Below are 123,536 nucleotides of genomic sequence, written 5' to 3' on the forward strand. Positions count from 1 at the left end.
ACAATCCAGCATAAAGGCAAATATGGTTGAAAAAATAGGGAAATCCATATACAATGATAGAAAAAAATTCAGTCAAGCCACCTAATAACAACAGATTTCAGATATCACTTATTTAACATTATGTCCAAAAATGTCCATGTGCTGCAGAGGTCTCTACAAATCAATTAGAATAACGTCAACAAGATCTGCAAACAGAAGCCTTAGCAAGTAAACATGACTCATGCTTCTGTCTCTGAAAGAAAGAGGCTTGACTTCCAGTGAAAGGCAGGTAAGCACAGCAATGAAGAAACCTTCTTTATAACAGCTCAACTGTTCCAATTTAGGGCACTGTACACATTTCCCCAACTATGCGTGCACACAGTATTCTATGACAAAATGATTCAATTTAAAAAAACAGCATAAATGAAAAAAAAAAAATAGAACTCAGTGAAGCTAGTGAAACCACAAAGGCATTGAACTCCAACAACATTTGAGAAGCTAAGGAATAAAATTAATCATAAAATCTGGATGATCAATCTTCCATCAGCACTCTGATTTTAGATTTACTATTAAGATTTTATACTAGTCTTTGGATGAAATTGAAAAGTCTGACAAGAACCAATGTTTTGGAAGAAGCAGTGTCACCTGTAAACATCCTGCCACGCGACCAACAGGACGGCCTCTGCTTCAAGACCCCGGACGTGATAAGACAGGAAGCTCTCAACACACAGGCCTGGAGAAGATGGACTGCACGTATCACTGTTGAGTAAAACCACTCTACTGCAACAGAGCTACTGATCATTTATGTTTGTTCTTAAAAAAAAATTACAAAACTAACCAATCTTTTTCTCCAGAATTATAAAAGATAAAATCTATGAGTCAGTACTGTAATGTGATTACAGAAAAATAGCCAACAGAAGAAAACTCCACGGGCTGTCCACATCATCCCCAATCCACTTTCTACAGCCAGTACCTTCCATGTGCTCTGAGGACAGAGCCTCAGAAACTGTCACCTCAAAGCTGAATCAATGATCATCTCTGTCACTGCAGCACAAGCAATGTAGCTTCTTTCTTAACATGACACTGATTTCCTTCTTCAGGATTTTCTTTGATGGTAACAAAGGTATCACAAAAAATTCCTTGGAAATCTTCTGCAATTCCATAGACACCTGGCAATTTCATACTTTCATTCCTCCCCCATCACAATTTTTCTTTTTCTAAATTACAAGTGACAACTCACATAAGATTTCATTACTTAAAATAATGGAGGGCTTTTTCAGTGTCTCTTCACTCCAGATAACTGAAATATTTAGTGAGATTTTCACTCCGTTTCACTTATTTAGTGAAACTCAGTGCCAATAATTAAAAGGTTGATCCTATAAAATTCAAACGGGCACAGGCGTGTCCCACTCAGAAAAGATTTTATACAGTTAGAAACTTGTGCTTTCTGTCTCACATTTTATAAGCAACACAGGTCAATTTCAACTTCAGTTTTCCTTTCTGATGCAGTGTATCTCGTGTAAGGAACAGTCTCCCAGCCGCCTCCACACACAGACCTCAGTGATTCCTGAGAGCGGGAAGTCAGAGCCTCCTCCAGGGGACTCTCGGCCTTCTGAGAAAACATTCTTAACTTGTGGACCGTGTTCACGGAAGTCAGACTGAGGGGCGAGGACAGTCAAGGACAGACAAGCTGCAGGGAGGAGCCCCTCCGTGCCCAGTGCGCCTGCTCCGGAGGCCCTCCAGGCAGACTGGCTCTCCTCCCCTGAACCACAGACCTACTTCTCTCTGTAATAAAGCAGGTAGTACTTCAGGGGATCTGGCAGAGGGAGGCTCAGGACCTTCTCACGCAGGAAGTTCACCGGGGGCTCAGGCTTGGTGCTCGGCGGGGTGGTCACCTCTTCTTCCTGCCGCTCCTCCTCCAGGTCTCCAGAGCTGTTGTCATCAGAGGGGTTGGAGATCCGACTGGCAAAGACCTCTTTGTCCAAAAAGACAATCGTTTCCATTCGGCGGCGGCGAACTCTCCTTCGTTTAAACCTGGGAGTGTTCTTCAGTCCATTTCCATTTTTGTTCACTGCTTCCTGGTGAATGACCTTCTTAATGGTGCCCCGGATGGCGATGCGTGCCAGGTCCTGGAGGCTGCGAACCGCCAGGGGTGCTGCGTGCAAAGAACAAGACTCAGCCTCACCTTCGTGACATCATAAGGTCTAGACACCTGAGAAAATTCTAACCTCATTTTCATTCCCTGGCATTTACAAACACATGACAAGAATAGGAGAGGGTTGGAGGCAAATGTTATCTATGCTCTAATTTGCATTCATATGGTATTTTTCAAAACATATTTTCAAATAAACTGGCCCTTAAATCAGATAAGAAAAGGAAGCAGCACTGCTCGGATAATCAGTCAGTGGAAGAATCAGAACCAGGGTTACAGAGTCTGGTCCTCTGGCATCGGGCTTCATTTCTCTGTTTGCCGTGTTCACTGATGCATTTTCTCATCCAGCAGAAATACAGTGACCATGGGGCTCCAGCATTCTTGTATCTATTTTAATATTTTCACAGTATATCAGAAATTTAAGTATTTGTTTCTTTTTTATTAAAGTAGAGAACAAGCAGTTCCAAAACATTTTTAGGAACAAAACTCCCAAAGCACATCAAGGAAAAATAAAATCTGGTAATTAAATTACATGGCAATATAAGGGTTTTTCTGAGGGGAGAAGAATTATTAGCAATTATGTTTTAAATACATTAAAGTGAAAATGAGCTTCACTTTCTACCCCTTGAACCTAACTTCTCCAAAAAATAATAACCCACACTATAGAGAGGGCTCCTGTTGCCTGCAATATCTCTTACCCAAACCACAGAGGCCCTCACAGAATTGGCTCTGCACTCGCTGCCCCACAGGGACCCCAGGCTCCTTTGACATGGGAGGAGCCCTGGCACTCACCTGCTCCTAGACACCCCACCAGAGCATCCTGCTCCAATGCCACTCGGCGTTCCTCCTGCTGTGACCCCCGAGGATGCCTTCTCAGCCCTCCTGACGGCCAGCTCTGGCCTCCAGCTCACCCCAATGTCCCACTGGTGGAAGCCACCTCTTCCCCCTGGCCCCAGCCTCTCCTGCTGCCTCTTCCTCTTCCACCCAGCCTGGCATGTTCCCTAGAGAGGTTCCCCTCTGCTTATGCCTACTGATCCCTGATTTGACATCCATCCCATAGCCTCAGGTAACACAGAGCAGCCAAAGGCTCCCTGGGTTCCAATCCAGGCCTGACTGGGGTCAGAGCCTCCCACACACCCACCTTCACAACATGCCAGCCAGCTCTGACTCCCACATCCTGCCTCAGAAAGGCCCTGCGTGCCTCCTGAGTCCCTGACGCTCTGGAGCCCAGTGTCTTGGCTTTGGTCTTTATCTCCTGCCTGGAAAATCCCAAGGATCTCCTGACTGGCTCCTGCCCACAGTCTGATCACCTGCCTATCCATCCAAAAGCTGACGCTCATCAACGTGACTCTACTAGTCTAGGAACCTCTAGCCCAGGAGATAAAGTTACAAATAACTGGAATGTTCACTTCAGGAGCCCTAAATAGCATCATAGTTGTTCATTGGGCCACATTTGCTTTGAAGCCCTGGGCTTAAAACCTGCCTCTTCGGCGCCCTCCATCCCATCATGATCCTGTCCAAGTGTGGCCAAGACACTGGTCTCAGGTCCAGCCTGAGCCCTCACCTTCCAAAACTCTGCAGAGGCTCTGGACAGCAGTGCCCTCCCCACTGCAGGTCACATCTGCCTACTTGCTCTGAAGGCATTTTCAGGGAAGCAAGCACTCAACAAAGTCATCTTCTCCTTACCACCAGGAGTCCAGAGGTGCCACATCTTCTACTTAAAATACGGGACAGGCTCCACCACCTACACGATGAACTCAGGTCTAAGCACCTGCCCACCCAGTGCTTCCCACAACCTGACTGCACACATCGGGTCCTCCAGCTGACAGTCACCTGCCTCAGCTCATGCTTCTCTTCTATTTTTTTCTCTTTCTAGAGAGCTTCTTTTCACTCTTGAATGTTAAGCACAAATGACCTAAAATAACTCAAAATAAGCTAAAAACCAATTATAATTTTTAAATGATTTCAAGTGATTTTTTAAAAATCACTTGTAAAACTTTAAGGCTTCAGTGAGTGGAAAAATGCTCTTTAATATTAAAAGGTTCCTGATGAATTTTGTTTCCCTTCAAATTCTAGAAAGAGTAAAAAGACTTAAAAGGTAAGTAAGAATCTCTGCACTCACGTAACTGGACGAGCCTCGACTTCCCGTTCTCGGACTGGCAGGGCTGGATCAGCGGAGCAAAGGAGACAGCCAGAATCTTCTTGGTTTCCCAAGCGGAAGGGCCAGTGCGCGTTATCTTAGTCAGCTGTCCCAGAGGTTAAAATGAGAATATTCAAAAGATTTGACTACTGGTAGTTTATATTTGGATCTCCCTGGTGTCTCAGACGGTAAAGCGTTTGTCTACAATGTGACAGACCTGGGTTCGAGCTCTGGGTTGGGAAGATCCCTTGGAGAAGGAAATGGCAACTCATTCCAGTACTATTGCCTGGAAAATCCCATGGACAGAGGAGCCTGGTAGGCTACAGTCTATGGGGTCGCAAAGAGTCGGACACGACTGAGTGACTTCACTTTACTTTCACTTTCAATTTATATTTAAATATAATCACTCCTGCTGCTACTGCTGCTAAGTCGCTTCAGTCGTGTCCGACTCTGTGCAACCCCATAGACGGCAGCCCACCAGGCTCCCCTGTCCCTGGGATTCTCGAGGCAAGAACACTGGAGTAGGTTGCCATTTCCTTCTCCAATGCATGGAGTGGGGTGCCATCATTCCTATATACATCTAAAAAAGCACAGACACTAAAGATGAAAACACCTGGCAACACAGGCCTCTGATGTGATGTGACCAGAACGACACCTAACTTAGCGATATTCTTGCAAAGGTACTCCAGTTCCTAGCACAGAAGTTAAGGAAACAATGAGAGAAGGAAGGTGGGGAATCTGATAAGACAAGCTTCTTATAGACTCTCCAAAGTCACTGTTGTAGGGGAAACGTAGGGAGACCAGGGTGATTCTAAAGTAAAAGTCACTGAAGACACAACCACCTGCCACCTAGACTGAGGCCTGGCTGCTGCTCGTGGGGATGGGGCTACAAGAAGAGACCACCTTGCCCCCACCGAACAGCAGCTTCCATCACAAACCAGCGCTGCTTCCCCACAGGCGAGCGGGCCACCCTGGATGTGGGCACCTGGCCTCACTCTCGGAGGTGCTCATCGATGTGCCTACAGTGCTTCCAGGGAAGCAGCCCCCATGGGACACAGGGTCGTCTGGTTGACATGCTGCAGTGTAGGTCAGCCAGATGGTTCCTGTGAACCACAGTACAAGGAGCACCACGAGAACTCGACTGGGCAACACGGCCACGCACGTGCTCCATGACTGTGCCAGGTTCTGAAGGGCCTGAACAGCTCACAGGAGGATTTCTGGTCAGCTTTGAAAAGCCACGATGACTGCGCTCTCATCTAAAAATATCTAAGCTAGCAAATCCTCTAAAAACTAAGACTCTGTGTCCTGGATCTCAGAACTGAAAGAACTAAGTGCCCGTGTACTAGACAAACATCAACAACTCACCACATTCCTATATACCAGCAAAATCTTTGTTTTTTTAATTTTTTAAAAGGAGAACTTCTAGTTATAATGAAGATGAAATATTTGAATATAATCAGTAAACTATGTGTAAACCTGTAAACAAAACTATAAATCCCTATTTCATGTTGGAGTATTCATCTGCATGAATACTGAAAAGATGCCTTCAATCCCTCATTCATCTAGATGTTAACACAATGTATTTCTGCAACACAACACAGACTTCTAAACTCATCTGTATAAGTAAATACGTATTTAAAACAATACTCTGAGAAAGAAAAGCAAACACAGGGACGTTTGGCCCTATCCTGCAAACTACTAAAACAGTAATAAGAACCGGCTCCTGGCAACCTGCCTCTGAAATGGCCAAGGTTAAACACCCTCTGGTCAGGCACTCCTGCAGGAGATCAAAATTCAGACAAAACCAAGGTAATGTCCACAGTCTATGCAGGCTCTTCACAGCAGCATTGTTTCTAACAGTGAAAGGCTAGAAAGAATTCAAATGCCTATCTGAAACAGTCACAAACTTATACACACCTATCCGAAACAGCCACAGCCTTATACACCCCTATCCAAAACAGCCACAGCCTTATACACCCCTATCCGAAATAGCAACAGCCTTACACACCCCTATCCAAAACAGCCACAGCCTTATACACCCCTATCTGAAATAGCAACAGCCTTACACACCCCTATCCAAAACAGCCACAGCCTTATACACCCCTATCCGAAATAGCAACAGCCTTACACACCCCTATCCGATACAGCCACAGCCTTATACACCCCCCATCTGAAACAGCCACAGCCTTATACATCTCTATCTGAAACAGCCACAGCCTTATAAACACCTATCTGAAAAGCCACATTCTTACACACTAACAAAAATTTTATTAAAACAGGGACAAAAAAAAATTTCTAGCTATAAGGAACATCACTTTTTAAAAAAATAAATGATGTATAAAACTTAAAATTATCAACTCTCATATGTATGAACGGGTGGGTGGAGAGTAAAAAAGTGTGTACCCTCACTGAAAATTTTTTTAGCTTCTACTTTTTCAATGAAAGATAAACCAAAAACAAACAAGAAACAAGTCACCTACAGGTGAAGGGAGCAGAGAAGAGGGGACATACACAGAATAAAATTCTGAGTATTCCTTGCTTAGACTTTGGAATCTTACAACTATTTTACAAAGTTGTGATCCCCAAAATGGCAACCTCTCAAAACCGGAAAGGAAAACAAATGAGCAGTTTTCTGGGGCTGGCGCCATAACTTCACACAGAGGTGTAATTCCCAGTAACTTAAAACACAGTAATTTGAACATCTCTAGTGGAATGTAAGGACAATACAGTGAGGCCCCCAAGCCACTCCCTGACAAAACAAGAAAAATCCTGCACTAGTTTCAGAAATCAAGATTGCTGCTGATTACACCATGCATTGCAGATAAACAGTAAGCCGGGTGGTTGGGGATCAGGACTTTCGGTTTGAGAAAAAAGTGCTACTGATATAACACTAAAATGTGAGGGAAAAAAAACCCTGGTCCTGATCTTGATTTGGAAGAATTGATATGAATTTATGGTGTCTATTCTCTCCAAAACATCAAAGCAAAAAAAAATATATATATATGTGTGTGTGTGTTGGGGCGGTAGATGGCAGTTGACTCCCAGGCATTAGTGGTCCATCAGAAAAACGAATACAGATCCATGAGCACCTTCGAGATCCCAACTGTGGTGTCTAAACACCAATTCCCACCAAACTGAAAATGAACAGGGATTATTCATTTTCAGAAAGAGTTAATTCCAAGTTTGTGGTTAAAAAAAAAAAAGTACACAAGTCTGGAACATCTTCTTACCAGAAACTAACAAAACTATCAAAGATTCTTGAGGCTGCAGAGCCCAAGGGCCAATGTGGAGAGGCAGCCATGGCCAAAGTGAGACAGTTGGAACTCTGATAAGGGTCACAATTTTGCATGAATTCATTTTGCTAAAAAAATCAACCAAAACCTCACTGGTCACTATCTTTGGCAAATGCTAGAAAACCAATTATTGAGAAAAACTGATAAACAAAGGTTAATAAGAATCAGAATCTATCCTGCACCTCCTTTTATAAAGTATACCTCAGGGTAAACAAATAACTAATGAGGGTGTTTCTCTCCACCTGCGTATTCTGGCTTCTAAATGAAGAGAAATGACAAAATGAGGAGGTATCATTCTACGGCCCTTAACAAAACAATGGATCAGGGCCAGTCACACTGCTGGCATCAGAAAGAAAGAACAGGCAAGATCTTAAATAAGGAAGGACTCTGTAACTGCTGGCCAAGTATTCAGGTGTCCTTTCTCTTCCAACATAAATCAAATCAGAACCTAGGCAAGTCCTCAGGACCCGCCCCACCTTGGCCATCTCTCTAGCCTGTTTCCTCATCTGCCAGACGAAGGGATTTGTAACGAGAGTTACAAAGGAAAATGCCTGTCAACTCCCCCGAACAGACCTCAGCAGACAGCTGAGTGCACAAAACCGCTGGTTACAAGAGGACCCGACCTTCTCTTCCAGCGGCATGACCAGGATGCCCCCGACCTTGAGGAGGCTCTTCATGTACTCCTCGTGTTCCTTCTGCACGCCTGCCCCACAGTACACCCGGTCATACTGAGAACAATCTGGAGAAATCTCCAGGCAATTGCCAGTAACAAAGGACGGTTCACAGAAGTCAAACCTGAAAGCAAAAGATGTTTTCCACAACTAAATATATCATGTTATAACAAGTCTATATAGTAAATCTACGTTAAACATAGGTTATGTTTTCACTGTGCAATCCCACAGCGACGTAATAAAATTAAGAGTCAGAAGCTAGGATAGCAGATTTCTGAAAGAACTACGTGAGTAATAAACAGAACTCTAGAAATTCCAAAGAAAATATTATGAAAGTCAGTATCGTAAACACAATCCAAGCTTAAGTCACCCAAGCTCCACGCATATCACTATCTTTGCTGTTATGATTATCTTATTATCTTTCATCTTTTTTTTTCATCTTTCATCTTCATTATCTCTTACTATCCTATCTTGCTTTATATCTTATTCAAGATCTACTAACAGAGTAAAAAGAGAAAAAATATATTTGGTTTTTCTAAAAATTTTAATCCCCCAAATAAGAATTTAAATGCCTTGTTTTAAAATGGCAAGAGCTAGTCACATGGTACATTTAAAGACAACTGTAACAATTCCATTTCAGAAACAAGCACATGATAAAATGCTGCCTCTATTGGAAACATGAAAATTAAGAAAAAATTAACATTCTATTTCCTTGTCTTACACTGGTGATAAATTACCTTTATTTAGGTATCATAATTAAAAAAACAAACAAACTTAAGGTCCTTAAAAACACAAAATATTTTTTAAATAACTAGAACATATACACACATATCACTGACTCACCTGCCACAGTTCAATCACAACTGCCAGAACATGAACAATAATAAACTGATTTCTTTCCACTTAATCCAAAGTTTAAGCTATAACTGACACCCAGACCCATGGACAGTTTTGCTCTTACTTGTCAAAGCTGTCGCTTGTCCTGATGAAGAAGTCCAGCTTCTGCTTTGCATACTCTGTCACATCTGAATGGAGTTCTACCCCGTGGTTCACTCCAAAAGGGCCTAAAAGGTTTCAGAATAAGAAAACATATGGAAACAGGACAAGAACCCCTACTCTTTATTTCTATTTCACTGACTGCAACACATTTCACTGGACATGTATAATTACAGAAATTCACATTTATTGGGCCGAAATCACCCAATCCATTCTTTAAATATGCGGACTAGCCTCTGCTCACCACATCATTAATACTCCTCACATGGCACTACCAACTCACAGCTTCCTAAAGCCTTGACCGTCTGTCCTCAAACTTAAAGAATCATCTTTTCGGTGAAACAGCCAAGGTCTGAAACCAAGAGTTACAAGTGCCACTAAACCAGTGAATCCTAAAGGAAATCAACCCTGAATATTCACTAGAACGACTGATGCTGAAGCTGAAACTCCAATACTGTGGCCACCTGATGCAAAGAGCCAACTCACTGGAAAAGACCCTGATGCTGGGAAAGACTGAAGGCTAGAGGAGAAGGGGACAACAGAGGATGAGATGGTTGGATGGACACGAGTTTGAGCAAACTCTGGGAGATAGTGAAGGACACGGAAGCCTGGCATGCTGCAGTCCACGGAGTCACACAGAGTTGGACACAACTTAGCGACTGAACAACACAATGAATTAAAGAAGAAACGTGTCTGCAAAAGAAAGTGGACACAGGTCTTTTTCCCAACAAAGGTCTCCCCAAACACTCAGATGTGGTATTTAATCCTCAAAAAATAGTTTTAATCATCATCAAAATAAAACTGTAATTCCAAAGTCACAATGAAATATTTTTTAATCAAAATAAACTTATCAGGGACTTCCCTGGTGGTCCAGGGGCTAAGACTCCACACTCCCAATGCAAGGGGCCAGGTTCCATCCCTATTCAGGAAACTAGATCCCATATGCCACAACTAACACCCACCACAGCCAAATAAATGAAAGAATGAAGAAAAGAAAGAAATTTATCAATAACTGAACTAAAGTTATGAGAAAGTTAGGAGCCCACTTAATAATAAAAGTGCTTCCTCCACATACAAATGCCTCCGGGTTAAATCTCAGTGAGAACTACTGACACAAAACAGCTTCACTGAATCTCTGGGTTTTAAGAATCCATTTGTATGAAGGGCAAAACAGGCAACACTCATCTGTGTGATGGAGGTGAGTATACTTCCCCCTCGAGGGGGTGGGGTCCTACTATTGGAGGGGTGGCCATGGGAACCTCTGGGGCACAGATTCTACTCTGCATCTTGTTCTGGGTGGTGCTTACATGGAGGAGGATGTAAAAAGTCATCAAGCTTCGTACGTCATTCATACATGCTTCATGCAACTGTGTCAAGTTACTATGGATAAGTTAGACCTTGATTTTTTAAAAATCTGCATGAGAAAATGAACACGGCATGTAGGGCTTTATTTAGAAGACATACATATAAAGTCACAGTGTAACACAACACTACATCCAACAGAAATACTGGTAAATGCAGCCATCTGTGCACTGCACACACGTCTCTGCTTCCACTGTTCACCTGGGCCCTTCCCAGTGCAGCAGCTCCCCCGGTGCAGGCTTCCCTGCCTCTACCGGATGACTAACCCGCTCTCCTTTCTCAACACCTCCCACGCAGAGTGGCTGCTAAAACCGCCTCTCATCAAAACACAGCCTACTTGAGAAGTCATGCTTCCACTGTTTATGACACCACATCCCCATTACTTCCTGTCCAATCCCACTGCTCTCTGGGTCACTTGCCAGAGGTCAAGAAAACATGCATTGACTTCCCCCTCATCATATTCTCATTGGCCCCTCAGCTCTGTTAGACTCTTACTGAGGACAAGACACACCAAACAAAGTAACGACACATATCCCCTGACCCACTCCAGTAAAAAGATGATTGAAAGAGGAGGAAGTACGGGACGGGTCAGAATGGTGGTACCAAGGACACAACACTGAAGCTGGTCCCACAAGGCCCCCCAGACAGAGCAGCTCCCACGCCACACAACGTCAGGTGAAGCTCACAAGTGCTCTATCTCCCCCCGCCGCCCGCCGTCCTGCCAACTGGAACCTCGAGAAAGGAGCACCCTCAGCAAGGCAAGGAGTCGCAACGTAAGCACAGCAGAGTGGCAGAGAGGCAGCAGGGCAGAGAGAGCAAGGACCCCAAGTCACCCTAAGCCACATGAAAGACTGCAGGCACTGGGAGACCAGCGAGTCTTCACCTCGGCAGTGAGCAGCATGAAGCTGAATAAACCACAGAGGGAGACCTACAGCACACAGTGAAAACGGTCCAGGGTCTGTATCCTTCTCCCTCAAGGTCCGAGATTCTACCCGTGAAATCAGACTCTCAAGTTACTGCCTTCAAATACATCAAAGCAGCACGCAGTGTCCATTACGACCAAAAACACAGCTTTCCTTCCTTCAGAACTCTCCTCCCTGACATCCAGCAAAACCCCCAGAAAAGAGAAAGTGGGGGCTCAGAAAAGACAAGTAACAACATCCGTCGTAAGCTGTTTCTTTATGACTTCTAGAGAACGTCAAATGCACCAGGTCAGTTGAAGATGACTTAAAGTCATCCTTTCCTAAGCATTTCATTTTTTAATAGCATTTCCAATCTAATCAGTTTGATAACCCTCCCCCTCCCCCCAAATACCACCTTATCCTTAGCTCCTCCAATTTTCAGCTCCAACAGCAGGAATTACAATTCACTAATTCCAGAATGATGAAAAACCTGAGCTCTTTTTGCAAAGCAGTCTCAATCCAAGACAAGTTCAAAAAGCATTTAGCCTAAAAAAAAAACAAGAAAACAAAAAACTACACATTTAATAATCTGAGGATATAGCCCAAATTTATATTTTATAGCCCAAAGTCAGATGATCAGAATCTCAAAACTTTACCGAATTCTGAATTATATGAACTTATAAAGCAACCAAAAATTTCATTCCATACCCACAAAAGCAACTGTGACTACTAAGATTTTCTAAAGTGCCTCTAATAACCACAAAGAAACAATGTTGTAATGTATTGCTAATGATTAAACTTGACTTTTAAGCTGTTATTACTTGAAATCACCAATATTCAGACTCTTACACTGACTTGATAACAATGTTAAGATACCTAAGCCAAAAACTTAAGATATTTAGCAAACCTTGTCAGTTCCAACATCCACGCGTACCAAGGCCCCAGCAGCCTCGGGCCAGCCATGTCTTCCTCCACCCAGGGACACCAGGCCACTTCCTCCGCAGTGCCCTTTCCTAAAGCACAGAGCAGCTCCTGGCCCTCCTCTCACAGAACCGTTCACCTGACCCTGAGTGAAAACAGACACCTGTCCCCTACTACCGCATTTGACATGAGGTAGGAATCTTTAAAATCTTCAGTAATCTGATAAAAATGTTTCGGTATTAAAATGGTCAGTTTCCACGTATAATCTCACAACTTACTTGTTTGAGAAAACAGGCTAAATGTCTTCAAACAGCATAACTTGTGAAATCTTTCCTACCCCTGGAATACATTTGAAAATAACTTACAAGTATTAACTCCTTTAGTATTAAAACAACAAAAAACAAAACCTGCTTGGAAGAACTTAAACTGCCAGGGACTTTAAAGTTAATTATTCCAGTTTAGAGACAATGACAGGCACGCTGAGTGATTATATTAATCGAGAAATCACCATAACGTCCAGATTTATACAATCTCTAGGTCCTCTGCTGTCCAAGAGGAGGCTGTGCTGGTCAGATGCTGGAGGTACAGGTGGGGGCAATAGGAAAGCTCCAGAGGGACTCTTCTGTTCATTACGGCAATTTCTCCATTAATACCATTACCCTCCAACCCAAGAACTGTGTGGACACCATGATGGCTGGGCAGGCCAAGGGCAGTTACAACTTGGCCCCCACTAAGGACAGGCTGCCAGCAGGCTCTCCCTCCTGCACGTGAGACAGAGCCAGACTCACCGAGGATGAGCCCCACCATGGAGCTGAGGTAGCCAGTGCCACTGCCCAGGTTCAAGAATGAGAGACCAGGCTGCAGGTCCAGGGCCTCCATCACCTCCGAGTAGATGCACGGAGCAGAGAGGTGGATGTTGCCATGCTTCCACGCTAAATCTTTATATGCGTTCTCTTTAAATTCTTCGAGGTAATAGTCTGCACGGTCAATAGCTCGGAAAGCCTGCTCCACCAGCTCAGAGCGGATGTACTGCGCCTCCTTCAGATTGTCTATCAGCTCGTCGTTGTCCTCACCAGCACTCACCGCGCCTCCCATCTTTGAGATCACACTCAGGCAAAGCTGCAGTTTTAGAATTTTCAAAAGAGCTATTCACATTAAAGGTTAGAGCAGAACAATAAAAGTCCTAAACACACACCAATTTCAGATTCTGAATTCTAAAAATAACACAGATGGAATATACTTACTCAACACCCAGCCCCTTACACTACCTCCCTCCACTTCCAAGGATGCCAGACCCAGAACAAAAAAAAAAGTTAAATTTCAAATTTAATTATATTCATCCAAAAGTAAGTTGTAACTTATAATATCAACTGAATACAAATGAACATGTGATACCCAACACACAGCTGACAACTTAAAAACATCATTAAAGAATTCAAGACTTTACTAAAAGTCATCATTCTAGAAAGTCAAGCAATTAGGATTAAAAATATCTTGCTTATACATCTCTTAACAAGGATATTTCCACATATGAAAAAATAATTGAATGTAAACATGAAAAGAGAGCAGATATATTTACTAAAAAATCATTCTAAGAGGGATCTTTTTTGAATATTTCAAGTGCTATAGATCTTTTGTAAATAAATCTTTAAAAGCAAAAAAAATTAATTCAGGTCAATGAATATTAAAAAGGTATTCACTGTTACTTTGAAATTTAAATTCAACTGTTGTCTTATATTCTGCCTGCTGCTGCTGCTAAGTCGCTTCAGTCGTGTCTGATTCTGTGCGACCCCATAGACGGCAGCCCACCAGGCTCCCCTGTCCCTGGGATTCTCTAGGCAAGAACGCTGGAGTAGGTTGCCATTTCCTTCTCCAATGCATGGTCCCACATGCCCATAAATATCAAGTCAAGCAAGCCATTCAATCTGGATGTTCTGATGTAAAATTTCAGGCCAAAACAACATCCACAAAACTCTCTTCCCCCTGGAACATACTGTGACAAACACCTCATTTTAACAAATACAGAACTGTCTCAAGGCTGCAGCTCAGGAGCAGAAGACTCCTAGAATTCCCTCAACTCCTGAGAAGCAGCTATCATACCACCATTTCACCTCTTCAACAATAAAAAGGACATTTTTACTCTCTTCCAAATTGCCTTCAAGAAGAAAAAGTAACATGTCCTCCTCTCTGAGTCAACTACTAAAGTACAATGTATCAATATACACTTCTCTCTGAGCCAACTACTAAAGTACAATGAATCCTCATCTGATTCCTAGGGAAAATGATCCTGCATCTGCAGAGGTTTTTCTCTTCCTGAACAACTCCAATTTTATACTCACCACAGGCAACTTTCACTTCATATAAAATGGAAAATGTTTTACAAAACACTTTATATTAACTGCTGGGGGGAAAAAAAGAAAAAAACTGACATCACAAAGGCTGATATATTTTCTGAATCAGGATGATGTCCATAACGTTACATTTTTATTATTACGAAGTTTATGCTTGCTTCTCTCTCACAATCCTGAGGACTTCTAACAGCAGAATGAGAACCACAAATACTACCTCTAGAAAAATTCCATACACACACCACACACACAAAACTAGCAACTGCGGTGGGAGAGCATGCCCCAGGAATGAAAGTTACTGACCACATGCATGAATCTTCAGCTTCTCACAAGGACACAACGTGTGTGAAAGGTGGGGGCTTAACACAAGCACTCTTCCATTTTATGACTGGAGCGATTCATCTTCATCATCAAGATTTTAAAGCAGAATATGAGACTTCTCAAATCACTAGGATGGCTCAGTTATTTAATTCTCACCCTGTTTTTAAGCTGTTTCAGAGCCCTCGGTGGTTACAGACCACCGCCAACTAACTCAGCCAGAGAGGATAAAGTGTTAATGAGGTCAAATTCAATCCTAGATGAACTACTTAGTTCTGCGGCTAATGCCTATACCCCTAGGCTAGGACAATCATCTTAAGATTTGGGTCACTAGTTAAAAGTGGAGTCCTGTTTGGTTGCTTCAGGGAAAGGTCTAGCTCTCACACATCCTCCAGGCTGGAGGTGAAAGCCACCTCTTCACCTAGAAGGCCCCAGAGTGTAATGTTCTATCCTTAGAAAGCAAACACCAAGTATATGATGGGTATGTTTCACTGTCTACCAAGTATTTATCCCTTATTTTCAACTTTGCCTCACTTTAACAGTTTAATCCACATGCAAAGGCTAGCTTTTTAGTAAAAATAACTACAATCTTTTTACAGGCACCACCTGCCAGTCACGACCTCATTTTGGCTTCACAACATTGTGAGGCAACTTCAGACTGAAAAGTTACTTTGCTCATGATCACACACCAGTCTGTAAGGAGAGCTGGCATTCAAACACAGGCCTGTGTTTTATACCCTACACCAAATTCTGCTTTGAAAAATTCTCAAGGGAGCAAAATTCTTTCCCTTTGAACACACTGGTACCCCTATCCAAAACAACAAGCTAAGTAACTATGTGGTAACCTTATCTGCTGCCACTAGTGGGCTGCACGTGACCGTTCGTAGGATCTGATATTTATTATTAGCTTTGCCTGGCAACCTAACACTTCCTCACACTGAAAACAATCATTGCTTATTACTAACCATCAATGTGATCAGCTCTAATGCCACCAAAAACACCAACAACAACCTCAGAGATGGCTTTGACAAACCAAATCTAGACTTATAATCCACTCTAATCCAAGTTTTCAAAGTAATGGCATATCATTTTCTGGATGCTTGACTGGCTACACTTTGCAACCCTTAATTCAACACTCCATGTAACTGGGCACTGCCCAGCAGGACAACCTTACTCTCAGGCTGCTCCTTCCAAAACCAACAGCAAGGGCACGGGGAGGAGCTGGCTGAGCAAGAGGAGGAAGGTCTCAGACTGGTGGCCAAAGAGGCTGTCACGGGGCCAGTTAACACAGAATGAAGCTCTGATAAGGGGGCCAAGATTCAAGTCTATACTCATCAGGCTACTTACTAAGGGCAACATGGACAAAGTAACTCAGGTAGAAGATAAGCTGAGGAGAGGAACGCAAAATCACACCTCCTGCCGGAGGAATAAGGGAAGAAATGGAGACGTTTCTCATTGTGAAAACCAGAACTCCTACAAGGAACGCAAGGGATTTTTCAAATACTTGAAAGTCTGCCATATACACACTATTCATGGGCCTGAAAAAACCACAGCAGTGGGGCACATATTGGATGGAGAGAATTTCTTCTAACACACAAGAAAGCTTTCTAAAATCGAGGCTGGAGAAATACCGACACTGTCAGAACAAGGAGTCTCTCCCGGCCAAGTGCAAGCACAGAGAGGCCAGGCGCTGGTCTCAGGAGCCTCGACCGTCCTCCCACCCAAGAGAGGCAAGTGCGGACTTGAGTTATAGGAACCTGCCGGTCTACCCAACACTAACAATGCAGTTGCTTCCTTCAGCCCCTCCCTGGCCAAAAAGACGCAGAAAACGTTAGCAGGCACATAAACCAAATGGGGAGACAGGCCCCGGCAAACACAAAACACAGGCACCACAGCCAGGAAAGCTCCCTTCGCAACTGAAGACCTCTTCCAGGTCTTGCCTGAAGCCAAGTCCCCAAGGCTGGGTCAACTCAACAGATTCTTCCACCTTCTGAAAAGGCACAACCTGTTTCAAACCTCGGTAACTCTTTACGTGCCGCGCTAACGGCAAATGTTTCCTACTTAGTAATTTAGGGACGAGCTGCGCGTCTGGAGAGTTTAGTCAACCCAAGGGGTGTGAGCACTGCGCACGGAGACAGACCTCGACAGCCCCGGGAACCCGCGCAGGCTGACCCCCGAGAGGGCGGGAGAGGGGAGAGGAGCCGCCTGGGATGAGGAGGGGCGTTCATGCTGGGGTGGGGGCGAGAGAGCCGCGGAAAAGGACCGGAAGCCTCGGAGAGGAGGAAGCGCCCCCGGGGGAGGGACCTGGAGCCCGCGCCCAGCGGGAGGGAAGGTATGGAGCTGAGGGAGGAAGGGAGAAGGGGCCGAGGGGACGCACCGCTCCCCGCACCCGCAGGCCGGCCCGAGAGCCGCGACGTTGGCGGCTCTACCTCCCGCCTCGGCCAGCCCGCGGGATCGGCAGCCGGACCGCACCTGCAGCTCCTCCGCCGCCCCTCGCCCGGGAGCCCCTCGCCCCGCCGCCGGCCGATTCCCAGCTCCGACCTCTGCCGCTGTAAACATCCGCCGCCCCACTGCGCCTGCGCGCGTCACGGCCCTAATGCGCGTGCGCCGCGGCCCAGCGCCTAAAGGGGCAACCGCGCAGCTGGAGCCGCGTCCTGAGCTCTCCGCCGGCCCAGCGAGCTGCTCGAATGCGGAGGTCAAAGGGCAGCCGCAGGTGAACGCTGTCACTTCCAGGCCCCAGTACGGACCAAGACCCAGCTGTGAGCTCGACCGGCAGGGCTCACTCCTGTGGAAATGACCTTCCAGGAGGGGGGCCGACAGGTGAAGAAATGAAAACAGAGGCGATGGACAGTAACTGGCACGGTGGTGGCTACTGTGGCTTGAGTGACCCGGAAGGGACATTAAGCGAAAATCTGCAAGACAAGAAGCATCCATCTGTGCCAAGAGAAGTCCAATGGCTTCAGGCCAGGGAGAGCTGAAGTGGCCAGGAGCCCCTGGCGTTCCCACCCCTGCGAGGGTCCACTCCCATACCTCCTCACCCACCCTCACTGCTTCACTGCCGCGTTCACCCGCACCGCATCTTGCTCAGCCGTTCCTGGGAGAGTTGTCCCGGCGTCAGTCAGGATCTTTCTGCGTCTCAGAAGGGGCCTGCCCCAGCGTCCTGGCCCACTAGCAGATCCTCCAGGTTACCTCCCCCAGCCACCCATGCAGCCCTAGGGCCTTCTGCCCCCTGATGCCACCCATTGTTGTGGGCTACCTGCCTGGCCCTCCCAGTAGACTCTGTGAGATCTGCCTCAGTCCTACTTTTGCTCAGCACAAACCTCACATAGGTTTTCCAACTAGTTTTTAGCAACAGAACCCTTTGTTTAGACACAGCCCTGTATTTTACCTGTTTTTCTACAGCTACAGGCGTTGCTGCCTGGGCCCCTCCTGCCCCCACTTTCCTCCCCAGACTTGAGCTCCACTCAGAGCATAGTTTTCAGCACTTTCCATGGTTCCAGGGAAGGCCTGCTTCCTTGGTGGCAGCGACCCTAAGGTTGCTGCTAACATTGTGCCAGTCACACTAGCTCTCTGAGCCTTTCCTCCCCAAGTGCCTGTGATTGTCTACAACAGAGGCCCTGAAGCCATCCTTGACCTCTCCCTGCTGTGAGCAGATACCCCCTCCATACACCCCAGCCTGCTTTGGCCTTGCTTCCCTCGTGTCTCCTACCGAGGCCTCTTCACTGGCTTTCCACTTCACATCTCACAGCCTTCCCTGGGCTCTGTCCAGTGGTCTTCCTAATATACATGACAGATAACGTACCATCAGTATTAGCCTTTGTAGAGCGTCATGCTGAGCACTTTACAGAGCTTATTTCCTTGCAGTGGATACTAGCATGCCCTCCAGGAAGGAGAGGAGCAGCCCGGATGGCGGGAGTTGGCCTAACTCACAGCAAGGCCCCGTGGTTGTCTTCCTGGACATGGACACCTGGCAGAGGAGCTGCACTGTGATAAAGGCCACGTCACAACTGTGTCCAGGCACAGGCCAAGACCAGGTCCCTGTGCCACCAGCGTGCCCTCTCCCACCCCACAGTGTGAGCCCCACTCCTCTGTCAGCACAACTGAGCTTCCCTGTGTGCTGCCGCTCACCGGTATCACTGGTTTAGACGCCCCTGCTGCCTAACAGCATGCAGCCCACGCAGTTTCCTCATCTATAAAAGAAATGTCAGTGCCGTGCCAAGGCTACCAGGCACATCAATAGTTGGGTAAACTGGGATTATTCTTGGTCTCAGGGGTTGGGGTGCACACCATAGGGAGTGACCCTGTGAAATCCCAGACACTCTACTCTCAGACCCTAGTAAGACAGAGCCCCAGGCTCTCCCTCTCCCACTCTGACCTTGCTGTGTGACCCTGATGTTTGTTATGTTCCCTCCAGGACCTGTGAGTGATAAATCTTGTTCCTCAGAATTTGCTCGTGGTTTTTTCTGAAGTGCATCCAGTGATCATATACAAACCACAAGGGGCAGTCCAGCCACAATTGCCCCAGCGGCAGGAGTAGAGGGGATGTCTCTGGGGCTCACTACGAGTAATACACACCCAGAAAGTTCTAAGGCATTCCTAGCTGAGATCATTACCATCAATAGGCTGGGGCTGACACGTCAAAGAGTGAATTAAATCCAAAGTGAGCAGAAGAAAAGAAAGAATACAAATCAGAGCAGAAATAAATGAAACTGAAAGCAAATCAATTGAGGAAATGGTTGAAATCACAGGTGGTTCTCTGAAAAGATTGATAAAATTGATAAACCTCTAGCCAGGCTAATCAAGAAAAACAGAGACAAATGATTAATTATCAGAAACAAAATAAGGATCATCACTATGATTCCTATTAACATGAAGAGGATAATAAAAGAATATTGTGAACAACTCCAGCTTACAAATGTGATAAAAAATGAACCAGTTCCTTTTAAGACACAAGTTAACGAACTCTTACAAGGATATATAGATCATCTGAGTAGTCCTACATCTATTAAGTCAATAATTAATAACCTTTCAAAACAGAAAGTACCAGGCACAGATGGGTATACTGGTGAATTCTACCAAATACTTAAGGAAGGAATGATACCAGTTATATGATCTCTTCTGGGGAATAGAAGCTAGGGAATACTTCCTAACTCTTTCTAAGAGAGCAGAATTGCCCTAATACTAAAACTAGACAAAGACATTACAAGAAAGAAAGCACAAACCAATACCTCTCAAGAACATAGACATAAAAATCAAATGTATACAAATATAATCCAATATATATAGAATGAATTACACACTATAACCAAATGAAGTTTATGCCAGGGATGCAAAGCTAGTTTAACATTTCAGTGTAATCCATTACATCAATAGGCTAAAGAAGAAAAAGTCTTAGGATCATATCAGAAGACACAGAAAAACATCTGACCCATCCAATACCATTCGCTATAAAGACTCTAAGCAAACTAGAATTAGAGGGAAACTCTCAACTTGATAAAGAACATCCACAAGAAACCACAGCCAACATCATACTTACTGGTGAAAAGATACTTTGCCATAAAATGGGTAGTAAGGCAAGAATGTTCTCACCACTTGTACTGTGAGGTCTAGATAATCCAATAAGACAGGAAAAGGAGAACAAAAGCATACAGACTAGGAAGGGAGAGGCCATTGTTTTTGTTCATAGATGACAAGATTGTCTACATAGAAGGTACACCGAAATCTATTAAATATAGGCAAATAAACAAAAACCTCCTAAAGTCATAAATGATTGTAGCGAGTTTCCAGAATACAATTTTACTGTCTTTGGAATGTCCCTAGTGGTCCAATGGTTAAGAATCCAACTGCCAATGCAGGGGACACGGGTTCAATGCCTGGTCTGGGAAGACCCCACATGCCTTGGAACCACTAAGCCCCATGCCCTGCCACTCCTGAAGCCCACGAGCCGCTGGGAGCCTGTGCTCCACAACAAAAGAAGCCACCACAATGCGAAGCCTCCACACCGAAACTAGATTATCTCCTGCTTGCCACAACTAGAGAAAGCCCGCAAGCAGCAATGAAGACCCAATACAGCCAAAAATAAAATGGAGAAGTCTTTTTTCTTAAACAAAATCTCTCTTTCCTATTTACCAGCAATGGACAACTGGAATTTGAAATAATAAACATGATAACATTTACATTAGCACCAAAAAAAAAAAAAAAACCCTTAGGTATAAATCTTACCCAAAAAAGTACAAGATGGATAAGAGAAAAACTATAATATTCTGATTAAATAAATCAAAGAAAATCTAAATAACGGAATAGAGATTCCGTATTTATAGGTAGGAAGACTCAATGTTGTTAAAATGTCAATTCTTCCAACTTTGATCTGTAGATTCAATGCAATCCAGTCAAAATTCCAACACACTATTTCGTGGATATCAACAAACTGATTTAAAGTTTATGTGGTAAGGAAAAAAAAAAAGAATATCCAACACAGTATTGAAGGAGTAGAATAAAATTAGAGGCCTGACACTGCTCGACTTTAAGACTTACTTTGAAGTTACAGTAATGAGTAATGATGACAGTTGCGGTATTGATTAAAGAATAGACAAATGGGTCAATAAAACAGAATAGAGGGCTCAGAAAAAGACCTATACAAATACAGTCAACTGTTCTTTGACAAAGGAGCAAATCAATTCAATGGAGAAAGAGCAGTCTTTTCAACAAATGGTCCTAGAACAGCTGAAACAGAGAAGCGGATCTGCACACAAACCTCACAGTCATCTCCTTAAAGTTCTGGAACAAAGTCAGGGAGACCTTCGGCTTAGCAATGATATTTTATATATAGTATTACTGACGTGATTCATGAAAGAAAAAACTGATAAAGTGGATTTCATTAAAATTCAAAACTTCTGCTCTGTGCAAGACGCTATTAAGAGAATGAAAGAATAAGTCACAGACAGAAACTATTTGCCAAACACACAACTGATAATGGACTTATATCCAAAATATATAAAGAACTCTTAAAACTCAACAGCAGCAAAAACTAAATAACCCAGTTAAAAGATGGGCCAAAGACCTGAACAGACACCTCAGCAAAAAAAGATATACAGATGGCAAATAAGCATACAAAAAGATGTTCAACATCCTATGTCATCAGGAAATGCAAATTAAAATAATGAGATATACTCCACACCTGTTACAATGGCTAAAACCCAAAACACTGACAATATCAAACGCTAATTAGAATGGAGTACTGGGAACTCTCATTCATCTCTGATAGGAATACAAAATAGTACAGCCACTTTGAAATACACTTTGGCAGTTTCTTACAAAGCAAACCAGTCTTATCATTAGATACGGTGGTTTCCTTGGTATTTACCCAAAGGAGCTGAAAACCTGTGTACACACAGAAATCTGCATAGGAATGTTTATAGCAATTTATTCATAATTGCCAGTTTTTGTACACAGCTGTGGTACATCACAATAGTGGAATGTTATTCAGCACTAAAATGAAATGAGTTACCAGGCCATGGAGAGACAGGGAGAAACCTTATATGCTTATTTCTAAATGAAAGAAACCAGTCTTAAAAGGGTACAGATTGTGTGGTTCCATACATACTGTATAATATGACATTTTAGGAAGAGCAAAACTGTAGAAACAGTAAAAAGATTAGTGGTTTCCAGGGATGGGGTGAGGGGAAAGTGAAAGTAAAAGTCGTTCAGTTGTATCTGACTCTTTGCAACCCCACGGACTATATACAGTCCATGAAATTCTCCAGGCCAGAATACTGGAGTGGGTAGCCTGTCCCTTCTCCAGGGGATCTCCCCAACCCTGGGATCAAACCCAGGTCTCCCGTATCATAGGCAGATTCTTTACCAGCTGAGCCACAAGGGAAGCCCTTGTGGGCTAGGGGGAAGGGGGATAAATAAACGGAGCACGCAGGCTTTTTAGGGCAGTGAAGCTATTCTGTGTGATACTGTAGTGGTGGCTATAGGGCATGTGCATTGTCAGAACTCGTAGGATGTACAACACCATGAGTGACCTTAATGTAAACTGTGAACTTTAATAGTGTATCAATATTGGTATATCAGTTGTAACAATGTACCACATAAATGCAAGATGTTAATAATAGGGGAAATTGTTTGCATGGAAGAGAGTATATATAAGAAGTCTCTGTACTACCCCCTCAATATTTCTGTAAACCTAAAACTACTCTCAAAAATGAAGTATATTAGTTTGTTGTTTTTTTAAAAAGGAGACAATTTTTTTTTAAGAGATACAAAAGCTAGAAGCAGCAGACCCACACAGGAAATGATAAAGCTAGTTTTTCATACCGAAAGCAATAAGAGATGGAAACACAGATCTACACAAAAGAATAAAGAGCTCTAGAAATGATAATTATGGGGGTAAATATGTAAGATTATTTTCTTAGTGCACCTCAGTCCTGGATAAGGATGTCACTTCTTACTTTACTTACTGTGGTCTGTTTCTACTATGAGGTAGAATTGCTTTTGGAGAAGGCAATGGCAACCCACTCCAGTACTCTTGCCTGGAAAATCCCATGGGCACAAAGAGTCGGACACGACTAAGCGACTTCACTTTCACTTTTCACTTTCATGCACTGGAGAAGGAAATGGCAACCCACTCCAGTGTTATTGCCTGGAGAATCCCAGGGACGGGGGAGCCTGGTGGGCTGCTGTCTATGGGATTGCACAGTCAGACATGACTGAGGCGACTTAGCAGCAGTAGCAGCAGCAGAATTGCTTTTGCAATTACAGTAACTAAAACACGCCTCCCACACTTCACCCCCCAGCCACCAGCCTCACTTCCGATATCTCCTCAGGTAAAGGAAGGGCTCTCACCTACTTGGCATCTTGGGCCTCTAAGTGAGTTTACTGCCCACAGACGCATCAAACTTCACTGCAGGGGGTGGATGGGTGGTCAAGGTGGGGACCACAGCCCAAGTGAACACTGTTACACCTAGACCATCTCTCCTAACTCTGGTGGTCAGAGAAGTGACCCAGGAGGGGTCCACACCCTGGTTTCAGGCCACAGCAATGATAAGATACAAAACTGACCACAAGGCGTCGCCACTGTGTGCTGAAAGCATCCAAAGTAGGTTGTGTGAAGAGAAAAAAAAAAATTTTATCTTCTTCATTTTAAGCCATTTGTAGTGAAATTAACCACGGTTTTAGACATGAGTCAAAGTTTCTCTACAATCTGTACTATAAGGTGACCACATTTTAATTTTGATCTGAAAATACTGGTGAACTTACATGTATTCACGTATGTAAAATAACCAGGGATTCTGAAAATAAAGGGATTCTGAAAAATAACGTCTCATCTTAAACCACCTTAAAAAAAGGTTAGAAATGCCCGGGCACAGGGAAGGAATCTGCAATGATTACTTTTATGTGTCCACTTGACTAAGTTATGGTGCTCGGATATTTTGTCAAATACAAGTTAGGTATTATTGTGAGGGTATTTTTAAAATGTAGTTAACATTTAAATCAGTTAATTTTGAATAAAGCAAATTATCTGTCAAAATGTAGGAAGGCCTCATCCATGTATCTGGGGCCCTAAGAGCAAAGACGGAGATCCCTCCCCACCCCTCCACTCCCATCCCACCCCCCATCCCCTGCTCCTAGGGCCACGGAAGAAGGGATTCTGCCTCCAAACATCACCTTTTCCCAGGTCTCCATATTGCTGGCCTGCTCTGCAGATTTCAGACTTACACTCCCACACTATGTGAGCCAGTTCCTGAAAACACATCTCTCTTGATATACAGATATAAATGTAGGCTTACAGAAAGAGACACAGCTGATACAAATATTACCTCTTGGTTCTGTTTCTCTGGAGAACCTTAGAACTGGGTCCTTCTACAGAAGGGTTGCCAGACCAGGGTCCAGAAGCCTGTCTGCAGGACCCCTGGGGTGGAAGCACCACCCCCCAAGAAGCTGACACCCCCATTTCTTAGGATGCTGTTCCCAGGTTCAAGGGTCCCCTCCCCCTTATCCAGCCACTTAGCCACCCACCACTATGTTTTGTGACTCATGAGAGGGAAAGCTTGAGGGGAGAGAATGAGCAAGTAACAGCCTTAGAGTCACGGGCTGGTCTGGAGAGAGCAAACTCCAGAACCTCTGGCTGCAGCTATTGGTGGACAAAACCAGGTACTAGGGAAGGGCGGCAGCAGCAGACAGATTCAACCTGTGGTCACCAGGTGGGTGGCACAGCACTGCCCCAGGTGGCACCCGCGAGCCCTGAGCTTAGCTGGTCATGGTGATCAGACAGCAGGTGTCTGACCTTGGGGCCAGGAATGGTGGCTGGTGCTGATGGGGTTGCAGGAAGAGGAGGTGGACTAGAGGTGTTTACAGAGTGTCAGAAGTGGTGTGTGGCCTGGGGTCTGGGCTCCCATCACTCCCTCCCACACCCCTTCAGCAGCATGTGCTATGAACCGATGTATCAAGAAGGAAGCTGAGGCATAGAGGCCGGAAGTATCCTGCTCAAGGTCCACAGCTGTGAGGTGGCCCTGGACTCACACCCTGAGAGCTGACACCTGTGTAATGTAAAAAGTTGGTTTGGGTTTTTCATAAGATGTTACAAGAAATCATGACATAACCATATCAGAAACCAGAGGCCCCATGAGGGGGTCTCACCCAGCGCTCCTAACTCACCTCCATGTGTTGCTCCTTGTACCTGTTCAGATATGCTTCCTGGGCCCTCCTCCAACCCACTGAGCATGAAGTCTGTGCTTGGCTCCGCATGACCACCCCAGTCCTGACCCTCAGCCTCTGCCAGAGCAGCTCAGAGGCTCCAGGTGACACTCCATTTAAAGGGTTCAAGTGACTGAATAATGTTTGAAGGTCGCCAGTTCTGACCCACGGCTCCAACACCACTATTATTACCCTCTCTCACAGATGCCTCTGAGCTGGCTTCGCAGGGACCTGAGATAGAAGGGCTGGGACATCCAGATGTTTCAGAATGGCCTGGTCCCCACTGCAGTGAACTCATGTCTCAGCTTGCACGCCCCCTGAACTGACAAGGAAACTGCCATACAGAGGGGTTGACTTGCCCAGGGGCTGGACTGCCCCTAGTGTCATAATCACAGGACACGTGGGGACTGTGAGTGGGGACGTGTCCCTGCTGCACTGAAGAATTTGGAGAGGGCCATGGACTAGGTAGGTAAAGAAACCCTCTGCACATACACATGTCATTTCTCAATTTCAAGTTGTTCTGGACTCTAAAAGGCCCCAGAAGTCAGCACTTCACAAAGGAAACATGTTTGTAGGTCTAGTCATGATCCCAGACCTGAGTTTGGTGGGAATCACACAGGACAGACCTTCCCCTCACCCCAGGGTCAGCACAGGGGATGAGGTCAGGAGCCCGCCATACCCTCCGGGAACAACGGGAATGTGGAGGGACCTCCAGGGAGGGTACAGTGTGGACGTGGTTCTGGAATAATCAGGAAAGTTCTGGAAAATGTGGTCCCAGGGCAAGGACCATGTCTTACTCCTCTCTGCTTGTGACCAAAAATGTGTGCCTTGGAGGAGACCGCCTCATGGACAAGCCTGGCCACTCTGTGGGGAACCTATGGTCACTCCAGTGACAGTGAATCCTCACCCAAGAACAGAAGAGGGGCCTCTGGGCCTTCCTGTTCACGAGGCCACTCCGACAGCAGATGTGAGCTGCCTGGTGGCTGCCACTATCCCCAGCTTACAGCGAAGGTAGACCCTCTCCAGGAGGACCCAGAGAGCAGATCAGAACATGCGGCTGGTCTGCCCTCCTCCCTTCAGAGGACATGGACTGTGTGAACCTAGAAATAAAGCTGCAGACCCCCTATCTCCAGGTGGGGCTGCCTGAGGCTACATCACCATCTTTGTCCAAGACACAGAGGTCAGCTTCCACCTGGCTCTTCCCACACTGCCCTGGGGCATCCAGGTGCCTCAGGCCACATTACAGACATTCTGATCTGTAATGAGCCTTCTCCTCATCCTGGGAAAAAAGACTCAATCTGTTATGAGCTCAAGATGAAGGGAGACAAACACTGTCTCTTTGTGGCCACTCTCACTCAGTCGTGTCCAGCTCTTTGTGACTCCATGGACTGTAGCCACCAGGCTCCTCTGTCCATGGGGATTCTCCAGGCGAGAATACTGGAGCGGGTTGCCATGCCCTCCTCCAGGGGCATCTTCCCAACCCAGGGATCAAACCCAGGTTTCCCACATTGCAGGTGGATTCTTTACCATCTGAGCCACCAGGGAAGCCCCCTTCACATTTTAAACTGATGCTAATTACAAATCAGAAGCACTGATTGCTTTCCTCTCAGGCCCTCAGCATCTGGAAGGAGGGACCAGAAGGTGGGAACTGAGGCTGGAGTTCACCCTGGAGCCCCCTATCAGGAGGGTTAGGCTCAAGGTCTCTTGTTTGATGCTCCAAGCAGGTCTAGAGACATCTTAACCCTGGGGCTTCTGCCAGGCGTGGCTCCCACCTTTGAGCTGCCCCTAGCCAAGGTGTCCAGGGGCACAGCTGGATCTTCCTAATTCTGGGCCCTCCTCCTGCCCAGTGCAGCCATCCCCCTGCCCACTGTGGCCTGACAATGGGCACCCTATCAGCCCTCCTGCAACAGGTGGGACATTCAAGTGGAGACCCAGAAAGAGCTAGGCTGGGAAAGGCAGCCTCGGGGAGCAGCGCAGGCATTCTCTACACATGGCACACTGCTGTAGGGAGGGTGAGAAAAAGAGGGCAGAGGCCAGGGGGTGACCCAGGGCCACCTCTGCAGAGTGCAAGGGGACAGGTTGGAGGAGGACCCAGAGACCGAGGGATGGGGAGCCCTAAAAAGTGTCGGGAGGGGAGAGGCCAGACTTCAGCAGCCCACACACCCTTGACATGAGGGGACAGGGAAAGGGGAGAGGCTAGTGGGGGCAGAGGGCTAGGGGACAGAGAAGACTGCAGGGCCTCTCCCAAAGGCCAGCTGCCAGCACTGGTAGGGTGCCTACAGTCACGGGTCACCTGGCCCACTGTGTGGTTTAACCTGACAGGCACTTGGCTGATGTGGGGACTGGAGTTCTGTCAGAGAAGCCATGTACCATTTCAAAGGAGGAACAAAGAGAAAGGAAGCATCTATAACACTGGCTGAACTGTATGGCAAGTTTGGACCTATGTTAGGAACCCTCCACACCCACAGCTGTAACAGCCTCTACAGAGCCATGAGCCTTAGCGGCACAGTGGTGAAAGGAAGAGTCTCTCCTGCAATCAGGCAGCCTCCACACACAGCCAGGTGCTCTCCACCTGTGGGTCCAGGTAAGGAGGGCAGGTAGACTCACCTATCTACCTTGGCACCCTCTCAAGACCTGGCTAAACTGACAACTTTTAAGGTATAAACTGGCAGGAATGGGAAGATGGAAGAGGGGACAACAATGTGATTTAGAAGCCAAAACACATAAACGTGTAGCGAATGACTTCTAGACCCGAAGGCTGGATTACAGCCAGAGTGTGGGAAGTTCAGGACCAAGGCCGTCCACTCCTCAGGAAGCCAGGAACTGGCAGATTCAGGTGATGTTAGAGAAGGAAGAGGGGTCCTGTAACAAAGATGACTGGCACTGGGGAATGCTCCCCTCCCTCCAGATAAAGGCTTGAGTTGTACTCTCTGGAAAGTGTAAAAGAAGGGGCCACAGGCTGAGAGAGGAGGCCTGGCTATGGATGAGGTCCCCATAGCACAAATAAGTCCTGAGCAGCATATGCCAATGACACCAAGACCCTCCTCCAACCCTGGAGGTAGACCCTTCAAGCAAGAGGCGGAAGCAGCTTTCGGGGGGTGAACAGCTAATGTCATCATCGGACTGCAGAACTATACAACCTTCTAGCATCACGGTGATGCTGCCTCTGCTTGAAGCCAGGGGGGCTACTATGGTCCCTCTGCCCACAGCATCGGGCACAGACACCAGTGGGTGAAGGCAGAGCCCCATTCAAGCTCAGTCTGCTGACCCCACAGTGGACAAACCCTCAGAAGCCCAGGACATCATGGTGGATAGAAGCCGAGAGCTTCCAAAGGAAAGATACTGAGGGCCCAGAACCCCGAGACCAGGCTCCCTAGTACATCCCAGAACTCTGGCAACCGAAACAGAGTTGGGAAAATCTACAGGTCTTACAGGACCAAGCAGCCTCCTCTGTGCCATAGTTCTTCAATATCAGGGTCCTACACACCAACACCCACGCTCAAGGTGCTCAGTGCTCCCTCTCCAGCAAGCCCTTCCTCCGACCCACCAGCCACATCCCACACACAGCTTCCCTGAGAGGTCTTCCGGGATCCCACAGCAGGGGGTGCCACCCACGTTCCAGGGGCACACCCTTGGTGCACCCCAGCCAGCCATGGGCCGGAGCAGCCCTGCAGGGCAAAGTTGAGTCCATCGTGGCTGGAGCCCAGGCCCAGGGCCAGTCCCGGGCTGGTTTGGAACTGATCTCTCCCCGGCTGTCCTCTCACCATGGCCCACCTGTCCCCACCTACGCACAGAAGTCTTCACTGAGATGCAGCTAGTGGAGAGAGCCCTGCTCCGGCCCTGTCCCCACCCCCACAGGCCCTTGCACACTCACCTGCTCTGGGGGGTGACCTCCGGGGCCCTCTTCCCAGTCATGCTGTCTTCCTGGGTCTTCAGACCAATCAGGCTGCGCGGAGCCCGCCGGCAGAGCACCCCACGATGAAGCTGGCTGGGGGCCAGCACGGCAAGCACACCTGCTCCCGCACACTGCCGCCTCCACAGGCATCGGTGCTTCTCAGGTGCCGGAGGCCTCGGAAGCACGCGCTGAGGCCACGCCCCATGGCGCTGGGGAGAGGTTCTGGCTAAACTGGTGCGGGGTTGGGGGCAGGGATGTGGGTCCCCTGAAGTGCAACATTTCAGAGTCAGGAGGCTAAGCAGCCCATTAAACACTTGGCAGGGAGCAGGCAGAGTCCTGGGAGAGGGTGGGAGCGAGACGATGCAGGATGGACGTGGCCATCTGCCCATTCCTCCACAGTCCTGGCCTCTGCTCGTCACCTGCCATCAGGCAGCCAACTTTCATGGCCCCAGAATGCTGTCACCCCAGCACCCACGGCTGGGTACTGACACGGATGGGCACGACCTGGACCACCAATCCTCCGTGCCTTCCAGGAGCCCCTCCTCGAGGCTGCACAGGTTTCACACACCCCTCCATGCTGCTACCTTCTCTGGTCTCCAAAGCCAGTAGCTGGAACCCTCCAGATCCTCAACCATCTGACTTGGACAGGGCTTGGGAGTAAGGCCCAGCATTCCTACAAGTCTCGCTTTATTCACAGGTCAGGCAGGGAGCTCCAGGTTGCCCTCAAGAGCTAGATGCCCAGGGAAGTCAAAGCATGTTGACAGTTCAGGGTGAATGTTGACTAGAAGCCCCATACCTGAGTCTCACCTGGGAGAGCCACAGCTGACACAAAAGTGTAAAGCAGTGAGGAGCCGCTGCAATCATAGCCGCCTTCACATATGGCTGAATGCAGGAGCTCTGAAAAGGCCACCAGAGAGGTCTCTCTGCCTCCCCCTCCCACTTTTCTCTCCCCTCCTGTCAACTCTGCCTCCCTCCGGAATGCCCAAACTCTCCCCTGCACAGGACTTCCTCCTGAAGCCAGGAGAGGTGGTCTGGGGCAGCCCTCATTTCACAGCGCCACCCCCCGACCCCCCAGGCCAACAACGCCAGCAGAAAGACTTCTGACCCTGAGAAAACCCCGATTCACACACGTACTGTCTGTGACTCAGACCTCCGAGGAGGGCAGTTCCACAAAGGAAACGTGGCTCCTACGTGTGCATCACAGAGGACCCACCCACCGCCCTCTCTCCAGGAAGGTGACCCCCAGAGGTCCCGGGACAGAGTCGGCGTCCCCACCACAGACACGGCTCCCACTCACAGTCAGAGTGGACTTTTATTAGGAAATCACCCTGCAAACACACTGAGAAGTGCTGTGCTGTGGGGTCAGCGTTTCCTGAGGAAGGAGGATCACAGTATCAGAGCTGTCAGAGGACAGGAGCCTAGAGCGGGAGCTGCTCAGGGCGGCCTGCAGCCAGCGCCCCTCACAGCGATAGGACTCAGCCATCAAGAACCGGCACACAGACGCAACACAAGAGACACGCCAGAGCACACAGCTGCACTACACTTAAATAAACAATGAACACAGAATGCCATTTGCTGTCGTCCGTGCCTGAAACAAAGAGCCAAAGGGATGAAGAGAACCGAAAAGTCTTTCTTTCCATTGGACCAAAGGGGAAATATCCCCAAATTATCAAAATTCCTGTTACAAAATACTTTTTAAAAACTCCATTATTAAAAGAATAAATAACAAAATATATAAAAAATAACTCAGTTGCATTAAAATCATAACTAGAAGTTACAGCAAGATTTTTTGTGGCCCTTCTCATAGTCAAATAGTTAAGTTTGCTTTGATTTCATTTACTTCCCTCTCATATGTCCTGGTGTGGGGTCTAGGTAAAATAGTATAAAATTAATAAATAAAAATGTTAAATAAATAGCCAACATTAACATAAGAGGTTGTCAATATAAATACTTACATTTTGACAAAATTAAATAATTTACAGAATAATTAAACTAACTACTTTCTCATTTCTTCCAGGAAGTGCAATTCCTCTACTTTTAAATACTAACTTGGAATCGCAGTCACAGTTGGCTTGGATTCTATTTACATGTTAGGAACATTGTGTTTTTAACACATTAAATCAAAATTTATCTTCTTTTGAATCTCGAATGGATCTAAACAGAAGTGACACCTTGGTGGTCTCCAGTCAGGAATTTATCGCCTGACCTTGCTGTCACTTCCCCCACCTCGGTAAAGCTCAGCCATGACCCGGTGATGGGCAGTGGTGGGTCACAGGCCAGGTGGGCACACAGACAGCCAGAGGCCCTGACCTGGACCCCGACCTGGGTCTAAAGGCTGCAGCCTTGAGGGAGCCTGACCCTGAGCGCAGGGTCTGCTGGCTCCGCCAGAGGTGCTTCCCTGTGGAACCAGCGCTGTCTTCAGGGGGCCCTGGGCCAGCTTCCTCCAGGCCTGTTCCTAACCTACCCTCTGGAACGCTGCTCTCTTCCACGCTTAACATAAAAGTGAATTAAAGGACAACAGGAAACACACTTGTCACAGCGGCCTCACCGCATGGGCGCACTGGCCACTCCAGGCTGACTCGTCACACGCACCACCCGCCCGGCCAGGCTGCCCCCTCGGCCTTGACAGACAAAGGAATACTGTGGTTGCAGCTCCAAAACTTCCCTGAGAACCTTGTCCGTGAGTTTCCATTGGAGACTTCGAGCTTTCAGAAGCAAAAATAAATCACTTTGTAATACTTCACGCCCCGCACTCACATTGATAGGTCAAGGCCTCTGGCCCAGCGCGTGAGTCACATCGAGGGAGACGAGGACTTCCAGGCACTCCTCTGGCTAAACACTCCCACCCCCTTGCCGAGGCCACCCTGGGCTGCCAACGAGAAGTCACTGTGAGTGGGAATCTCCACTGGGAGGGCAGGGCTAGGGAGGTAAAAGACAGAGGTGAGTCGGGGTGCCCTGGGCGCCCCGAGTCAGCATGGTGGCTCCTCACACAAGGAAGCCTAGACCTGGATGCCCCTCACGGCCTGCTTGATGCTCTCGAGGAGGTCCTTGTTCTCGGGGTTCTGGTAGCACTCCTGGTTGGAGTACATGTCGGTGAGGGTGCTGACATAGGCGTCAAAATTCTGCTCACATATCGGCTCCTGGAGAACACAACTGGTTTAGCGAGGCCCATCCATGCAGGGGCCCCAGGGTTTCCAGAAGTAATGGGAGAGGATGGGGGAGCCTCAGACCCAGAAAGCCCATGCCGCCAGAGATGAGCACACAGACCCGCCACAGGCAGCACTCGGGCTAAGACCATCATGGCACAGGCTGCCCAGGGTGCGACAGCCACCATGGGTAGCAATCTGCCCGGGGTGGGGCCCTTCCAGAGGCAGAGAGGTGCCTGCCCTCCCCGAAGCCCCAGGATACAGGTGCCAGCTCAGCTGGGGAGGCCACAGGGCTGCTAACTGCTTACCATGTGCGGAAGGCGGATGTTGGCAAGACTTTGGATGAGGGCCTGGCTCAGGCCCGACAGCTCCAGAAACAGGGCTTCGTTCTGCTCCTCGATGAGCTTGTTCTCCTCCTCGATGTTCTTCAGGCTCTTCTCCATGGACGAGATCTGCCAGACAGAGATGAGAGCTGCTGCCTGGAGTGTCCTCCTGGGAGCAGGCCCGGCATGCCCGCTGGGCCGTCTCATGTCCCTCCAGGAGAGGGCGAAGAGGCAGGAGCCCTGCCACAGTGAGGGTTGGCAGTGCCCTGGCCCCTGGGTGGAGGGGGCGGACCGTGACTGAGCTAGGGGCTGGGGGCCATGGCTTTCTGAGCCCAGCTGTCCTGTGGGGTGGAGAGGAGCACAGAAGGAGACGCTGGCTTCATGTCCCAGCCCATCACTGGCTTCCTGCTCTTCCTCTGTGGTGGAAACACTGTTCCCAACTGGTGGAACATCCCCACCAGAAAGACCAACCAAGTGCCTCATCAAAACTATGAAGGCAGCAGAGCAGACCACTGCCACTCTCAGCTGAGTGGACCAGCACGTCAAAGCTCACCCTGGGGTTTCCAGCACAAGCATGTCTTCTCTGGACCCAACAGGGCGCCAGAAGGGAGTCCAAAATTTCTCCAGGGGCTCCATGGCTTCCACATGGAACATCAGAGAACAGAGGACAACTCCACGGGGCTGCCGGCCATGGGCAGTCTCACCGGCTCTGGGTGCTGCAGGCACCACATGAGTCTCAGAGTGTCAGAGCCCTGCAGGCAAGGTGGGCAAGAAGCTCACCCTGGGGCCTGGCCTGGAGCAGACATGCTTGGGAGGGCAGCCCCCAGCCTCACTCAGGGCAGAGGCAAGCTCATCAGTGTGGATGGTGCCTCAGGCCATCCCTGGGGTGCAGGAGCCCTTTTAGGAGGGGCTGGGGAGGAGCATCACCTTCTCCTTACCCAGTGACAAGCCTTTGGCTTTAAAGGGTTTGAGCAGAGGTCCTGAGCCTGCCTTCCCTGCTCTCCAGCAGGGCATGTAATGCAAAACTCCCTGGAGGGGAAAGTCCTTCCAAAAGGACTCAGTGAATAATCTCTCTATAAGTAGGTGGGTGCTGGCCAATAAAGAGAAACCAGAGGTGCTTTCCAAGGGTACTGACACTGGGAGATGCCTTGGACTTCGAGAAGGAAAACAGCAGGGAAGAATATGGGGAAAGCCACCCAGAAGGGTGTCTCGGTGCCCAGAGGCAGCCCCTGTACCCCCTCTCCACTTGCACTGCCTCTGAACTGGGGAGACGCTGCAGGGCAGGACAGAAATCCCTGCTGATCCTCATCAGCTGGTGCTATTTTTACACCAGCTTCTGGGTAAGAGGAGGTCGGTGTAAAAGCCCGTCTGCCAGAGAAAGGAGGGGCCGCAGAAGACACAAGGACTCCAGCATCTCACACTTCCCCAGTCCCCATGCCCTCCACCCCCACAGGGCCAGGTCACCTCCTTGTCCTTGGGGACATGGCCATGCGCGGCTGCTCCTCTGTGCCCCTATCTCTGCTCCAGCCCCTACTCAGCAGCCAAGGAAGGGCATGTTCTTTTCAAAATAAGAAATTCACTGTTTTTTGGTTTGTTTTTGTTTTCGTTTTCGTTTTGAGTGTTCATTTTGTGGAACTCAGGGATAGGACACAGACTCAAGGCAATCTGTAACCCTGTCCCTCAGCAGAGCGGTTCTTCTGGGTCAGACCCTGTGTGAATTGCTTTCCTTGTAGGAATGCATTCGTCTCACGACAACCGAATACGACAGATTCTCCTATTATCCCCATCTGCCTGGGAGGGCATCAAGGCACACTCGGAATAAGAGGTACACCAGGTCACTTAGCAGGTGTATGGCCATGCTGGGCTGGAACACAGCTCCAGTCAGGTTCTGATGACCCACGCTGCGGTTCTGCTCCTACAAACCAACAGGGTGGTGCCTACCAGCACCTCAGGACTCCTGATGGGTGGAACACGTACTGAGCAGAGAAAGGGGGAGGATGGGAAGGACATCCTGGGTTTTAGGGCAGGTGGGGACAGGGCAGGGCGGCACCACCCACCTGGGACTGCAGCTGCAGCATGGCGGCCTCCATCTCAGAGTTGGACTCATTTAGGTCTCGAATCTCCTGGTTCAGCTGCTTGATCTCCTCGTCGTTGTCCAGCACTACCCCAGAGAGAAACCTCAGTCGTGGCTCTCACAAGCAGGGGAGGGGCCAGTCAAGGCCTGCTTTCTAGATGGGCCTGGGGAGCCCTTTCGGAGTAGAAGCCCCAGTGACTCGTGGCCCACATCTCAGACTGGGAAAATGGCTGCGTGTCAGCTGTGGGGCTCCAGGCCCTGGTCTTGGTGGGAAAACAGATACCTCCTGGGCAAGTGTTAATTGCTAAGTTAAAAATGGAAGCCTTTCCAGATGGTGCTGGTTTCCTCCACTTCCCTCTCACGAACCCTGAGAACACAGGTCCACACACCCCGAGAACACGGCTTCTGGTGCTGCCAATAGGGCTCACCAAGCCCCAGGCTGGCGCTATGATGGCCATGGTGGGCACAGGGCAGCCAGAGGTTCTGAGCCGAGGTGAGGGGCCCTGGCAGCTCAGCTCAAGAGCTCTGTCTCCACCACAACTCACTCCAGGAGGGGCTTTGCTTCCCGACCCATCTCTTGCCTAAACCACCCGCCCACTTAGGTCCCAGGACCACATGCAGGGGGTGCAGGGGGCAGCCTCACCATCACTCGTCTTGAATTTCGTGCCAAGAACCTCATCCCCTGAGAGTTTTCCCTTCTTTCCTGCAAAGGTCGCTCTGGGACAGCCAGACAAGCTGGAAGCAAAGGTCATGCATGAAGACCAATCCAAGGTCATGCCTCACAAGCCAGTCTAAGGTCACAAGTCCCAGTGAGAGCCGGGCTGTTGGAGGACTATCCTGTCTGGAGCATTGTCACTCATCCCTGGTGTTCCGGTCCTGGCTCCTGGCCCCCAGCTTCCTCACTCCTCCAACAGCGCGGGCCATTCCCAGCTCAGGCCCCTGCTCTGAAGGTTTGTTCCCAGAGGCTCGGGGCAAGCACCACCTCTCAGAAAAGACCTCCTCACCCCTGCCTGCTCTATCTTCCCCACAGCGTCCTTCACCAAACTAATAACATATTTGTTGGTTGCAAAGTCTGTCTCTGCACCTGCCCTGACCACTCAGCTCCAGGAGGGCTGGTTGTCATCTTGTTCTCCAGAGACTGGTATTTGATGTGCTTTCAGCAACGGCTTGTGGAATAAATGAGCTAATTAATCTTAAAGGTGGAGAGATGAGGACAAAAAAAATAACATAGAAAAAAGGTTTCTGACAGGACCAAGCAGTGACTCGTGTGGCTTCCCAGCACAGAGAGGAAGAGGGCTGATGGGGCAAGACCCTCAGCACCAAGGGCAGTATCAGGGCAGGTCAGAGCTGGCCAGTGCTGCCCGGGCCCACTGCCCAGGCATGGAGGGGTCCCTTGTAGAGGAAAGGCCTGGGCCCCAAGTTCAAAGATGAAACCCCAGTAGGAGGGACAGGGTATGAGCTGTGACAACGCTTTTCAGGAAAAGCCTCAGCCTGCTTTAAGAAAGTATGTCCCAGACACAGGGGGGCTCTGCTCTCTCTTGCCAGAGGGACTCCATGGGATGTATAAAGGGGTCTTAGGACAGTAGACACCTGGGTGACACGTCACACAGGCCGTCACGTGGTCCCAGCAGGTTTCCATGGCTTCCCCTAGGTGGCTATCAGTTTGGGTCTTTTTCCTCAAGAAACTATTGTTCTCACCTGCACCCTGGTCTGGCACATCCCTGGGAGCCGTGCCACAGTGCCACAGCTCGGGTCTCTCCTGGGTGACAGAAGGGTGGGGTGGGGACAATCACCTGCGGTGAGTGAGGAAGCTCCCATTGGCATGACCAGAGCCGTCACAGCCTGGGGTGGGGCAGGCGGGCCCCTCATTCTTCAGGGACTTCCAGGAGAAAGACGAGCCGTTGAGGGAACCCTCTTTCTGCCTCCGAGCTGCCAGCGGGCAGCCGGATGCGCTTCTGTGAGAGGCGTATTTGCCGCTGATGTGACCAAGCCCCACACAGCCTGGAACCGGGCACCTGGGCACAGAGAGGTCAGAGGTGAACACTGGGTGCTGGAGCTGGAAGAGGAGCCCAGAGACCCCACCAAGCCAGACCCAGAGACGTGCTAGGGTCCCCTGGACAAACTAGCAGAGGGCTCGCACCCCCTCTTCAGCCTCAGCCTCACATCCCCTGTGTGGCTTGGGGGCCAGCACCCACCTTCTCTCCCTGTCCCCCAGCAGCAGTGACCCTGGGGGGCCTGGAGCTGACTCTTGGTGGCCTCCTGGTCCACACCTAGACCTTGCTGCCAGCATCACTTCTGTATCACCCCAGAGACCACTTGCTGGGAGCTTGCTCTGAGCACTAGACATTTGTCAAAGCTTTCTACGGCCGAAGACCTGAAAGTCGCAGAGGACCCAGTTCACAGAGAGGTCTCTGGGATACAGACAAGTCAGAGGCAGAAAGCCCCCAGAGGTGGCAAGGCTGGGGGTGATGCGCTGCCTGGTGGCCCCCACACTCTGCCCTCATCTTGAGAGGGTTCACAGCTTGGGTAGGAAGGCTGGAGGTCCCCACGCAGCAGGAGGAAATAAACTTCAAGTGGCAGACGTTTTTTTTTTTTCTCTTTTCTCTTCTAATCCTGTGTTGTCGTGGCAACACCTGGTTCCGCCTGAACTGAACTTTATCTCAAACCTTGAGCTAACCAATGTGTTTTTCTTATGGAAATGTTTTCTTAAGCTACATTAATGAAATTATGTATTTGCTTGGAAATCTGCCTTTCTTCAAGATATGTGTCAATTGTTTTATGGCCAGAGATGACTCCCCTTGTCCCATTCTATCTCAAAATGCGTGTTGTGGGAGAGGGCCCTGGTGCAACTCTCATTCTTGAGGCATTTCTTTTATCTGATTAGCAGCTTGCCAACAGGTATAAAATGCCTTGCTAAAAACTAGCAACGGGGCACTCTTTCTATCCCCTTTGATGTCTGTGTCAGCCACGTTCTCTATCCATTTTATACTTTAATAAAACTTTGCTACACAAAAGCTCCGAGTGATCAAGCCTCGTCTCTGGCCGCTGATCAAATTCCTCTCCTCTGGAAGCCACGAATCCCGGCGTCATTCACAGCTTGCAGCAGCAACCTTTCAGTCTCAGATGTGGACTCCTTGGCTGGGACCATCCTCACCTGTCCCCTCTCTTGGCTCTTCTTTCTTATCTAGCCCAGCCACGTGGGCCCAGACATGAGGGCTATCCAATGAGCTGGTCCAAGACCACCGTAGCCCCAGTCCAGAACAGCCCCAGTCACTACCAGGGGCCCCTGCAGGGGGCTTGGGGAGGTTCCATTCTATGTCCACCCCCCACACTTGGACACCTCCCAACTGTGCGGTTCCAGAGGACTCCTGGGCTGGGCCCCTTTGAGGTGCCTGTGAGGCTGACGTCACAGGATCAAAAAGCCAAGTGAGAGGCGCCTCTTCAAGTCACTACACAGATGAACCCAGGCTCTGCTTTCCCACTCTCTTTGCAGAATCCTAGCTTTTACCTCAGGAGGGGCTGCAGGCACCCCCAGGAAGTGCACTCATGACACGGCTGCAGTAACACTGCTGGTCTCTCCCTCCACACCCTGGGTCCAAATCTTCAGCGTCAGGTGACCTCTCGTTAAGTCATGTAGCGCACTCAGGGGACCCCCGGTCAGAGGCACAGCTGTTTGGTCAAGTGCCAGTGCAGCTGGGGACAGTGGGGCCTCTCCAAGGTGATGGACATGCTGCTCCCAACCTCCACATCAGAACCTCCATAGACTTTAATGGTCAGTTATCTACTTGTGGCCAAAGGGATTTACCACAAAGCGCTGACCCGACTTAATCTCAAAAGCTGCAGACACAAGATATCATAAAAGGGACCCTGCCTCCACCAGCCCCTATGCATCACAGCCAGTGCCTGCCAGCCACGTCACTTCAAGCAGTAGGAACTGGAGCACTGATTAAAGTTTCTGCTGCCGTCTGCACTTGTGTAAAGACGCTCATCAATTATAAATATAGGTAAAGTTTATGGCTAGGGAGGAGATCCTATGAAACAGGGACGCTACATGGGTGGCCTCTTCTCCTTGCCATGGAGCCATTAGAAACTTCATCCATCCTATAAATGCTGAACTATTTCTAGAAGTCACATTCTCCACTTGGCTGCAAATTCTCAATTTTTTTTTTGTAAAGCAAAGTTGACAGCACATCAGGAAGAGGAAAACCATTTTTGCCAGTTAATGTGAAAAATGCTGATCTTGATTTTAATCGTTTGCAAATGCAGCACAATTCACTTATCACACCAGCAGGGTCCCTGCTAAATCCATAACAGCAATGTGTTTATATGATCACAGGCAAATTCCGAGATTCTAGGAAGAAAAAAATATTCTCTATCCACCCTCTCATTTGGTAGGCAGCACTCACAATACCGACAGTCAGTATTTTGCATTTTGATTTAGTATTCATTACAGTTTTACTGTATAAATTAAATAAACAAGTCACTGCCTTATTACAGCAAACAGCTGGTGGGGCTGTCCTCTTTGAAGGGCATAAAACACTGGTCAATTTGGCCCCTTCTCTGTGGCCAAGCAGATGTTTGGGCCACAGCTGGGCTGATCTCCCTGGAGAAGCCAGCACAACTCCGGCCAGGTCGAGCCCCTCTGCAGAGGTGAGTCCCAGCTGTCATTGCAGACCTGCTTCCCATGGACCTGCCCAGCCAAGCTACTCCAGTCCCTGGGCCACCAGGCAGCCAGAGTCATTCTCTTCCAGGCCTCACCTGCCCCGGCAAGACCCACTGCCTGCTCTACCCAATGTCAGCTCGGAAAGTCCTGGGCAAATTGGGTGGTGGGTCACCTGCTTACACCTGTGGTACGTGCACATGGGGAGCTTGAGGGGCAGGGCCCCTTCTGGAAGGATAAGTTTGCCCTGATACCAGTCCCACCAGGTAAGTTCGGGTCAGGGTTCATGACAGGGCAGCAACCCCCAGGGAGAAGGTCAGTAGAGGTCACGGACACTGTTCACTTAAGGCCCAGGGTGTCTCTCTCCTCCCAAGAGGACTGTCGACTCCCAGTTCAGAGAGACCCTCCCAGGCCCCCTCACTGCACATCAGCTCCCTGCAGAGGCGTGGGGACACACAGATGCACACAGTTCAAAGGCTCCCTGTCTTTCTAACCACCCTCTCCTCCTTGACTCCTACACTGACCCCTCCCACCAGACCAGAAGCCATGCAGGCTGTAGTGCCCGTGAGTGCCCGGGGCGGCCCACGCCCTGAGGCCCAGGCCCAGATGCCCTGGGTGCACGGGCGGCAGGGCACTCTGCCTCCTTCGGCCCGTCAAACACCACAGACCTGAGAAGTCCCGATAAGAGCCCATGCACGCAGGTGCCCTCCACATAGCGCACATGGCCCCACCTGCAAGGGTGTCCCTGTGCGTGGCCTGAGCGCATCCTGGAAACGGGCATTGTCACAGCTGTATTAAAGTAAATAGAGTCTAGAAGGAGCTTTTAAAATGATAAAATACAGGGAAACCCCAAGTCTGCACAACAGCCAGGCGGCCAGCAGGACCCCCACTCACTTCATCAGCTCAGGGTCTTCCTTGTCGTCCTTCGCAGGTGCAGCCTTGGCTCCACTTTTCTTGGCACGAGGGCAGCCTGACAAGCTAGTTTCACAAGAGGAAAAAATGTCACAGTGGTTTAAGGACAGCAACTTCTCAACCCACCTGCCTCCCTCCACCCCTCAGGTTCTGTGGGCAGCAAGGCCATGTCCAGGAAGCGGCCCCTAGCTCTGGCCAGAGGGTATCCCGATCAGCTCTGAGAACATTGACAATTTAGACTTGAGGGAAGAAACAGGCTGGGGTGCAGCGGCACTAATGTGTCACTTGGAGCCTGGAACTTCATCAGCCTGAGGAGACCCCACTGCTGGCCCGGCACCCAGGGCACCTGGGGCAGGCTCACCTCCGGTGCGACGCGTAGTTCCCCGTTATGTGGCCTGAGCCATCGCAGCCGGGCGTGGGGCACCTGTGGAGGACAGTGTGGCTGAGACCAGAGCTGCGGAAGTCACTCGGCCGCAGACCATACTTGGCCCTCGACAGCCCCACCACTGAGGTCTCACATAGTCATGACCTGCAGGCCTCAGAACTTGGCACCCAGTCTCTCTGGGGGAACCAGGAGGACCAGGGGAGGGAGCACATTCCTCTGCAGGATGGTGGGCTCCCAACTTGGCCTCCTGCAAAGGACCAGGCTGGATGAGAAGGCTCCAGAACACCTGTGGACCTGTAAGTGTGCTCTCGGGATGCAAACCTAGCACCAAGGACCGGCTCATCCTGCTTGAGGTTGCTGGAGAAGGACTGCCTGTGCTCACAGACAGCTGTACCGAGCACCTGAGACGCACCACCCCCAGCCCTGGCAATGCTGGGGCATCACCCCCGCTTGGCGAGCACCCAAGGTTTTTGAGAGGTGGCTGGCACCAGTGGAAGGGAGCTGGGGAGGCACAGAATGCAAAAGTCCAAAACGTTTGGTGAATATATCATGTCGAAGGTAGAAATCCCCTTTACTACACCAGCTTGAGCTATTTTTCCCTGAGCGTCCAGGGACGAAACATGGATCGGTTTCTGCTGGCATCAGAGCACTGGTTCCCAACCCTGCAGGCAGTCCTCAGGATGCCTCCTCCAGAATGCGCCTGCCGCTCATGCCCTGTCCCTTGTGAGGGCCCAGTTCCATCCTGGGTGACCCAGCAGGACTCTGGTGCTTATCTGCCATTTCTGGCTTCATCCTCACACAGAGAGAGAGAGCTGTGGAGCCAAGGCCATTCCTCAGCACAAAACTGGCCCAGTGGGTGGCAGGGCAGAGTGCCAGCTCGGGCAGGACATGGACATTGAAGTTGGCCTGTCAATCAGTGGAGGCTGCCTTGCACCCAGGCTCTGGCACATCCAAGGCCCCTCCTCTCCATCCTCCTCCCAGATGTCCATGGGCCGACACTGCCGCCCCCATTAGGCTGGCATGGCAACATGGAGGGGCTAGATGCCCAGGAGCCTCCTTCCCAGCCCCTCAGACCTTCTTGAGGTACCCTCCTCGTCCCTGCCCCAAGGGCCACCCATCGAGGCTTCCCTGGCCTGGCAGTTGGCAGGCAGGTCAATCTCCCTCCTGTCGGGCTTTGGGGTGACTTAGACCCCAGTGAGATTATGATGCCCCCCACCTCAGTCATGTGTGGTCACATTTCAACCCACATCTGGGGCAAGGAGGCTTCTGTGTTTTAATGGAAATCACCCACCACCTCCATCCAGGTAACCATCACCCGTTCAAATGAACCCCAGCTGCCAGGACCTCCTGCTCTGACATTCTGTGTCTCCATGTGGCCTCAGGTCCTCAGGCTCCAGCTGCTCAAGAAAGTCCTCTGGACTACACTGTGAGGGCCAGGCAGTCCTTTGCATGGCCCTCGGCACTGAGGCCCAGGCCCTCTGACACCCTCTGCTAGGACAGTCCTTCTCCCTGCTCCTTCTCAGCTGCAGAACACAGGGCTCAGCGCTGTAGGCAGTGGCCAGGGTGGTGGGTTCACAGCAGCCCCCAGCCTCTGTGGCTGTGAGCAAGACGCTTGTCTGTGAGTGACACTCTTGCAAGGTGCAGCCTCTGGCAGTACCTGGGAGGGGGTCTTGGTCGGGGAGAGACTCGGTGAGAACACGCACATGGGGGCACTCCCATTCCAGAAAGGCAGGATCCCCCGCCTCCCACCTTCCTTGCCAGCCTGATGTCATGGCTTTTCCCTCAGAGTCGTGTCCAAGAGAAGATGATGTCATGTGGCTGGAGAAGCAAGTGTCTGCACTAGCGACTGGCAGCGCCGGCCAACCATCCCTTCTGAGTGCATTGTCTGGGCCCAAGGGTGAAGCTAGGCAGCATGGCTCACACCAGACCTCACCCTGCCTCTATCCATGTCCCGTGGCCGGGGCAGGGGCTATCCCCCAACCTGTGCAGAACTCCCCCATCAGAGTCCAGCAGGGTGTGTGGCTGTGCTCATAAGCCCCACACATGGAGTAGCCCATGTGGCCCGAGGCACCCAAGTCCCCAGATCCTGACCACATGGGACACTTGGAAGGGAAGCATGAATGCCCTTGGAATGTGATCAAAACACAGAAAACACTGTCTGCGGCTGTCGCTGCACTCAAGTGTTGGTGGGGGCCACCAAAGAAGACTCATTTGTGAGGCGTGGCACGGGTGCATATACCCCTCTGCAGATGGGTTACCTTCACCCGATACTGCCACAAAGCTGATCAAGGTGCCAGATGCCCACTGGGCAGGGGAAGGAGAGAAGTACATGGGGGAGCCAGGCCACATCCACGCTGTGGCCTGAAGCAGGTGAGGAGTAGCTTCCACAGGAGGACACTTCAGAGGGAGTCAGGAGTGACTTTTTTCATACAAGGAACACTTTTCATCACCAACTTCCAAACAAGTTTGCGTTACAGCTCTTCACAGTCTCTCCATCTCAGAAGGGGGCTGACCCTCCCTATTGGCCACGTTTCTGGACCCAGACCAAGGGCCAAGTCCATATGTCACTTCCAGGAACCCTGACCAACTGCACTGCAGGTAAAGGGCTATTGAGGGCATGTGGTCACTTCTAGAATTCCACCACCCTCAAGCTGGAAAACCACAGAAACTGATCAGTTAGAAAAGTAAGTCGAATTCGAAAAGAAAACAGGAGAAAGGATCATGAGAAAGACGGTAGAAGAAGAGAGGAAGGGAAGAGGGAAGAGGAGGGTGGGGAAGAGCATTCCAAGCCCACAGGCCTGCGGGTCTCATTGCATTTCTGGAGTTGGACACTTGGGGTCAGCGAGCGCATGTGTGAACCTGCCTCAGAACATGCTAGTGTCAAAGCTGATAGAATGAACTACTGGAAACATGCTTCTGGTCATGAACTCTGCCCAGCCTCATCGGGGGGACTGGAAGACCACACTCGTAAAACAGGTAACGACACGCTTTTCCTGGCTACTAGGACCAGACAGGCTTCCCAGAACCACAGAAGTGAGGCTGGCAGGACCTGCTGCTCAGACAGACTGGGAGCTTCCTGCCCGTTCTAAGTCAGTGCAAGTCTGTGGAAGCTTCCAGCAGCTATAGCTCCTCATCTTAAAGGCACCAGAGCCCCAGATCAGGCTGAGCCGGTGAAACCTGGCCTGGATGCAAGGCCCCCAACACAGAGGCCCAGAGTGGGAGAAATCCCCTGGAGAGGGAGTGACCTGAGGGGCCAAGAGGGGGCCCTCCTTCCACAACCTCGGTTCAGCCTAGGAGCAGAGGGTCACCATTATGTGGCTCGGGGCCACACCAGCCACGATGTCACAGCTCAACTAAAAGCATGAAATCAAAGGCCATCACAATCCCCAACTCCAGCCCCAGAATGACGCTGAGAGCCAGGAAACCTCTGGGCAGGTGCTCCTCACTTGAACAAGGCTGTCAGTCAGAGTGGCTGGTGCCCCTGGGCTGCCCTGCCCTGTTGTCAGGGGCAGGAGGAGCAGAAGCAGAGAGCAGGCACAGCAAAAAGGAGGGGCGAGCATAGAGGTGAGGCGTGGGCAGGGCAGAGGTGAGCACCAGGGGCCAAGACAGAAGCAGCTGAAAGGGGTGCAGGAGGAGGGTCAAGCACAGAGTTTCTCAGCCATCACCAGCATCCAGTCCACTTAGCAAGAGCTACACAGCTTGCAGCCCTCTGAGCCACAATGAGACTTACAAGCCATGGCCAGTCCGGGACTTCTCCCAGATCTCCACAGCAGGGGAAAGCAGGCCCAGACAGCAGCCCATCAGGGGTCCTCAGGAGAGGAAGAGAATGGGCCGGGGCCACCAGGAGCCAGAGGCAGGTCCTACATCCTGTTGGCCCTCCCGACCCTCAGCCCTCAGAGAGGCTGGCAGGGCCGAGGGGAGCACAGGACCCCGTAGCAGCCCTGGGCCTGAGGGGACAGGCAGACAGCAGTGCTCAGAGCAGACAGAGACAGGCAGAGTGGCGAGAATCCCAGCCAAGCAGAATCAGCCCGTCCATGGCCCTGCCTCTCTGCCCCACGGCCCTGCGCCTCTGGCTGGGGCCGGCCTGGTGCCGGAGCCCTCGAGAAGGCTGATTTGGGCTGGAGCCTCATGAAAGGAGTGAGCAGAGCAAGGAAGCCACCCCAGAGATGGGAGGCCAGGAGGGCAGACATACTTGAGGTCAGCAGAATGGGCAGCCATGAGGTTTCTGAGGCTCTTGTCAGCAAGAGGGCAACCAGAGAGGCTGAAAGAGAAGAGATGGGATATTGGGATGAGCCAAAGAGGGGGAGCAGAGCAGCAGAGGGAGAAGACCCACCACACAGCACCCAGGCCAGGCGGACCCAAGCGGGGGACGAACCTGCGGTGGGAGGCATAGTTCCCAGTGATGTGGCCACTGCCGTCACAGCCAGGGGTGGGGCAGCTGGACAAAGGAAACAGAGCGTCAGATCAGAGAGCGAGGCACCCTGCCAGACCCGCCCCCGGGGCTGAGTCCACTCAGGGAGGGGGGCGGCGCCTGCTCCCTGCCCGTCTCGGAGCAGACCCTTCACCTCCGCCTCTCCGACTGCAAGTTTCTCCCATACCACTCAGCTCAAGAAGGAAAAGGGAACCAAAGTGAAGCTCAACTTAAAGTCGAGATGCTCTGAAGCCCTCGCACTGTGCACGCACACATGTCCAGGCTTGTGGACAGGGGGGCAGGGGGAGCCTTCGTGATGTGGCAGGGCCTTCCCCGAGGAAAAGGCCCCAGCCAGAGCCAGCTACAGGGCAGGAGGAAGCTGGCAGGGTTTGGGGCACAAAGAGGAATCCCAGGGACAAACTCTGAGCAGAGGTGAGGGCTGGATCACCTGCTTCGCACCGTCTCCTAGGGGAGGTGGTGTTCAGTGGCAATTAGCCAGCAGCTGTCCCCTCTCCAGTGGCGTCTGGTTAAACTAGCTCTGGCTGCCAGGGCTGAGGGCACCAGCTCTGAGGCAGAGCACGCTGAGGACTGGCACACAGTGGGGGCTCAGGAGGCGTCCACTCCCCTCAGCCTTTGTCTGCTCTATGGGCCAGATGAAGGCTCATCCTCGCTCTTTATCACCCTGAAGGAGCAGGTTAGAGGCCAGCATGATACAGGGGTGAGGGGCCCCTGCTGTCTGGCCCAGGAAGGTCCTAGTAGAGGCAGCTCAGCCTCTGCCCATGGCCAGGGCAGGAGGACAGTCAGTGCAGGGTTGTGCAGGGGCCGGCCTGGTCATCACAGGCTCCCACTAGGGTGTGCTCCTTTCCAGACTATAGAGGTCCCCTGGGGGGGTCCTGTCATTCAAGGCGGGGACTTACGTGAGCAGCTCCTTCTTTATGTCCTTGGAGAGAAACTTCAGCTTAAAGTTGGCCAGGGTGACCTCCCCGGGGTACTTCCGCTCCTCAAAATTCTCCTCCGACACTTCCTGGTCATCTGCTTCAGAAGAAGCAAAAGAATGGGCTGCTGGCTCTGACTGCAAAAGACCAGCAGGGAGATGTTTTAACCAGCTGGCGGGGGCTGGGCGCCCAGCCCAGGGCTGAGGGAGAGGGGCCTTTCAGAACAGGGTCCACAGAGGCGTTTTCTGGAGTCTCCTGTCTTATGCATGCAGGAGTAAGACACACTCCCAAGATGCAGGAGGCAGCACCCAGAGGGGCTGGGGCGCTCCCTCACCTCGGCTGCTGCGCCCGAGCTGACCCAGGAACGGGGAGACACGGATGCCACCCAGGGCGGCTGCTCTGACACCCTCCACGGCCTCTGGCCTGTGTGTCACCTCTGGCCACCCGCCCTGGGTCACCTCCTGCACACCAGAGTGCACACCAAGTGCAGCTCCTTTGGGGCCGTTACCACTGAGGGTGTGTCTGTTGAAATGCTATGAGGATGAGCGGTACAATGTACAAAGTATGATAGAAATAATCACAGCAACCTTAGGGCCATCTGGCCCTGTGGGCCCAGCCGGCACAATGACCTGACTGCAACAGGCACTTTAATAAACACTTTGACCTCAAATGCAGGGTCTGGAAGTGTTCAGTAGCCACCCAAGAACAGGGCACTATGAACATAGTGGTGAACAAGGACATTCCCTCCATCCAGGGCAGGGAAGACATCCACGAGAGTCAGGAAGGTCAGTGCCCTGCAGGTCAGTCTGTAATGGACCACTAGCCCCAGTGGTGGATCACGATTCAAGTCTCAGGACTTGCTGTGTGTCCCAGGCACATTGTCCAACCTCCTGGACCCCACACGTTTGAGCTGGAAACAGTAGCAGGCCCTCCCAGGATGTCTGGAGCTGAGGCAAGAAAAGCCCGTGGCCCCATGCGATGCTGTTGCTACTGTTACTACTGAACAAGGCACAGCGGTGTGGACGAAGAGCCTCAACTTGAGTCCAGCCTTCAGGAGAAACAAGGGCCTCCCAGAATCACAGGGGCAGAGGCAGCTCCAGAACATGAAGCATATCCCAGAGGGCCACAGACACAGGGGCCAGGGCTGTTTGGGGACGTGAGGGGGCACTGCTGCCAGAGTTGGGTGGGAGGTGATGCTAAAGGCTGGGGCAAGATGGTCAAGGAGTCTTGGGCAGAGCTAGAAGGAGAGTCTGAACCGGGAGCCCAGACCATAGTAGATGGACTGGGAAGGCCTGATCCAGGGGGTGACCCAATAGGACAGGGACACCTGTGCCCAGGGCACAGGGGAGGAAGGGAAGAGCCTGGGGGTTAACTGAGGCTTCCTGCCAGGGAGTGGATGGTCGGCGATGGAGCACAGCAGCAGGCTTCCACGGCCAGGCTCCCCAGGACCTCTGAGACCCAGGTAACCTACAGATGACACAACAGTCCTGGGAAGGGGTGAGGATGCTCAGAGGGCACGGAAAAGTGGAGCAGGGCTGGGTGGGTGGCAGGGGGAAGTGGCCAGAGAGACCAGCTTGAGCTAGGGGCCAAGGAAAGGGGAAGGACCCCTGGAGGGGTGGAGGGGAGACAAGGTCACAGGCACAGAACTGAACAAGGATGACAGCAGATGTGGGGACATAGCCTGGTGACCCCAACAGGAACAGAAGGGCCCCACTGGGCCTCAGACTTGGCCCACTGGCAGAGAGAAGGCCCCCTGCAGCCCCCGCTGACCCTCAGCCAGCCTCCCTACCCCAGGGGCTCACTCTGAGAGAAGTATCCCTCTTCTGAGCCCTGACATTGACTGGCTGCCATGTGATGAGCCAGATGACCTAGACCTAGACCAGGCAGCTCCTCTGTAAAGTAGGAGTGCATGTGAGGCCAGTAGATGGAGGAACCCGGCCACCCCTGAAGATGAAACTGTAGAGGGGGTGGGTTCTCAGAGTAGAATCCTCACCACCACTGCCCCTCCCTCCACAGGGATCTGTCCCCAGCCCCGCCTGCCAAGGGGATGGCTCCACCCACACACCACCCTGCCCTGCCCAGACACAAACATTCCAGGGGCCTCCTGGTTCTGCTTCAGTGGCCCTAGTGGTAAAGAACCCCCCGCCAATGCAGGAGACGCAAAAGACTTGGGTTCGATCCCTGGGTCAGGAAGATCCCCCGGAGAAGGGCACTGGCAAGCCACTCCAGTATTCTTGCCTGGAGAATCCCATGGACAGAGGAGCCTGGAGGGCTACAGTCAGTGGGCTCACAAAGAATCAGACATGGCTTAGCACATACGCAGGGACCTGGCCCCCTCGCCCTCCTGGAGGTGGGGGCTGGAAGTCAGGGGAGGGCTGGGAGGGACCCCTCAGGCCTGTCCACACTATGCAGAGCCCGCCTGGAGCTGTACCCTCAGAGCGGAGTTCTGCTGTTCTGGAAGCCCCCAGTCAGCACCACCTCAAGTGGGTGGAGTCATCAGGAAAGGAATGTTCCACCAGCCCCCAGGCTATGGATGGGTCAACACAGAAGCCTGGCTTGCCGCTCCTTAGCAGGCAGTACTGCTCTGGGACTCAGACCACTGGCTGCTAGAGGTGCTTCTGAAGCCAGGCATTTTCTCCTGCCTCTGTCCAGGGAACCAGGCGCCTGCAGTGTCCTGGGGATGGTGAGGAGAGGCTGCCACCAGAGTTCAGGGTGTCCCTCATCTGAACAGCAGGCTGGTGGGAGGCCCACGAAACTGAGGAATTTGAGGCCTTTCCCAAATCATCCCCTGAACCGCCCCTGTCCTCTCCGCACTCTTCGAGAGACACACTGCTGCTGACCACTAATTCTCCAGAGGTGAGACCACCTCCCTCTTGGAGGGGACAAGCCACACTGCTGCTGACCACTAATTCTCCAGAGGTGAGACCACCTCCCTCTTGGAGGGGACAAGGCCACAAACTGAGCCAATGGTGAAAACACCTCCAGGAAGGTGGACTTAGCTGCCCGGAGCAGGCAGAACCCTGTGTGGAAAGGGGTAGGACCCACAGCGCCTCTGCCTGGAGATGCCAGCGTGTTTATGCCAACCCTTGGGTAAGGCAAGCTGACCACCAGCGCCTGCCCAACGCCCCCCTCCTCCGACCTTCGACAGCCCTGGACCTCCCACCTGGACAGCACCCACCTCCTCAGGCTCCTCCTCTCGTGGGCGGCTGGGCTTGGTGTAGTCCAGAGGCCGGTCCCACTCATCCTGGCGGGAGGCGTGGCTGGACGAGGGTGAGGTCAGGGAGCGGCTGGGGGCGCTGGTACTGCTCTGGCGCTGGCAGGCGTCAGCTGACTTCACGCCAGGGCTGCTGCTGCTGCTGCTCCCGCTGGGGAAAGTGTTCTCCCGCCTGCGGTGCTTGTGCATGCTCAAGTCCAGGGTTCCGTTCTCATCCACCTCAATGTCCGCGGCCTGCGTTGCAAAGGTGACATCTAGGTTAGACACCATCCCCTCCCACATGTGCCTTATTTTCCCTCCAAAAGGAACAGGGCCAAAAAGAAGAGCCTCTGAGAAGAAAGTATCCTGAAGCTGACGTGGACTCACTCTACCCACTCCCTCAAGGCCTCCAGCCCATAAAACCAGCCCCTGCACATGGCCACCTGTGTGGGCACAGGAACATGCGGAAGCCAGTGGAAGCCAGTGGAAGCCCGCATCCTGGTAGATGCGGGAACATGTGTGTACACCCACTTGGCGCCCCTAGGCACAGCGCGTGGTGCTCAGGGAGGTGGAACCATCCAGTGTCTTTGGGCAGCAGGGTCAGTGGTCAGGAGGGAGAAAAGGAAAGAGTAGTACTCCCCTCAAAGATGCTGGGTTTGCTGAACCTGCTATGTGCAGGCTGCATATAGTCCTGACTGCAAACCCCACCCACCTTCTCTGCCTCAGAAGGGGCTCCCAGCAGGGCCCTCACCCACCTTGCTGGGCAGGTCCTGTGGCTTCGTGCTGAGGTTCTCAGGCATCTCCCAGCAACGCGTGGAGAGGTTCAGGATGGCAGTGGCAGCCATGTGCGCGGCCTCTGCATCGTGGGCGTAGTCGAAGCCTGCAGAAGAGGATGAGGTGCAGGGGCTGGGCCTGGGGGGAGAGGCCTTTGGGAAAGGTTTGGCTGCAAAAAGGGAACAACAGCAGGCTGATATACAACGTGAACGGGAGGCAGCCACAAAGACCCACAGGGGAGCTTTAGGGTGGCTGGGGGCTTTGAGCACAGCTATGTGCAGGTAGGTTTAGGGCTGGGTCATCCACCCACTGCCATGAGCTCGCATACCCCAGTCCTCCCCCATCCTTGTCAGGTATTGAGAAGGCCACTTCTGTCTTGACCATAACTTGGGCAGAAAGGGCAAAGACAGGCTAGCATCCCTGATATTGCAAACGAAACAAGTTATCTGTTGGCGAATGCTTATTGAGAGACTAAAGTCTGTAAATAGGAAGAGTGTCTGCAGTGTCATTCAAGTAGGCAAATTTTGTCACAATATCTCAAAAGGCTCATTTTGGTATCACCTCCTCAACAGCCACAGCTTTAGTAAATAACACTGTTGCTCAAATATAATGATGCGAAGAGTTGACTCACTCGAAAAGACCCTCATGCTGGGAAAGACTGAAGGCAAAAGGAGAAGGGGGCAGCAGAGGATAAGATTTAGATAGGATCACCGACTCAATGGACATGAATCTGAGCAAACTTGGGAGTTAGTGGAGGACAGAGGAGCCTGGCATGCTGCAGTCCATGGGATTACAAAGAGTTGGACAGGCCTTAGCTACTGAACAACAACAGAACATGAAACACGAAGGCATAAAATGTCATCTTTTCTAATAACTGTGCCGTAACCATAAGATCACTCTCAGGTATGATTTCTGAGTAATTATGATATCACCAGCAAATTTCCAGTGCCCCAGTGTAAGTGGGTGCCTTGCATGAAGCCCTCTCCTAACAAGTTGGCCAAACACTCCAGCTGGCCATTCTATCAATCAGTGTTTCTAGTATGAACTCATAGGAAACTCATCATTGCTGATTTTGGTGTCTGAACATCCATCATGAGCTGCCAGTTCCAATCTTATGTACACTGGGGCAGTTTTCCATTTTGTAGGTATTATGCAAGCTAATTGGCTTGCAACTCACAAATTAGTGTAATAAGTGACCACAAAAAGACAGGGGACTTCCTTGGTGCTCCAGTGGTTGAGAGTCTACCTGCCAATGCAGGAGACATGGGTTTGATCCCTAGTCTGGGGGATCAAAGAGTCCACATGCTCAGGAGCAGCTAAGCTGGTGTGCCACAACTATTGAGCACATGCTCTTGAGCTCCCAAGCTGCAACTACTGAAACCCACACACCTAGAGCCTGTGCTCCACAACAGAAGCCACCACAGTGAGAAGCCCGTGCACTGCAACAGAGAAGCCCCCACTCGCCACAACTAGAGAAAGCCTGCACAGCAACAAAGACCCAGTGCAACCTAAGTATAGGAATAACTTTTTAGAAAGACAGGAGAGCTTGTTCTCAAAGGTTTGTAGGAATGCATTTTGTTAGTGCAAGCACCCAGAAATTTTGTTGCTAATATTACAAATGGCTTACTGTATCCAGCATGATGTCCCTGTCTAAGCATCTGTTGGGTGTCCAGGCTCAGCACAGTGGTTCCCCCTAGACCTCCACCCTTGAGCTGGAATAAACTGCCTGGGAAAGGACATCTAGGGGAGGGCACACTCATAGGGTAAACCATGTCAGCGATGTTGGGCTTAACTCTTTGGACATGCACACCATAACACACTTGTGTTTTGTTTTCAACGTGTAGTGAGGAGACACATCCAGTTTGGTGCTGAACGTGAAGGCTGCAATGTGGGTGAGACCCAGACTCTGAGAACATCACCGTGGTAGACTGGGACAGCTGGGGCCCCAGATGGAGAGTCCCTACATGCTCCTGGGGAAGGGTTCCTCCTCCTCCACCCCTCAGACCCTACACCTTGCAGAGCAGTTTCCCCAACTTACATTTAAAGGCTTTCGGTGAGGTTTCGCTGGTCTGAATCTTTGGGGCAAGCATGCGCTTACCAAAAACCTGAGCATCAAAACTTGCGTAGTCAAAGGTGACCTTGGAGAACTTCTCCAGCTCCTTGGCCAGGTTGGCCCTGGGTGTGGTGGGCGCCACGCTGGGCCGGTAGCTTCCATATGGAGGGACCTCAAGCTGCTTCACGAAGCACATGGGCCTGGGGTGCAGGATGGAGATGAGAAGCATGAAGACAGGACACAAGGACCCTGTGCTATTCAACCCAGCACCCTCTGCCATGGCCTAGCCCAGCCATCCCTCAGAGGCCAGTGTGGACTAAGACCCAGGCAGGCCCTCCCCTGCCCACCACTACAGGCTGCCCGCGGGATGTGCAGGAAGAACCGCCATGGGGAAGAAGCACTAGGAGACTTGAAGTAACAGCTCGTATCCCCTTGCAGACAGCATCAGCCAGAGGAGGGGAAAGGAGAGCTGGTTTCTGAGCCCTTGGCTGGGAGCCCCAGAGGAGCATCTTTAGGGTGGTGGGCAGTCAAGGTGGAACTCTGGTGGTGGAATAACTTGTTAATACATTCCCTGGACAGGAGGGAGCTGGGGCACCTGGAGGGGATATGGGGGTGGTTCTGAGAATCAGCCTCAGGGCACAGTAGCTCCACTTTTTGAAGGGAGTGGCCTAGCCCTCCACTGTCCTCTGCTTAAAGTTGCTTAAGATGCCCCTGGAGGGGCTGCTGCCCAGTTAAGGACAGGCATGAAAGCACTGCCGCAGGCATTCAGTCACTGTTACTAGAGCTCTGGAAGAGCTCAGATTTTTAAATGTACAAGAGATGGTGTGGAGACACCAGCCTCCACAGCCCAGGAGCCAGGGCAGGAGCGAGACCAGCAGAAGAGAAAGGCCATGGGGCCTGTACCATTCCAGTGAGGGGCTCGGAGAGAAGAAAAGCGGAGGAGGCCTCTAGAGCCAAGCAGTGACTTCACTCTGGAAAGGGTGGAATGAAGAAGGACCAATGGAGAGGCCCCGAGGTGCCAGGCACTGTAAGAACTTAAGCATGACCCGAAATGAGGAGCCTGTTGCCAAGAAGACCCTGGAACCATGATAAGGCCAGCTCTGAAGGGTCTTGGGAAAGCGATGCCACCAGAGCACGAACAGGCTCTCCTCCTCCACTCTAGACTGGCCAATGCATCTGAGAAGTTGCTGGTGAGCTCTCAGCTACCCTCAAGGGAAGATGAGGCCTAAACTTAATGCCTGCGCCATGTTTTGGTGGCTTCCTCAGCCCGGGCTTCGTCCAGCAGCAGACTCGGTGTCTATGATGCCAACAAAACTTTTTTAAGATTATCTGCACACCCCAGGGTACAATACCCAAAACGCGGCCCCACGGAACGCATGAAGCCTGGGTGGAAGGCTCCAGCATCTTGGCCGCAGCTGTTACCATCAGGGCTCCTCACCAAGGGCGCATGGCCTCGTCCAGGCCTTGTGAGAAACTCAAGTCGCTAAGACTGTTGTCTCATTTTTACAGGGGAACAAACTGCAGTCACCTTCCTGGGACACCACCTCCACGTTCAGCACCTGTTTGGCCCCAAGACTGGCCTTCCCAAGGCTTACCTGCCTGGTGGTTTGACATTTTGTCAGTGACTTGGCTCAAGATAGGAAAATTATCAAGAAGTGGAAGAAACAGGGATTAAGATGGAAAAAAGAAGCAGCTTCCTGGAGCCAAATGGAGTACAGGGCACCCAAGGACTGGGCTGCAAGGGCAGCCCCAGTGTGGGAGGGTGGGCCCCTCACAGAGATTCCTCACACACCACCCTCCGAAGCCAAGGTGTGCAGCTCAATCCTCGGTCTGAGTGTCCGCCAGGCACCTGCCAGGGAAGGGACAGGTGGGTCTCCAGACCAGGGTCTATGCCATGCCCCATGCTCACGATTGCTGAGCACTGAGCTTGCACAGGGTGTGGTGGCCCTGGTCTCCCAAACTCTTGTATCTATGACAGACGTAGAACAGGAGTCTGGAGGAGAGGACCTGTGAGTTCTAGCTCCTTGCAGACAAGGGAGCAAGGAGTCCGCTGAACAAGGACACGGTGGGGGAGAATCCCCCAGCATGGTGGGCACCAGGGAACTGGTCCCGCTGGGAGGAGATTCTGAAGGTAGGCTGGTGGGATGGCGGGGGACATGTGGCCTTAGGAAAGTTCCCCAGCCTCTGGCCCCACGCCAATGGAGGCTTGTGGGTGAGGTTGCACAAAGCAGATTCATTCTGAATGGCCTTTCAGAAGCCCTCTCATCAATAAGCCACATCTGCAACCTCATATGGATGCACGCACACTCACACACACACACACACAACTAAACACACAGCATCTCAGGGGTCATGGGGGTGGCACTCTGGAGGGCACCTCTTCCCAGTCCAGGGTTTTAGCCCTCAGCTGGTGCAGCCCACTCTCCAAACAGAACCAGAATCTCCACAAACAAATCCTGAATCATCCAGCAGTGATATCAATACCCTCAGAAAGGGCAAGGCAGGAGCAGCCTTGCAGGTGCTGTCGCCTCCAAAACTGCTGAGAAACACCAGTACACGCATGCACACCTGCGCACACATACATACACACATACACACTGCACACACGTATGTGCACACACACATGCTGTACATACATGTGTGCAGACACATACATGCACGCACTCATGCACACACATGCAGTTGCAGAAAGACTAGATCCTCCCTGGGCATTTCAGGAGGCAGCCCCTGAAATCAAGCAGAACTTTACAGGGCCTTCCTGGGACAAAAGCCCCTCTGTGTCCCCATTTCTCGTTTGTAGGAAAAAGGCTGTAAACCCCCTCAACCTTCCAGGTTCCAAAGAGCAAGTCAGTCAATTAAGAGGCTCAACAGGGCTCCTAGCTCCTCTGGAAGAGACAGAGGGAACAATCTGACACGTATCTGAGTCGCTCTGCAGAAACCAAGACACTTGCCCAGTGGTGACGACATGCCGACCACAAGCCTGTGGACCCCAGAGTGTTGGAATTGTAAGGTTGAGATTCCTAAAAAAATCACCTACCACCTCACCATCAGCTGATCAGAAGAACCTCCACAAGCTATTATGCACCTCGAACCCTCTTCGCTCACACTGTCTGTAAAGACCTCACCGGAAAGCCAATGGGAAGTCGAATGCTCTGAGCACCAGCCACCCATTCTCCTTCCATGGCTTTTGTAATAAACTTTTCTCTGCTCCAAACTCCAACCCAGTTTTGGTTTGTTTGGCCTCGCTATATGTCAGGCAGATGAACCTGGGTCTAAGAACACCCCTCCGGGTCTGTGGCTCATGTCACTCACCTGAGGATCCGATCCGAATTGGAGCTATTCTTGGAAGGCTCTCCCGGCTGTGGCTGTTGCTTCTCATGAGATTTGGCTAATTTTTCGGCAGCAGCAATGGGACACCCAGACAAACTAGAGACAGGACAGGAGGACAGCTGAGCCCTTTTCCAGGCCCCGCCCATCTAAGCCAGGAGCCAGACACCTGCAGGCGCCCAGGGAAGGCTGTTGTTCCTATAGAGGGGGCTTTTCCCCAGGTGTGTCCTCAGCCCTCAAAGCACCTGCTGCTCACTCAGTTTCTGTTTTTGGAAATTTTAAGCCAATGACACACAGAGACAAAATGCATCCTAAAGTTCTACAAGGCTCTGGACAAAGGCCTCTCTTCTGGATGGGTCTGGGGGATGGGCCTGTCTCTCACTCTGCTCCTCTCGCCTTACCACCAACCAGAGCTGATCAAATTCTGTCACCCACAGGCCATGAACTGGGTGCTGACCCTGGAGGACATGGACCACCAGGGTCACAGCAGAAGGGCACAGGTCCTTCCCAGGAAAGCACCTAATCCAAGACACCATGGATACGGCTTTGACTGTTAGAACTACGAAGCTGATCAACCAGGGGAGGTGACGTCATCACAGCAGTGCTGGGGAGCTCAGCCTCTTCTCAGTGATTGGACCTCAAAGACTCTGACCATCCTTTCAGCTGAGCTTCACTCACTGGAGCAAAGGCACCTGCTGCCACAGCCACAGCTGCCCAGGGCTCGGGGAAGCAGTGGCCAGAGATGGCAGACAATGGAAGCACCAGGGTCTCAGCACCCCACCGAGCAACCAGGCTTAGGCCCAGATGCTGAGGCTGTGCCCTAAGCAAGAGCTAGTGTCCAGAGGCTTCCCGAATCTCCGCAGGGCAGGGTCCCCACCAGGCTCTCCCCCAGGCTGCAGGCGCCCATTCCTCCAGGTGCACTCTGGTCTCTCAGGATCCCCTCAGGGTGGCGCCAGTGACCACCCCTCCAGGTGCTGCTCTGCGCCCACCAAAGGTCTGTCCTGACCTTGCACTCACCCCAAAGAGCAGCACACAGGGGGACAGGGCAAGCCCGAGACATGTGCCAGGTTGGGGCACCCACAGCATGCCCCCACCACCGCCCTCACCATGCCCAGTCCAGCCCCATACCTTCTGTGCGTATTACGGTTGCTGTTCACGTGGCCCTGGCCTGTGCAGCCAGGAGTGGGGCACTTGAGCACGTTTTCGTGCATGGCCAGGACTGCAAGACAACCGGGAGGAGCCAGTGAGCACCTCCCTCCATGGAGCATGCAGAGGCCCCAGGCTCAGCTCAGTCAGAGAGGCCCTCCCACAGTGGCCCTGGCTCCCTAAGGCAGAAACCACTTCAGCCTTACAATGTCCCTCCTCTCAACTTGCTGCCCCTCACATGGAAGCAGGGACAGCTTTTCTCCTTCTGAGCCCCCAGCACATAGAAAGTGGCCTCTCCCCAGCTCCAGAGCCCAGCCTCCCTTCCCGTGTGCCTGTGTCCATGGCCAGCTTCCGGGACCCTGACCCAGGCTGCCATCTCCAGGAGAATCACTGGACGCTCCACGTCCGCATGCTTGTAGGGCTTAAGTGTGGGCTTCAGGACGTGCCGGTTCAGAGGGACAGGGCTCTGTGTGGCCATTCCCCAACGTGGGCACCTTCCAAACACCAGAGGCAGCCTGAGCCATGCAGAACTACTCACTCTCCGGGGGGATCCTGTCCTTGTGGGGACAGCCAGACAGGCTGCGGTGGTGAGGGTACAGCCCAGTGACGTGGCCGGTGCCGTCACAGCCAGGTGTCGGACACTTGATCTCACGCTTCTCAGTTCTTGAGGGATCTAAACACACAGGGCCTCTGGGTCAGAGGGCAGCCAGGAAGCTGGGGGGGTGGGTAGTGGTGAGCAGGGAGCGGGTAGTGCAGCTCACAAGCCTTCTCTCTGGCTGTCCAGAGAGAAGGATGACCAGACCGCCCAAGAGCCCAACAGGCACCAGGGCTGGACAGCAAGGGGATACTAGAGGGTGTCCAGGGTGTCTAAGTGGAAAAGCCCACAGATGGTGAAAACCCAAACAGTGGGACTGTGGCTTTTCAAGGAAGACCACCTGGATGGCGGCTGGTGCCCTCTGCCCTGTCCTGCTAATGTCCTGCACAGCCCCAGGCCTCCACAGAGAAGTGAAGCTGGGCAGCAACACCCCTGCCAGGACTCGTCCTTCATGTTGACACAAAAGGGGGAGACAGAAGCCAAGTAACTCACCCAAAAGGAAGCTGCTGAGTAGTGTCCGACTTTTTTGAGAACTCATGGACCGTAGCCCGCGAGGCTCCTCCGTCCATGGAATTTTCCAGGCAAGAATACTGGAGTGGGTTGCCATTTCCTTCTCCAGGGGATCTTCCCAACCCGATGACTGAACCCAGGTCTCCCACATTGCAGGCAGACTCTTTAAGGTCTGAGCCACCGGGGAATCAAAGCAGGTAATAAAGGCATAGGCAGAAACTTAACCCCAAATCTCAGCTACTGACCTCATCAAGCCTCTACAGGCCAGAGAGGTCATTGTAAGGCCGGGGGCAGAAGGGAAGACCTCTCAGGACACACATGGTCCCCAGGGCACAGCCAGTGACCCAGGGAAACTTCCAATGGAGCTGTCATCCCCTTTGGTAGAACGCAGAAATCACAGATCATGCTCTGAATGCCCACCCCAGGGAGGACAGGGCCCCTGGGGGCTCTGCCTGATTCAAATGGAAGGAGGTTGTCCTTTGACCCCCAGGCAGGCAGAGGCACCCTAAGGGGCTCACAAGCCTCTCCCAGGCACCACCCTCCTGAGTTCGCTGCCACTGGCCTCTGGCCCCTCTAGGGCTCGTGGGCACCTGTGCCTCAGCATCAGGGTCCCTGAGGACCAGTGCCAATGCCCTTCTGGTGCTCCCAGCCCTGCCTCCTGCCTCACTGAGCACAGTCTGTGTCTGTCTGGCTAACACTCCCCACCTCCCATGACCCCCAGCCAGTGAAATCCTCAGGGCATGTCCACGGGTCCCGGGCAGCCCATCCCTGGGATCCCAGCCTACCTTTGCTGCAGTAGCTCTTCCGGGCAGCGTCCAGGGGCCTCACTGCCTTCCCCGGCTCGCCCGGGCCCAGCGGGCCTTGCTCGGCAGGTGGGCATCCCGGCTCACAGACAGCCCGCACCTGCTCGGCCTTCAGGGCAATGGCCTGCTCCAGGAGGCCCAGGTTGCCACGGGTCATCATGTCATACATCTCCGACTCGTCTGTGACTGCAGACTTCTGGGAGCGCGAGTCCTCGTCTTTGCCGTCATCGGACCGCACCTCCACCAGGACGGAGTACCCGGGCTTGGGGCTGGGAGGCACTGGGCCCCGTGGCTGAGGACTCTTTGGGGCAGGGACATGGGGGGCATCCTCCTGGCAGATTACATCAGGAGGGGCCTCCTCCTCGTCTTCCTCGTCCTCCTCCTCATCTTCTTCCTCCTCATCATCTTCCTCCTCCTCCTCCTCCTCCTCCTCTTCCTCCTCGTTGCCCAGGATCACTTTCTGCTTACTGGATGCCTCACTGGCCACACTCTCCAGAGACTGAGGACACGGCTCCTGGGAGCGCTCACTGGTGACTTCAATCACCTCCTCCACGTCCTCCGGCTGAATAAAGTCCTCCTTCTCCCCCTCATCACTGGTGGCTTCTTCCTCAGCCTCCTGAACTAGACCTGGCGTGGCCACCTGGCCTGAGTCTCCGCCAACCAGGGTGTCTTCAGCGATTTGGCCCAAATTTAGGAGAGAAGTTGCAATGATTTCCTGATAGCTGCTGTAGCTGCCCTTGGAGGAGCCCGAGGGGCTGCTGATGGGATTGGATCCAAAATGCGCCTTTACTGGGCTCCTTCCTACACAAAATCAGAAACCATATGGGAGGCACATGGGAACAGGGGAGGGGCAGCTGAGCATCACCTGGAGTGTGTCTCCAGGCCACTGGCTCTGGTTCCTTCACCCCACTCCGCCACAGCCAGAGGACACCAGACCCCAGAAACAGGATCCATATAGCCATTTTTGTCTGCCTGGAGAAACCACTGCTGTACTTTTGAAACTAAGATTTTCAATGATAGTTTTGATTAACAGTCCTCCCTGTTATGTGCACTTTTTAAAATCAGGCAAATCTGTGTTTCATAAAATGGAGCCTAAAAAATGCGTAAGGCTTTTTAACACTGTTTCATAATTGAGAAGCAGTAAAAGCTGTTTTTAAAGGTTAAGTCATTTCATCGCCGTGGCTGAGATGCAGTGGGTGCTCACCACACCTGGGCCCTCTGGGTGGTGGATAAGGACCCCAGAATGTGAGAGCCAGCCTGCCTACTCCCCCTTCAGGAGGGCTGAGCCAGAGCACAGAGCTCCCTCCTGTGTAAGGAAGCCGGGAGGCCAAGCCCCTGACCTGGCACACTCTTGGACACAGCCAGGTCCCCAGCAGGGAGGCGAGTTGCACGAACTCCCCCCCTACAGTGGCTCTAAAGAGAAGTAAGAATCCACCTCAGATCCCAAAAGGGGAGAACACCAGAAACATGGATGTGTTGGAGGGGAGGGTTTGGGCCTCCGGCCTCTGCCACACCCCCAGGACCCCACAGTCTCCCAGGGTCTCAGGACACAGACATGCCCCACCTTCACACTAGTGATTGCCAAGATCTGGGGGCCCTACAGAGAAAAAGGTGACAGCAAGGAGACTCCTCAGTTCTCACTGCCCGGCCCAGCTTCGCTGGACACCCCCACCATCTCCCTGAATGCCAAGCAGACCCCTGCCCCCCAACCAGGTGTCTCTTTTGAGGCCAAGTGGGGCAGGCCTGTCCAAGACCACCCCATACAGACCCACAGCCACATCCATCTGTCCGTCTGTCTGTCACACACACAGATAGACACACATCCAAATGCACAGTGTTCACACACAGACCCTGAGCCCCCAGAGCCGGCCCCTCCCCAGGAAGTCCCAAATGTTGGACAAGAGGCACTTGTTCTCAGCAGGGCTTCCTGGCTTGCGGGAGCCCTGCCCGCCCACAGGCTGCGATTCTCCGGGGCCACACTAAGCGCCTTTATTCAGGGGAGACAGAGCAACAAAGCACCTTCAGCTGGCTCGGGGCGATGAATCTCCTCCTGTGCCGGCGCCTCGGCCTCGTTCTCCTCCACAGTTCCTTCCGATTCATCGGAAACAGAGGCGTCCTTCACCTCAGTGTCCTCACTGCCGTCGCTGTCCACGCCGTAGCCCTCGTCCAGAGCCAGCTTCAGCGGGGGTGCCTTCCGCTTGGACCCCAGGTGCTCGGCCTCGGGGCCCTCTAGCTTCCTCTTCTTGGCCAGAGGGCAGCTCTGCAAACTGGGAGGGAGGAGGCCGGGCCCCCCCATCAGCATCTCCCAGTCCCCCAACTCTTCACCCTCTGCAGCACTTCCCCTATCCTGAAAAGTTCTCTTTGCCTCTCATCACCTCCCTCCACCAAAATCCAAAAGCAAGACTGGCAGATCGATGTGTTCAAAATTTTACAGTAAGTGTCCACATTAAAAAGCACCAGATTGTGTTTTAAATTTCACTTCCTGCTTGTCTGGGGACCCCCAACCTCGGGGGGCCCTGTCCATGCCAGAGTCACCTGCTCTGGGATGGCTGGGGATGGGGGCTGGCCCAAGCTACTCTGCTCTGTGCCCACTGCCCCCAGGAGCACCCAGGCCTTCCTCTCCACCTCCAGACCCTTCCCACCCTCATCTACCCCCTGTACCAGGCGCCACAGTCCGAGGCCCTGAGGTCCAGTGGGACCCTGGAACCCCCAGGAAGACAGCAGTGAAAACGGTCACCCCACCATGTGCTGGCTCTGTTCTGGGTTTGCCCACAAGGCCTCCTCCAGCCTCAGAGCAGCCCCACTGGGGAGACACCCAGAAAGGCTCGGGGTTGCACGGGAGGCCACCGGAGCTCATCAGCCCAGAACAGATGGGGACAGTTCTAGACCCACAGAGGGTCTCAGAGTAGGAGAGGAGCTCCACCCCGCCACAGCCCAACCTCTTTCCTAGGAACCCGTTAAGGGCCCACCAGCTCCTCACCTTCGGTGCCTGGAGTACTTGCCACGGATATGCCCCGAGCCTGTGCATCCAGGGGTGGGACAGCTGGGGGGAGACAAGCAGGAGCAGTCACCTGGGGGCGGCCCCGTGTGGCATGGGGACAGGGTCAGAATCTCAGGGCCCACCCCAGACCGTCCCCTCAGGGAGTAGAAGATTGTCTCCAAACAGTTCATCTTGGGACGGCTGCTTACAGTTCGCAAAAAATTAATGAAATAACTCACCCCATTTAAATAAATGAATGGCTCGTTACAGTTTCATGAGTGTGTTTAATTAAAGCTCTGTGTGTACGAGATCAAGGCAGGATTCCTTTGTCCACGATGAGTGTCCCCACTGCAGGCAAGCCACCACCAGGTTTTCATGGCCTGGGGAGCAGGGCCCTCAAGGTGCTCCTGGAACCAGCACCCGAGTCTGGCCCATGCGCAAAGCACAAACGTGGGATTCTCCGTGGCCTTCATGAGGCTGTGAGGCCCAGCCAAGACTGCCCTGTGCTGGCTCACTGAGGCGGCGCCAACAGACAGGAACAACTCCACAACATGCAGCCTTGACCTAAGTCACAGGATCCCGCTGGAGGTAGGCACGGTGTGGTGGCAAAGACCCCACTCCAGCACCTGCAGCCTGCTGCAAGGGAGGTGAAGCCATGAGGGCAGGTGACCCAGGAACTGCCATGACACCTCAGGGGTGGGGGGCTGGGAGGACGATGCCTGGCTTCTAGCAGCTCGCACCCCGGGGGACAGAGGCGAGAGCCCAGGAGTCCTGCTCCTTCCACAACTTCTGTCTCTCCACCAACCAGACTCTGGGAACCGCTCATCATGGCTCAGCCCACCCCACCCATTTCCCTGCGAGTTAGCTCTCCAGGACTGTGAAGCGCTCAAGGCCAGTGTCCTGTGGACTCCAGGGCATGTGCAAGGAACCGGGACAGCAAGGGGCTGACATCACCCTTGTTGTGGAGCAGCAGATAGATGCTGGCGGGATGGAGAGGCCATGGTGGGAGGAGGGGGAGCCCCAGCTCCTCCTGGGAGGGGTCACTCCAAGGTGCCCCCAATCCAAGGATGGACAAGCCTGTCATCACCCCCCAAGGTGATGGACAAGCTTGTCTGAGCCCCCACCTCCGATCAGGCTCTCCCAGAGCCAAGGAAGGAAAGCTGTGTGGCCACTGATACCTGTGGGCTCCTGGGGCCCAGAAGAGTACACCACTGTGGCCTCTGTCCAGATACACTGACTGATCACCCACTTGACTACAGAGGACTAGGGGGCCCCACCAGCTGGCAGGCCACCCTGGCTGATGGACCACCGAGAAACAGAAAAGGTCTGCTTAAATGGTCTGTTCAAGCAGAGCCCTGTCCCCCAGCTCAGCGGCAGCCTTTGGGAGAGCCAGGGTCTCTGCAGGGGACGCACCCTGCAGCCCCCCATGATGGCACCACTGAGGCTGATCTCCTGGCATTTAAAAGGAGAGATGAAAGGAGACAGGGTGGAGAGGAAGAGGAAAGGGGAGGGGCGAGGGGAGCATGCCGACTTTACTGTGCGTTTCCTTTCCCGACCCAGAGGACTTCTGCCGCCCATGGCCTCTCATTCTGAAATCCATGCCCCACACTTGCTGCCACTTTCTCAAGTACTAGCGTGAAGACTCCACAAAAGCTCCTTGTTATTGGGGATTTTAAGCTGAGGTCCCAATTAGTCGATTAATCAGAGTTAATCAGACAATTAGGTGCCAGCTGCTGTGGTACTGGCACTACCCCCAAACACATCACCTGCTCAAAGCCACACCTCCACCCCCCCAGTTCAGAGGCGCCTGGCTTCCAGCCCTGAGGGCCAGCTCCTCCCAGGGCAGCAGGCCAGACATGCGCCCACATGTGCTGAGCTGCCAAGGGGCACTCTGGGAGAGGAAACGGAAGAAACTGCTCCCTACGTGGCAGCCAAGAGAGCACCCATGGAAACTGAAGTGAGCACCCTGTGCTCGTAGGGTGCCCTCCATGTGCCTGGGGCCAGAGGGCGGGGTGAAGCACCAGCTCTGGTCCAGGCCTCTGGAGGCTAGCCCCCCAGCATGGGGGACCCTGCTGAGCCCTCCCCCAACTTCCCAACCTGGCTCCGAGTGTGGCAGAGGAGCTCCCGGAGGGCCTGCCCTCAGTTAGCACTGAGTGGGGTCAGGCAACGGCCCAGGGGGCTCTGAACATAAACACTAGGTCTCAGGCCAAGGCACAGGAGCCCATCCCAGCGGAAGCCCTTTAAGGGACTGGATTCTCTCCGGCCCCTGGAGGCAGGTAGAGGGCTCCCTACTCCTGTCTGTCCCCTTAGTGGGAACTAGCTGGTGGCTCAAGGAGAAGGCCCTCAGGTAAAGACAGGTGGGCTGGGAACCAGGATGCAGGCAGGACAGATAGGCATCTCTCATGGAAGAGGGAGACACCCCGAGGGTGCTCCGAGAGGGGCCTGCCCACTTCCTTCAGTCCTATCCCGCCTCCCGCAGCTGTGGGACAGCAGATGAGTCCGTGGAGACAAGGGCCAGGGTCTACTAGTTCTCCACTGGTACAAAGGGAAAGGCCAACAGACCTCTCATCTTCTCTCAGGGACTCGCCTCAAACCAGAGCAAGAACTGACGGGCTACGGGTGGGAGGGGGCAGCTGAGAGTCCTGCTCGGACCTGGCTTGTGTCCTAGCAACCACGATGTGAGAGCAAGCTGCTCCCGGGGTCTCTGCTTGAGCGGAGGAGGGGGCCACTGTGGTGGGGGAGGGAGCCCCACAGGTTCTGGGTCCGCAGGCTCAAGTCCCTTGTCCACAGAGTGAGTCCCACGGGGACAGCTTCCCCGTGACCCATCCTCCCATCAGGTGATTCCGAAAGCATTCCTTTGCCATCCCAGGGGTGAGTCTGCTCCATGGGTCATTCTCCCCGTGCCAGCACCCACCATAAAGGTCCCACCACAAAGGCTCCGCCAGAATGGGGGCTCATCTGCTTGTCCCACCACAGGACCTGGTGTGCCCCGAGGAGGAGTCCAGCTTGCAGCACCTGTCCCTGCCCACGGGCTGAACACACAATCTCCGTGCATTGCTCAGGCCTGAGAGGCAAGTTCCAGCCATTTCCTCTGAGCATCGATTCTTCAAAACGGGAAGGATTGCTGAGAACATTTGTCGCTAGAACATTTCTCCCCAGTTTCCCCATCAGATTGCATACAGGTCTCACCTTTACCAAGTAAACAGGGTGAGACCACGAGATCAACAAAAGTGGACGAAACCTGGATGGTCACACAATCCCTTACACTGATTGTGTACACAGATTTCAAGACAAATCTGTTTTGGGGTCACTTTGGCTTCAAAGTTTCAAGAGAAACCTAGCCCTTTGGTTTGCCTTTCCAACTTCCTCCCTTACTGTATCTGCTGCCAAACGTAACTGCTGTTACTGAAGCTCAAGTCCTGTGCACAGCCTCCTCCCCCTTGCTATCCCCAGGAGGTCCTCAGGTGAACATCACATGGCCCCAGGGGAGCAGTGCGTCCTCTGGGAGACCTGCTCTCCAGCCTGTGCTGCTCCGAGCACCACGCAGGGTCCCTCCAGGAGCTCACCCACAGGCCCTGACCCTCCAGGCAGCTCCCAGGGGCCTGGCTTGGCTTCTGTCCCCACCCACCCCACCCTACAGCCAGGCAACCACAACCAGTCTTTGTGTAGGAGGGTGTGTGACTAACTCTTCTGACTGCATGAACTGTTTGTTATACTCTGAGCCTCAGTTTCTCCACTTCACACATGGGGCCATACCACCCCCAGCCGGTGCTTCCATGAGAGTTCCTGAGCTCAGACGGCATGGTACAGCCACTGCAGCGCCTACCACCCGCGGGGCTCTGAGCACCCCTCCCAGGCCCTCTGCCCTCCCGCCTCCATGTTACAGCCTCAGAGGCTAGAGACATGCTGGCATGTTTGGGGTCCTCATATTCCTGACTGGCAAAGGCCAACCACTTGACTACTGCCTGGTTAAGAATAAGATGGGCCAGCCCCAGCTGTCCTCACTGTCCTGTGAGAGACTTCACCCCTGAGAATATCGACGTGGCCGATGCCCTAGGCCCGCACAGCTCCATGGAGAGAGTCACTCCAGGCAGGGGCAGTGGCCCCACAGAAGAGCAGCCCCTCCCTCAGTGTCTAGAAAGCTGTCTCCAGCCACCAGTATGGAAGCCCACAGACCTGCCATCAGGGTGTGGGTATCATGCCTTACCCTACCGCATGGGCAGAGCAGCCCCGGGGGCAGGAGGGAGCATTCAGAGTCCCTCCATCCCTCCTAGTGGCCTTGGGCAGGTTACCTCGGTCACAAGTTGAAGTCTGGCCCCAGCTCCCAGGATGTTTATAAAATTGGACCAGGTACACTGGGGCCCTCCCTTCCTTCTCTAGTGCTCTGACCCAGATGCGTCGGCACGACCCCTCTTCAGAAAACGGGGGGTGTGGGAGGCTGGTATTATTGGCCACTCACTGGACACTGTTCACTGGAGCTCTGCCTGGGCAAAACAGCCCAGGGCTGGCGGGGAGACCCGAGAAAGAGCCTAGATCCACAGAGCCTCCGGTCCAAAGGCCAAGTGGGTGGTGCTGGGTGTCTCAACACACAGACACTGCGGAGGGACGAGGTGTGGTCTCTCTGGCCTCCCCAAGCCCCTCCCCACGCCCCACACACAAAGCCTTAACCAAGCCCAGGACGGATGCCTGCAGACAGGGAAGTCTGCCTCCAAGGAAGAGGGCCGGCTCCTCCTGCTTCAACCAGCAAAGCCCTGTGCATCTGTCTCCCTCCTGCTCAGGATGCGCCCCGTGAGACCGGCCCGGGATCTGAAAAGTCACAGAGCTCAGCCGACACACAGGCCACGGCTGCTCTCACTCCAGTGGAAGACTCGGGCGTGGGGCAGCTGGACCCTCGTCTCTGGTCAAGGAGCCACTAAGACAGCACCTTGTTGCTGGCTGAGAACCACGGTGCCAGGAGGTCCCGGGGACCAGCTGTCAGCACCTCTGTGCCCCTGCGCAAGGCTGGCTGCACGGTGGCACCAGGACGCGGGGCGAGAGGACAAGGCAGGGTGAAGACAGCTGGACACGGGCCAGGAGGGAAGGTGCCTTGTCACAGAAAGCAGGGGGCTCAGGGGCAACTGGTCAACTCCAAGTGCCCAGCAGGTCATTTAGGACAAAGGGGGTCACTGGCGAGCACGACATCTTACCTGAGGTCGGCTCCTGTGGGCTCCAGGGGAGCTGAGTGAGAGAAGAAGAAAGAGGGAACTTGTGTGCAAGTAGAATTGAAAAAGGCACATTGTCCTACAGCACAAGTGGGCTGAAGCGTGGAGGCAATTCCCCTGAGACCTGAACCCCACGTTCCCCAGCCTCCTGGAATATCTTCTGGGGTCTAGTGAATCCACGGTCCCCCAAGCTGGTGCCCCTGCCAGACCCTCCCTGGGAGCTCCTGGATTTACAGACTCACGGAAGCCTTACACAAGACAGGCTCTGTGGGCCGTCCAGGCAGGACAGGGTCTCTTTCTTTAATTGCATGCAGAACTCAGTGTCTGGTCAGAAACCCCCCACCAGATAAAGCTGGACAAAGAAGAGAAGGTGGCCCGAGAGATTGGCCCCTCAGGGATGGGCCACTGGAGCAAAAACTTCAGGAGTCTGACCAGCAGACACAGGAAGCTCAGGGCGCCCGGCCCCTCCTTGAGGGCCACCCATACAAGAAGCAGCATGTACCCCGTGGTGTTGGGAGGTGAGGCTGGCCAAGGGGTCAGGGCTCGATCCCTGCAGAGCAAGAAGGGCCTCAGCCCCTCTCCCCACCCCACTGCCAGTTCAACCAATGACATCCCCATCCCCTCCAGCACCAAGACTAATATCCTGGGAGCAGAGAGACTGGTGATGCAAGGCTGGCGGCCTTTCCTTTCCAAACAGAGCAGGTCTAACGCAGCTTTGCTTCCCCCTCTGGAGAGCTGGGTCTGCTCCTCATTTCCACCCCAGCAGGTGCCTCTGGGCCTAAAGCCTCCCTGGTAGCCCTCTTAGGCAGCCCAAGGCTGAGGAGGACTGAAGCCACCAGGTACCTGAAGCCCCAGGTGCCCAGAGCAGGGGAGGTGCATCACAGGGCCGAGGCACTGCTCCAGGACTCTATTCTCCTGAGGACAGCTGCTGGGAGTGGCATTTATAGCTTCAGGACCCAGGACTCTTGGCCAGAGTCAGCTGGGAGGGGAGGGCAGCACTCACCTCGGAGGGCCTTGGATCTTGTACGAGCTCTCTTTTCATCATTTTCTAAGCTCATCTGCAAGTAAAAACAACTGCGCTGTTAACAGGACCCAGCAGAACCACCCCTGTGTCTGCAGTGTGGCCTACGCCATCGTCTGGCTCCAGCGTTGCTGGTGCCTGTGAATCTGACCCAGGAGACCAGGAATGGTTCACAGGGCAGGAACGAGCTGAGAACCAGGAGCAGCAGGTGAGGCACCGTGCTTCTGGGAGGAGACCCCGGGCCCGAGCGTGCCCCCACCCCCTGCACCCAGGTTCACGCCCGAGGAGGAAGCCTCACCCACTAAACCTTTGTTACCGTCACGATGTGGTAACGCATGGTCTCCTGGTGACAGTGCCCACCACAGACTCTGACCCCACCGTGCTGAGAACCGGGCTTCCACCCACAGCTGTTGATCCTGGCACACGAGGGCTGTCTTGTTAGAAACAGGCGCCTGGGACCTGAGCAGAACTCCACAAAGCTTCAAGTGGATGGCTCCCACTCTCTATTGGGTGCTGTCCAGGGAGATCCCAGGGACACAGCCTGAGTTTGGGGACCTGGCCACTCCTACATGAGATGGGGTACTCCCCACAGCCAGGGGTTTGGTTTTCAGGCAACGCTGCCCAGTGGAATAGAGTGTCAGTCACACACATCATTTAAACTTTTCTAAAAGCCACCTTAAAAGCATAAAAAGAAATGGGTGGGATTGATTATAAACCTTACTTAGCTTGATCTATCCAAAACATTATCATTTCAACAGTATCAATAGGAAAAATTATGACTAGGATTTTTGTTTAGTGCTAACTCTTAGAGATCCTGCACATCTCCTGGACTCAAAGCTCATCTGAGTTTGATCAGCCATGTGCCACAGCGCTGGCTCTGGGGGTGGGAAGGAGTCAGGGATGAGAGCCAGGCTGGAGTAGGCGTGCAGGCTGAGGGGTCATCTGGACCCAACCTGCAGGTCACCCTCCTAGAGATGCCAATTCCCCCAGGAAAGAGTGAGTGGAGCCCCCAAGGGGGGTTGGTGCCCGACATAATCCAGACCCTAGTGTCACCCAACCGCTTGCCAGAGCCAATCAGAGCTCCCGCCCCCCCCATTCTCTGCCCCAGACCCACTTCCATGGGAATGCTGCCCACACTGTCCTTCAGGGAGTGGAGGCAGAAGCCTGGGAGGGGAGGGATGCCCCCAGGGGCACAGATCATCACAGAGAATCCTCAACCTGGGTCTGGGCAGGAGGTAGGAGGGGCCTTTACCCAGCAGGTGTGCCCTGTGGCCAGAAAGGGGAGGAAGCCGCCCCCACCCTCCTGCACTGCATGGCCATCAGAGCAAAGCCAGATGCCCAGAAAGGAGCAGCAGAAAGGGATTTTGTCCCCCAGAAACCAACACAGGTCCAGCATCTAAGGTCCCACCCAGGAAGGAAGAGAGGGACCCTTCCCATGGACCCCCCAGTTCATAAGTTGGAACTTGCAAAGTGAGCCCCCCTGCCCCCAAGCAGCATGAGCATACATGTGATTTGTTAAGGACAAAAAATCCCAACCTGGGGTAATCCTTGCAGCCGTCGATTGCAGGCAGTAGAGCTGAGAGCCATGCATTTACAGCCTCCCGACAGCACGGAAGACAATTACTATAATTTCTATTTTTAAAGCGGAGGTTCCCCATGGACCAATGGCTCACATTTAAAGTGAAGAGAGGAGCAGGTGTCAAAGGGACTTCATTACATTTATGAGCCTTCAAATGTCGTCTGCGCGAGCCCGGCGCAGTGGCTTCCGATGCAGCGGCACAAAGGGGCCAAGCTCTGATTGCCCAGCCACTCTCAGCCGAAATGCAATCTACACCTCTTTTTTTTTTGTCAGTTTTCCCAAGGAAATTGGCAAGCATTCTGCTGGGTTAAAGCGGGCCTTGGCAATTTGGATTTCCTGCAGATAAATTATTCAAAGAGCACAAAATGGAGAGGGCTGCAGGATGCGTGCGGGCTGCTCTCACACTGGGAGTTCACGTCGGCGAGCTGACAGCTGTGCCATTCATTCTGCTGAGCACCTTTCCATTTGCAATTTATCTGCATCAAATGGTCAATAAGTGAGAAGTTCTCCTCAGTGCACAGAGTTTTGATGTAAAAGGGAAAAAAACTGAACTAAGGGGGGAGGAACTAGGGTTAGCCTTTCAACATGAGCATCAGCTGTAAGAACCAGAAGGCACACCGACGCGCAAGCAGGTAAACCTGGATTTCTGAACTATTTGACTAGCTCCACTGGACTTACCCTGCTTTCCTCCTCCAAGGGCGGCTGTCCATGTCCTCTGGCCCGCAGCACCTGTGTGCCCACATGTCGGTGGGCAGCACTGCTCGGCTGCTGGCTGCACCACCTCTGCCACCACGGGAAGATAGGCTAAGACAATGAAACACTTCCCAATTTTTCACTGATTTATTTTTGAAAATTCTCCCCCTGTTCCAAGAACAAATCAACCATGCCTGTTTCTGAAAAGGCCTCACGTAGCTAAGTGGCCTCCTGCCTGGAGGGTGAAAGGCCCCTGTCCTGGCCGAGCAGCCTAGACGTCCCCCACAAGGGGCCAGAGGCCTCGCAAGGACAGGTCTGAGCTGTCTGCCACCGGCTGCCTGTCCACAGCTGCCCTGTGCTCCCCAAACCCACTCTTTGCTCTGGTTAATACTTCAGTCATTCTGGCCTCAGCAGGAAAACTACAGAAGAACAATCTATAAACACCAGTGCTAGCCACATTTCTTGACCAGCAAGAGCGGTTTCTTTGTCCTTCCTCTGAATCTGCCTTATTGTGTCACGAGATGGGCTCAAGAGAGGGGCGATGCTTGGCTCTGTGTGTTTGTTTGTTTGTTTTCTTATTTTTCATTTTTTTTGGCTGTGCCACGTGGCACCTGGGATCTTAGTCCCCCAAGTGGGGATCAAACCTGTACCACCTGCAGCGGAAGCCTGAAGTCTTAGCCATTGGACCACCAGGGAAGTCCCTTGCTTTGTATGTTTTAGTAAACCATGTAAGCTCTTCTTAAATGTAAACAGCTCTCACATGACCAGCCCCTTTCAGACCTGTCCCGCCGCACCCTTGCCAAACCTGAGTTCCCCGAGCTGGACGTTTACACACTCTGGGACCAAGGTCGTGTTGAGTGACCTTGAACCAGCAGCTTCTCCGGCTGTGATTGTGAGGGCTCCAGGAACACACAGGACAGCGTGGGCTCTCCCCCAGGAACATCCAGTCAGGCCCAGAAGGCTTTGCACCAAGCTTCACCTTTTCCCCAAAGGGTCTGCCCACCCCCTGCCTAGTTCAGGGACCTGGTGGTAGTTTCTAGAGGGGTGCCTCCCCCATCCCTCTGTCTGTCTGTCTCTGTCTCTCTCTGACTCTCTCTCTTTCAATCTCTTTTCTTCCTGGTTCTTCCGAGGCCTTCACAACTGAAGAGCTTCCCATCTCTCCACCGTGAACCATGTCCCTGCCCATCTGCACACAGCTAAAGGCTGGATGACACACTCCATGCTGGAGCCTGGCCCTGTGTGGCCCTGGACATCAGCTGCCTCTCCCGTCCCTGCAGGGGGCCCTGGCCTGAACAGCACCAGCTATGGGACCTGAGGCAGCAGGTGTCTCACTCCAGGGAAGGGGTGATGTCAAGAGGAAGGAGCTGCTCAGCCACGAGCCCAGGCAGGGGTGGGGAGGCCCCATGGATCAGCGATGACCTGAGGACATTTCAGGGAGGAAGGCCTCAAGAAGCGAGTACCTCTGACCCACAGACAAGGTGCACCCCTGTGTGGCCAGCACCTCTTGGGGGTCAGGCCTGTGTCCTCCCTCTTCACACCCCCTCTCTCACTCTCCCTCTGTGCCTGCTCATCTCCATCTGAAATAAGCTCACTGGTTCATGTTTTTGAGGTCAGTGTCTCCCTGCAGAGACTTCATTCACTGCTCACGGTGTATTATGTAAGGTCAGACAAACAGGCAGACAGACAGACAAATGGGGACAATCAGAAATGTCTACTGAGATCCTGGAGCTGGGGAAGGTGGCCAAGACCATCAGAGCAGAACCCAGAGCCCCGAGTCACAGGAGACTCCAGGCCCCTGAGGCTACAGAGGACCCACGCTGGCCCTGGGCTGGAGGAAACAGGCCATGTTCCATTTTACTTAGAACACATCCAAAAGCCTGCAAAGCTGGGGAATTAGAATGAACTTGGGACAACTTTTTTTTTTTTTCTGGTGGAACAAGGTTGCTCTATTGAATTCTTTGTGAGTATATATACTGTATTACAAGGTAGTTTCTTCAGATAAAGATCAAAAGACCAGACTTTACAAGTTACCAAGGAAACAAAGAGCAATAGAGGCCCTAAGGCCAAAAGGCAGCCCATATCAAAGTTCAGTTCAGTTCAGTTCATTCACTCAGTCGTGTCCAACTCACTGGGACCCCATGAATCGCAGCGTGCCAGGCCTCCCTGTCCATCACCAACTCCTGGAGTTCACTCAAACTCATGTCCATCGAGTGATGCCATCCAGCCATCTCATCTTTTATTCCCTTCTGCTCCTGCCCCCAATCCCTCCCAGCATCAGGGTCTTTCCCAATGAGTCAACTCTTCGCATGAGCTGGCCAAAGTATTGGAGTTTCAGCTTTAGCATCAGTCCTTCCAATGAACACCCAGGACTGATCTCCTTTAGGATGGACTGGTTGGACCTCCTTGCAGTCCAAGGGACTCTCAAGAATATTCTCCTACACCATAGTTCAAAAGCATCAATTCTTCGGTGCTCAGCTTTCTTCACAGTCCAACTCTCACATCCACACATGACCGCTGGAAAAACAATAGCCTTGACTAGATGGACCTTTGTTGGCAAAGTAGTGTCTCTGCTTTTTAAAATGCTATCTGGGTTGGTCATAACTTTTCTTCCAAGGAGCAAGTGTCTTTCAATTTCATGGCTGCAATCACCATCTGCGGTGACTTTGGAGCCCCAAAAATAGTCTGACACTGTTTCCACTGTTTCCCCATCTATTTCCCATGAAGTGATGAGACCAGATGCCATGATCTTATTTTTCTGAATGCTGAGTTTTAATCCAACTCCCCCACTCTCCTCTTTGAATTTCATCAAGAGGCTTTTTAGTTTCTCTTCACCCTCTCTCCATGTCAAAGTGAAAGTGAAAGTGAAGTCACTCAGTCATGTCTGACTCTGCAATCCGGTGGACTGTAACCCAGTAGGCTCCTCAGTCCATGGGATTCTCCAGGCAAGAATACTGGAGTGGATTGCCATTTCCTTCTCCTGAACTTGGGACAACTTTTTAAACATACAAGATTATTTGAGTGACAGAGTTCTTTTTCCTCTGGGAAGACCCAAACAAGGAATTCTGCTGACTCCCGAGACCAAGCAACCTGCCTAGAATGAAGGGATGACTTTGCAACGAGGAAGGTAGAGATACCTAACCAAATGAAACCAAGGGGTGTGGGGGAAGGAGGGGGCAGAGGAGGACACGATCTGGTCCTGTGTGCACAGCCAAGAGTGCCTCCAGCAGGCACATCACTGTTGCATAGCCTCGGATCAGAATCCTGGGCATATCCACATTCCCACATCTGGGGAGACGCTCCCCTAAGGACATAACAGCAGCTGTCAAGTATGCCCCCTGCTCCCTCTCCCCACCAAGCCTTCCAGCAGGATCCTCCCCAGCCTGCAGCCCAGGCAGCCCCAAGAGCTGCCTTCTGCTTCGAGAAGTTCTACTGTCGCAGGGACCTCCCCTTCAGCACACATCCTGCTCTCCATTCTCAGTCAGCTGAGGCTAAACCACACAGGCACACCCCTGCACCTCCTGACAACCACCACAGCACCTCTCTGGTTCCTATCAGTGTCCCTCCCTTGGGAACATCCCAGTGTGTATCTGAAATTCTCTGACACTCCACCCATTGTTCAATCCATAAGCAGCTGCATAGACCAGCCCTCTCCTTGGGTTGTAGAAAGGACACCCCATGGAGAATTATTTAATACCCGTCTTGGGAGGGACTCTCCTGACATCTCTAAGCATGAGGTCATGGCTCACTGTAACCCCTACATTAAAATTATAGCTATGTAATAGACATCCTGATAAAGCAGCCTTGTCTGGGCCCATCTGTTTAAAACTTCAACATAAATGGAATTGCCAACTTTTGAGGGGTAGCAATCTAGCCACATCCAATGAGGCTGGTCAGCGGGCACACCCAGTGCTACCCCTTCCCCTGTCAGGAGCATCCAGTAGGGAAGGCAGTAAAGAGGCCCCGCTGAGCACCCATGCATTCACTATGCTCCAGGGTTGCATATCTCTAGCCATCCACTGAACACCCATAATCTGGGGCCCAAATACTTCATTCTTCAAGGTCAAGAAGCAGTTGACCAATACCTACCCTTTTCTCCTTAAGTTGAGAAAGAAAAAAAGCCCAATGCACTTTCACAAGCATACAACAACATAATTCTATCAGCCACTTCCACACCCACCTGTGAGCTGTCCACATGCTTGGTGCTGAACTCAGAGTCCAGGCAGCTGTGACTGCCTCCCACGCAGGACGTCTCCAGGCATGAGCTCCTCAGCTCCCCACTTCCTTCTCAGGCCAGGCCTCTGTTGTATGTGTTCTGCCCTCTTGTGCCCCCACCCCTTCTCCACCTCCTCAGTCAGACGGTGCCCCTGGCGCCAGCCCCACAGTCCCTCCTTCTCTGGCCCACTCTTGGTATTAGCTTCTCTGCTCAGAGCAGTAACTAGGGCCTTATCTGCCCAAACTAGAGGAAATGACCATAATGGAGCAGCTGTGAAACACTGGCCCTGGGGGAGAAGCTGAGCACGGCCACTGAGCTTTTCCCCAGCAGGTCCCACACCCTCCAGTCTTGTCACGCCTGAGCCATAGGCACGTGCAGCCTTCCTGCCCATCACATCCACAGCACCGACCACTACGGAGACAAAGCACTCAGAGCCTCTGGCCTCAGATCAAGGAGCTTCTTGGTCATGTGATGTCTGAATGCTTAGGGCTGGATGGGTGAGGAGAGTGCACATTCAGTCAGAGGCAAATTTAAGGGGAAAACTAAACTAAGTGATCAGTTAGATAACAATTTTAATGCAGCATTTTAGAACATCTGCTGCTACTGCTACTGCTAAGTCGCTTCAGTCGTGTCCGACTCTGTGCGACCCCATAGACAGCAGCCCACCAAGCTCCGCCATCCCTGGGATTCTCCAGGCAAGAACACTGGAGTGGGTTGCCATTTCCTTCTCCAATGCATGAAAGTGAAAAGTGAAAGTGAAGCCACTCAGTCGTGTCCGACTCTTCGTGACCCCATGGACCGTAGCCCACCAGGCTCCTCCGCCCATGGGATTTTCCAGGCAAGAATACTGGAGTGGGTCGCCAGTGCCTTATCTGTCTTTTCCCCTAATAAAATGCAATTCCATTCCTCATACCTTGTTCATTGAAAACACACATCCTACTTTCCTACTATATACTGAAATTCTTCCCTAATTACATATTTAAATTATAGAGTCCTCATCTCTTAAAAACCTTAATTTCTGGTGAAAACTGAGAAAGTAACCAATTATGATGTCTTCCAAATTAATATTCTGTAGATTGGTGAACATAAATGCCTGTGATAGTTTCTAAAAACATTTGCTTTTTAAAATATTTATTTTTAAAAATTATTTATTTATTTATTTATTAGAACATCTAAGTCAATGCAAATATTCCATGAGGAACAAAAGAACAAAGATGTAAATAAAGACTGTGCCAGCATTTCTGGCTTTCCCTTTTGCACCAGACTCAAACATGGGTCAGCAAAGCACTGATGGTCACAAAGGGATAAAACTGTGAGTGGAGGAGCCTGAGGCAATGCGAGGACAAACACATCCCTGTACATTTCAGTCCCCAGATTCAGGAGGAAAGTGTTGGGCTTTAAGAGAAAAAATGCAAGCACCCTCAAAAGAGGTTGCCACTTCAAACTTCACAGCCCTGCCCTTCTGTACTCTGGGCTGCCACTTCTTGGTGGCCATGCTCTGGGTCATGGCTTGGATCCTTGATGGAGAGTGTGTTCATGTCAGAGTATATGAGAGGTCGGGATCTGAGATCTGGGAAGGGATGCCCATCAAGCCTGTTGTCACCCCACTTCCATCTTTGAGGCTCACCTGAGCCTGGGGACCGGGCTTTGCCAGACCATGTCATGGGGAGCGAGGACATCCAGAATTACAGGCTTGGTGCAGCTGTAAGAGCATGTGATATTTGGGCTTGGAGCACCACTGGGAAGTGGAGATTCCAGGCCACCTCCACCAGCCAGATCCAGGCTGGTATGAGCAGGGCACCACAGGCCCCATTTGGGAAGACGGCAGTAAACCAAGCCAGCAGACCTCAGGAGTTCCTGTGGCAAAGGCTGCCCAGGGAGAACAGAGAGCAGGGACTAGTGTGCCTGGAGAGCCGCGTGTGATGGGGCTTCAGGGCAGAGACTTGGCAGACGGGACCTGCCGTCACATTTCAGTTTTAGCCTACTCGGAGTCACCTGTCTTCCTTTAATGTTAAAGTGTTCAGATCATCAATGGTCCTAGCCCCTACTCACTCTTCGCCTAAGCTGGACTGATAACAACTAGACCAAAAGTCACCTCCACACTCCATGCTGAGGAGTTAGAAGGATTCTTGCCAAGACCCAGGGGCCCAGGCCCAGGGGCTGCCCTCCGAGTGCCTTACCTTGCCGCGTCCGCCCAGGAAGAGTCTCGGGGTCCTACAGTTGTCGGCCTTGTCTCCGTGTGTCCACCTCTGACTCAGAAGCTCACCCCGGAACTCATTTTCTGAGAGTCAGAAAAAGAAAACCTAATGAACACCAGCTCAAGGGGAGAAACAGAGGAACTTGGCCCACTCTTGTACACAGCACTTGTCCTGCAGAGACACCCAAGGTCATGGCCCCATGGCTATTTCAGGGACAAAAGACAGGAGCTCTTCGGGGAAAATCACTCTCTGGGACACTCCTCAGAGGCTTCTAGTGCCCACACCCAGAATCATCATCAAATAGGCTGTGGCACTCTTTTATGGGACATGTCGGGGAGTGGGGGCAGATTTCCTCTAACATGGCCACTCCGAACGGGGGGCTAGTGCCAGTCAGGTGAGGCCCAAAGCTTTGCCTCTGCTTTGCCCAGGTGGCCGGCATCCTTCCTATCCTTCTGTATCTGCCTCTCTCTAGGGCAGTACCTCCAGTTAGTACTTAATTCCTCACATAAATTCACACGTCAGAGCAGAGGCTAAAGGCATCATCTGGACCGGACAAAGAGATGCATTGTGTACCTATTCCCCGCACGGCACTCCCTGTTTCCATGACAACCAGCTTTCTACAACAGCAGCTTTCAAAGGAAGGTCACGAAGTAACCAACAATAAAAACAGGAAATGAATGTTCCTGCGTTTTTCCTCTCCTTGGAGGTGAGTTTGGTTCTGCTGAAGGCAGGTTAGGCTGGGTGCTGTCACACCCCTCATCTGTCTTCTCACGTTTTCGATGTGCATTCCCGAACACTATTTTCCTCTAACTTTACTGGTCCTGTCCCGGGCAGCCCTGTGGCTTTGGCCACACTGTCCTCTTGTCTGGAAATGTCTCCATCTATTTAAGGGCCTCCTGTGACTCCAGTAGCACAAACAGGAAAGCAGATGGGTTGGCAAACAGCCTAATGCATCCCCTTCAGAGGAATGGGTTAAACCACCTGCTGTGACTGCCTACTGCGTGCCTCACCCTCAGTGAGCTGTGGGTCACCTGCAGGGCCCTGAACTCGACCTGAACAGGTGAGCACTGAACTCAGCCTGAGAGCTGGGAACTGGACATCTTGGGCCAGGTACCTCATGGTTATTAGCAGACGGTGAGAGGAAACAGGCTCACCCACACCGTGACAGGAGTTGCCTAGGGCCCTGGATCCCTAAGAGGTGTGTGGCAAACAGCGAGGGTGGTGAGGAGGGAGCAGATAGTCCCTGTCAGAGGGGAGGGAAGGGAGGAAACTCGGGAGATGAGTCAACAAGGATGGGTCAGGTCATGGGGTATGTGCCGCACCTGAAGACAGGAACAAGGATCCTGCTCCTCATGACAGAGTGACAGTGGAGGCCAGAATCCCCAGCCCCAAGTGGGGTTCCCTTTCCACATGTGCCTCCCACGAGAGACCCGCACCCTGGGCTGATCTGCGAGGCTCTGGTGAAATTCCTCATCATGGTGACCTATGTAAACAGTGGTTAGCCCTGGCAGGCCTCCCTGGGAATTGGAGGGAAGGGGCAACCTGAGATCTTTGAAAGGGATGGTTCCCTCCTTACAGACCCCCAGCACGTGTCTGAAAAGCGCTCCATCCCCAGAGAAGCCCAGCAGTGGGAGAGCCAAGTCTGTGCCAAGGGCCCTCGGTGTTCTGCCAGGAGAGAGCCCGCTCACAGCGGCCTCTGCTCTCTCCCCAGGAGAAGCCCCGTTGAGGGAATTCTCCCCCTCACCCACGTTCCCATGGATGTCATGTGTACATAGCCCCACACCTGCTCGGGCCTCACACAAGGGCTTAAGGACGCCTGCCCCAGCACCACTCCCTCACAACAGCACTGCCCCAGGATGCAGAAGACATTTGCAGGAGGCACACACACAAGACCAGAACTATGTCGCAAGGATTCATGACTGACGGAGTCCTTCAACCAATCCCTCCTTTTCCTGGGAATCTTCGGATAGCAAACCACAGTCACTACAGTAAAACGTGACAGTGCTTCTCCTTTGCTGGGAGAAACCGGGGGCCCTCTTGGTCTCCCACTGGGAGACTGTCCCCACCACAGACCAGACCCCTCGTGTATGGACGCGTGGAGTAGAACAAAGACGGACACTCAGCCCGTGGAGGCAGCCCTCACACCTGCAGCTGCCCTGCCAGCCACCGTCTCCATCACAGGGTGAGAGGACAGCCATCGGAGACTCAGAGCACCTGACACACAGGGACCGCGAGCTGGGCTGCCTCTGTCCTCGGTACCGGGAATCGGCAGTGAGCAGGGTTTTCTTCAAGATCCCTTTCTTTGGGCTAGGAGGTCTCTAGTGAGTTCTGAACCCCTGCTCCCAGACACACGGAGCGAAGGGGCTGCATGGGAGCATGTGGCGAGGACAGTGGCCTTGGCCGTGATGTCCCTTCAGGAGCACCTGCACCATGTTGTTCCAGCATCTGACCCCACCCAACTCAGTGTCGCAGGACTCCAGCAGACAGACAAGCTCAGAAAAGCCACCAGGGCCCGTGAGCAGCCTCATCAGAGCCGCGGGGCAGGGCATCTCCCTCCTGGGGCCAGAGTCCCAAAGGACGCCCACGCTCAGGGCCAGTCAGGGTCGGATCAGGCATCCCCAGCACGCGCCACTTTGGCATGTGGACTGTTTAGCTCTGGAAATAGAGACCCTGTGGGCTCACGAGAGACTCCCGTCAAGATGTCTTCAGGGTCTTCACTAGATTCTATGTGTCTGGTGACTTGCCTCTCATCCAACAAGCAAAGGGGGAGGGTCTTCGCTTGGAAGGAGCCCACATCTTGGCTCTCCCATGCTCCCACGGATGGGACCAGTCAGACCCTGAGCCCCTGCCTTCCTCTCTCCCCACTCTGTCCCATCCTGGCTGAGCCCACCTCTCCCTCCAGGCTTGACAGGCTCTTTTTCCCACTGCCAATTAAAGTGTCCTCAGGGACATCCCTGGTGGTCCAGGGTTAAGAATGCACCGTGCCGTGCAGGGGACACAGGTTCGATCCCTGGTCAGGGAACTAAGATTGCACAGGCCGCAGAGCAACTAAGCCAGCACACCACAACCAGAGTCCAAGCACCAGAGCAGACCCCTGCGGCACAAGGTCCTTCGTGCTGCGACTGAGACCTGGCACAACCAAGCAGACCATCAGCAAATAGAGAGTTAACAAAAAAAGCTGTTTTCATAAACAAGTGTCCTCGGAGTAGCAACTATAGCCCGTCTTCCTCTCAAATGCTTGCTCATCCCCCTCACTGGCCCTTCCCTGGGGCTTCTCAACTCTTCAACAAGCTTGAAGCATCCACATTCACAGAGCTCAATCTGTCTGGATTCCACACCCCAGACCCAGGGCTCCACGTCTCCACACCCTTCACAGTCTGATTTCTTAAGTGACCCCCAGCGAGCTGACTCTGGCCCCACGCCCCACACCCCACACCAGCTCACAGCCCTCCACCAAAGCAGCACCCTTGAAAAGTCTCAGTAAAGTCCCGGTCACCTGCCCAACCTGCACCCACACCCAGCCCTCCCTCCTCCCCTGGGGTGCTCCAGCCCCATCCCCAGCCTCTCCTCCCTCTGCTTCTCTGGCCGTCCTATCACCACCCCCTCTGATTCCTCCCCTCCCTGCTCTCAGTCTTTGGCTCCTAGTCCTGGCCCAGAATTCTGCCTGTCATTTTCTGAATTTCACCAGTATCTGGCCACTTTTGGCCTCTCGGGCTGTTTCATTTGTGTCCAAAAATTGATAAGCTAATTCTAAAATTGATATGGCAGATGAAGGGACATAAAAAAGCCAAAATGATAAAGTTGGACCCAACTCATATCATACGTAGAAATTCACATAAATCAGAGATCTAAACATCCCAGGTAATACTCTTAGAAAGCACAGGAGTAAATCTTCCTGACTTAGAGTTAGGAGTGGTTTCTTTAATACAACACGGAAATCATAAGCAACAAAAGAAAAACATGTATGAACTGGACATCATCAAAGTTTAACACTTTTGGAAGTCAAATAATACCACCAGTCAAGTGAAGAAAGAACCCACAAACTGGGAGAAATCATTTGCCAATCACATACCTGATAAGGGACTTTTATCGAGTAGGGAAAGCCACTAGGCCATTCAGGTATGACCTAAATCAAATCCCTTATGATTATACAGTGGAGGTGACAAATAGATTCAAGGGCTTAGACCTAGTGGACAGAGTGCCTGAAGAACTATGGACAGAGATTCGTAACACTGTATAGGAGGTAGTGACCAAAACCATCCCCCCAAAAAAGAAATGCAAGAAGGCAAAGCGGTTGTCTGACAAGGCTTTACAAATAGCTGAGGAAAGAAGAGAAACAAAAGGCAAAGGAGAAAGGGAAAGATATACCCAACTGAATGCAGAGTTCCAGAGAATGGCTAGGAGGGATAGGAAGGCCTTCTTAAACGAACAATGCAAAGAAATAGAGGGAAACAATAGAATGGGAAAGAATAAAGATCTCTTCAAGAAAAGTGGAGATATCAAGGGAACATTTCATGCCAGCATGGGCATAATAAAAGACAGAAACTGCAAGGACGTAACAGAAATAAAAGAGATTAAGAAGAGGTGGTAAGAATACACAAAAGAGCTATACAAGAAAGGTCTTAATGAACTGAACAACCACGATGGTGTGGTCACTCACCTAGAGCCAGACATCCTGGGGTGTGAAGTCAAGCAGGCCTTAGGAAGCATTACTACAAACAAAGCCAGTGGAAGCGATGGAATTCCAACTGAGCTATTTCAAATCCTAGATGATGCTGTGAAAGTGCTGTACTCAATATGTCAGCAAATTTGAAAACTCAGCAGTGGCCACAGGACTGGAAAAGATCAGTTCTCATTCTAATCCCAAAGAAGGGCAATGCCAAAGAATGTTCAAACTAGTGTACAGTTGCACTCATTTCACACGCTAGCAAGGTAATGCTCAAAATACTTCAAGCTAGGTTTTAACAGTATGCGATCCAAGAACTTCCACATGTACAAGCTGGGTTTAGAAAAGGCAGAGAAACCAGAGATCAAATTGCTAACATTCACTGGATCATAAAGAAAGCAATGAGATTCCAGAAAAACATCTACTTCTGCTTCATTGACTATGTTAACTGTGGAAAATTCTTAAAGAGATGGGAATATCAGACCACCTTACTTGTCTCCTGAGAAACCTATATGTGGGTCAAGAAGCAACAGAGTTGGGCATAGGACAACTGACTGGTTCAAAATTGAGAAAGGAGTACCACAAGGCTGCATATTGTCACCCTGCTTATTCAACTTCTGTGCAGAGTACATCATGTAAAATGCTGGGCTGGATGAATCACAAACCAGAATCAAGATTGCCAGGAGAAATAGCAACAATCTCAGATATACAGATGATATAACTTTAATGGCAGAAAGTGAAGAGGGAATATAGAGCCTCTTGATAAGGGTGAAAGAGGAGAGTGAAAAAGCTGGCTTAAAATTCAACGTTCAAAACACTAAGATCATGACATCCAGTCCCATCCCTTCATGGCAAATAGAAGGGGAAAAAAGTGGAAGCAGTGACAGATCTTGGACTCCGAAATCACTGTGGATGGTGACTGCAGCCACAAAACTAAAAGACATTTGTTCCTTGGACAGAAAGCTGTGACAAACTTAGACAGCATATTAAAAAGCAGAAACATCGCCTTGCCAACAAAGCTCTGCATAGTCAAAGCTATGGTTTTTCCAGTAGTCATGTATAAACGCGAGAGTTGGACCATAAAGAAGGCTGGGTACCAAAGAATTTATACTTTTGAATTGTGGTGCTGGAGAAGACTCTTGAGAGTCCCTTGGACTGCAAGGAGACCAAACCAGTCAATCCTAAAGGAGATCAGACCTGAATATTCATTGGAAGGATTGATGCTGAAGCTGAAGCTCTAATACTTTGGCCACCTGCTAGGAAGAGCCAACTCATTGGGAAAGACCCTGATGCTGGGAAAGATTGAGGGCAGGAGAAGGGGACGACAGAGGATTAAATGGTTAGGTAGCATCACCAACCCAATGGACATGAATTTGAGAAAAGTCTTGGAGATAGTGAAGGACAGAGGAGACTGGTGTGCTACAGTCTGTGGGGTCACAAAGAGTTGGACATGACTTGGTGACCAAACAACAATAACAAATTTAGAGTGCAGAAAGAACTCATACTACTCCAGAATAAAACAAATTAACCCAGTTTTAAAGTGGGCATGCCAATGGTTAGGACTTGGCACTTTCTGGGGAACTAAGATCCCTCAAGCAATTGGGTGTGGCCAAAAAACAAAGTGAGCAAAGGATTTGAACGGTCATTCATCCAAAGACAACATATAAATGGTCAATAAAAGCTGCTCATCATCTAGTCATCAGGGAAACGCAAGTCAAAACCACAACATGATCTTACGGCACACCCACTAAAATGGCTATAATAAAAAAAAAAAAAAACCAGACAGTAAGTATTGGGCAGGATGTGGAGACACTGGAGCCCGTGTACCCTGCTGGCAGGAGGATAAAATGGCACTGCTAATTTGGAAAGCAGTCTGGTGGTCCATCATTATATTAAACATAGACTTACCACAGAATCTAGCAATTCTACTCCCAGATACAGATCCAAGAGAAATGAAAATACATGTTTCCACACAAAGCCCTGTACACAACTCTTCATCATAGGTTTATTTACGCTAGCCAAAAATAGGAAGCAACCCAAATGTCCATTGATTGCTGAATGGACAATATAAAATATGACTGAATGGTATTTAGGAATAAAAAGCAGGTGAACCTCAACACCATCGGGCTCAGTAGAAGAAGTCAGACAAAACGATCACATATTGTACCCTTCCTCAGTTACAGAATGTCCTGAAATGGCAAACCCATAGAAACAGAAATTAGATTAGTGGTGCAGAGCCTCAGGGGAGGGGCAGCGAGCCCCGGCCCCAACCCCCCACCCGCCACCCGCCCCCGGAGAATCTTGTAGGGGAAGAAGGTCTGGTGGGCTGCCTTTAGTTCTCCCAGCCTGGCGTCTGTGAGCCTGTGATCTGGGGCCCACCAGGAGAGCCAGTTGCAGCCCATGTAGGGCTGCGTCCAGGGGTATAGGCAGAGGATGTGGAATGGGCCGTCGGGGGCAGGGAGAGGCGTCTCAGGCCCCACCCCACCCCACAACCACTCTGGGGACACAGGCCAGGAGAAGACCAGTGCTTCTGCACAGCAGCGGCACCAAGGCCCAGAGCACCACATGCAGCCCCCCTCCACCACATCAGGACCCTCCTCCCACGACGAGCCAACCAGGCAGACAGGCCCTGTGTCCCACCTGTGTATCTGGCCTGGAGAGGCCAGCCTCCTCAGCTCTCATCAGGCCTCAGGCACCCTTGGAAGCTCATCACCCCGCTCTAAAGCCTGAAGTGACCACACCCACTGAAAGCCTGGCCCCTGAAATCCAGTACAGTTTTCCCCATGTCTGCAGGGTCTGCATCCATAGAGTCAACCAACATGGATGGAAAACACTCCCTCCAAGATTCCAGAGAGTTCCAAAAAGAATACTTGATTTGCGACGATTTGCACAGTGTTTACATTGTGCTGCGCTGCACTCAGTCGCTCAGTCATGTCCGACTCTTTTTGACCCCACGGACTGTAGCCTGCCAGGCTCCTCTGTCTATGGGAATTCTCCAGGCAAGAATACTGGAGTGGGTTTCCATGCCCTCTTCCAGGGGATCTTCCCAAGCCAGGGGTCGATTCCAGGTCTCCCGCATTACAGACAGGCTCTTTACCACCTGAGCTACTAGGGAAGCCCACGTTTACATTGTAGTAGGTGTTATTAGTAACCTAGAGATAGATGGTCTGAAATCTAAGGAGGATGTGTGTAGGCTACAGGAAATACTCCAGCATTCCATACAAGGGACTGGAGCATCCATGGACTTTGGAATCCTGGATGGGCGGTCCTGGACCCCATCCCCCATAGAGTCCCAAGGACAACTAAATAAACACAGCTCCCACTCAAAAGGAAAATTCTCTCCTACTTTCATCTCAATCCTCGTTCACCAACCCAACAGAATAAAAACCCTTCCCAGACTGTCTCAAAAGCACGCTCCCCACTGGACACTAAGAAAGTTAGCAAGGGACAGGGAAAACTATCTACAAGAAAAGCAAAGCTTGTATGAGAAATAATCTGGTGTGTGTGATTACCCTAGCAGTGAAAACAAATGAATAAAGATGACTGTCAGCATCACGCAGGCAACTGGAAGGGCAGAAGAGTCTGGTCCTGAGGCTGTGAGTCCTGCTGGGTCTGTCCTGCCCCACATCCCATAAACCTACGATCCTGGGCAAATGGGGCCCCTGAGGGCCCGGCCTGGAGTGGAGCGTTGGGCGCCCATCGAGAGCGAGTGCCAGAGCCCACAGACGGGGCAAGTGCATGTGGAAGGGTAAGGAGCAGCCCAGCACAGAAACTAGGCTGATCAAATAATAAGCATATTAAGGAGCCCGATTTCTCACAGCAGTGAGGGAGGAGTTACACATGTGGAGAGGGAGAAATCTAGAATGTATCCTGGGGGGAGTTGGAGTCAGAGCTGTCGGGATGAACCTGTGGTTTTCAAGAAAATCCAGGTGTGTGTGCATGTCACACACGTGTGCATTGAAAGCCTGGGAGCACGTCCACACTAGGTCCAGGGGTGGCTCCAGGCCCAAGTCTGGGAGAGCTCAGAGAGTCACATGCACATCAGAAGGACACAGTTGCCAGCACTGGACAATCTTAGCATCAAAATAATGATTATAATCCACTGGATAAATAAATCATCAGTCTATTCAGAGATCAATAAAAATGAATAAATTGGTGGCTTGAGGAAGAATTCGGCATTTCCCCCCAAAATAACTGGGTTGGCCAAAGAGTTTGCTTGGGTTTTCCATAACGTGTTAGGGTTAGCGGAAAAACCCAAATGAACTTTTGGCCAACCCAATACTTATTCATTGCAAAGGGGAAAGTGTTGTTGCAGCTAGAGACACTGGGATGGCAACACCCAAACCAGGGAAAGAGCTACAGTGGGCGTCGCCAAGGCAAGTCTCGCCTGACCAAGAGCAACACACCATGTGGTCCCGAGCCCACTGTTGAGACGCTATCGTGGACCAGACGCCCCAAGTGATAGTGGTTCTAGAGAACTTCTTCGTTGGAAACCCCTCTGGGTGAAGAGCACAGATTGGCAGATATACCTCCAGAATGGGTCAGAAAAAAACAGTTTGTTTTGTGTCTGAAAAGTTTCTGTGAATTACATTTGGCACTTCCCTGGTGGTGCAGCAGCTAAGACTCCGAGCTCCCAAGGTAAGGGGCTCAAGTTTCCCTGGTGAGGGAACTAGACCCCATGTGCCGCAACTAAAGATCCCACTTGCTGCAACTAAGACTCGGCACAGGTAAATAAATAAATATTTTTAAAATAACACAGTTGGGGGTGAGATTTCAGTAACAGACAGTCAGTGGAGGCATCTGTGACGAGAGCTTGAAGCTGAGCCCCAGGGTCTCCTCAGGGCCTTCCTGCTTCCCAAGTCCCAGGACTGTTCCTAGAAGACAGCAAGGCTGAAATGTCCTGGGTCAAGGCTGGCTTCCCAGCACCTGCTGGAGAGCTGGGGACAGCCAGGGCAGGGCAGGCCCTCAGGGGAATCTGACAAGCCTGGAAATCCGAAAGGGAGTGGCACTCTTGCCCTGGACACTGTGGGTCCTGGGCGGGAGCAGGCGGGTGGGGTGCCTGGCGCCCCCAGGAACCCTGACCTGGGTGGCTCCTCCCCCCTCCAACCCCCACCCCCTTCTCTGCTCCAGGCCTGTCTGTGACCTGGTTTCCAGGGTCTGGATGCAGCACTGGCGTACCACCCATCAGATCAGCTTTTGGCAGGAAATGCAAACAGGACTGATGGGGAAATGAGGGCAAGTTTTGCTCTTTTTCTTTCTTCTTTTTTCTTTTTTTTTTTTTTGCTGGAATTCAGAGAGAAGTAAAATGAAGACTTGCTGAGTGGAGCAAAGACAGACCTGCTTTTGCTGAGTTTAGGTGAAAATGAGAGGAGAGAAGTGGGGGCAGGGGAGTCGGCAGTTCCATCGCTCTGCACGTTTCTCATTATTTTGCTTCTAAATCAGCCTCGCTGGTGCTTTCTCTATTCAATAAAAGCCAAACGCAAGCCACGTCCCCTAATCTCTCCAACAGCAGCTCACTGCTGAGAAAATAATATAGATGTAACTTCCAGCATCGTACACTTTCTTTTCCATTTATATGCAAATAGTGACCTTTCACCCAGGCTGTCTCAAAGAAGTGTTTCCTTAAAAATGCAAATAGCATGTTGCAGGCTGACTGTGGCTGAGTCTTTCTTATATGATTATTATTATTTCTTTTAAACTTACCCACGCTGTAAAAACAACAGCTAAACAGCCGGGCAGTAATGATGACTTTTCAAACCCCATCACAGGACTGGCTCTCCAGGCGGCCTGTCAGGGAGCCTGCCAGCAGGGGAGGGCCCCCAGATGATGAGGGGTGGGGACCCTCGCAGCCGCAGGGCGGGCTGAGTGTCCTGGGAGAGGCACAATGGTGGGAGCCAGGACTCGGGCGCCCGGGCAGGTGCAAGGGAGTGGGAGCGTGGGCGGCAGGCTGTGTGCCCCAGGCAGGCGCACAGGATTTGTCATAAAGCCTCCCCACACAGACGGAATTCAACACCAGCGGTCAGGACGAGTGATCCCGACCTCAACCTCCATCCGGGCACACACGCTTCACCCCCGGACGAGGGGTCAGGGGCAGGCAGCTCATGGGAAGCTCTCTGCCCTCCCTCAACCCCTGAGGCCAAGAGGAATGACCAGGACAGGGGGCTGGAGAAGCCCAGGAAACAGGCACAGCACTGCTACTCGGTGCATGGGGGCCCTGGGCTGGGGGCCTCTCCCCACTCCCTGACCCACTGATCGACCAAGTCAGGACGCAGGCTGGGGAGGAGCCAGGGAAGGTGTCAGTCACGGCCTGTGCCCACCCACAGCTCCCAGGGTCCCCTGAATTTCCCCTGCAGGAGTCAGAACTGTCCGGCCCAGGAGAGGGAAAATGGCCACTTCTCCCTTCCTGGAAACCACACACTTAGACTCCTGCAGTTAACTCGACTAGAATGGGCTCTCATTGTACAAACAGAATAAAACCAAGCTGCTCCAGGGTCCCTTGAGGCCTGTCTCTGCCCTGGCTCATGTCCAGTTCAGAAAGAGAGGGGACCAGGCAGGAGGGTGGGAGGTCCCGGCAGCTCCAGGGCCTCGCAGCCAGAGGGAGGGGTTTCTGACAGTAGTCCACTCTCCTTCTCCTACCCCCATCCCTCTAACTTGAGACGTGGAAGCACTGCTGTCTGGGGGCGGAGAGCGATCCCAGGGGGCTGACATTGTAGCCCCAGACCCAGGGCTCGGAGTGGCCCCCGGGCGGTGGCTGGTTTTCGGGGTAGGCATGGCCAGCAGAGATGCCCACCTATCAGCCTCCTGCACTGCTCAGGGACAGCCCCCTCTCTCCTGCCTTTAAGTGAGAAATATCAGGGGGCTGCACACACTAGCTTCCCAGTTTGGATGGGCACGCACAGCACACAGGACGTCAACAAGGCAGAATGTGGAGAGAACGTAAACCACACTGACCAGAGGCAGCTGCCTCCAAAACGCTCTGGGCAGTAAGGGGTCCATCACCGGGAGGGGGCATGGTGGGGTGGGAAGAGCCTCTCCAGGCCCTGTGCCCCCCCACCCACACCCTTGCACTGACACGCATGCTCAGGAGCTGTCGGAATGCTCTCTGGGACGGCATCAGGGCAGGAGTGGGACTCTGACTGTCACAGCAGAGCCCATTCCAGGTCCCCCAGACACCAGAGGTGTAGGCTGAGCATGAAAGCGCAGGCCTCCCACGCCAGGCAGCAGGTTCTGAACCAAGAAACGCAAAGTGTGACTTGCAGCTGGCTCAGTGAAGCCAGGACCCAGAAGTCTTCACTCGTGCCATCACACACCACTTTGGAGCCTTTGAGGGGGCTACAAAGTTTGCTAGCTGCAATTCAAGGTCAAATCCAACCCACTTTTTCTCTCCCTTTGGGCCGATGTGCTGACTTCAGGTCTCCATGGGTTTCTCTGCTGGCTTCAGTGGCATTTCCGGAAGCATCAGAGCCTCAGGATGACGGAAGGCGGGTGAGCTCACAGCTCCTCAGGACGCTCACACATCATGAAGAGTGCTGCTTTATGTGTGTTGGGGGAGGGGACCTCACAGCTAACCTGCTCTGGTGCAAAATGAGACCTCAGGAAGCTAGGGTTGGGGGCTGGGCTTCATGAAATAAAAGGAGATACACAAAAATCTAAGTTATTTAGCCAGAACACAACCAGATCACTAAAAGGTAATAACAGAAACACCCCCTCTAGAGTGAGGGAGGTGGGAGGGGGGGTTCAGGATGGGGGGACACATGTATACCCGTGGCTGATTCATGCTGATGTATGGCAAAAACCACCACAATGTTGTAATTATCCTCCAATTAAAAATAATTAATTAATTTAAAATAATAAAAAGAAGGGTAAATATAATAATAAAGAAAGAAACACCCCTCAGCCTGGACAACGGAGTCTAACTTTCCACCCTGGCTGACGGCATATCCACTCAGATTCTGGAGGGAAAACTCAGAAGCGGACCCTTAAGTAGCTCTTCTTCCCACCTGGATTCAGAAGGTTCTCTGGCTGTGTCCAGCCCAGCACTGACAGCCCAGGGGCTAAGTTTACAAGGGCACCCAGGCCAGTACCCATGTGTGGACCAGAACCAAGTGCAGGGGCACTGCCCGCTGGGCACCCCGAACCTGGTGGCCTGCGGGCCCCTCTCCAAGGCAGGTGGGAACACCCGCAAGGCTGATGCAACGCGATAGCAGAGGTGTTTCAACAACGAAACACTTAGGGCTTGACTGTGGCTCCTGGGAGGTACACTGAGGGACCGGTATGGCATCTGTTTGGGGCTGAAAGAGGAGCTGGAGGTGAAAGGAGACAGGAGCTGGGCCAGGGGTCTCGGCGTGGCCTGGATAGGGGATGGAGAATCAGGTTGGAAGACAGACTAAGGACATCTCCCAGGCAATTGGGAAGCACCAAGAAGGGCAGTGAGGGCCAGTGTGGTCCAGATGGCCTCCTGGGAGGTCTAGGGTCCTGGGAAGTCAAGCTGTGCAGGTCTGGAATTCGTATGAGACACTGCACAATTACACGTGAAAATCACTGATTAACAAACCAATTTACTGCTCAGAGGAGTCCAGTGAGCAAGCAGGCCATTCTGAACCATTGGGTCTGGGAGCCCTAGGACAGTCACTGTGCCCGAGCACCTCAGTTATGTCCCAGGTCAGCTCTGAGTCTGTGAGGTGCCTCGTGGCAGCCTTCACTCAGAAAGCACTGGGCAGCTCACGGCAAGGACAGTGGCTGAGCCACTTTATAGCCTGTGGTCAAGTGAAGACAGGAGACTCAGCCTGATGTGCGGGAAGCTGGGTCCCGCCTGGGCCTGCACCTCAGGGTGTCTGACCGGCTCGGACCATGGAAAGCAGGCACGGGAGTGAGGAACACCAGAGCAGTGAGCTCCTGCCCGCTTGGACAGAAGCTGGAGGGGCAGGAGGGCCCTAGGTCTGGAGTCTGAGCCGAGAGAGACGGGGGTGCTGAGTGCAGGCCGAGGGGAGGGCAGCCTGTCCAGCCTGGAGCCCCGGGGAGCTCTCTCTCAAGTGCTGCTTTAGTGTGGAGTTTTTAGGCCACGAAACAGGAGAAAAGGAGAGGCCCCAGGTGGCTTCACCGGAGCCCTCAAACCCACGTCAACCAGGATCAAGGTGTGAAGCCAGGCGTGAGGGCTTGTCTGGCGGCAACTCGGCCAGATGGCACATCCGGATGGATACACGCTGCACCCTGCCCGCCACCCTGAACCCCGCGGTGCCTAAGGCCTGTCCCCGGCACACCCCACACGCACACGGCCCTGCTCCCAGTCTGCCATCCTGAGAAATCCCTCACATCAGGCATGTCCACACAGACCCACGCGGCCCTCCAGGTGCCTGAGCAGCGGAAAGGGTCCTGGGGTCTCAGAGTACCAGCATTCAGGCAAGGGCTCTGGCCCTCCATGCGGGAGTAATCCTGATGGAGGCGGGTTACACCTCCTCGGACTTACTTTCAGTGCATCTGGTTAAACTAACACTGCGCTTACAAACCATAAATAAGAATGAAAGAGGGATGGAGGATGGACACCCAGACGCAGGCTCTGACAGGAGCGAGGCCGACCAAGAGAACTGTGCTCCCTGCTGGCGAGCAGTCTCCACTCTGCTCTCTCTGGAGCCAGCCCAGAACTCGTCTGAGACCAAAGCTTTTGTAAGTCAGGTGGAAAATGCCTCCCGGTTTGTTTTGAGGGTTTTTAAGCAACATTTGGGGGAAATTCGGCCATCTGTGAAGAGCAGGATGTACCCTGAGGATCCCAAAGCCTGGCCAGCACCCAGGAGGGGCCCAAGAGGGCGCCAGGGTCTCCAGGGAGCAGGGCAGGCATGGGGGCAGCTCGGGGCACTGCTCCCACTCCTGAGAAACAGCGTTTTCTGCCCAGGCTGACCAATCTCCTGATGGTGCCCGCTCCCAAAGACTGTCCCTGTAAAATTCCTGTTAAACTACCTCTGTAGACAACTAGCTTCTGGTTTATTCATGAGTGAGTGTATATGGAAGGAGAAGATAGGAGGGTTGGGAGCTGGTGGAGGGAGGGCCCCTGGCCAGGCCCCCTCTCAGCTCCCGGGCCCAGCTTTCCACAGGGTAACAGCCAGCAAGGAGCATGTCTAGACGGGTCTTCCAAGCCCAGGACGGCGTTTCTCTCTCTAGCACCCAAGCCTCACTGGTCGCCCAATCCCCTTCTCCGAAGAAGTGGGGGGGTCAGGTGACAAGGCAGCCCCCGCTCTCCCAGCAGCCACCCTGGGCCCTACCCCTCTGCCCACTCCAGGCACAGTGCTGACCTGGGTGTTCCAGTCGCTTCGGGCCCTCCTCCCTAGCTCAGGCCACTGGAGGAGGGGTGGGTGTGAGCAGACCCTCCCTCATTCTCTCTTCACCAGCGCGGAAGCGCCTCAGCCCCCACCAGCCATCAGGGAGGCAGCCAGAGGCCTAAGGGCGCTTCTCACACACTCTCAGTCTGCAGGTCCCTCATCCTGCCCTCTCTGCCCAGTGCTTAGCCATGCGAATCAGCATTCCAAACCATGCAGCCTTCGCCCAGGCCAGGCACCACCAGCAGGGGGGTGGGCTGCACACACACACACCCCAGGCCCCCCAAGCCAGTTCCCAGAGTTGGCTCAGACCCTCTGTGGCCCCATTCCATCGCACAGAGTCACCCAGGTCCTTGTGGGCACATTCGGTGACTCCAGGCCAGAAGAGGACAGTGGGGTCCAGAGAGGAAGGCCCCTGACTCTAGGCAGCATCAGAGAGAATGCCCACCCCAGCCAAGGACAGGGGACAGGCCAAGCTTCATGCAGAAAGGGTGGCTGTAGGTCAGCTCCCTGGTGGGGTCTGAGTGCCCAGAGCACGCTCCTGTGCCAGCATTCTCTCCGCTGGCTTCTCCCTAATGCCTCTGGGCACAGACAAGACTTTCCAGGACAATCTTTTGTGACCCCAGGGACAGAGCTTCTTAACAACCCCAAAGACTCTGCCCGTTGAGTGGGGGCATCTCAGAGCAGGTCCTCCTCCCTCAGGCATCAGAAGCATTCAGGGTGACAGGTGACCGCTGCTGCTGCCAGAACCTCCCAAGAGAGCCTGGAGCATTGGCTCCCAGTATTTGGGGCTGCCTTCAGGCCTGTGGGAAATGCCTGAGGTCACAAGGACCATGACATCACCCCCCTGCCCTGCCTACTTAGGTAGCCCCTCTGCCCTGGGTGAGTTCAAAAGGGCCAGAACCCAAGGAGTTGCAGAATAAAAGGTCTCCATGGCCAGCTGAGGCTCCACTCAGCCCCTGGATCAGCAGACACCCTTGTGAGTGCCCAGGAGGTCGGGGCCCCCATCTCCAGCTCTGCAGGACAGAGGGGTCATGAAACTACTTCCTTCTCTTTGCAAACAAACTGCCCTGTAAACCCTAAGCAAGCCTCCTCTGCACAGCCAACAACTCCGGTCCAGCCCTCCCCACCGGCACCACAAAACTCCAATTGCTGCTCCCCCGTTCTTTTGTTTACCATTAATCAGCAGGGCCATATGGAAAGATGTGAGAGTCACAGCCACAGGGCCAGGGCGGGGAGATCTGGTGGTGAGGAACCTGGGCCTCTCCCCAGCACCCGCCCGGCCTCCCTGGGCCAGGAGGCCAAGTCCCGGCACATCCTCTCACCCGAGACTGAGGTTTGCCTCCTCCAGGTTTGCCCCAGTGCTCTCCTGCCTTTTGTTCACTCAGCCACTAGCCTCAGTCCTCAGGTCTCTCTGATTTTTTTCTTTTAACCACTGGAGCAAAATTTCTCAACTCCATCTCCCAAAAGCATAACAATCACGGCCGTTATCGCCATTAAAGTGACACAGTCTGATGGCTCAGGACCGAGCCCATACCCTGCTACCAGACCCTCCTCTCAGAGGTTTTGTCTCAGAAATTAAAGCCCAACTCTACCAGCCAATGATGTCCCTGGACGCAAAGGTAATGCCCAGAGCAGAGAAGCCCTCTGTGACTTAGAAGGAGCAACTCTCGCGACAAGGGCACACCACACCATAACCCAGGAGCTGCTGGCGGCTTGTTTATCTTCCTGATTCACAAAGAGGAAAGTGAACCCAGTGGACAAAGTCCACGGCCCGGAACACATCACCTTAGAGGCAAAGGCTTCATATCTTTCAAGGCTCACACAGACTTCTTGGCTAAGCCTGATTTGTAGTTTTAAATACAAAAATCCAGTTACTAACGCCATAAACAAACACACTCGTGACCCCGATCACATAGCGAGAAACGGAGCGTAAGGGAACAGTGAGTCTATCCCACAGACACGCACCCTTAAGTTTAGAAATACGTGACACGCGAAGACAGGGCGCTCACATGACCATCTCTACTCCGTCTTGGGTGGGGGCACAAACGCGGTCCGGACGGCGTCCCCGCTGCAGAGCGGTCTTCTGCCTAAGGAGCCAGCGTTCTCCAGGGAACCCAGCGGTTAGGTCCCCTGGCTGCAGATACAACTGTGTTCCTCTTCCAGAAAAGCACATAAAGTTTTCGTCTCAACACCAGGTCCCCCAATGTCTTTTCTGTCAGACGCACAATGTGTTCACTAAATTCTCGGAGAAGCCAAGCGCGTGAGCAAGCCAAGGAGGGACAGAGAACGCGGAGGAAAACAGCCGCCGGCAGACCCAGGAGGAGGAGAAAGCCTCGGTCCAACAGAGCGGCTTTAAAAAGCCATCCTGAGACCTGTTCTTCCAGCAAAGAAAGCCTTCATCTTAGAAATTAACTCTGCGCGCGCCCTCTCCCCATCTCCAAGCACTGGGCATCTGCCTTTGTCAGCAAAAGAACATAACATTGACTTACCTTTCCCCACAGCTATTGTCTGTCCTCTTTCAAAATGACATCACGGAAAGCAATCATGAAATTTACATGGGGGGTGCGGATGGACGGGAGGAGAGGCGAGGCGGCTGCCTCGCTTCCAGCGGTCACATGTGGGGAAGCCTGTGTGCGGGTTTCAATTAAATATCTTCTCCCTTTAGTGTGCGAACTCCTAAGCCAGCTGAAGGCGACGTCTCATTTACTTAATGACCGCTCTCATTAGCAGCGGTGGCACGGGCTGGCGGAGAGACTCCTTTGTAAATACGCTACCCATGAACCCTTGGGGCTCCAATATATCTGTTTACTCTCCGAGGTGAAATAAATTTACAGTATAGCATCAGAAAGATGGATCTGCTGACGGGGAGCGAGAGGTGCCCAGGCCCTCAGAGCCCCTGTCTCTTGCTCCAAGCCTCAGCCAGCAGAAGGTGCCCGCGTTTGCCCACACTGATTCATAATTAATATGCAGCACGATTTGGAGTTTTTTATGCAAAACACACAAAAGGGCAGTACGCATCACAACCACCAGGCTCACCCCCCTCTGCTTTCTCCACCAGTGGTTCAGTCCAATAATTCCTAATAGCAGCAACCGGAATGACAGATGCCCTGGGTTAGCACGGCTGCAGCGAAAGTACTTTACAATATTTATTGGTGGTTAGGAATATGACCTACCATCATAAAGAGCAGACTGCAGAATTTATTACTCAGATGAGCCAGGAGGGGTGCACAGTGGCTTATCTGCATATCTAAGTATCAGTGACTTAAATGGATATGTATATATTGTTTAAGTGCATAAGGTTCTCATGGCCACAGACCAAAAAAGAGTCATATACACAAAGAGCAGGTGAGGAAAAGAGACTTTGCCTTTATCACACGTTTCCTTTTTGTTTCCAGTCTGAAAATCATAAAACGCTCTCACAGAAAGCCTGCGCACTCTGGAAGACACATGTATCCTACACCTTGAAACCTCTGAGTTTTTCCCAGCCAGAAGGAAGCACACCACTCAAGTTCCATCTTTTTGAGTTTTTTTTTCAAACTGTCTGCAAGGAGCTAGCCAATGAAAATCAGGAGAGAAAACATTGATATCACACACAATGGAAGTGCCCACCCACTCTTTAAGTAATCCAACTGTCTACTTTCTTAGGTGTTAGGCTTGATTTTTTTTTCCCCACATTTAGGAATAAATGTAGGAATTTCCTCAGTGAGAGTACCCAGGAGCTGGGGATTCTTGCTTATTATCTGAAGTCCCTCTTCTTACAGACAAAGCTAGCAAACAATTGTTCATTATCATAATCCAATTGTCAGAAACTGCACTGTGAAACATGACACACACCAAACTCCAGACACTTGCACAGAATGGACTGTCGCAGGCCGGTGAGATGGCCAGAGAGACCCGTGGCCCAGAAATTCAGTGCAGAGATTGCAACAGACAGCAGGTATCAGTTTTTGGTATGTTATTCGGGAACACAATGTGTGTGTGTCCTACATCAATCTGCACTGAAGGGCTCGGGCCACCAAAAGCATGAGTGAGACAGAACCAAAACATTTAGCTTTCTCTAAGAGAACCTTTTTGAAGGGCAGCGGAAAACCTTTCCGCAAGAAGTTACTTTCAACTTGCAGAGCTGCTCCCACATTGCATGTAAACCAAGGAAATTCATGCTGAAAATAAGTATGTTCAGTTCTTACACACACATTATTCTCAACAAATAAAAGACAAAATGCACTCAAAGCAATCTCTTAATTTGAGCAATAGGAAATAAAGGCAAGCCCTCACTGGTCAAACTGAGGATGAAATATTAATCAGCCAGATGAGAACAGCTTGTGGCCCCGACCACAACTGCCTAACGTTGTTTTTATTCTTTCCTAAGCTCACACCCATTAGCATAGAAGGACACATTCAGTTAAGAGCTCTCTTGAAAAGCCATTTCCTGCCTCCTCTGGACACACTGCAAGAACTGGGATATTTTACATCCCAAACCTTTGGCATTCAGAAATTCTATTAAACTCTTATCGGCAGACTGCAGGCTCAGACAGCCCTGCGCGCTGTTGTTCCAGGCTGGAGACAGAATCAAGGGAGAGCCAGTGCTGAATCAGCCGATTCCCCCACAATACCCAGTGTTTCATGAAAGCATGTAATTCAGACACGGAACACTCAGACGCAGGAAACAGCAGCAAGCAAGAGGTAACATAGGGAGAGATCAGTGTGTGTGACAGAAAGACCTGGGATGGCAGGTAACAGACTCCATCCGCTCACACACTCAGGAACCTGCAGCTCTTACACCTGCCCGCTGAACAACAGGCTCCCGAGGCAGGCAGCCTGGTCGTCCGGAGTGCGGCCTCTGGTATCCACCTGAGTCTGCTCAGGGAGCGTTCCAACTTCAGGGAGCTCAGCAACTTCAAATTGCTGCCTGTTCCGAGAACCTGGGAGAAGCCCTGGGAGCCTCCCCCGACCCCAGGAGGTCATTGTTGCAAGAGCCGGTTCAGAAGACAGGTTTTGATGAATAAAGGTTCAAATTCTCCCTCCCACTCCACCAAGAGAACAAAGGAAGGGAGCCAGGAAGGGACTTAGCCGCAAGTTTTAAGGTTTCACAGCTTTGTCAGCCTGAGTGGTAGGGTCCAGACGCGCCTGGATCTGATCAGCACGTTGGACAGCGCTCCCTCGCCCGAGGGCTCTTTGTTCGCGCAGTCAGGACTGGCACTCGACAGTCCCCGAGCCTGGCGGGAGAGGCGATTCCAAACCAAGTCTCCCAGCCTTGCGTGTAAGTGACAGCAGCAAGGTGTCATGAAAACTTTCCCTCTTACACAGGGGGAAACTGTCAGAATTTTTTTTAATTATAAAATATTTCTTTTGCCATAACTAAGCAAGGAGCGCATTTGTTCCTCTAAGCTTTCTTTCATAAAAGATCTGTGAGCAGGACACTTGTAATTTTAAAATTTGGAAGATCCACAGGGAAGCAACCTCTGCTTGATTGGCGGGTTCTCAAATGCCACAGGGGAGAAAAATGGGCAGATTTGCGAAAGCAAACTTGCAGCGCTCGCTTAGGAAGTGTTTTGTGGGAGCTGGGGAGGCAGGCTCAAAGATGGCTTAGCTAGTAAGATCATTTCAAATAAAGTGTAATTACTTGTGCAAATCTGCACACAGACATTCCAAGTGTCAGTTCATTTGCTTCATAAAAACTCTTTCAAGTAATTTTGGTCTAAACTTTCTGCATCTGTAATTGGCACCACCTTCTCCGGTGACCAGCTGGGGGTGAGAGTTTTCTTGTTTCCCTCTGAAAGCGTCCCTGCAGATGGGCGCCCGCCTTAAAGCTGCAGACGACAATTAGGGCCGTTGTGTGTGGAGCCGCGATGGTCAGCATTAATATTGTATACGAACAGCTGAGGGCGAGGGGGGGGCGCTGCCCCAGGCAGGCTCTGGCAGATGGAGCAAACAAAACCGAGAACACTCTCACCAGCATCCTGGGCTGACTCACACACACTCACACACACTCTGGCTGTACCATGGAGAGTGTTTCATGCTGAGACAGCAAACACACCAACCCTCTGACACTGTGTGCACACTTACATACACAAACACACACTTGATTGGGAGAGTATCACACTGTTAAAGTCTCCCACACACACAGTAACTTTGCGTGTGATGGAAACACAAGCACCAGCGGCCCCAATGAACCATTTGCTGCAGTGAGTCCCGAGTGGACAGGCAGGTCTCACACACACACCCACCCACTGCCCTCCCCACCTCCCACAGGCAGGGCAGCCTCCACGGGCTCTGCAAGCCCCTCCATCAGTCTCTGAGGGCCCTGGCCTTGCTCTGAAGGGAGCGTGTGTCTGTCACCTCCTCAGCTGCCCAGAAAAGAGCACTGAGAGCTGATGGGGACACACAGCTAATTAGTCCCTTTGGCGTCTTGGCAGAAACCTGTGAACAAGCCGGGGGAGGGGTACTCAGGGGTGGGGGCGTGGGGGTACGCACCCAGGAAGGTCCCGCAGAGTGTCATCTTGGCTGAGCGGGCACACCTTCACTCAGAAACTTGCCCCGTGCGGTCACTTCATGCTGCAAAAGTTGTGGCACAAACTTCTGTGTCCAGGGCCCTGGAGAGCTCCCTTCTCGAGCAGCCAATCGGGGGCCAGGGAGCAAATAATCACAAATTGATGCCCTGCCAATGAGGCTCCATTCCCCACACAAAGGGGCCCCAGGCCCCAGACAATGAGCCCTGCCTGCAGGTGGGAGGAGGCAGAGACACAGCCTCTTCTCACTAAGGGACCAATAAGTGAGGGAGGGGAGGGGCCGTCCTGAAGGTGCTCCCCTTCCCCTTCCCCTCCCCACTTTTCTGCCTGGCTCTCCCCTATCCCTACCCTTCTTCGTCCTCTCACTTTCCTCTCCCTCCTCTTCACCCCAGACCAAGTTAGGTCAGAAACCTGGCTGAAGACCACTCAGGACAAGTAGGTGGGGTCAGATCTAATTGGCCTTGAACTTCCCCAACACAAACATTGACTATGAGGGGGCAGGCCCTTGTGGCCCCTGAACAATGAATGCTCCACCCCACAGGTGCGGAGCTTGAGGGGCGGAGGGAAGGTGAAGAGAGGAGCAGCTCCCTCAGGGATGGAGGGTCAGGAGGGGGGCCACAGAAGCAGGGCGGGGTGGGGGGTGGGTTAGGCCTCTCTGTGGTGACCCTTCATGACCCACCCCATGCCCGTGACACTTTGATGCCAGTGGAAGTCTTTGGAGCTACAAGTTCAGCCATCACCAGACCTGGCTGAAGCCCCCAGCTTCCCCTGATGCTGGGTGAAACTCCCATTCACCCCTCAGGTGACAGCTCAAGTCTCCATCCCATCCTTAGCCTGAGTACTCCCCTCTCTGTGCGCAGCTGTCTGCCCCTGATAGGCGAGGCCCATACAGCCTGTGGCCACACTCAGGTTCCATGGGAGGCCCAGGAGATGGGCCTGAGGACAATCCCCTGTAAAGGTGGGAAGGGCAGATGAGACCCAGGGCCCCTCTGACCTTCCTCAAGGGCAAAGGCCTCAAATCTGGTCCCTGGGGTTTTGGATCCCTCTTTACGAAGCCCGAGGGTGGTGAGTCACAGGCCCCAGGCGACCACACAAGCTGGAGGGGTGGGTGCTGGGGCCGGGCTTCACTCTCCTGAAGACAGGAGGATGGAAATCTGGACGGAACCCAGGCTATTCCCTGTTCCCTCATAGCCCTGTGACCACCAGCAAACAGCCGACTGTCTCCACACCTGTTGTGAGGCCTCCAGTGAGGGCGGCTGGGCAGGAAACGGACAAGCATGTGATCCTAGGGGGAGCTGCGCACGCTGGGATACAGGCTGGGTGAAGGACCAGGCTCCTTGAGGGTCTGTTGAGTCCAATCAAGGGACACAGGGGACTCCAGGGTTTGGCCTGAGCCCTGGGAGGGGCAATGAAAGGGGCAGACAAGGGAGAGCAGGTGTGTGGGGACTGAAAGCCCTACTGTCCTCAGGTCATGGGTTCAGTCGGAGGCTCAGGGCCAAATGAGACTAGAAATAAAGGTGAGTCACCTGGTTAGAGGGCAGCAAGGGGAGGGGCAAATGTGCTTAGAGCCTAGTGAGGGGAAGGAGAGGGGAGGGCAGGGGCAGATGGAGGAACAGGGGCTCATGGGGAACAGGGGTAAACAGGGAAGAGAGGCTGGGGCTGGCTGGGAGGTCCCCCCCATGTCTATCAAGGTCCCTCATCTGCAGTGAGAGATATACTTGTAGAGAAGTTACCTCCATTGAGTTAGCCAACCCTCCTGTGACTCCCCTGTAAAGCAAGGGCATCAGGAACACTGCCCACTGCCCTGCAGGTCCCCAGATGGGGCTGCTCCTGTTGGCTGGTGCTGAGTCATTGCTTACTATCTCTTATCACCTCCCATCCCCGGCCTGCCAACCTGGCAGACCACCAGGAAGACCAAAAGGCTCCCTCCCAGCACCACAGACACCAGGTCCCTGTGGTGAGTGATTCTGAGTCCATTAGGCTCCCAAACCTTGGGGGAAATGCATCCTTGGATGGAGTTAACTAAGGCTGATGACAGAGTAATAACAGGAGCAGCCTGGGAACACTTGCGATGTTTCCCTTAATAAAATCAAATGACCTTGTAAGCCAGCACATGACAAAAGCCCTTGGACAAGTGCAGAGTCAGCTAAGACAAAGTCAGTGTCTTCTCTGAAGGCTTGGGGGCTGCAGGAGGTCCTCGGACTCCTTAGTTCTGCCTCCCCCAACTCAGTGTGCTCAGGAATAGCAGGAGCAGCACAGGAGTCCCAACATGAGACGTGAACTCTGAGGACTGAGTCAGAATCACATTCCAACCAGGCCCCTGGGGACCTGCGGGTCCCTTAGCATTTCAGGAGCATTGGCCGCTGGGAGGGCTCCCAGCCCTTAAGGCTGTCAAGCATGGCAGCCACCCCAGCCTCTCTTGGGCAGGGGGACTTATAGCTCCTCCCTTCCCTTGACCAGAAGCCAGGTCACTTGCTGAGCACAGCCACTCCACCCCAGGCAAGCCCTCGGGCTCCCTGGCCATGTTCCCAGTGAGATTGACACAGGCCACAGCCCTGCGGGACAAAGTGACACAGGGTCAGGCGTGGGTTCCTGGGGCCATAAGGTGAGTGGGCTGGCAGGGCAGTGGGCACCGTGGCCAGCAGCACCGTTTCTGGTCATGCTTTAGGAGACCCTCATGTGTGTGCCCAGATGTTCCCTGGGGTGTGCCCTGTGGTTCCCCTACTGGCTCTGCTAATAGCTAGCATCTGCAGGGGCCCAGGCACCACCCTGCTTCCACAAGCTGGAGGGGCTCCAGAGGTGATGACTTGAGCCATGAACAGTCCTGCCTGCTGCTCAGAGGCAGAAGAGGCAGCACTCTGGCAAGAGCAGTCTCCTGAGGACACAGGCCCTGAAGCAGCTGGATTCTGTGCATATTGACGCAAGGACAGCAGCTATTCCCAGATCGCAGGTTGCAGGACCCTCAGGCCTCTAGATTGAGGCTGGAACCCAGTGGTCTTGGGGTCTGTGGGGCTCTCAGCAGATTCAGCTCAGGCCAGGAGGGTAACTGAGGTGGGGAACACAGCCCAGCCCATCATCCGGGTCCAGATGGACCCAGAGAGGCCTCATGTCCCCTCCCTGCAGTCTGGTATCAGAGGGCTGCTAGCTCACAGTGAGGGGCTCAGAGAGTGAGGGGATCAGAGTAAGGGCATCAGAGACCAAGGGGCTCAGACAGCAAGGGGGTGTAGTTACAGCTCAACGTCCACCCCCAGGTGTGCAGCCCTAGGAAGCTGACAGCAGAGTCTGGTAGCCACCTGCCCGCCCACCCCACCCCCCAGCCAACTCTGGCCATCTGGAAGGAAGGGAGGAAAGAAGAGAGGAGACAGAGGGACCCAGACCAGGGAAGGAGTGAGCAACTGGCCCATGGACTCTGCAGGATGTCCAGCTGCTCAGGGACCACAGCCTCTTGAGGGCTCAGCGCTGCCAGGACCGAGGGGCAAGAGGAGGATGTACAGCTACAGTGCAGGAACAGGAGTGCGAGGCAGTGCGGGGTGGAGTCCAGGGTTAGGGATGAGCACCATGGTGGACACACAGGGACACAAGGGAGAAGCAGCAGAGAGAGGAGGCAGAAATCAGATGGGCTCAGACAGATGGACAGAGATGAGGGAAGCAAGAAGGCCAGTGCCTGCAAAGGGGTAGGCGGGAGACAGGCCCCAGGGCTCGGGGCTGGCAGCTGCCCCAGGAAAAAGTGAGGGTGGGCTAGGCACCTCCCCTGATCCTGTCCTTCTCAGGGGTTTGCACCCTGCAGGGGTCGTGTCTCATCTGATGTGCGCGTGCATGTGTGAGCACACGAGCAGGAGGACAGAGAGCTGCAGGCTCTGTTTAAATGGCTTTGGAATTCTGCTCTCGGAACAGATGGCCTCAGAGATAAAGCCGCCGGAGAGCCTGGGCGAGAGCGAGGCCCTGGCGGTTGCCATGGTAGGCCGAGCCGGTGGCCTCTGCTTATTAGCGGCCACAAGAGCACGGCCCACAAATGTCAACATGGGCTCTGGGGAGGGGAGCCCCCAGAGAGCCCCAGTGGGGAGACACCCTCACTTGGACATCCAGCCCCCACAGCAGCAAGAATGGAATGGAGCTTGGAGGAACCAGTGGGCACTGGTTGGGCACAGGCTGGGAGGCTTGAGGACCCCCGCTCCAAGATTCAGCCCTGAGATGCCTGGGCTGGACCCAGACACACTGATGCCAGGTGGTTCCAGCTGCACCCCGAATTGGAAACCAAACCCAAGCTGGTGTCAGCACCACACTCTAGTATAACCAGTTGGCTTCCCTGGTGAGTTGAGAAGTAAAGCCCCACCCTACACACAGTGCCCTGGCATGAGGGCCAGGGTCCTGGAGCCCAGAAGGAGAAGGGGCACCTGGACTGCTACCAGGGGACAGATCTTTGTGGAAGCTCCCTCCACCCTCATCACCCCAACAGGCACAGGAATCCCATCTAAGGAGCCAGGTAGGACACCCATGAGGAGGGGGAGCCATGCAGCCCTGCCCTGTGCAGGACTGACAGTTTGGGGGCCCCTTGCAGACCTGGTTGTTCCCAGGGCAGAGCTAAGACTGGAGCCCAGGAGTGTCTGGAGCCAAATCCTGGATCTGGGTTTTCAGCCCCACAGGGAGAGGCCTTGGGGGCCCTTCCCCAAGCTGGAGAAAATTTCAGGGTGAGGAAGGTCCTAGCTTAGGCTCCCAAGGGAGAATGGGACAAGGAGAAGGTAACAAAGTGGGTGGTGTTAAGGTCTCACCCTGGTCCCTGCCTGGAGTGAGCAGAAGGCATCTGACAGAGCATGAGAAGAGCCAGAGGCAGGAGGCAGTGGAGATGGCCAAGGGGGGCTGGGCAGGCACCGGGAGGAAATCCACCAGGGCAGCCCCAAGGACTATGGACTGCATAGCCTCCAAGAACCAGGACTGGCCAGCTTACCAGCTGATCTAGACTAAGCCAGGCCTAGCAACTATGCTGACGGTCCCAGGGCCACAGCATCCCCTGGGCCCCAACCAAATTCACGCTCTAGACATTCCATCTGGTTAGAGCCTCTCACTGGTTAGAACAATTGGGAACCTTCCAAACCCTGTACTGTCCTCCCTTCCCTCCTGCACACAAGGGCAGAGCCCAGAACCTACTGGATGAGGCTTCAATTTGTCCACGCCATGAGGGCATGAATGAATGCACAGATGAGTGCGTGGGTGGATGGAGAGGTGAGTGGATGGGTGGATGAGTGGGTGAGTGGGTGGGTAGATGATGGTTAGGTGGGTGGATGCATGGGTGAAAGGGTGGGAGGGTGGGTGGGGGGATGGAAGGGTGGGTGGGGAGATGATGGATGGGGGAAGAGTGGGTGGGTGCGTGGGTGAGTATGTGGATAGATGGATAGGTAGGTGGATGGGTTGGTGGGTGGCTGGGTGGATGGAAGTTTGGGTGGGTAGGTGGGTGAATGCATGGATGGACAGATGGGGGACAGTAAATGTACGAATGAATGGATGGATGAGCACAAGGTTTGCTGGTGCGGATCAGCACAAATGGGAAGGGCTACATGCAAGCTCAGGCACGGGGACGTATCTCACTGGGGACCACAATGTGACAGTCTACTGGGCCCTAGAGCCCTGTGTGCCCCTGACCTATCTCCCTGACCCTGACTCCACTACACACACCTCCAGAGCCCAAGACACATCCAAACAAGGCCACCCAGTGCCAGAGGCACGTGTGACAACATCAACCTGAACCCCACACATCAGGCATCCCTGAGTCTGCAAGACAAGAGGAACAGGCTGACAAACATGGTCACCCCCACCCCCAGGAGCACAGCTGGGGTAGGAGATGGAGAAGAGGCTGCTGGGAGGGGGCGCCATGAGCCCTGAGCCACCCAGGTCCTTCCCCCAGGTGGTAACCAGGAGGCCTCCAGGCTGTAGGAAGACAGAATGCTAAAGCTGCGTGACAAAACTCAGGGTGTGCGCCGACACCTGCCTTCACATCTCACCCAGTTCACGGTCAGCTTTCTCATGAGATAAGTGCTGGGTTAACCCATGTTTCAGACAAGATGGTGCTGTCGCCCACTGACCTGCCCAGCTCACCAGCCTGTCTGGCTGAGCGCCACCCCACCTGGGGGGGCCCCAGAAGTCTTCACGGGAAGGTTTTGTGAAAGTGCAGACTGGGCTAAGGGTCCTCCAGCAACTGCAGGGAACCCCCCCGCAACCCGTCCATCTGCAAGCAGACACAGGCGGCAGTTCACACAAGCCCGGGCAGGCTGTACCCCATCCCCCTGCCCCATTTTTGACCAGGTGCTGAGGCTCGGACAGTGGCTGATGTGGAAAGGCTCTCAGAGCCCACCACACCAGAGCCCACCTCCCCCCCCACAGCACGGGGCCCGGCTGCAGCTCAAGCTGGCAGCGAGGGAATAAAACCCACTTTCTGAGGGGCCATTGTCCCACCACCTGTGCTCCCGTGCTGCTGGCCTCCCAGTATGGCCGCTGGCTCCACCCCCAACCCCTCAGCTGCACCAGGCGGGGGCACCTGTATGCAAATCCCGCAGAGCACAGGGGGAGGGAGGGCTGGGGAGGAGGGCCGGGGAGGAGGGCAGCCTCAGGGAAGACCCTGGAGACCTTGAGGTGACATCCATACGCTTGGAGTGGCCAAAGGCCCCCACCCCAAAAGGGATGAGTAGGATCCCAGGAGCAGAGGCTGTGGTCCCCACCCTGGGCCTGCAGACCCTGTGGCTGAGGGACAGGATACTCAGACCGTGGGCTTGCTGTGACTTGGCACAGTAGTCCCTGCTGAGCTTGAAGCTAAAGCTGCACGAGAACACCACGATGGGCCCATTTGAGTTTGTGCCCAATAGTGGCAGGAGGAAGAGCAGCGACAGTAAGCACCCCCAGCAGAGACCCACAGAGTTACTCAGTGCAATGTCACTGTACTTCAGGTAAGACTGACCTGACCTGCTCTGTAGGCTCACAGAGGTCAGAGGGCTTCTCTGAGGGTCGTGGAATCAAGCGACAGGGGAGCCACGGCCCAGTGCACCGTCCTGCTTCAGCCGAGATGGGCTCCTTGGAAAGTCAAAAACCATGCCAATATCCCCCAATATCTCCCACGGGGCACAGGAGTGCAAGACAGATGCTCATGTGCACACCGTGTACACCTGGGGTTTGGGAGGTGGGGGCCAGACAGACACAGAGTCCTAAGACCACACAGAGCCCTGTCACTGGTCCAGTCACCCCAGCCCGTGACCTCAGCTATGTGTGTCGGCCTGACCATGTCCCATGGGCTGTCCCTCCCTCCACAAGGCAGGGCCCACTGTCCTCCAGCACCTCCTTGGAAAGGGCCTGCCCAACCTCTGATATACCTCATGCCTAGAAGGGTGCTCACTCGTTCTCCACACTGGGAGCCTGTGTGTTTCCTGAGGGACACTCGAGTACAAGATGTGCGTGTCCACCTGTGCGTACCTCTGGCTGGGCACGTCTATGGGCATGTGACAGTGTACACACCTTGCACAAGGGTGAGTCCACACTTATGAGTGTGTGTGCACTTACGTGTGTGCCTCCTGCTGTGTAGTCACTGTGTGAGCATCTGTGCGTGTGTGTGCGCACACCTGTGTTTGCATATCTGTGCATGTGTGCGTGTGCATGCACACCTGCCTGCACACACCATTCCTGCCCCTGTGCAGGGGCATGGCTGGAAACAAGCACAAAAGCTACAGGTCTAGCCCATCACCATGGCAGGGCCCCATGTGGGCCCGCCCCCATCAGCTGCCATCTAGTAGGTATGCGTCCAGATTCAGGCCAAGGTCCACGGATGCCCACTGCCCCCAACCCAGGGCCCATCGTGTTGCCTACATACCCCCCTTAGACTGTGAGGTCTTCCTCCACACAGGCCGTGAGTTCCCCCCAGGGCAAGGTGTCCTGGGTCTCAGCTCCCAGCAGCCTTTGTGCCTCCTGACAGGTACAGTTGTCCACACCAAGGAACAGGCCGCAAACCTGAGGCCACCGGTCAGAGCCCCAACCCCACACCTGCCCTGGGAGGCCACGCGAGGTGGGCGTCTGGTCTGCTCTGCTCAGGCTGGGTGCCTGTCTGTGCTTGAGGGGTCTCCCCCAAACCTGAGCAGAGGCTATGCAAGGGCCCAGCCCAGAGGTGCCTGCAGCCGGACTGCCTTCTGCAGACGATATCCCCAAGTGTCTCATTTCCTTGCCTCTCCTTATGGTTCCTCACATTCACCCAGTGACATGGGGCCAGTATGTTGGAAACTGCTTCATCAGGAAATGAAAACCTTGTAATGGGGACAGCCAGCACTGGAAGAGAATGTCCTGGCCATTAGGCATCTCCGGAAACCCCTCCACCTTCCTGCGTTTGTGCAGGAGGCTTGGAGGAGTGGAGAGGGGAACAGGAAGCAGCCCTTCACCACCGCGAGGCCCTCAACCCCGGAACAGGCACAGCAGGTCAGAAAGGAGCTCCATGGGTGATCGCAGCTTTTCCCTAGAATTTTGCTGGGTTGTGAGCTCTGCTCCCCTGCACCCTGCACCTCTCAGCGTCCCTGCTTTAGGGAACCCTCCCAGTGTCACTTCAGTCGTGTCTGACTTTTTGCCATCCCATGGATCGTAGCCCTCCAGGCTCCTCTGTCCATGGGATTCTTCAGGCAAGAACACTGGATTGGGCTGCCACGTCCTTCTTCAAGTGGCAGCTGTGGGACACAGGACATCTTCCAGCCCTGCCTGATGGGGCCCAGAGAAGGCTGCTTGTGGCAGGGGTGTAGACAGTCAGAGCAGGACGGGGTGGCTGGACATAGATGTCAGGTTAGCAGCTGGGGGTGGGCCACTTGCCTTCATCTCCAGACCATCCCCATGTCCACAGGGAACCCTATCAGCCCTTCCTTAGCTGGAGAACGGGGTGGAGGGTTACCCCTCTCCTGGCCCACGCCCAGCACCTCCCTGCACCCTCCCAACAGCATCTACCACCCGCCAGGCCCCTGGGCTTCAGGGTAAAGCACAGGCCTCCACCCCCCCTCCCTGGAGTGGGGCCACATACAGGAGGGTAGCTCCTTCTCCCCTGCCAGGCTTTGCCCCACGCAGCTCCTTTCCTAGGCGCTTCCAGACTAGGTCAGCACCCTCAGTGTTCTCCTGGGCCCAGCCCCGCCTCCTGGGGGCCTTTATCACTGATGACCGAGTATTGTGTCATCATTTGTCCAGAATCCAGCTCCCAGGGCACGAGGGGGCAACAGGGGCCTGTTTCACCCAATGCCCAGCTGAGGGCCTGCCCCAGTCTTGGGCCAGGGTGAACAGGTGAAGGAAGACAGGACACTGTAGACAGAAGGTAGACTGCTGACCCCTATACACATCCGAGGGAGCTGCGCTGGTGGGGGGTCTCCCAGCAGAGGCTCCCCAGATAGGCCTTTGCTGAGAGGCTGAGGGGTGGCGTGGGGTCAGGAGATGGGGGGAGGGTTGGGTGGGCACCAACACAAAGGGCTCTGTCTGTAAAGTCAGATCCCTGCACCTGGCCTGTCCCCACCCACACCCTGGAGGGGAGGCACAGGCCTCCATCAAAGGGTGTCCCCAGCTAGGAGGGGTCACCTCCTCCAGGCAGCGCCCCTGGAGCCCAGAAGGCCTCTGACACATGCAGGGGCAAAAGTGCCCTGTAGGCAGAGGGCAGAGCCCTGAACAGAGGCTGCCCCACCAAGGGGTGCCAAGCTGCAACTCCTGGAGGCCATGGAGTGGGGGCAGAGGCTGGTACATCCCCCCTCCTCAGAAAACTGCTGCAGGCTCTTCCCTCAGCCAGAGACACAGAAGTGAGAGCAGCTGTGACGACCACGAATGTCATACTCAGTACCCTCAGCAGAGGTTTAATCCCCCTGCTCCTCCTCCCCCTCCTCACCCTTCTCTTCCCCCTCGTGCTGCCCCCAACTGCCAGAGAGAAGAGGGAGAGGAAGGGAGGGAGGAGGAGGCGGGAGAGGCAAGAGGAGGGGCCCTGAGTTTGCACCCAGCATCCTGGCTCAAGGGCTGAGCTTCTAACCAGCACGCTTACTCTGGCCCCTCTGTTAGCAAGCCCAGGTCCCGGGTCCCAGGGAAGGTGGACCCTTTCTACTCCTTGCCCCCATTCACTCCCACTCTCGGCCATGTCTCAGGGTCTGCCCCCACCCCCACCCCACCACAGACCCTCTGGAGAATGTGAGGCCGGAGCTGAGTCTCTGAGGAAGAGGACCGGCCAGGCTGGCGCAGCAGCTGCCGGGCTGGGGGACGAGCAGGACTCATTCAGCTGATTCCCCCTAATTGCTTTAAAGTTGTACTAATTGAACTGATTGAAAACAGAGCCTGGGGGGTGAAGGAAAGGAAGGATGGGCTGGAAAATTCAGCGCCCATCCCCCAGGCCAAGCTGAAACCCCTCAGCTACCCAGGGCCGTAGCCAGGGCAGCTCTTTGTTTCCTAAACCCCTGCCCAGCCCTAGCCCCTGCCATATTGGAAGGGGTCAGACTCAAACTCAGACTGGACAGAGCTGACTGGACAGGACAGGACCCAGTACAGAATCCACGAGGGGTTCTGAGGTGAAACATCAGGCCCCGGGGGCCACATGCAGCCCAACCCCCATCCACCAACACCCTTGACAAGCATGTCCTCACCCATCGGCCGCAGGCCCAGGGGTGAGCACCAGGGCTCCTGGACCCTCAGACCCCTCAGCCCTCTGTTCACCAGGGCACTTTGGCGTTGTGTGACAGTTCAGCTCCCCCACCCAACCAGGAGAGCCAAAAAGAAGCTTGGGACTTCCCTGGTGGTCCAGTGGTTAAGAATGCACCTGCCAATGCAGGGGACACCGGTTTGATCCCTGATCTGGGAAGATTCCACGTACCACGGGGCAATTAAGCCCATGCGCACACGCTCAGCAACGACTGAAGCCCACATGCCCTAGAGCCTGCGCTCCGCAACAAGAGAAGCCACTGCGGTGTTAACCCCCCCCAGCGAGGGAGTGGCCCCCACTCGGCACAACTAGAGGCCTGCACACAGCAATGCAGACCCAGCACAGCCAAAAGTAAAATAAGAAAGAAAAGCAGCTTGCCCTAGACCGTCCCCTGGAGCCCAAATGAGGGGACCGGGACACAAGTAGGAAAGGGAATGGGTAGGAAATGACCCCTCACCAGCTCAAAGCACAAAGGCAGGCATGGGGTTTTGTTTCCCTGGTTAGTGTGCAAGCCTCCACAGTCTGTCAGCACAAAGTCCATGATTTCCTTCCTAAGCCTCTCTTCTGACACATGCACTCAGCTGCCCAAAACTGCAGTGGGCTTGCCCAGTCCAGGGAGAGCCAGTCATGCCCCAGCCCAGCCACCAGCTATCGCTGTAGAACTAGGGACCTGCACAGCCCTGAGACCCAGCCCCCACCCCCTCACCCCCGCCTCGGCCCCAGCCACTGGGGGGCCAGGAGTCATGACTATGATCAGCTTAAGCATGGCATGGAGCCAAAGCCTGGGGGCTCCCCACATGACTCCACCAGATATACCCACTGGTCTTGAGGCCCTGTCTCTTTCCCTTTTAATGGAGTGAGCCTCTTGCGGGGGCCGGTGGACCTGGAGTCCTTTCCCACCAGCCAGCTTCAGTTTGGACAACCCCCCCAGCCGTCCAGGTGCTCCAATCATGTGGGATATAAGAAATGAAGGGAAAAAAAAAAAAAGAAGGGGCCAGTGGGGTGGGAATGGTTCACTCCTTTCCTCCTGAGAGACTCCAATAATGCAAATCTATCCTCCCAACTTGGCCTGGCAACACTGCTGGGCCCCCAGCATGGAGAGGGGGCCCTAGGGGATCTGCACACAGGATGTACCCAGCCAGTGTCTGTCCTGAGGTGCCTGGAGAGGACTCTAGAAACCCCACCCAGAAGGTCACTCAGAGCATTCAGACACTGAGGCCCGGGGCTGTCTGCTGGGGGCAGGGGTCAGCATGTCTGCATGCTGCCAGGGAGGCCTGGGCCACCCAGAGAGTCTACAGCTCAGTTCCACTCTGCTTCAGCACCACACAGGCTCACCCTGGGGCCAGCCTATGAAGGGGCCACAGGAAGGCGGGAACTGAGCCCCTGAGGGTCCAGCCTAGAGAAGGGTCCTCAGCTTGCCCAGGACACAGGAGGTGGTCAGGATGGGACAGAGGTGTGAGCAGGTCTCTTAGGGGGATGGAGGGGGGATGGAGGCAGGAGCCGAGCACTAGGGTCACTGGTTAAGGAAATGGTGAACCCTGGGGACCCAGGTGTCAGTTTATGTCATTCCCAGTCTTGTAGAGAGGTGGATGGAAAGATCCCTGACACGCTGGGGGACTGTGATAAAGGCGGGGAGAGAGAAGAGGTGAGGTCTGCCTGGGGCTCTGAGGTCAGGGAACCAGGAGAGGGGAAGTGTCAGAACAGGTCAGCATGGCGGTTCTGTAGGGCCTCCTGCATTGGGCCTGGTCCCAACGGATATGAGGAAATCTCAGAGCAGGGATGGCAGGACAGAGTGGGCTGGGGCGGGGGCAAGGCTGCCCACCAGGATGGCGGGGGGCAGGCATGGCCCAGGGGCCGGCGGGCCTGGAGACAGACATTTCAAACAGCAGATTTGGAAAGTGGGGATATTGGGAACACAGAGAGAGGGAGCTGGAGAAGGAGCTGATTGGCAAGTGAGTAAACAGCAATTGCTTGATGAAAAAATGTTTATGGTGCAATTAGCAGCTGCGCCATAAATAAAAGTTTAACTGTGTTTATTATAAACTTGTTGAGCCATAGGAAACAGCTCTCCATGACTGAGCCAGCCTTTAAAACTCTGTTTACTTGGTGAAACATCTTGTGTACAATGCATAATTAAGGGCCCTCTCAGCCTCGGAATGCAATCTTTCTTCAGCTCTCCAGCCCTCTCAAACCCATCTCTCTGTGCCCAGTCCTGTTCTGAGAGGTACCAGACCTCCAAAGCCTGGACAAGAGCCACTGATCCCTCCCAGGGCCCCTGTGGCCTCTGCTCCCAGTGCTGGGCACATGACATCCCGCCTGGGCTCCAGGTTCCCAAGTGCCCTTTCCGCCTGGATGTGATCCACTCAGCACAACCCACCTGGCCCTCTCCACTTCCTCCAGATGCCTTTGCCCTGGACTCTTTAGCTCTTCTTCCTTCCTAACTCTGCTTGGAACCCCCAAAGTCCTCCCTCTGCCCAGCCCCACTGACTGTTCACTCCCTCCACCACCTGGGGGTCAACCTCCTTCAGCATGCTGCCTCCTTGTCCCATCCCCCACACTCTGTGAGCATGAAAACATTCAAACACATAGATGATGACAAACACTCAGGGCTCTGCCACCCTCCGCGTAGGGAGCGTATCTGAAATTGGTTTGTATCATCTCTCCGCGTGTTTTCATTGTTTTACCACCTACATACATAACCAAGAACAACGCATAACATTCCCTGCAGATTACATTTACATGATCACGCTGAACAAAATCCTTTGTAACTTGCTTTTACTGCTCAGTATTATTTTTGAGGTGTATCAGGGCTGACCTGGCTGATTTTAACCCACACATTAACCCACACCTGTGTTTTCTTGCTCAGGTCCACTTTTTGTCACAATGAATCCATTTTTAGTGACCCTGTCTCCCTGCTGCTGGGTGCAGCCGATGACCCTGGGTGCCTCGGGTGGCCCAGGTGCACGGGCAAGGCCCTCACTGCAGCATCCACTCACGTCTACTCACTCGCGCTTGGAGCATCCACATTCAGATGGGGCTCCCCTCCGTCCTTCAGTCATGAAACTTTCCACCCTAAGCCCTGAACTTGCTCCCCACGCAGGCCCCCTGCCCATACCGCAGGGTCCCTGGGCCTCCTCTTGGAAGAATTGCCCCTTGGTTCTGCTGCATGTGTTCTGGGTGTTTTTTAGAATTTTTCATCACAGAAGGAAACAGGCAACGTTGCCACACAGAAAACAGGAAAAACAAGTACCTTTTGGTGTCCTGAGGCAGGCTGTGCGAGTTTGTGTCTCTCCCCCCAGGCAGGGGTACCTGGAGGTGGATGGAGTGTGGGGAGGGGATTGAGAGAGACCTGGGAGCTGATCGTGTTAGGAGTCCCCAGGGTAGCAGGACTCAGCTGACAGGGAGAGAAGGAATGCGCCCGCTGCTCACAGTCCAGCCACTCCCAATCCTACCCCGGCCCCTGTTCTTCCCACCCCAGACTGACCCTCCTAGCTTCCCCCCACCCCACTGCAGCCTGACAATGCTCCCGCTCTGCTTTCTGGGAATTGACACCTATGCTGGATTCTGTCAGTGCAGGGCTGAGAAGTAAAGGTGTTATCTCCAGCCCCATGTGGCTACCGGCCCACAGGTGCACCCACCTTCACCTCTGTGGGAAGAGTGGGAGGAAGGCCCCCAACATCCGGTCAGAGGGCCACCAAACACAGCACCCATCAAGCCTGAACGATGGCAGAAAGGTGAGCTGTCCCTTTAATTTCTTCCCAGGCAAAGCCTCCAGATTACAGAAACAGCATTTTAATTTAAATTCTGATTCCACATTCATTCACAGAGCAGCTCTGAGCAGGGATTTCATTAAAGGCTTTAATAGATTTTATAGGACTTGTCACATCCGGAAAGTGATGGAGCAAATGCATTTTCTCTGCTTCCAGAATTTCAACAGCAACTCAGAAAACAAATTCACCATGAAAATGCAGAACAAGGAGTTAGGAGCCTCACTCTAGGTAAACAACGCATGGGTCCTTCCTGCCCCAAACACCCTTCCTGCCCCAAACACTGGGCCATGGCCGCCATAGAAATCAGAGGACAGTTAAGGCCCAGGGTGTGCAGATGATTGTGTCGGGAACAAGGGGGTTCCCAGTGGCAGTAGGCCCACAGGACAGAGGCAGACACTTTGCCTGGGAGCAGGCAGCCCTCTGTGTCTATGGCTCCCTTGGTCTGGGGCAGGGGACCCAGGCCCTCAGACACAGGGCGGGGGCAGGTAGGCAGCTACCACTCAGCTCAGCCTCGACACACAAAGTGTGTGGTCAGCTTGCACAGGTTTGTCCCCAGGGAGCCCCACAGTCCTGGTGTTCTGGTGTCCAGGACAGACAGCCCAGGCAAAACAGGATCAGCCCCTCAGCCGCCTTCTGGTTCCCCGAGTGCAGCTGTCACCAGCAGGACCAGACACTGTCCTCAGGTCCCCTCCCCAGCCAGCGCACTGGTGGCCTCCTGTGGATCCTGGACCTTTCCCACGGGCGCCCCAGGGAACCTTCTCCTTTGACCTGGCCGGGAACTGTGGGGGGCACTCCTTCATGCACCACATCCCACGTTGTCCCCACTCTGCTCGTTGCCACCTTCAATGGCCCTGGGGTCCCCCTCCCCGGGACACCAGAGTGCAGTCATCAGCCAGTGATCAGTCATCATCACTGGACCCAGGCTCCTCCTCCCCCCGCAACATCTGCACCTCACGGCCCCTCCCATGAGGACCTCGCCTAGACACTGAATTTCTAACAGTCAGGGCCAATGTTAGGGAATCATCAAAGCAGAGAGCCAAAACAATTATTTTAAGAATTTGGCTTTTTTTTTTCCCAGGAGGAGGCAGTCACCCTGGGGAAAACTACCAGTGCTCGGGGCTTCACGTTGTTTTCCTGTTGAATTTTATGTCAAGGAGCAGCATAACTTTTTGGCAAGGGCTCGACACAAGTGTGCTGAATGAGCAAACGAACAAAGGAGAGTATGACTCAAGGGGCAGCACAGGGCGCTACCTCCCTGGGAGGAACAGGGACCCCTCCCCACCCCAACACACCCTGCTCTGTTCAGTTTCGCACACCAGCCTCGGGCCTCCACTGCTCCAAAGACCAGTTCACCTGGGAGCCCAGAGCAGGAAAGGCCATCACAGACGGGCACAGCTCATGGTCAGCTCATTCCACACGGACCCTTCCCTTGGTCTCTGAGCCCTCTAGCCCCTAACTCCATCCTGCACCCTAGGGGTGCTCTGTCCAAGGCCACCAGGCAAGTCAGTGCGTTGCCACAATAATCGGTGCACCGCCCTGTGCTGTGTCCGGTGTCCAGCCAGTCCCACCTGCCCAGAGCCAGCGTGACCTCAGGTGGGCCAGTGGGCTATTGGTGGGGGCTGGCTAACAGGGAGCCCCCGGGAGCCCCGCAGCCCTCTCTGCACAGGCCTCGCTCCCAGGTCTCATCTCCTGTTGGGCAGGCTTCTCAGGTCCCCTCAGGTCTAGGGTGGACCCCACTTCTCCTGAGTAGTTGCTCTATACCCTGACCACATCTTAATCCCTTTATTCAGCTCTCCTCAAATTTCCCAATTTCAGGATGACGTGTCTCTAACTGGACCCTGACACAGATCCCTAACTTGGACCAAAATAAATTCTAAATGGGTCAAAGATGTAAATGTTTAAAAATAACCATAAAAGTACTAGGAGGGAGCATGGAGAGCATACCACGAGCTCACAAAGCCCAAATCGTGAAAGACTGCTTACCTCACTTGATTTAAAATTCCCTACATGGCAAAACTCAGATAAATAAACAAAGCAAAAGTCAAATAACAAGTGAGGAAAAGTGTTTGTAAGTATTTAGGGATAAAGCCTCACTATGTAAAGAGCCTGTCCAATCAATAAGACAAGGTCCAACCACCCATTAAAAAAATGAGTCAAGGCTGTTACAGAACAAGGGAAAACACAACTTCAAAATAAATTAAAACTGTTCAACCTGACTCATGGTAGGAGAAATGGAATTCTGAAGAGCAGGGTTGCTCTTAGATTGGCAAAGATGCAAAGCTTTCCTAGCATGGTTATGTTGGGAGGGTGTGGTGGACAAACAATTGACCCACTAACATGGGCAGGTATCAGGCGAACTCTGTGAAGGTGTTCTGTGAAGCACAGTGGCAGACCTCAAAGCAAAGCCCACTCACACGTGCATGGCTCTGTCCTGAAGCCCACCTGCCACTTGAAAAGGCGCAGGTTCAGGGACATCACTGACCATGAAAAAAAGATCAGTGAAATGTCCATCAACGAGGACTAATCAGCACTGTGGATGGGACAGCCTTATTGTTTGTGATGCTCAGAACAGCCTGGGGCTCCACAGGCCGCTGACAGAGGGACCACAGGTCCCTGGGCTGAGAAGCAGGGGAGGGGTGGCAGGTGTGGGGGTGGGAGAAGTGCGGCGTCGGGGAAGTAGGGGAGAGAGAAGCAGGGTGGGAGGGGCAGTGGAGAAGTTGGGGAGGGAGGTCTGTTTCAACCATAACCCTCCTTGTTGTACCCTTTTCTTCCTGAATCATCTGCGCTAATGGCCTAGTGTCCCTCCCAAAAAAGTAATAATAAAATATATTAAAATATTTAATTGCTTAACCCCCAATCCTGCAGTGTATCCACTCAGGACAAGAGGTTCTGACCCTGGGGCCTGGAGGTGGGAACACCCAAGTAATTCTGAAACACTGGGGGACCAGGGCTGGGGACAGCCCTTCTAAGAATGTTGTGGGTGTCTTCCACCCACCCCAACAAGAACCGTGGCAGCCATCATAAGGGCAAACTCGGGGAGACACTGAATCCCTCTGAAGGCTGAGTGGGCAGCCGAGGTCTGGGGACACAGGGAGGGGGTCCCCAGGACCCTGTGGGACGGGTCAGGGCCATCTGGGCCCAGTTCTGTGTGGTCGGGCTGACAGCCTTTTCTGGAATGGCCGTGGACCCCAGGGAAGAAATGTGGCCAAGTCCCTAGGGCTCCACTGGCACAGACAGAGCTCAGGCTGGGGGATTATGATGGTGGGTGAAGAGAGGGTCCCCACAGGATGAGAAAGGGCCCCTGGGGCTAGTCTCCTTCCAGTGCAGTCCCTACTATTAGCTGTCTCACCCCTCCCCCACCCCCAGCCTCACCTGCTCCCCGTCACACTCCTCCAACTCCTCCCCAATCCTAGGACCACAGCTCGAAGGCCACCTCTCAGGGCTGGCCCATCCAGACAAGCCTGTAGCACAAGGAAGATCAACTCTGGATGGGAATTCCTGGGGGTGGGTCCACTTGCCCCGGAACCCCCAGGGTCACGCCCCTCAACGGGACCTCACTCCTGTGTTGAATGAATTCCTGCCGCCAAGCCTAGGGTTCCACCACAGGCCCTTGGTTGGGTATGTCCAGGCCAGACTTTGGGCTCCTGGGCTAGGGCCACAGGACCTTCCCTCTGGGTCGCCCCCCGGCCATCGGTCCCAAGTCCTCTGCAGCAGTGCTCAGAATTGGCCACTGGGGGTCAGGGTTGAGCTACATGAAGAGAACCCAGCACTGCAGGGAACAGAAAGACCCTTCCCACCCACCGACCCACCCAGCCCTGGGGAAATGGCTACAGCTCCAGTGGCCACCAGGCAAAGCTGATCCAAGAGGGCCTCTTGGAAGAAGAGGGCTTCGAGGAGCTTCCCTTACAACAGAGCTCCACAGCCTGGGCCAGTGGCTGGCCTTCTGGTTTCCCAGTTCCCTGCATAGGCGATGATTTCCCCCCACCCCGAGACCTCTGGGGAGTTCTCTCCCCTGCAGCTCCTGACCCGTCAGTAGCCTCTGCTCCCTCACAGCTGACGCAAAGCCAGCGTTCATTCCAAGCACCCACCTAGCCATCTGAGCCCAAAGCTGGAAGCCCGGACCAGGCCCAGGGCAACAAGGGCAGGGGGCACTGGATGGGGTTCCTTCCAACATCACAGAGCCCTCACCCCATCATCTCAGCTAACCTCTGCACACTGAGGCTCAAACACTCTAATTCCCACCCACACTCCCAACTGCCACCCAGAGGTGTGGACAGACCTCAGGAGAGACCTGTGTCCACAGCACGAGCACCAGCTCTGCTCAAGTCCCTGCTCCTCCGTGCTGGGAATGAAGCTGGGCTGTGAGTTTTCAGCTGCTCCGGCATCTGCCAGGCTCCTGGGAGCACCAGCGGGGATGGGCACTGGGGCCAGCCGCCTGGATGTCCTCCCATGGACACTACTGATGGTGGCAGCTTCAGTAGCAGCTAACCTGCCTGTTGTGCTAGGACAGTGAGCACTCGCCAGGGCGATGTCCACCAGAGCCCCTGCCCTCACCTGAGAAGTAGTCAGCAAGGTTGGGGGGGGGGGGTGCAGTGGAGAAGCGCGAACCCGCAGGGCTCCGCCAGTGCCTGGCACACAGCCGGCATTGAAACAAGAGACAGGCCAAGGGTATCAGCAGAGGGGCCTCTGCTAGGACAGGGTCCCCATGGTGACAGGGGCAGGCTAGGTGGAGGTGGGGGACAGGACTGTCTTCTGGCCACACCATGCAGCCCTCCCTCTGGGGAAAGTGTCCTCTCACGTCCATCCGGGCAGGCCACCCCACCCCCGGTGAGGACCAGGGGGTTCGTCCAGGACCAAGGGGTTTCCTGGAATGCGGATCATTAGGGGTGAAACGTGGACAGTCACAGGTAATCTGGGAGGGCCGGCCAGCCTCCTTCCATAAAGGGGACACTGGAGGTCACAGAGTCACAGGCAGAGAGGCTCTCGAGAGGACATAAAGTGGACACCAGGCAATGTGCCTGGGTGAGAACTGCTGGGACAGGGTCGCCATGGTGACAGAAGCACCCACACGTGGGCAGGGGCAGGTGGGAGCTGGCACTGACGCTGACTCACCAGGGCTGGGCATGGGGCCCGCACCTCCTCCAGACCCGGCTGCTTCTGGAGCATTAAGAATAGGTCTGGGAAGGAAGGACACCCAGGTCCTGGGCTTCACATGCAGCTCCGAGGACACTGATCACACTATGGGCCTCAGTCCAGTGAGAAGAGAGAAGCCCATGGAGCACCCACAGGGCCTCTGGGCACAGGAAGGTGGCCCTGACCAGGGTGAGAGGCCACCATGAAGCCGGGTCCCGGCTGACCCCCCACACATCCCCAGGCTAGCCTGGGCTCTGCTCTGTTCCAAGGCAGGAGCCATGAACGCCATGCCCACAGCCCCTGCTGACCCTGATCTCCCCTCAGGGACCCTCCCATACAGCCTTGGCTTTCCCAAGACACCCTCACCCAGCCTGGCCTCTGACCTCCTCTTTCCCATTGCCAAGTCCACCACCTGCGACACAAGGGAGCAGTCTGCACAGGTGAAGCCCCCACCCACCCCTGTGTTCCCCGCTGATGCCAACTGAAACTAAAATTGTGGTGGGCGAGGTAAGGGGAGCTACCTGTCTGGGTTCAAATCTCTGTCCTCTCCCGGCACCAAAAAGACAGTGCCTAGGGCCCTGAAACTGGACTGTCCCCACAGAGCTGTAGGACCCCGCAGGCCAGGCCAAGCGCGTCAGCAGGCTATCCCTCCCTCCCTACCGCGGCCCACATTTAGAGGTGGATGGGGGCTGAGGTCCCAGGCAAGGGAAGCTGAGCTGTGTCCAGGCCCCAGGCCTCACCTGTGCCCTGCGCCAACCCAGAGTCACCCTCATGGCCTCCATGCCCACAGCTGTGGGAGGCCTGTGCTCTAGCAACCTCTAGATTGCAAATCTGTTCTGGGTCTTCACCTCCTGCTAGAAGCTCCTCTCACCGCTGTCCCTAAGGACACATGAAGCTGAGTGCACTGTGACGCTGACGGGATGGCCCCAGACTCCAGCCCAGCGCTTTCTGGAGGGCGGACAGGGAGGAGAGATGTGTGCCCCACAGGACACATGGCCAAAAGGGCCCAGACAAAGGGCTCCCAGACCCGAGTCATCACTCACAGCTCCAACCAGCTCAGTCCCTGCACAGAAGCCCCACGCTGCCCCACGCCAAAGGCTCCAGGCTGGGTAGAGTCACTGCCCTAACAGGGCCACTGGGTTGCAGCAGCCCCTCCTGACACCACTGCCAGGGTGATAACAAAAGGGCCCCCCCAAGAGCCCTGGACAGAGGCTCTGCCCCCAGGCCGGGCCCACAGAAGGGCATCACTGCTCCATGGACCAGCAGGGCTAAGCGGAGGTCCAGGGCAACCCCACCCTTAGGAGGCCCGCAACCCACAGCGGAGGCTGTCTCCTTCCCATCCTGCAGGCAACCCCCACCCCTACCCCTTGCTCAGATACTGGCCCAACCCTGCTCAGAGTCCTGGATGCCGCCTCCCTGGGCACCCTCAGCCAAGCCCTACCTCCTTCCCAGCACTCCAACACTTCCCCCTCTGAACTGCACCACCCCCAACCCTAGGTGTGGCCCCTCCAAGACTCCCACATGCTGCTCTGAGATCCTCCCACAGGACACTCAGAACCTCTCCCAGCTGTGAGTCTGGCAGGTCCTCAGAGCCCCGCAGACACCAGGTCTCTTCAGGGTCCCTCACAGCAGGACCCCAGAGGCCACAGAGAGGGCCTGGCAGTGGGCAGTGCCCTGGCAAGGGCCCCTCCCCAGGTTCTGAACCTCATGGGAGAGCCTTGGACACACCAACGAGACGCAGCAGGGCGGAGGGCTGCTGCCACGTGCAGACCTAAGGGGGCCCAGAGGTGCATTAATGAGCCACGTGTGCGTGTGTGTCAGCCTGAGGGGAGAACGTAAACACAGCATGTGCCAGCAGCACGCTGCAAACGTGGGGCATGGAACACACACGTGTTCACCATACCCGTGCAACAGGTGCGTGACCATGGGGCTTCTGGCCTGCCCTTGCTACCTCCCCATCACGGATCCCCCTGCCAGAGATATCCCCCTGCCCGCACCCAGCGCCCCCTGAGGAGGCCCAGTCTCTCAGTAACTGGCCTGGACCGCCCAGATGGATCTAAAGACACAGGCAGGACACAACCATGTGCAATCTGGAATGAATGGGTTGTTCACGCAGCCGCTGGGGATGGAGGGCACGGCGCTAGGGTCTGTGTGCTGGGAGGGCATGTGTGTCTGTCTATCTGTGTCTGTGTGTCCGAGCCTGGGGTTGGTGCCAGGCAAGTGTGAAGGAGTAGGGAACAAGCAAAGCCAGAGGCCTGGCCCTGCAGGACCCAGTGCTCTGGCCCTACCAGCTTCGTCTGTCCTCCTCGTCCCACAGAGGGCACCATCTGAGGTCAGCAAGTCTGGCTTCTGGAGCATCGCAGACCCTCTGGGCCCAGCTGAGCTCTGTGGCCCCTGTGAGGCCATGTGAGAGGACAAGCACTGCCCCCTCGAGGGTCATCAAGATGCCTAGCCTCCTGTCTGACTCACCTGCCCACCAACCTGCAGTAAGAACCACAGGTGAACCCAGAGGCCAGGTTCAAGGACATGTCCTTCCTGGGTCTGGCTCTGGCCAAGCGCTCTGCCACCCCCCACACACACTCCTACCACCCACACTCATGTCCACAGGCCCAGCCATGCCTGTGACCCTTCTGGCCTGAGAACCAGAGGCACGTGCTCCCTCCCTCCCTCCCAGTCCCGCCTATGCGCTGAGTGACCAGGGAACTGGTCCACAAACACTCCACGGGCACGAAGACTTCCCAGGGGACGGCCTCACACTCACATCAGGGGGAGCACCTTCTGGTGGGCCCAGGAGGCCTGTCTCTGGTTGCTGGAGTCTGGGCAGGAGGGAGGGGACAGGGCCTTACCCCCACCCCTGGGGAAGGAAGTGGGAGTCCCCTGATAACACACCTAACAACCCCCCCAGGCTGAGAGGGCTCGCACCCAGGGAGCCGTGGGCCTCCTTTCTGTATCCTGCTTTTCAGCATGGGGTGGGGCGGGTGGGCAGGGCAGGCTGGGGGGCCTCCGAGCACACCCCAGCCCAGGCTGTCCTTCAAACCCCTGCATTCTGAAGGTCTCGGATGGAGTGGGCGCCCATGGCCAGCTGGACTCTGGACCCATCCTGACCGACCTTCCCGCCCCACCTGACTCCCAGGCCAGGGCTCCTGCCCAGGGCCCTTGTTCCCCCAACCCCTCATCCGACAGACCTCAGCCTGAGGACCTGACCCACCCATCCTCCCCTCTTCAAAACTGTCAGGAAGGCCAGAGCCAGTGTCCTCAAAGGGAGAACTAAGCCCCTGCCCGCCTCAGCCTCCCTTCAGCCCCGTGCCCACAAGCAGACCCCCCGCATCCCGTGCCTCCCAACGTTGACCCTACCTCCTCGATCTCAGCACAGGTATCGCCTTCTCAGCAAGACCACCCTGTGTATGGACGGCAGCTCTGCTTTCTTCCTCCACCTGCTCCTTACCTCTGATTACACCTGCGTTGCACTTGGCACTTCACACTGTTGTTTACTGCCTCTCCCGCTAAAGGGTCAGCCCTGGAAGGGCAGGGGTGTTCCCCTCCTGCTCACTGCTCTTTTCCTGGACAAACACTTGAAGGGCAGATGAATGACTCTGGGCCGAGGACTGGGATATCTGCGAACTGGCTGAGCAGAGCCCCCATAGGATCCTAGCCTGGCTGCCCCAGGCCTGTCCCACTGGCCTTGAGCCCAGGGCCTCCCTCCCGGCCTGACCCAACCGAGTGTGCCCTGCCCCTGGGGCGGCTTGGTGCCCACTGGTGCTGAAGTGGGAGAGGCAGCCGGGCGCCGAGTTCTCTCTCTGCTTCCCTGGAAATGGGCCCAAATCACCTGTCTCTTCTCACTGAGCCAAGCCTCCTGGCTATCTCCTTAGAGGCAGCACTACCTGCAAGGCCCTCCTCTGAGCCTCTGAGCCCATCAAGAGAAGGGACAGGCCTGGACTCTGGTGCAGGGCATCTACCCCCACCCCCCGGGCCTGCCCAGACAGAGCTGAGCCCAGGTAGCCAAAGCACACCCAGAGGCACGCGGGGGAGCACACACTCACTTCCGCCTGAGGACATAGATGTGTGTGTGCACGTCTGTGTGTGCGCAGTTTCTGTGTGTGTGTGTCTGTGTGTGCATGTACGTGAGATGAACCGTCAGGGTCAGGTGGAAGGGGGCTGCCACACCAGGCAAACGACACACAACTGAGAAAGCCGCTGGACTGAGCTTGCTTGTGGCTTACACTGTCCCTGGTCTTCCTGCTCTCTGGCCACACTGGGCAGGGGCAGGGTCAGGGTCGGCCGCACCCCCTCCCTCCTCCCTTACTCCTCCTCCCTTCCCTGGGGGTTGGTGAGGTGGTGGTAGGGTTCGCAAGGACCTGCTTCTCCCCACCCACAGTGAGCTGCTGTACAGAACACACACAGCCCGCACAGACTCCCAAGGATTTCCACCACCTGGCCAGGCCCCCAGCCTGGCCCAGCCCCCAGCGACAAGACGGCCACCTCCCCACCTCTCCCTCTGCAGCCTGAAAGCCCTCATAGGCTAACTGAAACAGCCGATTCATTTCTGAAAATGGAGCTCCTCTCCCCATAGAGACACATACACAATGCCTGACCCACGTGCAGAAAAAGCCCGCTGCTGCTCCAAAGACCCAGAAGCAGAGGCTGGGGCACCCCTCCTCCTCCCCACTGCTGCACCAGGGGATGAGGGACTTCTGAGTGATGGGCAACTAGGAGTCCCCATACCTGCAGGCCTAGTACCTCCTCCTCAACCCCCGAACCCCTACTGCCCCAGGGACCCCATCCTCTCAGCTTCCACTCTCAGCCCACCTCAGATGTGACAGGCTAGGTGGGGAGCCAGAGGCTCCCAGCACAGACTCAGGAGAACAGAGGTCAGACTGAGAAGGGCTCAGAGCCCCAGACCAGCCATTCACTGGTGGGGTGAGCGGGGACCCCAGAATCATGGTTGGGCTCAAGGAGGCCAGGGCCAGGGTGGGAAACCACCAGGGAGGCACCCCTGGTTCTGACACCACTGTGCCTCCAGCAGCTTGAGGGGAGACTTGCTTAGAAACCTCAAGTCTGGAGCAAGTTTGGGGTGCCATTCAGTGACCCACAGAACTGGGGCAAAGAGGAGGGGCCTGAGGGTGAGAACGCCCACCACAGGCCCAGGTCATGGGCCCAGAGGGACCACAGTCCAGAAAAGGAAGCAGGCCTGCCAGGATGGGGTGATGGCCTCAAAACCCTGCAGGCAACAGGCCACCAGGCCCCCCTGAGCTGGCAGCTCACAGACCCTTCGACCCAGACGTCTACCCGAGGAACCACCTGGGAAGGCACTAGATACTGTCACGAGGGCAACGTCACGGTAAAAGCACAACCAGAGACTGCCCAGCCATCCACTCTGCCCAAGCCAGAGTGTCAGGTGTGTCCAACAGAGAAAGAAAAGCAGAGTCGGCCGGGAAAAAGACGTGAAGCGGAGCAACACACAGGTCTCACCACCTGCGCAGGGTCCTGGGAGCCCGGCTGGTGACAGCGGGCCTCTCCGGGAGGGACCAGGCACCAGGTGAGACGGTGCCTCCACTTGTGAGGTTGTTCTCATGCACATGTTCCTCTTTTAACAACAGAAAAGAGGTCGGGTTGTGTGTGGGCCACAGATTCTATACCCATGTGAAGGCCCACAGAACCCCTGAGCC

General features: G+C 53.5%; 2 protein-coding genes across 3 annotated transcripts in view; both read right to left on the reverse strand.

Annotated features, from left to right (window-relative positions):
* PCMTD2 (protein-L-isoaspartate (D-aspartate) O-methyltransferase domain containing 2) overlaps positions 1-17,641 on the reverse strand; it is an 18,206-nt gene extending 565 nt beyond the window's left edge. Inside the window, exons 1-6 of one of the 2 annotated variants that reach the window (XM_052650865.1) lie at positions 17,555-17,641; positions 13,205-13,535; positions 9,197-9,299; positions 8,188-8,359; positions 4,254-4,377; positions 1-2,134 (exon numbers count right to left, since the gene is read on the reverse strand). The exon at positions 1-2,134 is cut by the window's left edge and continues 565 nt beyond it. In XM_052650865.1, the coding sequence (XP_052506825.1) occupies positions 1,755-2,134; positions 4,254-4,377; positions 8,188-8,359; positions 9,197-9,299; positions 13,205-13,535; positions 17,555-17,641 (1,197 nt within the window). In that variant the 3' untranslated portion in view covers positions 1-1,754. Of the gene's footprint in view, positions 2,135-4,253; positions 4,378-8,187; positions 8,360-9,196; positions 9,300-13,204; positions 13,536-17,459 lie in introns of both variants that reach the window. The other variant, XM_052650866.1, reaches the window with a different exon arrangement.
* A 15,033-nt stretch (positions 17,642-32,674) lies between these two features.
* On the reverse strand, positions 32,675-76,882 carry MYT1 (myelin transcription factor 1). The gene is made up of 22 exons (XM_052650690.1): positions 76,790-76,882; positions 68,107-68,161; positions 67,089-67,119; positions 61,903-61,965; positions 60,942-61,189; positions 58,905-59,723; positions 57,553-57,687; positions 56,997-57,087; positions 55,854-55,967; positions 52,527-52,741; positions 50,470-50,594; positions 49,700-49,969; positions 46,504-46,658; positions 45,551-45,613; positions 45,368-45,436; positions 41,152-41,214; positions 40,773-40,856; positions 37,012-37,233; positions 35,862-35,953; positions 35,202-35,305; positions 33,130-33,273; positions 32,675-32,815 (listed from the first exon to the last, which is right to left on the reverse strand). The coding sequence occupies exons 2-22, from the start codon at positions 68,159-68,161 to the stop codon at positions 32,675-32,677; spliced, it is 3,303 nt and encodes a 1,100-aa protein (XP_052506650.1). The 5' UTR covers positions 76,790-76,882.
* Between the last annotated feature and the right edge of the window lie 46,654 nt (positions 76,883-123,536).

Source organism: Budorcas taxicolor, chromosome 13 (genome assembly GCF_023091745.1).
Source record: "Budorcas taxicolor isolate Tak-1 chromosome 13, Takin1.1, whole genome shotgun sequence".
Taxonomy (NCBI): domain Eukaryota; kingdom Metazoa; phylum Chordata; class Mammalia; order Artiodactyla; family Bovidae; genus Budorcas; species Budorcas taxicolor.

Excerpts from the sequence above, each read along its gene's own strand:
- MYT1 (XM_052650690.1), bottom strand. The coding sequence starts at position 68,161 with ATGAGCTTAGAAAATGATGAAAAGAGAGCTCGTACAAGATCCAAGGCC. Across the intron at positions 52,742-55,853 it reads AATTCGGATCGGATCCTCAG|GCCCATGTGCTTCGTGAAGC; the intron begins GTGAGTGACATG and ends CCTGCACCCCAG. Across the intron at positions 45,614-46,503 it reads ATAAAGAAGGAGCTGCTCAC|CTGCCCCACCCCTGGCTGTG; the intron begins GTAAGTCCCCGC and ends TCCTTTGTCCAG.